The following is a 114,017-nucleotide window of genomic DNA, read 5'->3' on the forward strand; positions in this document are numbered from 1 at the left end:
GTCTGCACATGCTCTGAGGACACGGCTTGGGATGCCGTCTGGGCCGGCAGCCTTGCGAGGGTTAACACGTTTAAATGTCTTACTTACGTTGGCTACAGAGAATGCAAGCACACAGCCGGCGACGTGGGCCCATGCTGCGTCGCCGGCTCAATGTTTTCCTCAAAGTGGGCGAAGGAGGAGTTTTGCTTATCTGGGAGCGAGGGCCTGTGTCTGCGACGTGTCTGTGAGGTGGCTGGCTTTCCCTTTACAATCCATGATTGTCTGGAGTCCCTGCCACATGTCTTGTGTCTGAGTCGTTTTGCCTCTTTGATTGCCTTAGAGGTCATAGCTGGTCTTTTTGTACACGTCCATGTTCCCAGTCACCTTGCCATGGTTAAATACGTTCTCACTTTGTTTTGCACGAATGCTACCATCTTTCCAAGTTTTTTGGTTTGGATAAATTCTAATCGTCAGTGGGAACAACATCCTCTATGCACTTCCTGATTTAACCCAGTCACCGAGTCAGTGTACGTACGTTGATACTATTCTCAGAGGCGACCCGGAAATGTCCTAATCTTGAATCATAGATTCTGATTTTCGGTTGTGTTTTCCTCTGATTTACTTCATTAAAGTCCCCAGCTACAACAAATGCTGCCTCAGGATGTGGTTTGCACAAAGCCCAGTGTAGTTCCTTGAGAGACGTCATGGTGTCGGCTTGGGGGGGAATATACACGGCAGTGACGATGGTCATTCGGGAGGTAAAGCGTGAGGTAGTTGCGTCTGCATTTCATTATTCCAGATTGGGAGAACAAAAAGACTTGAATTCCTATACGTTACCACAATCGCACCCTGTCACACCATGAGTTGTTAATCATGAAACATACCACTCAACCTTTCTTTTTATTGAATCATTATTTCTTCCTGTCTGCGCGATTGACCTGTCCTATCTAGTCCTGAGTTGGCCTGCCTTGCCTGTTATATGGATGACAAGACTGTCCTTGTTTACAGACATAGAACAGAGCAGCAGGCTTCATTATTAGAATTAGTCTGCTGTGTGGTTCACCACCACCCCCTTATCATTGGCTATTTGGCAATAGGAATGTCAGCTGCATGTGAGTCGTTCCATGTAATTTCAGCAAGCCATGACACCCACCATCTCAGATTGTTCTGAAATCGTTTCTGTAGATTAACATTGTATGGTCATCCTCACAATTCAAGCTAGTCCTTCATTAAAGCAATTCAGTTTGTCCTTTAGGCTTAATCTGTGTTCAAGAAATGGCCCCTAAAAAAGGTCTGGATTAGTTACTGTTAGACCATTCTTGGTGAACAAGCAGAACATTAGGCTACATCAGTTCTAATGGTTTCAATGTTATGGTCTTCAATGATAAAAGTCCCAAACACACACTGTAGTGTTTTACAATGGTGATGATATTGGCTTCTATTAGAGCTGTCACAACATTTTAGTCCCTAGGCCATTTCTCCATCAACGTTTTGGACTAGGAAAAGTCTTCATATGAGAATTGCACCATAAGGATAGCCCGCTCAGAGAGCTACTTGTTGGACTATTCGAGAAGAGTTTGGGTTGAAGCATTAGGTTGGTAAGAGAAGGACATATTGAATTGCTTTCATGGAGGACTGGCTTGAATTGTGAGGATGACCACACAACGTATTTGAATAATGTGCCAAATCTATTAGGTTTCTACCCAAAGTTGCAAAGGAAATGTTATCTATTTAACAAACACAATAGTGTAGTGGTATAGCAGGAACGGCTGCATTTAGTAGTCAAAAGCAGGTACATTCACTACTTTCAATCTGTAATTTCTCAACGGGGGGAAAAAATAGGGAATACATTACATAGTATGTAGAAGCAATACTACAAGCCACAGCTTCATACTAGTTGTCAAACATAGAACTGATACTGGTTGTTGGGGTGGGATTGGCATGAAATGTGAGGGGGTCCGTGGAGGGATTTTTGGGGCGATTCCTGTGTGTTGTACTCATTGGTAGGAAGAAGTTTGGTCCAAATCAGATGTTGGGTACTATATTTATTTAATATTACCTGAATCCTATAAATTTAAAATGGCCATTTTGGGTGCAATCAATTAGCTTAATATCTCAGAGATCAACTTATATTTCAACAAAATAACGTTGCAGGAATTCTAATCACATCTGTTCTGAAATCGTTTATATAGTTAGTAACAATCTCAGATGGTGGGTGTCAATCCTCTTTCTTGTGCTTTTTGAGGTGGAACAACCCAGTAGCCTGTTCATGTGACTGTTTATAGAATGACTGGCTGCAAAATGTACTGTCTTGTTCATGCCCACCACAGCTGTGCCCACATTACTGAATTACTGTCCATGACCATGTGCTGTTCAAAGCGTGAGAACAAACACACACACATTATTCCCATTCCTCTTCCACTTCCCTGGCTATACCTCCACACACACAGTATTTATTATTACAGTATTAATGATTGCTAAATATTGCACAATTTAAGCTCTTGCCCCCCAATCCCTCCTTCCGCAAAACAAATGTTGTGCTAAAATGTTTATTCTACTGAGCCATTTACTTTATGCTTGTATTTATATATTTTATTTCTTATTGTTGCATTATCGAGAAGGAACATACAAGGAAGCATTTCGTTGGAAGGTGTATACCATGTGTATCTCGTACATACAACTAATTTAACTTGAAACACACACAGGTCTACTCACAGTCCATGATTGAAAATTGGAACCATGGCAGGTGCTCATTCATAAAGTCCCCTTCCATATGGCCCCTTTTCTTCCCCCCAAAAGCACAACCCCTCTCCAAACACATTGCCCCCTCTCTCCTCTCGCTGCCCCCCCCCCCCCCCTTCTCTGTTCTTTGCCCGTCTGTTCACTGGCAGCAAAGACAGAGAGAGGTGTCCCTGGGGTATGGAAAGGAAGGCTGTGCAGCACAGTGTGTAAAATGCGCACGCGCACGTGTGTTGACGAGGGAGAACACGGATTTAGCAGCCGAAGAGAAACCTGTCCGTGTGTGTACGTGTGCATGCATGAGCGCAGGTCTGAGTGCGCTGCCTGGGCAGCCACTTTCCCCGCTGCCCTCCTCCGATAATCCCTGCTGACACGGCGCACAAAGGACTAAACGCTGGCCGCATCCTCCAGGAAGGCCCTCTCCACTCTGCCTGTCTGCCCTCCAGCTCTGATTACCCACACAGAGGCTGAATACAGGGAGGATGCTGCTGCCGTAACGCCGCCTGCCTGCGGCTACATAACCTCTGGTTCACTGTCCACCACAGCATAGGGCTCTAGCTCCAGGATCCCCTCCCCCTCTCTCACTGGAGGTGTTCCAGGAGGTGCTGTAGAACTCTGTCCTCACCATCTTGTGCAGATCTGAGGCTGCCGCCTCCTCCCCTACCCAGTTTTTGTGTCTCTCGGCTTGCTGACTGTGCCGCACGCGTCTATTCCAACAGGTAAACCTACGAACCGAACCACAAATATGTAGCAGTACTGCAATATTTAAATACATTTTCACTAGTTTCAGGGTGATATGAGAATGCTATCTGCACATTCTGACAGTAAGGTTATTCCTTATCACATTTCTGGTAATACAGTGGCAATGCATGTAGCCTATTGCTTTAACTGTTGCTATAGCTATTAAATTGTTTTGGTTTGAATGTTCACAAAAATTAAGGGAGTGTATTTTTGGTAACATGGCAGTAACCTGGAAACATTTTGTTTTCTTCACTCTGAAATGGAACATGAAGATTTATTTTATTTTAAATATGACAACTGCCCCATTTGCGTTAGGGGACATAGAAAGGGCAACCAGTGAAATATTTGCATGTGCACAAAGACCGTAGCAATTTAACCAATACTACAATGGCTACACTACTACGATTGTGCAATATGTAGTTGGAAACTATAGTAAAGCCAGCAGATAGGCTTGGCCAGGCAGGCGCTACCTTCTACAATTGTGTAACAGGCTAGTGATAACACGTTTTTGGATGTGGCAGAATATTTTATCAAGACATGTTTGCAGAGCTCTAGTTTGTTGTTTGAGATTGAGGTGCCAAAACTGTGACATATTTAGCGTTAGACTCATTTCGCACATGAGGGGTAGTCTATTTGATCATACATAATAAAAGTCTTGCCCAGCTATGATAATACTTTTACACTGGTAATTTTATTCCCCTGAACATTTTGGTTGATCTAAGCACCTACTGTAAATGTTCAAAGCTACTGTTGTAACCTATCAGTGTTGAATGCATTTAATGATACGGGATTTAAACAGGGCAATTGCTACAACCCTTCAACATATTTTCACAGAAAACTGTATTTCTTTACATTGTTTGTCACAGATAGTGAGTCCAGTATGTTCTGTCCTTGAAAAATAGACAAAAAACTGTTAGTTCCAAAAACACAGAGCAAAGTTCACCGCAAAACAAATAGGAGAGATACTGCTGGAACATATTTATTCTCCTGTTAGCAGGATGACTGGTCCATAGTGCTAAGTTAGTCACATTGACAAGGCACTGACACAGCACAAAGCTGCTCATGGTGTCCTGCGACTCTGGAATACAGCTCTTCAAGATGTTCAGGAATGGGCTGAAGATCATGGGAAGTGAGTTTACTTCTCTCTCTTTAAGTGTACAAACTACTGTAGCTCACTGTTGCATTATTTAGAGTAATAATGGTATACTCAGTAGGACTGGGTACTGTTCAAGCTTCTTTTGAGATTTGTGTTTAGGTCTGTTATGTGGTTTGTGAGTGGTTCAGAAGCTCTCTGATGTGAAAATTAGACTCTCATTTGCCTAGGCGACATTGTAGAAGTTTGTGTAGGTAATCTGTAATGTCATACGGTAACGAAACTTTTTCTGATTGGGGATGAGGGGAGAAATTGGACTGTGTCAGTTATAGTAATAATTTGAACATTTTGTTACGTTAAAGCCTTTTGCTAAAAATACATTACCCTCGTCAATCTACACACCATACTCCATAATGACAAAGCGAAAACGGGGTTTTAGAAATGTTAGCAAATTTATTTAAAAAATCTGAAATACCTTGCTTACAATACAGTACCAGTCAAAAGTTTGGAAAAACCTAAGGGTTTTTCTTTATTTTTACTAATTTCTACGTTGTAGAATAATAGTGAAGACATAAACTATGAAATAACACATATGATATCATGTAGTAACCAAAAAAGTGTTAAACAAATCAAAATATATTTCAGATTCTTCAAAGTAGCCAACCTTGACAGCCTTGATCACAGCTTTGCACACTCTTGGCATTTTGAAAATAAGGCTGTATTGTAACAATGTGGAAAAAGTCAAGGGATCTGAGTACTTTCCGAATACACTGTATGTATGTGTGTGTACATATACACTACCGTTCAAAAGTTCAGGGTCACTTAGAAATGTCCTTGTTTTGGAAAGAAAAGCATTTTGTTTTTGTCCATTTAAAATAACATCAAATTGATCAGAAATACAGTGTAGACATTGTTAATGTTGTAAATGACTATTGTAGCTGGAAACGGCAGATAAAAAATAATTCTGGAATATCTACATAGGCGTACAGATGCTCATTTATCAGGAACCATCAGTCCTGTGTTCCAATGGCATGTTGTGTTAGCTAATCCAAGTTTGTCATTTTAAAAGGCTAATTGATCATCAGAAAACCCTTTTGCATTTATGTTAGCACAGCTGAAAACTGTTGTTCTGAATAAAGGAGCAATAAAACTGGCCTTTAGACTAGTTGAGTATCTGAAGCATCAGTATTTGTGGGTTTGATTACAGGCTCAAAATGGCCGGAAACAGAACTTTCTTCTGAAACGCATCAGTCTATTCTTGTTCTGAGAAATGAAAGCTATTCCATGCGAGAAATTGCCAAGAAACTGAAGATCGTACAACGCTGTGTACTACTCCCTTCACAGAACAGTGCAAACTGGCCTAACCAGAATAGAATGAGTGGGAGCCCCCGGTGCACAACTAAGAGTAAGAGGACAAGTACATTAGAGTGTCTAGTTTGAGAAACAGACGCCTCACAAGTCCTCAACTGGCAGCTTCATTAAATAGTACCGGCAAAACACCAGTCTCAACGTCAACAGTGAAGAGGCGACTCCAGGATGCTGGCCTTGTAGACAGAGCTGCAAAGAAAAAGCCATATCTCAGACTGGCCAATAAAATGAAAGATTAAGATGGGCAAAAGAACACAGGCACTGGACAGAGGAACTCTGCCTAGAAGGCCAGCATCCTGGAGTCGCCTCTTCACTGTTGATGTTGAGACTGGTGTTTTGCAGGTACTATTTAATGAAGCTGCCAGTTGAGGACCGCTCAGTTTGGCCGGGGGGCCAGCTCTAGGAAGAGTCTTGGTGGTTCCAAACTTCTTTCATTTAAAAATGGAGGCCACTGTGTTCTTGAGGACTTCAATGCTGCATACATTGTTTTGGTACCATTCTCCAGATCTGTGTCTCGACACAATCCAGTCTTTGAGTTCTAGGGACAATTCCTTTGACCTCATGGCATGGTATTTGCTCTGACATGCACTGTCAACCTTGGGACCTTTTATATAGACGTGTGTGCCTTTCCATATCACGTCCAATCAATTGAATTTACCATAGGTGGACTCCAAGTTGTAGAAACATCAAGGATGGTCAATGGAAACAGGATGCACCTGAGCTCAGTTTCGAGTCTCATAGCCAAGTGTCTGAATACTTATATGAATAAGGTATCTGTTTTTTATTTTTAGTACATTTGTAAAAGTTTCTACAAATCTGTTTTCTCTTTGTCATTATGGGGTATTGTGTGTAGATTAACGAGGACAATTTTTTTTATGTAATCCATTTTAGAATAAGGCTGTAATGTAACGAAACGTGGAAAAAGTCAAGGGGTCTGAATACTTTCTGAATGCACTGTACTTACATGCATACAAATAGGAACTCCAGTTGGGTCTCGACCACTGGTATCATATGAACACGCATAAGACATGGCTAAATTTGTATAATTGCAGGAAATTGGCTTTAAAGCTGTAACATTTTCTCTGCCACATGGCAAAATGTGTAGAATTTCAGGAAATAAGCTTGAAAATGTAACAAATGTCTCTGCCAAAAAGGGGTGTGAACAGTATAACAGTTTGGGGTCTCATGGCTTGCAAAGTGGGGGTTTGTTGTAACTACTCTGATAAATGACAATATCCAGTCGGACCTTAGCAACCTAGGACATTTGTGTGACCGGACCTTCTCAAATAGTACTTGAGTAACCCTGATGTATAGCCTAAATTTGGATGACGGAATAACCATTTCACTGTCTGTGCACCCCCCATTGTAGTGTTGAATTTGCCTCGTCTAACATTCTATTGTGTTAGTCCCACTTTCTAGAAAGTACATTCTTTATTCCTGTTGGAATATGTCTTCTGTCACTGGTTCAATGTAAACGGTCAATATTTGTCTTGAACAGTAAGCTATACCAAATCAAAAACAAGGGAAGTCATGAACCTGAAATTGTAAATGGCAAATTAAGTTTGTCCAGGTCATTTCCATGTAAAAGGACCCATGAGCACCAATATGTGAAGTCCATAGGAGCATGTCAAATTGGGTATCAAATGAAAGCTGTCTCTATTTCGGAGAAATGAAGGCACATGTACATTTGAACCATTTTCCATCTTAAAAATTATGAATAATCAAAGGCTTTAATTTCAGGTCAAACAGAAGGAAAGGAAAACATACCAGAAAAAGCCTTAAAAGGTATTTGAAATGCATTAAAACACAATAGTGTTGAAGTAAAGACTCCAGCCACCTACCATCAACACTTATATTTAATTTGAGATTTTTTTTCTAACTTCTGTAAATTTAAGAAACATTGCCTTTATTCCGTTACCAAAAACCCACATCTTTAAGATATTTTCTAATTTCTCTCCCTCATGAGGGAGGATAATGAAGGTTCACAGAAGTAACAAGTAACGGTATACCTATCAATTTGGTTATAGTGTTTTTACTGATATCAATTTTGTTTTTGAATTATGGGATTAAAACTCGTTGCGTTAATGGCATTTCCCAACATTTCTGCAATTTGATTGGCTACATTGGGAACTCATAGTAGTGGCAAACCACTGTTTAGTTTGGACAGTACATTCAAGTAGAGTATAGCACAGTAGAGTACAGTAAAGAAAAGAGTATAGTGATGTAGAGTACAGTACACAGTAGAGCACACGAGTTGAGTACACTAGTGTACTGTGTTAAACTGTATTCTACTGTGCTGTACTGGTACTCTGAGCTCTACTGTGCTGTACTTTGATGTCCAAAGTTGTGAAACATCTATGATTGGTTCACATTTGGTCTGGTCCGGACCAACCCAAATTTGATCTTGTTCGGAGGCAGATCTCATTAAAATAATAGCCAGTGTGTAGAATAATACCCACATATGCAAATGAGGATATTTGCATATTTATACCTTTGTGTACCTATTTAGGATATATCACAATGAAGAGAATGACATTCATATCCATAATTGTGTATCTCTGTATAGTACAGATCAGGGACGCATGATGAAATTCCTTTAACGCAATTCCGTTACTGGATGTAAATCCACTTCACCTATTGTAGTTCAATAACCAAAATATATTTTTTTCAAAGTCAATATGTCATGTCATAGCTGACACTCACATGTTGAATTTAAATTTGGAGTAGATAAGTTTATTAAAATCCTTATTAAACATTATAGGCTACTGTAGGTTTATGCAATTTTCAAAGCAAGTACCTAGCCTATTTCTATCGATATAGGCCTACCTACTTCAAGATATGTGTATGCATAGACCTATATGATGAAATACATTATTAGCCAGAGAGAATGTGCATTACCCACATTTTTTACAGCGGTCTAGATGTACTGTAGATGGTCATCAGATGTTAGTGATAGAATAGGATAACATGGCCGTTTAGGCACTCAATCCTACATTTACCAGTGGTTCACATATACCGTTGAAATGTTAGTCAAGTCAATCAAATTTGTACAATAGCATATGGGACAGATATGGCATTTTCTGTCTGATATTTGTTGTTATAGACGGGCAAAAAATCTGAAAGTGTTCATTTCTGTTTAGGAAAATTTTAATATTTCGCTATTGATATATCCGTGTCCACTTGCCTTCAGCCGATGCACTTGCCTCTTATGTAATGCTTAGAATTTTGGGAGAGGCCCACTCTCTTTGTGAAGTGAGCGATTTGATTAGTAATATTTAGGATTCATCCACCTATACAGGGTTTGAGACTTGGGTATGTGTCTTGTGCACAGTTATCAGAAAATTGCCCTCAATTTAGATGTTGCCTACTTGTATTACTGATTCTCTTCTCAATAAACACCTAGAGAGTATTACGTTGGAGGTAATTCTGTGTCCGACGGTGTGTGTGGTGACGTTGGCCTCACAGATAGGTCCTTAGCGGATGTGTGACAGAGGCCAGTCCATCTGTTATGAGGAGCAGAGCTGCTTATCCGCTCTCTTAGCCCTCAAACACAGATTGGCAGAGATTGCTCCCAACAGGTGGCCTACCCGGGGCCCAGTCCACCCCAGGGAGGACTGTTAAGGCACCCTACCCTGTCTGGCTACCACCTCTGTCTCCCTGCACATGCAACTGCAGCCCCCTGTTGGGCACACTAAATATGGACTGCTGTGTTGGTGTTAAGTTTTGGCTTGCTTGCGCTCATGCCCGCCCACAGTGCATCCGGAAAGTATTTAGAATCCTTGACAAAAAATATTTCGTAGGCAATCTACACACAATATCCCATAATGACAAGGTGAAAAAAACATTTAGTTGATTTTTGGTAATTTTATAAAAAATTTAAAGAACAGATAATACCTTATTTACATAAGTATTTAGACCCTTTGCTATGAGACTCGAAGTTGAGCTCAGGTGCATCCTGTTTCCATTGATCATCCTTGAGACGTTTCTACAATTTGATTTGAGTCCACCTGTGGTAAATTCAATTGATTTGGACATGATTTGGAAAAGCACACACAGTTGACAGTGCAAAAACCAAGCCATGAAGTCGAAGGAATTGTCCGTAGAGCTCCGAGACAGGATTGTGTCAAGGCAGAGATCTGGGGAAGGGTACCAACAAATGTCTGCTGCAAAGAAAGTCCCCAAGAACACAGAACACAGTGGCCTCTGTCATTCTTAAATGAAAGAAGTTTGGAACCACCAAGACTTACTAGAGCTGGCCGCCTGGCCAAACAGCAATCGGGGGAGAAGTGCCTTGGTCAGGGAGGTGACCAAGAACCCGATGGTTACTCTGATAGAGCTCCAGAGTTCCTCTGTGGAGATGGGAGAACCTTTCAGAAGGACAACCATCTCTGCAGCACTCCACCAATCAGGCCTTTATGGTAGAGTGGCCAGACGGAAGCCACTCCTCAGTCAAAGGCATACAACAGCTCACTTGGAGTTTGCCAAAAGGCATCTAAAAGACTCTCCGACCATTAGAAACAAGATTCTCTGGTCCGATGAAACCAAGTTTGAACTCTTTGGCCTGAATGCCAAGCGTCACGTCTGGAGGAAACCTGGTACCATCCCTACGGTGAAGCATGGTGGTGGCAGCATCATGCTGTGGGGATGTTTTCAGCGGCAGGGACTGGGAGACGAGTCAGGATTGAGGGAAAGATGAACGGAGCAAAGTACAGAGCGGTCAGGATCACAGACTGGGGTGAAGGTTCACCTTCCAACAGGACAACGACCCTAAGCACACAGCCAAGACAATGCAGGAGTGGCTTCTCTGAATGTCCTTGAGTGGCCCAGCCAGAGCCCGGACTTGAACCCGATCAAACATCTCTGGAGAGACCTGAAAATAGCTGTGCAGCAAACGCTCCCAATCCAACCTGACAGAGCTTGCGAGGATCTGCGAAGATGGTTGGGAGAAACTCCCCAAATACAGGTGTGCCAAACTTGTAGCGTCATACCCAAGAAGACTCAAGGCTGTAATCGCTGCCAAAGGTGCTTCAACAAAGTACTGAGTAAAGGGTTTGAATACTTATGTAAATGTGATATTTCTGTTTTGAATTTTTTATAAATTCGCAAACATTTCTAAAAACCTGTTTTTGCTTTGCATTTATGGGGTATTGTATGTAGATTGCTTTAATCCATTTTAAAATAAGGCTATAGCGTAACAAATGTGGAAAAGGTCAAGTATGATCTTTGTCCCTATTGGCAGTTGCAAACCGTTATCTGGCTTTTTTATGATTGTTTTGGAGTAGTGGCTTCTTCCTTGCTGAGCGGCCTTTCAGGTTATGTCGATATAGGACTTGTTTTACTGTGGATATAATAATTTTGTACCTGTTTTCTCCAGCATCTTCATAAGGTCCTTTGCTGTTGTTCTGGGATTGGTTTGCACTTTTCGCACCAAAGTACGTTCATCTCTAGGAGACAGAACGCGTCTCCTTCCTGAGCGGTATGACTGCTGCGTAGTCCCATGGTGTTTATTCTTGCGTACTATTGTTTGTTCAGATGAGCGTGGTACCTTCAGGCATTTGGAAATTGCATCCAAGGATGAACCAGACTTGTGGAGGTCTACAGTTTTTTTTTTCTGAGGTCTTGGCTGATTTCTTTTGATTTTCCCATGATGTCAAGCAAAGAGGCACTGAGTTTGAAGGAAGACCTTGAAATACATCCACAGGTACACCTCCAATTGACTCAAATTATGTCAATTAGCCTATCAGAAACTTCTAAAGCCATGACATAATTTTCTGGAATTTTCCAAGCTGTTTAAAGGCACAGTCAACTTAGTGTATGTAAACTTCTGACCCACTGGAATTGTGATTAACTGAAATAATCTGTCTGTAAACAATTGTTGGAAAAATTACTTGTGTCATGCACAAAGTAGATGTCCTAACCGACTTGCCAAAACTATAGTTTGTTAACAAGACATTTGTGGAGTGGTTGAAAAATAAGTTTTAATGACTCCAACCTAAGTGTATGTAAACTACCGACTTCAACTGTAGGTACATGGAGAGTGATTATTATTATTTTTCTCTTTTGGGGCGTATCTTCTCCTTTCCCTAATCTCCAATTATTTCTTCATCCAGGGTGCATCTCAGTAATTTCAATTATCCTAGACCATCTATTTCTCCTGGTTTCTTATCTTGTACTGTATTCCTAGCTGGAGTGATCTGAAAGAACTGCCAGGTTATCTGCCTTATTGCCTTAACCTCCAGTAGATCAAAAGGAGACGAGGACAGGAAGCTACTTTAGACTGACACAGGCTTGCTGAATTGTCTTTCTCCATTCTGATTGGTTTATTCTAAACCAAACTAGGACACAACTGACAGTGAAGTAGTCCAATTTGTGTCGATCCATACACAGAGAGAGAGAGAGAGAGAACAGGAGTTATGCGAACAGAGGGCAATGGAAAATAATGGAATGGGATGTTGATGTCTTCCTGTTTGCATGCACACAAACCCTGTGACAGTGAATTGTGGAGCGATGGTAATTAGTTGGTGCCCAGTAGTGTCTGTGGACTGAGTTAGAAGACTGGCCAGAGTTTTTAATCCAGTGAAAGCAGCCTAAACTGTAATTTTGGGGCTGGAGAAAGAGAGTATGAGCAGCCTTCTTATTCCCTATCTAATCCCCCCACTCCATATGTTTTCACGCTAAAGCAGATACCTTTAATACACAAATGACATAACCATACAAATATATAATTTAAAAACATTTATAATCATTTTGTTTTGCCTATTGCTGCAGGATTAGGATGGATTTAGGCCTATACTAAACAACGTAACTTGATACTTATCCTGTGATTTAAGACTGAATTAGACAACAAAAAAGAATGATATGAACTGAGTTCGGTCCACATTGGCATCGGTGGTGTCACTCAGAGTGAATGAATGTTGTTTGTAACCGTGAAGCCTCCTAGGTAGTGTTTTGTGCGTGGGTAGAACTAGCCTAATATTTGCAGGTTCTTTCTCTTATTGGAAGCTGTGAGTGTGAAATAGTCTTTTGAGTGAGAAGTAGCGACAATTTAAAGGAATACCTGTCCGAAATTCTGTGGGTTAGAAAATTGCATCAAATTTGAGTGTTTAAGATTCCAATCCATTTCTGACAGGCCTATGTTTTTATTAGACTCGCCCTCACACACATGCACACAAAATTCTGTAGGCTGTTACATAAAGGCTACAAGCCCACAGTAGGCAGCCCAGGCAGAGGAGGAGGATGCAGAGAGACAGGCTGATATAGTGTGCTCCATCCACATCTACAGGTGGATGGACTGCCTGCTTCTATCTATGCAGTCGCTCTCCCTAGATTCCTCTGTAGACACAGACCACCGAAGCAGCATCAAATAATGCTACCACCAACATGATCAACAGAAATCAACCAAAGCCAAACGTGTTGGCCGAGGGACAACCGAGGTAGGATTCCCCCGCCTCAACAATAGTAGTTAAACCATCGATGAATAGCATTTGTGAATTAATTGACCGTTAACGTGCCTTAGCCTCTTTGGTTGTGGCTGTGTAGACGGTCTGTTGGATCTAAGCATGCGTCCTCGAGGAAGATGTGGAGGGTTGAATATCAGTCAGTGTTTCAACAACCAGTCATTCCTCCTTGAAGAGCAATGCTATGTAAGACGGGCTAAAGTAGGCCATGTAGGCAGTCTGCCCGGTTGGCTGACTGATTGGAATACCTCTTTGGAGGTTCCTGCCTTTCTGCTGACTCAGTCCACATGAATATAGGCTTCCTTCCCGTGTTTGTTGGGTTTTAAGCCATGCTACATGCCATGGCTTCATGATGAGGGCATGCCTGTATAGCTGTTGTGTGGTAGACTGTGTGTGGCTGCTGTGTCAGGTCAGGGGTAGAGAGTAGAGCAGCGGGGCATGTTAGTGGTGTCTAATGTCCAGCTGCTCCTCTCTGAGTTAGCCCATGTCACAGCATGGTGCTCAGTGAATGTTCCAGGAAGGATGGGGGAAAAAACAGTCAGAGCTTCAGTACTCGGGTTAATAAGACCTAAGACTTTTTTTTTCTGCAGCTTCACTGACTGTGTGCTTCAGCAGTCATCGACTAAAACACACCGTATCTCTGGGATGAGTGTTGAGCATCATTGTTTTAGGGCTTAGTCTCACTGCTCTTTTAAAATGTTGTAAAGATCATAAAATGATTAAGCAATGAAGTGGCGGTGAAAAGCTTATTTACAGAAAAAGCTGTTTGGCAACAATTACTATTTGTCACAATGAAAGCTCACATTCCGGTTCTCATTTTTTTTAATTAACAATTTATTTAACCAGGTAGGCCAGTTGAGAACAAGTTCTCATTTACAACTGCGACCTGGCCAAGATAAAGCAAAGCAGTGTGACAGAAACAACAACACAGTTACACATGGGATAAACAAACGTACAGTCAATAACACAATAGAGAAATATATGTACGTTGTGTGCAAATGTAGTAAGATTAGGGAGGTAAGGCAATAAATAAGCCATAGTGGCGAAATAATTACAATTTAGCGTTAACACTGGAGTGATAGATGTGCCGAGGATGATGTGCAATTAGAGACACTGTTGCAAAAGAGCAACAAAAAAAACAATATGGGGATGAGGTAGTTGGGTGTGCTATTAACAGATGGGTTGTGTACAGGTACAGTGATTTGTAAGCTGCTCTGACAGCTGATGCTTGAAGTTCGAGAGGAAGATATAAGTCTCCAGCTTCGGTAATTTTCGCAATTCGTTCCAGTCATTGGAGAACTGGAAGGAAAGGCGGCCAAAGGAGGTGTTGGCTTTGGGGGTGACCAGTGAAATATACCTGCTGGAGCGTGTGCTACAGGTGGGTGTTGCTATGGTGACTAGTGAGCTGAGAAAAGGCGGGGATTTACCTAGCAAAGACTTATAGATGACCTGGAGCCAGTGGGTTTGGCGCCGAATATGTAGCGAGGACCAGCCAACGAGAGCATACAGGTCACAGTGGTGGGTAGTTTATGGGGCTTTGGTGACAAAACGGATGGCACTGTGATAGACTACATCAAATTTGCTGAGTAGAGTGTTGGGGGCTATTTTGTAAATGACATCGCTGAAGTCGAGGATCGGAAGGATAGTCAGTTTTACGAGGGTATTTTTGGCAGCATGAGTGAAGGAGGCTTTGTTGAGAAATATGAAGCCGATTTCTAGATTTAATTTTGGATTGGAGATGTTTAATGTGAGTCTGGAAGGAGCGTTTACAGTCTAACCAGACACTTAGAATATGTGGACAACTACAAATACCTAAGTCAGAACCGTCCAGAGTAGAGGTCGACCGATTATGATTTTTCAACGCCAATACTGATTTATTGGAGGACCAAAAAAAGCCGATACCGATTAATCGTCCGATTTTATTTATTTGTGATAATTACAATTACAACAATACTGAATTAACACTTATTTTAACTTAATATAATACATCAATAAAATCAATTTAGCCATAAATAAATAATGAAACATGTTCAATTTGGTTTAAATAATGCAAAAACAAAGTGTTGGAGAAGAAAGTAAGAGTGCAATATGTGCCATGTAAAAAAGCTAACGTTTAAGTTCCTTGCTCAGAACATGAGAACATATGAAAGCTGGTGGTTCCTTTTAACATGAGTCTTCAATATTCCCAGGTAAGAAGTTTTAGGTTGTAGTTATTATAGGAATTATAGGACTATTTCTCTCTATACAATTTGTATTTCATATACCTTTGACTATTGGAGGTTCTTATAGGCACTTTAGTATTGCCAGTGTAACAGTATAGCTTCCGTCCCTCTCCAAGCTCCTACCTGGGCTCGAACCAGGAACACATCGACATCAGCCACCCTTGAAGCAGCGTTACCTATGCAGAGCAAGGGGAACAACTACTCCAAGTCTCAGAGCGAGTGACGTTTGAAACGCTATTAACGCACACCCCGCTAACTAGCTAGCCAATTCACATCGGTTACACCTGCCTAATCTCGGGTGTTGATAGGCTTGAAGTCATAAACAGCGCAGTAGCTGCTGGCAAACACACGAAAGTTATGTTTGAATGAATGCTTACGAGCCTGCTGCTGCCTACCATCGCTCAGTCAGACTGCTCTAACAAATCATAGACTTAATTATAACATAATAACGCACAGAAATACGAGCCTTTGGTCATTAAAATGGTCGAATCCGGAAACTATCATTTCGAAAACAAAACGTTTATTCTTTCAGTGAAATACGGAACCGTTCCGTATGTTATCTAATGGATGGCATCCCTAAGTCTAAATATTGCTGTTACATTGTACAACCTTCAATGTTATGTCATAATTATGTACAATTCTGGCAAATTAATTACGGCCTTTGTTAGGAATAAATGGACTTCACACAGTTCGCAATGAGCCAGGCGGCCCAAACTGCTACCCCGACTGCTTGCAAGAGAAGTGCAAGAGAAGTGACACAATTTCCCTAATTATAAGAAATTCATGTTAGCCGGCAATATTAAGTAAATATGCAGGTTTAAAAATATATACTTGTGTATTGATTTCCTCATCCGAAGAGGAGGAGCAGGGATTGAACCAAGGCGCAGCGTTGTGAAATGACATGATTTATTTAAGACACGACAAAACAACGAAGAGAGAAAACTAACTATACTTGAATTAACTAACAAAATAACAAAAACGAATGTAGACAGAACTGGACGACGAACTTACATGAAACACGAAGAAACGCACGAACAGGGAAAATAGACTACACAAAAAGAACGATGTACAAACAAACCGAACAGTCCCGTATGGTGCGACAAACACTGACACAGGAGACAACCACCCACAACGAACAGTGTGAAACAACCTACCTTAATATGACTCTCAATTAGAGGAAACGCAAAACACCTGCCTCTAATTGAGAGCCATACCAGGCAACCCTTAAACCAACATAGAAACAGAAAACATAGACTGCCCACCCAAACTCACGTCCTGACCAACTAACACATACAAAACTAACAGAAAACAGGTCAGGAACGTGACAGTTTGTCGAAGTAGGCGCATCGATTATATGCAACGCAGGACACGCTAGATAAACTAGTAGTATCATCAACCATGTGTAGTTAACTCGTGATTATGTTAAGATTGATTGTTTTTTATAAGATAAGTTTTTAATGCTAGCTAGCAACTTACCTTGGCTTCTTGCTACCCTCATGTAACTTGCTACCCTCATGTAGGGAGTCAGCCTGCCACACAGGCTCCTCGTGGAGTGCAATGTAAGGCAGGTGATTAGAGCGTTGGACTAGTAACCGGAAGATTGCAAAAACGAATCCCCGAGCTTGCGGGCTAAAAATCTGTCGTTCTGCCCCTGAACAAGGAAGTTAACCCACCGTTCCTAGGCCGTCATTGAAAATAAGAAAGTGTTCTTAACTGACTTGCCTAGTTAAATAAAGGTAAATTTTTATCGGCAAATCAGTGTCCAAAAATACAGATTACCGATTGTTATGAAAACTTGAAATCGGCCCTAATTAATCAGTCATTCCGATTAATCGGTCGACCTCTAGTCCAGAGTAGTGATGCTAGGTGGGCGGGCTGGTGCAGGCAGCGATTGGTTGAAGAGCATGCATTTAGTTTAACTAGCATTTAAGAGCAGTTGGAGGCCACGGAAGGAGTGTTGTATGGCATTGAAGCTCGTTTGGAGGTTTGTTAACACAGTGTCTAAAGAAGGGCCAGATGTATACAGAATGGTGTCATCTGCGTAGAGGTGGATCAGAGGTTCACCAGCAGCAAGAGCAACATCATTGATATATACAGAGAAAAGAGTCGGCCCGAGAATTGAACCCTGTGGAACCCCATAGAGACTGCCAGAGGTCCGAACAACAGGCCCTCCGATTTGACAAACTGAACTCTGTCTGAGAAGTAGTTGGTGAACCAGGCGAGGCAGTCATTTGAGAAACCAAGGCTATTGATTCTGCCGATAAGAATGCTGTGATTGACAAGGTTGAAAGCCTTGGCCAGGTCGATGAAGACGGCTGCACAGTACTGTCTTTTATCGATGTTGGTTATGATATCGTTTAGGACCTTGAGCGTAGCTCAGGTGCACCCATGACCAGCTCGGAAATGAGATTGCATAGTGGAGAAGGTACGGTGGGATTCGAAATGGTCAGTGATCTGTTTGTTAACTTGTCTTTCAAAGATTTTAGAAAGACAGGGCAGGATGGATATAGGTCTAGAGTGTCTCCCCCTTTGAAGAGGGGGATGACCGCGACAGCTTTTCAATCTTTGGGGATCTCGGACGATACGAAAGAGGTTGAACAGGCTAGTAATAGGGGTTGCTACAATTTTGGTGGCTAATTTTAGAAAGGGAGTGTCCAGATTGTCTAACCCAGCTGATTTGTAGGGATCCAGATTTTGCAGCTCTTTCAGAACATCAGCTGTCTGGATTTGGGTGAAGGAGAAGCGGGGGGAGGGGGGACTTGGGCAAGTTGCTGTGGGGGGTGCAGAGCTTTTGGCTGGGGTAGGGGTAGCCAGGTGGAAAGCATGGCCAGCCGTCGAAAAATGCTTATTGAAATCCTCGATTATCGTAGATTTATCGGTGGTGACAGTGTTTCCTAGCCTCAGTGCAGTGGGCAGCTGGGAGGAGGTGCTCTTATTCTCAATGGAATTTAGTCTCCCAAAACCTTTTGGAATTAGTGCTACAGGATGCAAATTTCTGTTTGAAAAAGCTAGCCTTTGCTTTCCTAGCTGACTTATTGGTTCCTGACTTCCCTGAAAAGTTGCATATCGCGGGGACTATTCGATGCTAATGCAGTACGCCACAGGATGTTTTTGTGCTGGTCAAGGGCAGTCAAGTCTGGGGTGAACCAAGGGCTATATCTGTTCTTAGTTCTATATTTTTTAAATGAGGCATGGTTATTTAAGATGGTGCTGAAAGCACTTTTACAGAGCAACCAGGCATCCTCTACTGACGGGATGAGGTCAATATCCTTCCAGGATACCCGGGCCAGGTTGATTAGAAAAGCCTGCTCGCTGAAGTGTTTTAGGGAGCGTTTGACAGTGATGAGGGGTGGCTGTTTGACCGTGTACCCATTACGGACGTAGGCAATGAGGCAGTGATCACTGAGATCCTGGTTGAAGACAGCAGAGGTGTATTTAGAGGGCAAGTTGGTCAGGATGATATCTATGAGGGTGCCCATGTTTACTGATTTAGGGTTGTACCTGGTAGGTTCCTTGATAATTTGTGTGAGATTGAGAGGTTGAATAGGGGTTGCAACAATTTTGGTGGCTAACTTTAGAAAGAGAGGGTCCAGATTGTCTAACCCAGTTGACTTGTAGGCTCAGATTTTTTATTTATTTATTTATTTATTTCACCTTTATTTAACCAGGTAGGCAAATTGAGAACACGTTCTCATTTACAATTGCGACCTGGCCAAGATAAAGCAAAGCAGTTCGACACATACAACAACACATAGTTACACATGGAGTAGAACAAACATACAGTCAATAATACAGTGAAAAATAAGTCTATATACAATGTGAGCAAGTGAGGTGAGATAAGGGAGGTGAAGGCAAATAAAATATATTAATAAATAAAAATATAAAAAAAGGCCATGGTGCCGAAGTAAATACAATATAGCAAGTAAAAAAAACACTGGAATGGTTGGTTTGCAGTGGAAGAAGGTGCAAAGTAGAGATAGAAATAATGGGGTGCAAAGGAGCAAAATAAATAAATACAGTAGGTAAAGAGGTAGTTGTTTGGGCTAAATTATAGATGGGCTATGTACAGGTGCAGTAATCTATGAGCTGCTCTGACAGCTGGTGCTTAAAGCTAGTGAGGGAGATAAGTGTTTCCAGTTTCAGAGATTTTTGTAGTTCGTTCCAGTCATCGGCAGCAGAGAACTGGAAGGAGAGGCGGCCAAAGGAAGAATTGGTTTTGGGGGTGACCAGAGAGATATACCTGCTGGAGCGCGTGCTACGGGTGGGCGTTGCTATGGTGACCAGCGAGCTGAGATAAGGGGGGACTTTACCTAGCAGGGTCTTGTAGATGAGATTGTAGGACGGCCTGGGTGTTTTCCATATCCCAGTTTAGGTCACCTAAGAGTACGAACTCTGAAGATAAATGTGGGGCAATCAATTCACATATGGTGTCCAGGGCACAGCTGTGGGCTGAGGGAGGTCTATAACAAGCAGCAACGGTGAGAGACTTATTTCTGGAAAGGAGGATTTTGAAAAGTAGAAGCTCGAACTGTTTCGGCACAGACCTGGATAGTATGACAGAACTCTTTAGGCTGTCTCTGCAGTAGATTGCAACTCCGCCCCCTTTGGCAGTTCTGTCTTGTCGGAAAATGTTGTAGTTGGGAATGGAATTTTCAGAATTTTTGGTGGCCTTCCTAAGCCAGGATTCAGACATGGCTATGATATCAGGGTTGGCGGAGTGTGCTGAAGCAGTGAATAAAACAAACTTAGGGAGGAGGCTTCTGATGTTAACATGCATCAAACCAAGGCTTTTATGGATACAGAGGTCAACAAATGAGAGTGCCTGGGGAATAGGTGTAGTGCTAGGGGCTACAGGGCCTGGGTTAACCTCTACATCACCAGAGGAACAGAGGAGGAGTAGGATAAGGGTACGGCTAAAGGCTATAAGAACTGGTTGTCTAGTGCATTGGGATCAGAGAAGAAAAGGAGAAGATTTCTGGGCGCGGTAGAATAGATTCAGGGCATAATGTACAGACAAGGATATGGTAGGATGTGAGTACAGTGGAGGTAAACCTAGGCATTGAGTGACGATGAGGGAGGTTGTGTCTCTGGAGGCACCAGTTAAGCCAGGTGAGGTGTCCGCATCTGTGGGGGGTGGTACAAGAGAGCTATCTAAAGCATGTTGAGTGGGACTGGGGGCTCTACAGTGAAATAAAACAATAACTAACCGAAACAGCAGTAGACAAGGCATATTGACATTAGGATGTGTAGCCGAGTGATCATAGGGTCCAATGAGCAGCAATAAGTGAATCAGGGAGCCGTTTGGTAGTCGCTACTACGCTATGTGAACGGGAGACCCAACGATTCAGAAAGCTAGCGGATGGGTCTTCGGCGACATCGCGACGGAAAAGCCTGTTGAAACCACCTCGGACGATTCACACTTTCTGTAGTAGACCTCGCCCCAACTGATTTTGTGTTTTTTAAATTTTCTCTCTTTCTCCCCTCAGTCACCCCTAATCTGGTCCCGGAGACCCTGGTTCCACCTGTGGTGCCTACCCTGCCCTCGGCGCGGGTCCGGCCTGCCCTGCACAGGCCCCGTAGGCGCAGCAGCAGCGGCAACAACAGCAGCAGCGGAGGCGACCCCACCAGGCCGTGGCCCTCGGGCCTAGCAGGCCCCAGAGGAAGCATGGAGGTGGGCATGCGTGTGGTGCGTGGCCTGGATTGGAAGTGGGGGAACCAGGATGACGGTGACGGCCACGTGGGCACGGTGGTGGAGATTGGGCGGCAGGGTAGCACCACCACACCCGACAAGACGGTGGTGGTGCAGTGGGACAGCGGCACGCGCACCAACTACCGCACAGGCTACCAAGGCTCCTACGACCTGCTGCTCTACGACAACGCCCAGATCGGTGAGCACTGAGCCCTGATCACCCCACCACAGGTTTTTAAACACATATAAGTTACACTATATATACAAATGTATGAGGACAGTCCTTCAAATGAGTGGATTTTGCTATTTCAGCCACACCTGTTGCTGGTGTATAAAATCGAGCACACAGTCATGCAATCGCCATAGACAAACATTGGCAGAAGAAGAATGGCCCTACTGAAGAGCTCAGTGACTTTCAACATGGCACCATTTTTTATTTGATTTTGTATTTTATTTAACCTTTATTTAACTAGGCAAGTAATTTAAGAACAAATTCTTATTTACAATGACGTCCTACCCCGGCCAAACCCTATCCCAGACGACGCTCGGCCAATTGTCTGCCGCCCTATGGGACTCTCAATCACGTCTGGTAGTGATACAGCCTGGAATCAAACCAGGGTCTGTAGTGACGCCTCAAGCACTGAGATACAGTGCCTTAGACCGCTGCGCCACTCGGGAGCAGCGTTATAGAATACCACATTTCCAACAAGTCAGTTCATCAAATTTCTGTCCTGCTTGAGCTGCCCCGGTCAACTGTAAGTGCTGTTTATTGTGAAGTTGAAACGTCTAGTAGCAACAACGGCTCAGCCGCGAAGTAATGGTCCACACAAGCTCACAGAATGTTAGCGCGTAAAAAGCCTCTGTCTTCGGTTGCAACACTCTCTGCCGAGTTGCTTTTCTCTGTAGTTTTTGGCTAAAAGCAACAGTGAAAGAGAAGTTTGACGATAGAACTGATTCTGGTATGAAAAGGTTTTATAGTAAGTTTTGCATTGATCTGTGTCAGGTCTTGTGGAAACTCTGTTAGTTGTGCACCTGTAATTGCTATTTGAAGCAGGGAAATAGCATTCACGGGGTCAGTGCATACTGGAGGGTAAATGTGCAGCAGTAGTGCAATGCAGTTATAAAAACTACATTCACAAGTTTGTTTTATTAAGCATTTCTAATATCATGGTATATTCCTGAACGTAACAATATCACTAGGATAGTTTAATTCATAACAAAGCTTTTTCATTGTTAAAATAGGCCTACAATAAGTTTTCTCTACAAAAATGCACACTCACTCAAGTAAATAAATACTAATATCCTTTCGGATATCTAGATATTCGATTAACCGTGCCCATCCCTAGTACTTGTGTATATTCTGTATAAAACAACCTACTGTATATAAAACCATATTCAGTGAGGCCGGGATTCAATCTAATCCATGCAAGCTTGACATTTAAAGGACATTTCCGATTGAGGCAACATGCACAGCATTTACCGTGAATGTGATCTCTGCGAAAGTCGGGGAAATTGCCTTTTAAAAGCATAATTGTCGGCTGTCCAGTACATTTTGCTCTGAATTGAGTCCCGGCTTTAAACTATATTCAAGTTTGATGATTTTTTTTGTATATCATTTTTTATTTTTAGGTATTTATGTCTCATCTCTATGACTCAAGAAAGCTTCCTCAAGCTCATGTTTACTTAGATGCCCTTTGCTCTGCAATGCTTTCCCCATTTCCTTTCGAAAATAGAGACAGGCAATACAGCCCTGTTTTTAGAATCAAATGCCAAGTGCTAAGGCAGGATTAGTCTGCATTTTGCACCATTAAAGACAGCATTTGTCTGCCTCAGAAGCCAATAAGCCTTCAATTTTTGCCTTATAAGGGGGAGAAGGAGAGTCAAATGGAGAGGGATGAGGAAGAGCAGCATCTCTCGGCATCTCTTTCATCAGTCAAAGCGTTTCATTTGCTAGGCTGTCTTGACCTCCTTCCACCTCTCTCTGACTCTCTCACTCTCTCTCCTCTTTTCTCTGTCTCAGGTGTGCGCCACTCCAACATCATCTGTGACAGCTGCAAGAAGCATGGCATCATGGGGATGCGCTGGAAGTGTAAGGTGTGCTTTGACTATGACCTGTGCACGCAGTGTTACATGAACAACAAGCACGACGTGGGCCACGCCTTTGAACGCTATGAGACCGCCCACTCCCAAACGTGAGTACCATGGTCCCCCCACATCTTTTCTCAAGAATTCCCAATTCCCCCATTTAGTGCAATACGCCCAGTATTATACAGACATAGCTAAAACACTATATGGGAGAACAGTACAGTACAAATATGTTTAGTGATGCCATGCAGAATACTGTTGGCCAAAAGTACAGTAATTCCTTAAATGGCACCAATTCCCTCTTATCTGCGATTGTTACACATTTCATTACATAGTTAGTTTCCTCAAGTGAGTAAAGGCTTTTGAGTCCATAGACATTGCGAAAGACATTAGGGCAAAATAAAGAGGAACTGTATCAGAGAACAAGCTCACCAAACCTTCAATGGCTGTATGTCATTGCTGCTTAGGTTTAGGTCTATTCAATCAAAACATGTTGTCTGGTTTTTAGGGTTAAAGTAGCCTGAACTACTGAATGAATGAGTCTTTATCTTCACATGCAAAAAAAACATTCTTTTTTAAAAATGATTCTCTCTTATAGAGAAAATGTATTTGTCACTGACGGTCTGCTCTCATATTCTGTACAGTACAATACAGTCTGACAGAGGCTCCTTCCCCTCTCACTTTGATTCCCGCCTCAGTTTCTCTAGTCTACGGTATTGATTTCACATTGAGCCTGTATGCTTTTATAAGATCTGATTTAAATGTGACTGCTTTGTGTCACATCGAGTTAAGTCTAGACTTCATGACTTGAAAGCCGATGGGAGAGTAAACACAAGGCTAAATATTGGATTACTGTCCTAGTGAAAACACTAGTGGACAGCAGTTTGCCCCAAGAAGACTACTATAAGGTCTTATCGGTCTTGTTATTTTGAGGATGTTTACAAACTACTCAGCCCCACTGTAGGACTTACTCTAGCTACCTGACAAGATTACAAATCTCAACCTTTAAATAGATTTATCTTCTTCTACTTATATCAGTCTGCTCAGCCCCACCAGAGGACTTACGCTCGCTACCTTACTAGACCGCAAATCTCAACCTTTGAATAGATGTCTATCTTCTACTTATATCACTGGCTTCAGTAAGAAGCTTGATACATCTGGTGGGTGTGTTGATCCGATTTGAGAGTAGTAAACATACACACCACCAAACTGCTGCTTTGTGGTGAGGGAAACAAAAGCCCATTATTTGGTTACTTCACCATTTATGAAATTACTCCCACAAACACATTAACTTCTCTATATCAACAAACAGAGCAGAGAGGTAAAGGCAAATGCAGGATTAGATATCTCAGTAGGATTTTAAATGCAACGATTGTTTGATTTGGACCCAAAACGGCTGATGGTTAACACATGTTTAGTGTATGTGGTCCATGCAGGAATTGAACCAACAACTCCTGAATGCCCCGATCTGGATGCCAAAACAACAGAGGGAGGTTCAAATTTGAAGTGGGTCTCTGAAGGGATCTCTGTCACCCCAGTACAAACGCATTATGAATCTCAGCGCCTTCTCTCTTGAGACATCTTTAAGCATGAATGGAGCAGTTAGTCTAAAGTGGAATGAAAGAATGTCACTCAGCTGAAGTTAGTGGGCCTGCAGTGATGTGATAGACCCTTCAGACATCTCTGGCCTTGGCAAGAGAGGTCAGCAATGTGATGAGTGGAGGGCAGACGTGGCAAGGAAAACAACTCGTAGTGAACAGACGGGCTCTTACGCAACCCGCATCCCGATGGAGAACATTTTATTAAGCTGATTCTACGAATGTTTTCCCACCGGGACCACTGAGGATTCTGAGAAACAGATGTCGTCAACAATGATACAAACAAAGAGCCATTGATGGTCTTTCTCAGTTCTCTTTAGGCCTTGCTACTTAGCCTATTTCAGACACTTGTGCCTTTTGTATTCACACAACTCATGAGGTACAGCACATGTCTTTAGAGAAGCCCACTGAGTCTGCATTAATTTATTGAACTATGACTCCCATTGGCATCATTCTAAATTCGCTACATTGCTGTCAGGTGGGAGGCTGAACCAGTTTTAGTTCTCGTTTGGCCAAATATGCCATATGCATGAAATATAGCCAGTCATTTATATTTCAACACCTCATCATACCATAACTCATCCATACGTCATTAGATCATGCCATGAGCATTTTAGACATACTCCAGCAGCTTACACAATACACAAACAACATTCCACCCATACTATACAAGCTTATATTGGGACGTTGCATTCGTCTTTCAAAAAGCTTATCTGTAAAACATTTCATTATGAATTCAACACCTTATCGATATGAATGGAGAGACATGAGGAGATAAAGGTAGACAATGGTGACTAAATTAGTCAACGTCTATATCCAACCATTGGATCCCATTTCTGGTTTAAATGTACTGTTGGTGTCATTTATTACACACTGAAGTAGGGTTGGGCGATATATCGAATGTATTATATTACGCGATATGCCTGTATCGCAAGAATCAAATATAAACAGTATAGTCAAAAAGTTTGCACACACCTACTCATTCAAGGGTCTTTCTTTATTTTGACTATTTTCTACATTGTAGAATAATAGTGAAGACATCAAAACTATGAAATAACACATATGGAATCATGTAGTAACCAAAAAAGTGTTAAACACATCAAAATATATTTTATATTTGAGATTCTTCAAATAGCCACCCTTTGCCTTGATGACAGCTTTGCACACGCTTGGCATTCTCTCAACCAGCTTCATGAGGTAGTCACCTGGAATGCATTTCAATTAACAGGTGTGCCTTGTTAAAAGTTAATTTGTGGAATTTCATACCTTCTTATTGCGTTTGAGCCAATCAGTTGTGTTGTGACAAGGTAGGGATGGTATACAGAAGATAGCCCTATTTGGTAAAATAGCAAGTCCATATTATGGCAAGAACAGCTCAAATAACCAAAGAGAAATGACAGTCAATCATTACTTTCAGACAGGAAGGTCAGTCAATCGTTAAAATTTCAAGAATTTTGAAAGTGCCATTGCAAAAAACATCAAGCTCTATGATGAACCTGGCTCTTACGAGGACCGCCACAGGAAAGGAAGATCCAGAGTTACCTCTGCTGTAGAGGATAAGTTCATTAGAGTTACCAGCCTTTAATGAATGCTTCAGAGTTCAAGTAACAGACACATCTCAACATCAACTGTTCAAAGGAGACTGTGAATCATGCCTTCATGGTCGAATTGCTACAAAGAAACCACTACTAAAGGACACCAGTAATATGAAGAGACTTGCTTGGACCAAGAAACACAAGCAATTGACATTAGACTGGTGGAAATCTGTCCTTAGGTCTGATGAGTCTACATTTTTGCTTCCAACCGCTGTGTCTTTGTGAGACAGAGTAGGGGAATGGATGATCTCAGCATGTGTGGTTCCCACCGTGAAGCGGGGGGGGTGCTTTGCTGGTGACACTGTTGGTGATTTATTTAGTATTCAAGGCACACTTAACCAGCATGGCTACCACAGCATTCTGTAGCGTTACGCCATCCCATTTGGTGTGGGCTTAGTGGGACTATCATTTGTTTTTCAACAGGACAATGACCCAAAACACCTCCAAGCTGTGTTAGGGTTATTTGACCAAGAAGGAGAGTGATGGAGTGCTGCATCTAATGACCTGGCCTCCACAATCACCTGACCTCAACCCAATTGAGATGGTTTGGGATGAGTTGGACCACAGAGTGAAGGAAAAGCAGCCAAAAAGTGCTCAGCATATGTGGGAACTCCTTCAAGACTGTTGGAAAAGCATTCCAAATGAATCTGTCAATGCAAATGGTGGCTACCGCTAAATACATTTTAGCCAAAGACTATTATAGGGCGCCGATAGCCATGGTAGCTCTGCTTCTAGCTCCTAAGCAACTTTGAAGTTTTTTAGTTTTTTTTATGTGTTATTTCTTACATTATTAGCCCAGACATTTTTGGGTGTTATTACATGCAGCCGGAAATCACTTTTGGATATCATAGCGGCGGTAAATCACCAGCATTACGACCAGGAATACGACTTTCCCGAATTGGATCCTTTGTTCTTACCCCCCAGGGCAATTTAACTTATTCCAGAGGCTGCTCCAAGATGCGCCGGCGGAGAAGAGGTATTCAGAATTTACACCACCGCTTCCGAGTATATTACTCGCTAATGTTTTGTCTCTGGACAATAAAGTAGACTAGCTCAGGGCGAGGATCTCCTTCCAGAGAGACATCAGGGACTGTAACATACTGTTTCACGGAATCATGGCTCTCTCCGGATAAGCTGTCCCTGTCCATACAGCCAGGTGGGTTCTCAGTACATCGCTCAGACAGGAATAAAGAACTCTCCGGGAAGAAGAAAGGCGGTGGTTTATGTTTCATGATTAAATATTCATGGTGTGATTTGTGATAACACAACAAAATTCAAGTCCTTTTGTTCACCCGACCTAGAATACCTCACAGTGATATGCCGACCATATTACCTCCCAAGAAAATGATCTTTGTTTATAGTCACAGCCGTGTGTATTCCCTCTCAAGCCTATATCACGACGGCCCTCAAGGAACTACATTGGACTTTGTGCAAACTGGAAACCCCATATTCTGAGGCTGCATTTATTGTAGCTGGGGGATGTTAACAAAGCAAATTTGAGGAAAATGCTACCAAAGTTCTATCAACACATTGAATGTAGGACTTGCGCTTCTAAAATGCTTGACCACTGCTACTCCCCCTTCCGGGATGCCTACCAGGCCCTCCCCGCCCTCCCTTCGGCAAATCAGATCACGACTCCATTTTGCTCCTCCCTTCCTATAGGCAGAAATTCAAACAGGAAGTACCCGTGATAACGTCTATTCAACACTGGTCTGATCAATCGGAATCCATGCTTCACGATTGTTTTGATCACGTGGGCTGGTATATGTTCCTGGTAGCCTCCTGAGAATAACATTGACGTATAAAGTGGTTCATCCTTTAAAAGTTGCTGCGTGGTGCTGCAGAATTCTACGACACGTTATTTAAGTGCCAACCACTGCTACCATTAGTTCTAGTTTTACAACTAGAGGGCATCTTTGAGAAGCATTTGATAGCCTTCAATAGTGGCTGTTCTAGAGATTTTAAAACCTTTTTTGTAAGAACATAGTATATGGGACTGATTTTACGAAATTTTGCATCGCCTCTTCAACCTCAGAAGGCTGAAGAAATTCGGCTTGTCACCAAAAGCACTCACAAACTTCTACAGATGCACAATCGAGAGCATCCTGTCGGGCTGTATCACCGCCTGGTACGGCAACTGCTCCGCCCACACCCGTAAGGCTCTCCAGAGGGTAGTGAGGTCTGCACAACGCATCACTGGGGGCAAACTACCTGCCCTCCAGGACACCTACACCACCCGATGTCACAGGAAGGCCATAAAGATCATCAAGGACAACAACCACCCAAGCCACTGCCTGTTCACCCCGCTATCATCCAGAAGGCGAGGTCAGTACAGGTGCATCAAAGCAGGGACCGAGAGACTGAAAAACAGCTTCTATCTCAAGGCCATCAGACTGTTAAACAGCCACCACTAACATTTAGCGGCCGCTGCCAACATACTGACTCAACTCCAGCCACTTTAATAATGGGAATTGATGGAAATTATGTAAAAATGTACCACTAGCCACTTAAAACAATGCCACTTAATATAATGTTTACATAACCTACATTACTCATCTCATATGTATATACTGTACTCTATATCATCTACTGCATCTTGCCTATGCCGTTCTGTACCATCACTCATTCATATATCTTTATGTACATATTCTTTATCCCTTTACACTTGTGTGTATAAGGTAGTAGTTGTGGAATTGTTAGGTTAGATTACTTGTTGGTTATTACTGCATTGTCGGAACTAGAAGCACAAGCATTTCGCTACACTCGCATTAACATCTGCTAACCATGTGTATGTGACAAATAAAATTTGATTTGATTTTGATTTATCGCTGCAGGGGCAGTATTGAGTAGCTTGGATGAAAGGTGCACAGAGGTGCCCATAGTAAACTGCCTGCTCCTCAGTCCCAGTTGCTAATATATGCATATTATTATTCGTATTGGATAGAAAACACTCTGAAGTTTCTAAAACTGTTTGAATTATGGCTGTGAGTACAACAGAACTCATATGGCAGGCAAAAACCTGAGAAGTTCCACTTCCTATTTGAGTTTTTTCTGAGGTGGCAGATTTTCAACCAAGCTCTCATTGAAATTACAGCAAGATATTGATGAGTTTTCACTTCCTACGGCTTCCACTAGATGTCAACAGTCAATAGAACATTGTCTGATGACTCTAATGTGAAGGGGGGCCGAAGGGGACAGGAATGAGTAATCACTGCCACGAGCTGACCATGCTTTCACATTCGTGTTCACATGAGGAGGACCTCCATTCCACCGCTCATCTGAAGTCAATCTAATTCTCCGGTTGGAACGTTATTCAAGATGTATGTTAACAACATTCAAAAGATTGATTCAGTACATCGTTTGACATGTTTCTACTGACTGTTATGGAACTTTTGGACATTTCGTCACGTTATAGTGGACGCGCTTTGTGACTTTGGAATTGTTTACCAAACGCGCTAACCAAAGTAGCTAATTGGACATAAATAACGGACATTATCGAACAAATCAAGCATTTATTGTGGACCTGGGATTCCTAGGACTGCATTCTGATGAAGTTCATCAAAGCTAAGGAAACATTTATCATGTATTTTCTGGTTTCTGTTGACCCCAACATGGCGGCTAATTTGGCTATTGTTCTGAGCTCCGTCTCAGATTATTGCATGATTTGCTTTTTCCGTAAAGTTTTTTTGAAATCTGAGTTGCATTAAGGAGAGGTATATCTATAATTCCATGTGTATAACTTGTATTATCATCTACATTTATGATGAGTATTTCTGTTGAAACGATGTGAAACGATGTGGCTATGCAAAATCACTTGGATGTTTTTGGAACTAGTGAATGTAACGCGCCAATGTAAACTCCGATTTTTTTGTTATAAATATGAACTTTATCAAACAAAACATGCATGTATTGTGTAACATGAAGTCCTATGAGTGTCATCTGATGAAGATAGTCAAATGTTAGTGATTAATTTTATCTCTTTCTGATTTTTGTGAAAGCTATCTTTCGCTGGAAAAATGGCTGCGCTTATTGTGGTTTGGTGGTAACCTAACGATCGTTTGTAGTGCTTTCACTGAAAGCATATTTGAAATCGGGATTAACAACAAGATTACCTTTAAAATTATATAAAACACATGTATGTTTGAGGAATTTTAATTTATGAGATTTCTGTTGTTTGAATTTGGCGCCCTGCACTTTCACTGGCTGTTGTCATGGCTGTTGTCATATCGATCCCGGTAGCGGGATGCAGCCATAAGAAGTTAATACATTTTATTAAATGGTGTTTCTATTCCAAGAAAAACAAAAAACCCTCTGTTAGGATGGAATGGAAAATATGGCGCTGTACAACATGACGGTCGGGAGTAGGCTACAGTACTGGGCTACTTAGCTAAAGAATCCCCGTGTCGTGCGTGCACGTGGGAGACAGTGGTTCAATTCCCCAGGGAGGAAGGAGTAGGCTGTCCTTGTAAATAAGAATTTGTTCTTAACTAACTTGCCTAGTTAAATAAACGTTACACTAAGAACATAACATTTCTACACCCTAATTGTATAATTGTAGTTTAACCAATACCCAAACGGAGTTTCAGTGAAAATAAAATCTCATTGATTTATCAAGACCAGTCCTCATGCTTGTCTCAGAGCAGCCCGAAATGGACCTAAAATAGTTTTAGGCTATTGCTTCTAACTTCAATATACTCTTTAAATAAATAAGACCTACACCACTTTTAACAGCACATTACTCAACACTAGTGAGACTCATGTCGCCTACAGTATATCGAAAAATATGACGTGACTCTCCGCCAATAATTACATATAGAGGATTGGAGGATATTTCTGTAATTCTGATATTTATTCCCATAGGAATTTGTTATGGATCCATAATTAAATAAACATCGGCATTTTGAAAGAGTATTTATTTTATTAACGAAAGCATAAAGATGCCATTGTCAGTTACATTGTTTTAGTTTGAACTTGCAGACTGGCGCTAAGAACACCGGGAACGTTTCCCTAGTCATCGCTATTATTAGTGTAATGCCCCTTAGTGTTGCTCTGTGCTACCCAGTGTGGCGAGGTGGGGATCCACCCCTTCCCCATGGGCTAGGTCTGTCTGCTGTGCGCGGCTCTGAGGCCCATCCCGTGCCCCCTGCCCTCATGCCTTGAACCTTGCACACTTTCAATAGATACAGCTGGAAACTGCAAGGCAATCCCATTGTGCACCACTCGGGAGACATGACCAATATATATTGTCCTGCTAATAACAGGGTTAATAATATATCTGTGAGAATATCAAAGGGGCGTTTATATAATTATAAATGAATAGTAATCGTTCAAATAATAAGAATAATCGCTTGATTTAAAAAAATAGCAATATTTTGGAGATTTTGTTTTCAAATAACATAAAATGAATGAGGAAAGGCCATTCTTGAACATGGGTGAGACATTGTTACTAATTTGTAAATAAAGCTAGTTTGTTATTTAGAATGATTTATTTATGTTTTTAGAGGGAGAGAAACCAAAAACCTACAGTCATCTCATGGGTCTCCCAGTCGAGGCCGGCACGGGTATTGAACCAGCATTTGTAGCAACACAGCATGTACTGCTATGCAGTGTCTTAGACCGTTGTGCCACTCAGGCGCTGTACAGCGTGACCAGTCGGGAGTGGGCTACAGTACTACAGTAAGAGCAAAATAAAATAATTAAAACCTTAGTGTAACAACAGTTTTAGTAAGTAATACTGAATTCGTGCACAATTATCAGTTTCTATTTAGGTTTATGTCGCCCATTCATTGTCAGTTGGAGACACAGTAGGATTCAAAAGCATAACTCCCCCTTGGCCTGGTCTGGAGCAATGAAGTGCTGACGCAGGGTTCCGTACTAAACCACAAATTACCTCTAAGCCCCGCAGAATAATCACAAAACTTTTTGGAGCAACCACTGTATACGGACACAGTAACATAGTGTATAGGGGATGTTGTTCCCACTGTGACTATTAAAACCTACCCAAACCAGAAACTGTGGATAGATGGCAGCATTCATGCAAAACTGAAAGCGCGAACCTCCACATTTAACCATGGCAAGATGTCTGGGAATATGGTTGAATACAAACAGCGTAGTTATTCCCTCCGTAAGGTAATCAAACAGGCAAAATGTCAGTACAAAGTGGAGTCGCATTTTAAGGGCTCCAACATGAGACGTATGTAGCAGTGTCTACAGACAATCACAGATTACAAAGAGAAAACAAACCACGTTGGGGATACTGACGTCTTGCTCCCTGCCAAGCTAAACACCTTCACCAGCTTTGAAGAGAACACTGTGCCACCGACGCAGCACCCTCTCCTGATGGTGAAGGTAGGAAACAACACTTCCACTTCTCTGATTCTCAACACAGGGGCCCCACAAGGGTGCGTGCTCAGCCCCCTCCTGTACTCCCTGTTCACCCATGACTGCTTGGGCACGCACTCCTCCAACTCAATCATCAAGTTTGTAGACGACACAACAGTAGTCGGCCTGATTACCAACAATGACGAGACAGCCTACAGGTTGGAGGTAAGGGCCCTGAAAGTGTGGTGCCAGGAAAATAACCTCTCCCTCAACATCAACAAAACGAAGGAGCTGATCGTGGACTTCAGGAAACAACAGAGGAAATCTTCCCTATCCACCTCGAAGGGACCGCAGTGGAGAAGGTGAAAGCTTCAAGTTCCTCGGCGTACACATCACCGACAATCTGAAATGGTCCAACCACACAGACAGTGTGGCGAATGCGCAACAGCACCTCTTCAATGTCACTGGTCACCTCAATAATGGAATACTAGTCACTTTAATAATGGTTACATACTGCTTTACTCATTTCATATGTACAGTTGAAGTCGGAAGTTTACATACACCTTAGCCAAATACATTTAAACTCAGTTTTTCACAATTCCTGACATTTAATCCTAGTAAAAATTCCCGGTCTTAGGTCAGTTAGGATCACCACTTAATTTTAAGAATGTGAAATGTCAGAATAATAGTAGAGAGAATGATTTATTTCAGTTTTTATTTTTTCATCACATTCCAGGTGGGTCAGAAGTTTACATAAACTAATTGAGTGTTTGGTAGCATTACCTTTTAAATTGTTTAACTTTGGTCAAATGTTTCGGGTAGCCTTCCACAAGCTTCCCACAATAAGTTGGGTGAATTTTGGCCCATTTCTCATGACAGACCTGGTATAAGTAACTGAGTCAGGTTTGTAGGCCTCCTTGCTCGCACACGCTTTTTCAGTTCTGCCCACAAATTTTCCATAGGATTGAGGTCAGGGCTTTGTGATGGCCACTCCAATACTTTGACTTTGTTGTCCTTAAGCCATTTTGCCACAGCTTTGGAAGTATGCTTGGGGTCATTGTCCATTTGGAAAACCCATTTGCGACCAAGCTTTAACTTCCTGACTGATGTCTTGAGATGTTGCTTCAATATATCCACATAATTTTCCTCCCTCATGATGCCATCTATTTTGTGAAGTGCACCAGTCCCTCCTGCAGCAAAGCACCCCCACAACATGATGCTGCCACCCCGTGCTTCACGGTTGGGATGGTGTTCTTCGGCTTGCAAGCGTCCCCGTTTTTCCTCCAAACATAACGATGGTCATTATGGCCAAACAGTTCTAATTTTGTTTCATCATACCAGAGGACATTTCTCCAAAAAGTACAATCTTTGTCCCCATGTGCAGTTGCAAACCGTAGTCTGGCTTTTTTATGGCAGTTTTGGAGCAGTGGCTTCTTCCTTGCTGAGCGGTCTTTCAGGTTATGTCGATATAGGACTCGTTTTACTGTGGATATAGATACTTTTGTACCTGTTTCCTCCAGAATCTTCACAAGGTCTTTTGCTGTTGTTCTGGGATTGATTTGCACTTTTCACACCAAAGTACGTACATCTCTAAAAGACAGAACGCGTGGGCTGGTGCTTGAGACATTGTTTACGCATACAAGGCCCTCCCTCGTCCTCCCTTCTGCAAATCTAACCATGAACCTATTCTCCTGGTTCCAAACAAAAGCTCAAACAGGAAGTACCAGTGACCCACTCAATACGGAAGCTGTCGGATGAAGCAGGCACGAGGCTACAAGAATGTTTTGCTAGTACAGACTAGGATATGTTCCTGTATTCATTCGATTGCATTGAGTACAAGCATACAAGATGCCCGCTATGACCTCCGAGACATCAAACATGCAAAAGGACCGGTAGAATCCTATTACACCAGCTCTGACACTCGTCGTATGTGGCAGGGCTTGCAGACGATAACGGATTACAAAGGGAAATCCAGCCATGAGTTGCCCAGTGATGCAGAACTCCCAAATGAGCTAAATGCCTTTTGTGCCTGCTTAGAAGGAATATATATTGGCTTGCGTGTAAACAGGTTTTTCATGATGGCTGTGTGAGCTTGTTCTCCGTGGCCGACGTGAAAGAGCCATTTTAAACAGGTTAACAATCACAAGGCCGCCAGGCCAGACGCAATACCGGGGTGCGTTCTCAAAGCAAGCGCAGACCAGCTTGCAAGTGTCTTCAATGACATTTTCAATCTATCCTTGTCCCAGTCTGTAATCCCATTTTATGTTTCAAGCTGACAACCATTGTTCCTGTTCCCAAGAGCTCCAAGTTAATCTGCCTAAATGACTAACGCCCTCTAGCAATCACATCTGTAATTATGAAGTGCTTCAAGTTCCTTGGCATCCACATCACTAAGGACTTACCATGGTCCACACACACCTGCACAATTGTGAAGAGGGCAAGGCAGTGCCTCTCTCCCCTCAGTAAATTGAAAAGATTTGGCATGGGCCCTCGGATCCTCAAGTTATTCAGCTGCACAATCGAGATCATCTTGACTGGCTGCATCACCGCCTGTTTGGTATGGTAAATGCACCCCTCTTTACTGAAAAGCGCTATGGATGGTGGTGCGAACAGTCGAGTACATCACTTGGGCAGAGGTCCCTGCCATCCAGGACCTCTATATCGGGCGGTGTCAGAAAAAGGCCAGAAAAATTGCCAAAGACTCCAGCCACCCAAGCCATAGACTGTTCACTCTGCTACCATCTGACCAACAGGCTCCGAGACCGCTTCTATCCCCAAGCCATAATAAGACTGCTAAATAGTAAATTATTGATACCCGAACTATAAACCCACACGCATACAGTGCATTCGGAAAGTATTCAGACCCCTTGACTTTATCCACATTTTTATACGTTACAGCCTTATTCTAAAATCTATTTAATTATTTGTCCACATCAATCTACACACAATACCCTATAATGACAAATAGAAACTTTTTTTTAAAACATTTTTGCAAATGTATAAATAAAATCAAAAATGAAATATAATTTACATAAGTATTCAGACCCTTTTCTCTGTACTTTCTTGAAGCACCTTTTGGCAGTGATTACAGCCTCAAGTCTTCTTGGGTATGACGCTACAAGCTTGGCACACCTGTATTTGGGGAGTTTCTACGATTTCTTCTCTGCAGATCTTCTCAAGCTCTGTCAGGTTGGATGGAGAGCGTTGCTGCACAGCTATTTTCAGGTCTGTCCAGAGATATTAGCTCGGGTTCAAGTCCGGGCTCTGGCTGGGCCACTTAAGGACATTCAGAGACTTGTCCAAAAGCCACTCCTGCGTTGTCTTGGCTGTGTGCTCACTGTCATTGTCCTGTTGGAAGGTGAACCTTCTCTCCAGTTTGAGGTCCTGAGCGCTCTGGAGCAGGTTTTCATCAAGGATCTCTCTGTACTTTGCTCTGTTCATCTTTCCCTCCATCCTGAGTAGTCTCGCAGTCCCTGCCGCTGAAAAACAATCCCCACAGCATGATGCTGCCACCACCATGCTTCACTATAGGGATGGTACTAGGTTTCTTCCAGATGTGACGCTTGCCATTCAAGCCAAAGAGTTCAATCTTTGTTTCATCAGACCTGAGAATCTTGTTTCTCATGGTCTGATAGTCCTTTAGTTGCCTTTTGGCAAACTTCAAGCGGGCTGTCGTTCCTTTTACTGAGAAGTGGCTTCCGTCTGGCCACTCTATCATAAAAGCCTGATTGATGGAGTGCTGCAGAGATGGTTGTCCTTCTCCCATCTCCACAGAGGAACTCTGGAGCTCTGTCAGAGTGACCATCGGGGTTCTTGGTCACCTCCCTGACCAAGGCCCTTCTCCCCCGATTGCTCAGTTTGGCCGGGCGGCCAGCTCTAGGAAGAGTCTTGGTGGTTCCAAACTTCTTCCATTTAAGAATGATGGAAGCCACTGTGTTCTTGGGGACCTTCAATGCTGCAGAAATGTTTTGGTACCCTTCCCCAGATCTGTGCCTTGACACAATCCTGTCTCCGCGCTCTACGGACAATTCCTTCGACCTCATGTTTTTTAAATTTTTCTGATAGGCACTGTCAACTGTGGGACCTTTTTCAAATCATGTCCAATCAATTGAATTTACCACAGGGGGACTCTAAGTTGTACAAATATCTCAAGGATTACCAATGGAAACAGGATGCACCAGAGGTCAATTTTGAGTCTCATAGCAAGTCTAAATAGTCTAAATAGGTATTATTATTTTATTTTTTTGTCATTATGGGGTATTGTGTGTAGATTGAGGGGGAGGAAAAATTATTTGATTCATTTTAGAATAAGGCTGTAACGTAACAAAATGTGGAAAAAGGGAAGGGGTCTGAATACTTTTCAAATGTACATACCCATTACACGCACGCACACTCACACTCTTATACACTCTGTTCTTTTTTTAAACTCTTATTAATGTTGTGAGTAGGGCACGACAAAAGCTTTTCCCCCACAGGAGACTGAAAAAATTTGGCAGGGGTCCCCAGAGCCTCAAAGTTCTATTGCTGCACCAGCAGGATCATCCTGACCGGTTGCATCACCACCTGGTATGGCAACTGCTCAGCATCTGACCGTAAGGCGCTATAGAGGGTAGTGCGTACGGCCCAGTACACCACTGGGGCCAAGCTTCCTGCCATCCAGGACCTACATAATAGGTGGTGTGAGAGGAAAGCCCATAATATGGTCAGAGACTCAAGTCACCCAAGTCATAGACTGTTTTCTCTTCTACCGCACGGCAAGCGGTACCGGAGCGCCAAGTCTAGAAGCAAAAGGGTCCTTAACAGCTTCTACCCCCAAGCCATAAGACTGCTGAACAATTCATCAAATGGCTCCTGGACTATTTACATTGACCCCCCCCCCCCCCCTCCCATTTGTTTTGTATACTGCTGCTACTTGCTGTTTTATTATCTATGCATAGTCACTTAATGCCTATCTATATGTACAAATTACCTCAACTAACCTGTACCCCCGCACACTTCCTTGGTACCGGTACCCCCTGTATATAGCCTCGTTATTGTGTTACTTTGTATTATTTTTTTACTTTAGTTTATTTGCTAAATATTTTCTTAACCAACAGTGCAGTTAAAGAAGAGTTAAGGGCTTGTAAGGTCTACACTTGTTGTATTCGGCGCATATGACAATTAAATTTTGATTTGATCTGTCCTGACGAGTAGTCACTATACCCTGCCTTCATGTACATGCATTATCTACCTCAAATTCCTTGTACCGCTGCACATTGATGAGAGAAATGTTTTCAGTTTAAAGCTAATTTCCTGCTATTCTATGCATTTTGCCATGCAGCGTAGAGAGAATATTGCGGTTTTAAGGCTAATTTCCTGCAATTCTACATATTCTGCTATGGAGCTGGGAGAGAATATTGTAGTTTTAAACCTAGTTTCCTGCAAATCTATGCATTTTGTAATGGACAATGCTGTGTTTTGCTCAAACGTAATAACAAAAGGAATGCAGCTAAATTAATTGTTTTTGGACTTTTCAATTCTCCCTTACTGTCTAGCTTTTATTTTGGTGATGGTTAAGTTTTCAAAGATTATATTATCAAAAAATGTATAGGTCAATTATCTTTTCTGCTTACTTTATATCTTGTTTTAGTCATTTAAGTTTACACCTAAAGTGTTTTTCCATCCTGAAAATGAATCCCCTGTTTGGATTTACGTGACCTGTTTTTTTTGGAAGTCATTATTAGTGAATGTGCATTATGCAGGGTTCTGGTTAAATGTGTAACAAAAAGGGAGTTTTCATAGACTTGAAAGCCAGATCAGTGATTTTTCTGAAAAAGCACGTTAAACTATTTTCATAAAATAATGAAATTATTTGTGAGTCTTATGGTTGTGGAAGGCTTATATTTAGTGACGGTATAATTTCACAAGCCCTAAATTCATTTGATTATTGCCGACTGCCTGAAATGCAGTGCATTTGCTCTTTCATTGTACAACAAAGCTTATTTAGTAAAATACATTAAAAAAAATTTAGATGTATACTTAGAAATTTTGTCTTTTTTTTTTTATTTATATATTTTTTGGGGGGCTGTAGTGGCTTGCGAAAGTATTCACCCCCTTTGCATTTTTCCTATTTTGTTGCCTTACAACCTGGAATTAAAGTATATTTTTTGTGGATTTGTATCATTTGATTTACACAACATGCCTACCACTTTTTGAAGATGCAAAATATTTTTCATTGTGAAATAAACAATAAATGACACAAAACAATTGTACATTTGAGCGTGTATAACTATTCAACCCCCCCCCCCCCCCCCCTCAAAGTCAATACTTTGTAGGGCCATCTTTTGCAGCAATTACAGCTGCAAGTCTCTTGGGCTAAGTCTCTATAAGCTTGGCACATCTAGCCACTGGAATTTTTGCCCATTCTTCAAGGCAAAACTGCTCCAGCTCCTTCAAGTTGGATGGGTTTCGCTGGTGTACAGCAATCTTTAAGTCAAACCACAGATTCTTTAAGTCAAACCACAGATTGAGGTCTAGGCTTTGACTAGGCCATTCCAAGACATTTAAATGTTTCCCCTTAAACCACTCAAGTGTTGCTTTAGCACTATGCTTAGGGTCATTGTCCTGCTGGAAGGTGAACCTCTGTCCCAGTCTCAAATCTCTGGAAGACTGATACAGGTTTCCCTCAAGAATGTCCCTGTATTCAGTGCCATCCATCATTCCTTCAATTCTGACCAGTTTCCCAGTCCCTGCCAATGGAAAAACATCCCCACAGCATGATGCTGCCACCACCATGCTTCACTGTGGTGGCACTGATGGTGTTCTCGGGGTGATGAGAGGTGTTAGGTTTGCGCCAGACATAGCATTTTATTTGATGGCCAAAAAGCTACATTTTAGTCTCATCTGACCAGAGTACCTTCTTGGGGAGTCTTCCACATGCCTTTGGCTAATCCCCAACGTTTTTGCTTATTTCTTTCTATAAGCAATGGCTTTTTTCTGGCCACTCTTTCGTAAAGCCCACCTCTGTGGAGTGTACGGCTTAAAGTGGTCCTGTGGACAGATACTCCAATCTCCGCTGTGGAGCTTTGCAGCTCCTCCAGGATTATCTTTGGTCTCTCTGTTGCCTCTCTGATTAATGCCCTCCTTGCCTGGTCTGTGAGTTTTGGTGGGCGGCCCTTTTTTGGCAGATTTGTTGTGGTGCCATATTCTTTCCATTTTTTAAATAATGGATTTAATGGTGCTCTGTGGGATGTTCAAAGTTTCGGATATTTTTTTATAACCCAACCCTGATCTATACTTCTCCACAACTTTGTCCCTGACCTGTTTGGAGAGCTCCTTGGTCTTCATGGTGACGCTTGCTTGGTGGTGCCCCTTGCTTGGTGGTGTTGCAGACTCTGGGGCCTTTCAAAGTGTGTGTGTGTATACTGAGATCATGTGACACTTAGATTGCACACAGGTGGACTTTAACTAATTATGTGACTTCTGAAGGTAATTGATTGCACCAGATTGTATTTAGGGGCTTCATAGTAAAGGGGGTGAATACATATGCACACACCACTTTCCCGTTTTTATTTTTTATATATTTTTTCACTTCACCAATTTGGACTATTTTGTATGTCCATTACATGAAATCCAAATAAAAATCAATTTAAATGACATGTTGTAATGCAACAAAATAGGAAAAACAAAGGGGATAAATACTTTTGGAAGGCACTGTATATCGCCCAGCCCTACAGTGAAGATAAATTCAACAAAGCATGGACTGTTGCTGCGCCAAGACCCAGCACTGAAGCAAAGGGGGAAAACATCATATGAAAGTCATGCACACTACCCCCGTTCTTCTTCAAGCTTGTTGTGCATGATGCAAAACACAAGAGAGCTCCTCTATATCTCAAGTCCTCAGTGACCCAAATTTCATCCAAAGCTCTACTGTATGCTGCACGTCTCATACGACCCGGCTCATCTTAAGAAAAAGTAGGCATTCAGTCTGTCCCAAACCGATATTGGGGGGAGTGGAGACGTTGGCTGGCTTCCGTGACGAGAACGGCCCTGCTTTATTCTGCTAGTCATTTGTGATGGAGGGATTGGATCTTGGCTCAGCAGCACGGCTAATGGGATTCATTTCATGTCAGAGGGCTTTAAAGCAGGTGGCAGAGGGCTTTAAAGCAGAGAGCTAGACACAGACACACACACACTGGCATAGGGTCGTTTTTTCTTTATTGAGTATGACAGGACCTGCAGTGCCAGAGTTTTGCTGTATTGTAATCAGCCCACTTAATGGGATTAACATGTTAGCATTCTCACCTTCCTCCCCATAGAAGTGTGTTGTGAGGTAATTAGTAGTGTGAGTACAGATTTAGGGAAATGAGGTGCCAGGGGCTGTGCTGTGATTATCCATGTGTTTCCATTACAGGATGTTCATTTACATTACATTTTCATTTCATTTATAAAGTGTGCTCACTTTATGGTCCTCTGGATATTCTCTAATTGTGTGTGTGTGTGTGTGTGTGTGGAGGCTGTCACATGGCTTGTGTAAAAAGTGTATCCCAGTAGGAGTCATAACACCCGTAAAACATAGCAGTCAAACAAGGAAATGGTTCCAATCGTTTTTCCACCATACATTTTTCCCATAGGTGATTTTAGAAACACTTAACATAAGGGCTGTGTTTTGTGTAGGCTTACCCTGGCGTGACATTTTGATAACCGTGTAAATGTCTGTAGGCCAAGGTGACTTTAATGAATATATTCGCCTGTATTTACCCCCCCCCCAAATAAATAAAATCCTAATTATCTGCAAATGTGGCTATCATAAAGAACTACAAATGCCATGATGATCTGGATGAGACTGGCGAATCGAGGCAAAGGTAAGAATCTCTGGATGAACTATCTAATGTTAGCTAATTTTAGTAATTTCTGAATTGGTTAGTTTTCTGTTTGCAAAGGTGTCATCTAGAGATGACGTGCAGGAGCTTTCATGATGTCTACTTTGATTCTAATTAGCGTTTTTGAATCTGAGTCATTTAGCAGAGCGACTTACAGGAGCAATTAGGGTTAAGTGCCGAGATCAAGGGCGCAGACCCCCCCCCCCCCCCCCCCCCAACTAGTCAGCCTGGGGATTCGAACCAGCAACTTTTCGGATACTGGCCCAACGCTCTTAATCGCTAAGCTATCTGAGCCGACTATATTGATATTTCACCTTGTCCGAGAGAGATTTACATGGTTATCAAATCGTCACACCAGGGTAAGCCTACACGAAACACAGCATTTATTTTAAGTGTTTCTAAACTCCCTGTGGGAAAAATTAATAGTGGGAAAAACAATTGGATCAATTTACCTGTTTGACCGCTAGGTTTATGGGTATTATGACACCTCCACTGTGAGACTATAGTAGCTAAGTAAAATAATTACAACGACATGATTTGTTTAGTCGACTTTGTTCATGGTAAGTGGTGTATATCATCATGGAATATGTGTGTAGGTTATGGCGTGTTGATGATGCGCTGCACAGCATATGTGTGTCCATATGTTTACTGAAGGGGGGTGGAAATGCAACAACAACTTCCTGGTTGGCTAATCGGCTCATGCAAACACGCATACTCCCACACACTTCACACACAAACGCAGAGGCCCTGTCAAGTAGACTCAGTTTAATCCTTATCCTGCATATCTGGCGATTCAGCACCATCTGACCTCTTCACCTCCTACTGGTCACGTTTCAGCCACATCTTCCCTCTCTTTCTCAGTCTCTTGCCGCTATCACTGTATTTGTATTTATTATGGATCCCCATTAGCTGCTTACTCTTCCTGGGGTCCATCAAAACTAAATCATATCAAATTTATTTATATAGCCCTTCTTACATCAGCTGATTCTCAAAGTGCTGTACAGAAACCTAGCCTAAAACCCCAAACAGCAAGCAATGCAGGTGTATAAACACGGTGGCTAGGAAAAACTCCCTAGGAAGAAACCTAGAGAGGAACCAGGCTATGAGGGATGGCCCGTCCTCTTCTGGCTGTGCCGGGTGAAGATTATAACAGAACATGTCCAAGATGTTAAAATGTTCATAAATGACCAGCATGGTCAAATAATAATAGTCACAGTAGTTGTCGAGGGTGCAACAAGTCAGCACCCCAGAAGTAAATGTCAGTTGGCTTTTCATAGCCGATCATTAAGAGTATCTCTACCGCTCCTGCTGTCTCTAGAGAGTTGAAAACAGCAGGTCTAGGACAGGTAGCACGTCCGGTGATCAGGTCAGGGTTCCATAGCCGCAGGCAGAACAGTTGAAACTGGAGCAGCAGCACGGCCAGGTGGACTGGGGACAGCAAGGAGTCATCATGCCAGGTAGTCCTGAGGCATGGTCCTAGGGCTCAGGTCCTCTGAGAGAGAGAGAGAGAGAGAGAATTAGAGAGAGCATACTTAAATTCACACAGGACACCGGATAAGACAGGAGAAGTACTCCAGATATAACAGACTGACCCTAGCCCCCCGACATAAAGTACTGCAGCATAAATACTGGAGGCTGAGACAGGAGGGGTCAGGAGACACTGTGGCCCCATCTGATGATACCCCCGGACAGGGCCAAACAGGGAGGATATAACCCCACCCACTTTGCCAAAGCACAGCCCCCACACCACTAGAAGGATATCTTCAACCACCAACTTACCATCCTGAGACAATGCCGAGTATAGCTCACAAAGATCTCCGCCACGGCACACCCCAAGGGGGGGTGGGGGGGGGGCGCCAACCCAGACAGGAAGATCACGTCAGTGACTCAACCCACTCAAGTTACGCACCCCTCCTAGGGACGACATGGAAGAGCACCAGTAAGCCAATGACTCAGCCCCTGTAATAGGGTTAAAGGCAGAGAATCCCAGTGGAGAGAGGAACCGGCCAGGCAGAGACAGCAAGGGCGGTTCGTTGCTCCAGAGCCTTTCCGTTCACCTTCACACTCCTGGGCCAGACTACACTCAATCATATGACCCACTGAAGAGATGAGTCTTCAGTAAAGACTTAAAGTTTGTGACCGAGTCTGCGTCTCTCACATGGGTAGGCAGACCATTCCATAAAAATGGAGCTCTATAGGAGAAAGCCCTGCCTCCAGCTGTTTGCTTAGAAATTCTAGGGACAATTAGGAGGCCTGCGTCTTGTGACCGTAGCGTATGTGTAGGTATGTACGGCAGGACCAAATCGGAAAGATGGATAGGAGCAAGCCCATGTAATGCTTTGTAGGTTAGCAGTAAAACCTTGAAATCAGCCCTTGCCTTAACAGGAAGCCAGTGTAGGGAAGCTAGCACTGGAGTAATATGATCAAATTTATTGATTCTAGCAGCCGTATTTAGCACTAACTGAAGTTTATTTAGTGCTTTATCCGGGTAGCCGGAAAGTAAAGCATTGCTGTAGTCTAACCTAGAAGTAACAAAAGCATGGATTACATTTTCTGCATCATTTTTGGACAGACAATTTCTGATTTTTGCAATGTTACGTAGATGGAAAAAAGCTGTCCTTGAAACAGTCTTGATATGTTCGTCAAAAGAGAGATCAGGGTCCAGAGTAACGCCGAGGTCCTTCACAGTTTTATTTGAGACGACTGTACAACCATCAAGATTAATTGTCAGATTCAACAGAAGATCTCTTTGTTTCTTGGGAATTAGAACAAGCATCTCTGTTTTGTCCGAGTTTAAAAGTAGACATTTAAGGCAGTTATACAATTAAAAACATTACATTCACAACAGATTTCACAACACATGAAGTGTGTGCCCTCAGGCCCCTACTCTACTTCCAAATATATCTGTTTTATCTGTTTTTTTCTGTTTTTTTTTTGTTTTTTTACTGCTTGCATAAGTTACTTGATGTGGAATAGAGTTCCATGTAGTCATGGCTCTATGTAGTATTGTGCGCCTCCCATAGTCTGTTCTGGGAGAGTCCTCTGGTGGTAGGTATTGTGGGGTTTGCATAGGTGTCCGAGCTGTGTGCCAGTAGTTCAAACAGACAGCTCTGTGAAGTCAATCTCAACCTCCACTTTGAGCCAGGAGAGATTGACATGCATTTTATTAATGTTCACTCTCTGTGTACATCTATGAGCCAGCCGTGCTGCCCTGTTCTGCTCCAATTGCATTTTCTAAGTCCTTCTTTGTGGCACCTGACCACACGACTGAACAGTAGTCGAGGTGCGACAAAACTAGGGCCTGTCAAACCTGCCTTGTTGATAGTGCTCTTAAGAAGGCAGACTAGCGCTTAATTATGGACAGACTTCTCCCCATCTTAGCTACTGTTGTATCAATATGTTTAGAAGATAACATTTTATAATCCAGGGTTACTCCAAGCAGTTTAGTCACCTCAATTTGCTCAATTTCCACATTATTTAGTTGAGGTTTTGGGTTTAGTGAATAATTTGTCCCAAATACAATGCTTTTAGTTTTTGAAATATTTACCACAAACATATTCCTTGCCACCCATTCTGTAACTGTAGCTTTTTGTTAAATGTTGCATTTATTTCAGTCGCTGTAGTAGCTGACATGTATAGTGTTGAGTTATCCGTATACATAGACACACTGGCTTTACTCAAAGATTGAAAAAAAGTAAGGGGCCTAGACAGCTGCCCTGGGGAATTCTGATTCTACCAGGATTATGTTGGATAGACTTCCATTAAAGAACACACTCTGTGTTCTGTTAGACAGGTAACTCTTTATCCACAATATAACTGGGAGTGTAAAGCCATAACACATGTTTTTCCATCACCAGACTATGATCGATAATGTCAAAAGCCACACTGAAGTCTAACAAAACAATCTTTTCATCATCATTTTCTCTCAGCCAATCATCAGTCATTTATGTAAGTGATGTGCTTGTTGAATGTCCTTCCCTTTAAGCATGCTGAAAGTATGTTATTAATTTCTTTATTGTAAAATAGCATTGTATCTTGTCAAACACAATTTTTTCAAAAAGTTTACTAAGGGTTGGTAACAGGCAGATTGGTTGGCTAATTGAGCCAGTAAAAGGGGCTTTACTATTCTTAGCGGAATGACTTTTGCTTCCCTCCAGGCTTGAGGGCACACACTTTCTAGTATGCTTAAATTTAAGATAGTGCAAATAGGAGTGGCAATATTGTCCGCTATTATCCTCAGTAATTTTCCATCCAAGTTGTCAGACCCCGGTGGCTTGTCATTGTTGATAGACAACAATAGTTTTTTCAACTCTTCCACACTCACTTTACAGAATTCAAATTTATAATGCTTGTCTTTCATAATTTGGTCAAATATACTTGGATGTGTAGTGTCAGCATTTGTTGCTGACATGTCATCCATAAGTTTTCTAATCTTGCCAATTAAAAAATAATTCAAGTAGTTGGCAATATCAGTGGGTTTTGTGATGAATGCTGCATCTTTTATGCCAAATTTTCATTTAAAGTGCCAGTAACTGGGATAAGCAATTTCATAAAGTGCTGAATTTGGTTGCTTTTCATTACACACCACAGACCAACAAATAGTACATTTCTGCAGCATTAGTAAAGATATGATCAATACATGTTGATGACTTTTATTCCTGTGCTGTTTGTAACTACCTTAGTAAGTTGACTGATAACCTGAGCCAGGTTGCAGGCAGTGGTTAAAGCTGGAAGCTTTCTCTTGAGTGGACAGCCTGATGAAAGTCAGTCAATATTTAAATCACCCAGAAAATATTCCTCTCTGTTAATACATTATCAAGCATTTCATACATGTTATCCGGATACTGACCATTACCACTTGGTGGTCTATACAGTGGTTCCTCCTTTAAAAGTTGCGAGCTTGCACCGCAGAACTTAGATGTACCCAGCGTCACGGCGTCATTGCTCCAGACCACCACAAGGGGGAGTTGGAACACTCATTATGCATTTGGGTCCCGAGTGGTTCCAATGACGAATTTTGACGCGAGCCACCCTTGCCTTGTGGCGTTCTTCAACAAAGATAACTGACAAAACATTATGGTGGAACCAGATGTAAGTTGTTATAACATCATAACGAGTCAAGCAAAAAATGTACAATCGAGAGGAATATGTTACTTAATGTAGAGATAAATATTTGTGTATATTTTTTTGTCATAAAGTTAATTTACGAAAATCGCTATTTAGCAAGTTATCTGACTAGGTAACATTAGCCAGCTAGCTAGTGTTAGGAGAATGAATTTGTAATACATGTTGTTTAATGTTTTAGGGACTCCTGAGAAAACCAGCAAACCAGGCTGTCATCTTGTGAAACAGTGGATGTAAAGAATCTAGCTAGCTAACGCATTCACTGCAAATTGAATGTACAATTGTGTAAGCTTGCCTTGCAGCTGAAGTAACATAGATAGCTAACTATTTACTTGCTTATTGTGTAGTGGAGGACAAAAATAACTGTATGCCTATGGATGTGTAGCTAGCTACAGTATGTAGCCGATCTGTGTATGGACCCTAAAACGTTAGGTTCTGAACTAATATTCATACCAATCTATGAACCTCAGCTATCATAGTTGTTGTATCAACTTCAAGCCTGAATGGCATTAATGAAGTCTATGTGTAACCGCTGTAAAATGTCTAGCTAGTTAGCGGGGTGCGCTCTAATAGCGTTTCAATCGGTGACGTCACTCGCTCTGAGACCTTGAAGTAGTTGTTCCCCTTGCTCTGCAAAAGCCACAGCTTTTAGGAGCGATGGGTAACGATGCTTCAAGGGTGGCTGTTGTCGATGTGTGCAGAGGGTCCCTGGTTCGAGCCCAGGTAGGGGCAAGGAGAGGGACAGAAGCTATACTGTTACATATGGATAGAGTAGAATATAATAACTTTATTGTGCCAAGGATGAAAGTCCTATATACCCATGTACTGTAGTTATTACTACGCATAAGATTCCCACATTGTAGCCTGTACATTGAATATATTCACTGATCATGTACTCTTCCTTGGCAAATAAAGTTGCGGTTGTAACGAACGTCGTCAGGAGAAGGAAAACAGGACCAAGGTGCAGCGTGGTAAGTATTCATAATACTTTTAATAAATACGAACACTTGAACAAAAACAACAAAACGACAAACGAACAGTTCTGCAAGGTGCAATACACAAAACAGAAAACAACTACCCACAAACACAGGTGGGAACAGGGTACCTAAGTATGGTTCTCAATCAGAAACAACGATTGACAGCTGCATCTGATTGAGAACCACACCAGGCCAAACACCTAGAAATAGAAAACAGAACAAAACATAGAATGTCCACCCCAACTCACGCCCTGACCAAACCAAAATAGAGACATAAAAAAGGAACTAAGGTCAGGGCGTGACATTACCCCCCCCCCCCCCCCCCCCCAAAGGTGCTATAGGTATAGTGTCACGCCCTTAGTTCCCCTATAGGGGAGGGTCTGGATGGGCATGTCACCGCGGTGGCGGCTCTGGTGCGGGACGTAGCCCCCGCTCCACCTCTGGCTTGGCCCACTTAGGTGGCGTCTCTAGAGCGGGGACCCTCACCGCCGACCCCGGACTAGGGACCCTTGCAGTGGGCCCCGGACAGGGGGGGAGACTCTGGCTGCTCCGGACAGGGGGGAGACTCCGGCTGCTCCGGACAGGGGGGAGACTCTGGCAGCTCCGGACAGGGGGGAGACTCTGGCAGCTCCGGACAGGGGGGAGACTCTGGCTGCTCCGGACAGGGGGGAGACTCTGGCTGCTCCGGACAGGGGGGAGACTCTGGCTGCTCCGGACAGGGGGGAGACTCTGGCTGCTCCGGACAGGGGGGAGACACTGGCTGCTCCGGACAGGGGGGAGACTGGCTGCTCCGGACAGGGGGTAGATTCTGGCTGCTCTGGACAGGATGGTGTCACTGGAGTGGAGAGACACACAGGAGGCTTCGTGCCATGGATCATCACTGGAGGCTTCGTGCCATGGATCATCACTGGAGGCTTCGTGCCATGGATCATCACTGGAGGCTTTGTGCCATGGATCACCACTGGAGGGTTCGTGCCATGGATCACCACTTGAGTGGAGAGACACACATGAGGCCTGGCTCTGGGAGAAGGCACAGGACTCACCAGGCTGGGGAGACATATAGGAGGGTTAATTCTCGGCGCAGGCACAGGACTCAACAGGCTGGGGAGACATGCAGGAGGCCTTGTCCTTGGCCGAGGCACCGGATACACTGGGCCGTGGAGGCGCACTGGCGGTCTCGAGCGCAGATCTGGCTCCACCCGTTCTGGCTGGATGCCAGCTTCCACCCGGCAAATGCGTGACGCTGGCACCGAGACACCGTGCGCATCATCCCATAGCACGGGGCCTGACCAGTCACATGCTCGCCCCGGGAAGAACGGGGAGTGGGCTCAGGTCTCCCAAATTTTTGGGGGGCTGCCTCTCGGGCTTCCTTGCCAGCCGTGTTCCCTCGTACCGCTGGTTCCCTTCTCCTTCTGCCTCCGCTCTCCTGGCTGCCTCCACCTGTTCCCATGGGAGGCGATCCCTTCCAGCCAGGATGCTGGTGTCAGCGTAGTTGGAGTCAGCACCGCCGTCACAGACACAAGCAATCCCAGCGATGAAGGCGCAGGTAGATCAGTAACCAATGCAGCAAAGTTATTCCTTATGTTAATCTGCTCCAAACCTCTCGCAGTCACTTCCGTCCGCTTAGCATCATGCCGCTACCTTTGATTTCCACGACTTGTGACATGGGACCAGCACTGATTGGAACACTTTTCTTGCTGTTCTCCATCTACTTCACTACAGGATGGAGAAGAAGAAGCAGATGGAGACGATTTCCTTGGCAGGCAAGTTCAAGGTAGCACAGGCCATTCTGATAGGGATAGATGACGAGGTTGGGAAACATCCATCAGGCCCGAGCAGCGTCCAGCCATATGAGTTACAATTTGCGTTTTCCCCATAAATTCAGGCAGAATTGAGCTTTGTTTGCTAAGCATAGCCATCTCATTCCTGTAATCCTCCTCTAGCAAACAATTGCTGCATTGGAACTCCGGATTGTCAATATTGTCCCGGACAAGAGCGTAATAAACACAGTTTCTACAGCCCTGGAAACATTCGTTAGTAATTCCAGGCGAAGCGGGCTCCATTGCAACCTAGCTACTGTAGCTAGCTAGTTGGTAGCAGGTGTTGACACAGGTATCTGAGTTATTGAGTTCTGAAGTTTTCGGTGTAGAGTCAGTGTCCTCCGACATTAACTGGTGGGGATACACAAGAAGCACAATGAGGGGCTATACTAATCAGAATTTTGGATCACACTCACTCACACACTGGAAATAAGCACTTTCCTTTAGCTTGTGCTATTGCGAGCATTGTACGAGTTCCCTTCGGTAGTCTAGCTCACTGTTTGGGGGCAGAGTGTGTCATCAACAGGTGTTGATCTATTTCTTGGCCATTTAGATTGTTCATAAGCTAGGTTGTTTTTCAATCTTTGAGTTTCAACTGCTATTGAAGAGAAGACAATGCTGCTATTAGTTTGTCTCTCTCCTCTTCAAGGCAATGTAATCAAATCATGAGCGATTTCGACATGGGTAATGGTCAGGAGTTGGCATTTGGTGTAACAAGCGATTTAAGCACATTCCAAAATTTCACATTATGGTCAACAGGTCCCTAACCCTGTTCTGGTTTATCATGTTGGCAGAGAGACAGTTGGTCAGGCAGGATTAGACATTTTAGACATTTAATCTCTACTAAATCTGTTTTGGATAGTGTTTCCCCCCCTACATATTTTGTCCATTGGTATCTGGACCCATAAATCCCATAAAATGGTGTTTATAATCTGTCTGAACTGTAATGGTGAAAGCAGCCCATTAACATCATCCATCCTAATCTACCAACTCAGGAAGTCCTGCAGTATAAACCAGCATTGTTTAATTCAGGCAATGCAAATAATCTGGGTAGCCATTTGATTAGCTGATAGCAAGCTTGATAGCAATGTGAAAATTGTTGTGTAAATCTGTTGCAGCTCAAGTCAACTACAAAACCCACAATGCAATGCTCTCTCTGGCTGACTGGCTAGTAGCTACACACAATAATACCAAAGTAAGCATGTGAAGTAGCTAGCTAGCTGTAAAATAACCTAAACAAACTGCACTATTCATTTAGGAGTCTACAATCTCACCATGTTGAACCTGTCTGCAGTTCGTCTGTGCGCAAAGTGCAGATGTTACCATGGCAACGACATCCCTTTTCCACAGACACACAGGGCACATTGGCTGATTGTACTTGAAGGAAAAACCGAGTTGAATAATTTGGTACACTGTTTAGATTGAGCACATCTGAGGGCAATATATACTTCGTCATGACGATATAAATGGATTGGATGTGTTCTAGACAAGTATGCTCATTGGCTGATTAGGTGGAGTGCAGGTAATTGTTTTAATGTGATATTGTGTTATCCCCTATCTTCATTGTTCAAATCAAATTTTATTGATCACATACACATGGTTAGCAGATGTAGTGAAATGCTTGTTCAGGACCTGATACAGTGCCTTCGGAAAGTATAGAGACCACTTGACTTTTTCCAGATTTTGTTACGCTACAGCCTTATTCGAAAATGGATGAAATAAAAACAATTCCTCAGCAATCCACACACTACTCCACAATGGCAAAGCGAAAATAGGTTTTATAAATTTTTGCAAATATATTTAAATAAAAAAACAGATGCCTTATTTACAGAAATATTCAGACCCTTTGCTATGAGACTCGAAATTGAGGTCAGGTACATCCTGTTTCCATTGATCATCCTTGATGTTTCTTCAACTTCACTGGAGTCCAACTGTGGTAAATTCAATTGATTGGACATGATTTGGAAAGGCACACACTTGTCTATATAAGGTCCCACAGTTAACAGTGCATGTCAGAGCAAAAATCAAGCCATGAGGTCAAAAGAATTGTCCGTAGAGCTCCGAGACAGGGTTGTGTCGGCACAGATCAGGGGAAGGGTACCAAAACATTTCTACAGCATTGAAAGTCCCCAAGAACACGGTGGCCTCCATCATTCTTAAATGGAAGAAGTTTGGAACCACCAATACTCTTCCTAGAGCTGGCCCCCGGCCAAACTGAGCAATCGGGGAAGAAGGGCCTTGGTCAGGGAGTTTACCAAGAATGGTCAGTCTGTCAGAGTTCATCTGTAGAGATGGGATAACCTTTCAAAAGGACAACCATCCTGCAGCACCACACCAATCAGGCCTTTATGGTAGAGTGGCCAGGCAGAAGCCACTCCTCTGTAAAAGGCACATGACAGCCCGCTTGGAGTTTGCCAAAAGGCACCTAAAGACTCTCAGAACATGAGAAACAAGATTCTGTGGTCTGATGAAACCAAGATTGAACTCTTTGGAGGAATTACATTTAATCACGTAACAATGTGAAAAGTCAAGGGGTCTGAATACTTTCCAAAGGCACTGTAGGTATAAGTTCCTACACAATTTCCTGATTTCACAGACAGAAGTTGAATCGTGGTGAAAAAATATATATTTTACCCACTGATAGAACATCGGCTTTCACCAAATTAACAGGTGTATGATTTTTATTTACGGGGTGGATTATCATGTCAAGGGCCATATGTTGTGTCTCCTTGGTGACGCGGGTTTATTCTTGGAAGACACACACTCTTAGCTGTGCTCTCTGACGGCCTGCTTCCTGATTGCCCTGCTGTCTTGGGATTAGGCCTCAAAGCTCTGCTTTTAGACACACGCCACCTCACCTCCCCACTGTCCCAACTCCGGCCATACGGCTCACACCGGGATTTAATGTCAGTCTGCAGTAAGCCACCAAGAAGCAAAGGTGCCACAGGCTTCTTTTTCTATAGAGCCCCAGTGCCTCACAAGTTGACCCGATGCATTCGGAAGATGACCATGACTAGCTTCGTAAATGTACGTGTTTGCGTTGGACTATGACGCCCGTGTGCAGCCAAATGGGGAGCAACGCGTAGGAGTAGCAAAGCCTCTCTTTATCCAAGAGGAAGACTGCCCAGTTGATGGTTGTTTTACTTTGATTATAGTGGATTCGAGTCGCGTGTCTCTCGCCAAGCTGCATGGCAGAATGAAACCTGGATGCTGACCTTGCTGAGAAAGTATGGGAATAGGCAGTTCCTTTGCCCCTTTGAGATCTGACCAAATCTTTACCATAAGGTATGTCCCCTCCTAGACCGCCCCACCCACCCTCCCCTTCTGATTTCTTAAGAATTTGATGTAACTGCCTGCCTGAACCTGTCAAACAAGTTCTGTTTTTTTGGCAACCATATTCTGCTTGGTTATGTTGTTGACATGAGATTGATGTCCTCTGTTGAGAGGTTAATGGTTTCGCAGCATGAGTTTTCAGTTTAAGACGCCTCTCAGCCCTCAGCGATGCTAAACGACCCGTCAAAAACAAAGACCTTTCTTTAATTTAGATGAGCAATCGAGCACATGTACGCCATCTCCCCTTGGCAAGCACCCACCACATAAAACCTCCCTTTGTCTCCCCACCACCCTTACTGATTCAAGTGCTCTCAGTAACATAGCCCGAATGTTGTTGTATCTTATGGCCCTCTCTGACTTTCTGGCTAGTGTGTTTTATTTTTATTTTATTTATTTTACCGTTATTTTACCAGGTAAATTGACTGAGAACACGTTCTCATTTGCAGCAACGACCTGGGGAATAGTTACAGGGGAGAGGAGGTGGATGAATGAGCCAATTGTAAACTGGGGATTATTAGGTGACCATGATGGTTTGAGGGCCAGATTGGGAATTTAGCCAGGACACTGGGGTTAACACCCCTACTCTTACGATAAGTGCCATGGGGTCTTTAATGACCTCAGAGAGTCAGGACACCCGTTTAACGTCCCATCCGAAAGACGGCACCCTACACAGGGCAGTGTCCCCAATCACTGCCCTGGGGCATTGGGATATTTTTTAGACCAGACGAAAGAGTGCCTCCTACTGGCCCTCCAACACCACTTCCAGCAGCATCTGGTCTCCCATCCAGGGACTGACCAGGACCAACCCTGCTTAGCTTCAGAAGCAAGCCAGCAGTGGTATGCAGGGTGGTGTGTGACCTACTGTAGTGTGTCTTTAAGCCAGAGAGCGTTAAATGTGGCCTGTTTGCCTGTGGCACTTAGTGGAATTTAATGTAGTCCAGACCTACGTATTCGAGATAGCTATACGTTTTAGCTTGTGTTTTTCTGGTGGCCGATAAGCGATGCATTTGGAACAAGCATCTGTCGGTCAGTGGTTTTCGGTTCCAAAATTGGACAATGTCATTTGGACAGAACATTCTGCATACACTCTATGTTGTATAACAAGTCATAATGCTGTTTTCCTGCCATAGTTATTTATGAGAATGTGGTTTGTACTTTTTGCCTTTCACAGAGTGTGCTTGGCCCCGAGGCAGAATCTCCCACGGATCATCCTCAAAGGAATATTCCAGGGGGTGAAAGTGGTACGCGGACCCGACTGGGACTGGGGAAACCAAGACGGTGAGTGAGGGAGTGAGCAGAGCAATCCCTCCATACCGACCAGGGCCTTTTGTTTACCAGTGTGGCAGCGTTGTTGTTCAATCTGTTTCACCGTGACCCCATAACCTTAGAGTCGATGGAATCTTATTACCTACAATGTGACAGTTTGAACTGGTGTTTGTGCTTAGTGCTTCAGGATTTTTCCCAAACCCACAAGTATCTTATTGAGTGTGTTTAACAGATGTTTCTTAAAGAGCTGTGTTCATATGAGCAAGTTTTATTTTCCCTTTCGTACCGTTTCCCCCCTAGTGTAGCGGAATATACAAAGAAGTCACATGAATTCTAATTATAGCATGTGCTGCAACTCCGGACAGGACAAAATGGTCTTTGGGGTTATTTAATATTTTGGGACGTGGTTTTCAAGAGTCAAGATAATTTGGCTCTCAATGGCAAATCATTAGTGAAGAAACAGATTTGCCACACAAATACGAATGTAACTATTTGCAGAATCTCCATCTGTGGGAAGTTTGATGATTGCCCCTGTTTCTTTCCATTTCAAAACCATTAAATATCATTGCCTTTAGGGATGGCAAAATCTATCATTAGCTCTTTCTATTACCTCATGTGGGGTCAGAACCGGGAATGGCATTGTGTCTTTTCTGTGCTAAAGCACTGGCGAATGAGTCAAAATGTCCTTTTGGTGTCTTTGAAAGTTAACCCCTGGGGTCTAAGTCAGTCATCATCAGTCTTTAATCAGAGTGTGGTAAGTGCATAGGGACATTCTTGGCATGGTCAGCAGAGAGCCTGTCACTTTCCATGAGTCCTATCCTGTTGTTACCTGGCAGGCTGTGTAATCCTTGATGATTTTGTAGTCCTTGATGTAACCTGCATAACCTAAACTATACAATGCCAGGCTCTCGCTTTGTGGTGGAAACTGAACGTAGTATTTGATGACATTTGAACTTGAAGACTGTCAGTAAGTAGTAAAGTAGAAACGTATCGTGGTGGTTAGTAAATCAATGTATTTTATTGTACTTTCTCTCGTGTTTGGTTACAGTAATCTGAGAATGTGAGTGGTGTTTGCCCCAGCCTGTACGTGTGCTTTGTTTTGTGTTCTGTTTTATTATATTTTTTTTCACTTCTAACCAGAATCGAAGGGATGATTTGCCAAACCTTGTTGAAAGATGGCCAATGTTCATTGTCTGTTCAGATTACAGTGCCTTCAGAAAGTATTCATACACCTTGACTTAATCCACATTTTGTTGTTACAGCCTGAATTCTAAATTGATTAAATAGCTTTTTTTCCCCAGCCATCTACACACAATACCCCATAATAACAAAGTGAAAACATGTTTTTGAAATGTATAGACCCATTAAATACACAAATATCTAATTTACATAAGTATTCACACCCCTGAGTTTATACTTTGTAAAATCACCTTTGGCAGTGATTACGAAAGTGAGTCTTTGTGGGTAAGTCTCTAAGAGCTTTCCACATGAGAATTGTGCAACAGTTTACCATTATTATTTTCAAAATTCTTCAAGCTCTGTCAAATTGCTTGTTGATCGTTGCTAGACGAAGATTTTCAAGTATATTTAAGTCAAAACTGTAACTCGGCCACTCTGGAACATTCACGGTCTTCTTGGTAAGCAACTCCAGTGTAGATTTGGCCTTGTGTTTTAGGTTATTGTCCTGCTGAAAGGTGAATTAATCTCCCAGTGTCTGGTGAAAAGCAGACTGAATCAAGTTTTCCTCTACGATTTTACATGTGCTCCATTACGTTTCTTTTTTTTACCTGAAAAACTCACCAGTCTTTAATGATTACAAGCATACCCATAACATAATGCAGCCTCCACTATGCTTGAAAATATGGAGAATGGGACTCAGTAACGTATTGTTTTGGATTTAAAAACTAAGAATATCGAACAGGAAGTTAAGAAGGCAGCTATGAATAAGTATACCGACATAGAAGATTTGAATAAAATGCTTGTTGGACTCGGATCAGGGGAGCCATTTGGACAACAAGGATTTAGACTCGGCTGACAAAGATTGCTTCTCGAAGGATTGGATCCACTTTTAGATTTGTAAGTAAATTATTTTCATGACTTTATATAGCTAATTTACTATATGTATTTTGTTTTTTATAAGTTGTCTGCTTTTTGTGCTTTGGATTTAGTTTACATTGGCCAATGTAACAAGTAATTTCAATGTTATATAATTCCACTGTTTGCTGTTCTAAGTTTCATCCTTGTAACTTTAGAGGCCACTAAACTCTCATGGCCATTGTTTATTTGCAGTTCTCACCTGTGCCTTTTGTCTCAAAGGTGTTACTGTTTGCATTGTGTGTGTGTGTGTTTCACACCTATGTGAGTCACTGTACAGAAAGTTCAGGCTTGGTGTTTTTACTTTACAGTAATGTCGTTTCGTAAATTTAATCAGCTGTAATTCTGTGTGTCTTTCATCAATATGATGATGACGTTTGAGAGCCACCCCTCCCCAGCAAGCTCCCTTGCCGGTCGAGGTCTTCATCCCCTGATGCTATGTCAATCACCCCGTGTGACGGTTCTACATCCACTTTTCATAGACCTCTTGAAAAAAAAAGGGGCACCATTCGTCCTAACATAATTGGTTTCCCCAAGACCAAGGTAAACGACATGACAAAGACAGTGGAGAGGGGATCATACGTTGGATCAGGACTAACAAGCTACTTTTTCACTAGGAAAGTAACCTTGCTCACCACACGCATAAGGCATTCAGTAACAACCATGTCTCAAGGAGGGTGAAAAAGGGTTGATGTCCCCATTCCTGTGTCTGTGAAGGACTACAATGCCAGCATGGGGGGTGTTGACCTATCTGATGCTCTGATAGGCTACTATCTGATACTCCACAAGACCAGGAAGTTGTATGAGACTTTTCTTTTTACACTTTGTGGACATTGCTTTCATTCTCCACAAGCAGATGGCCAAAGTAAAAGGTCAAACCCCTTTCACCCAGTTGGCCTTCCGAGAGCAGCTGGTGTTGGAAATGGCTGAATTTGGGGCCCAAAGCAACCTCACAACCATCGCAAGACCCCCCACTCAAGGTGAGTGCCACTATCCAACATACATGCCAAAAGACAAAAGGAAGAACCGCAAGCATTGCACAAAACACAGGGGGGAAGAAAGGGGGAAATACCAGATCTTCTGTCCAAAATGCTAGTTCTCTTTTTGTTTCCTTGCAGAGAGGGACTGCTTCAAAGACTATCACGACATGAGCAAGCTATGGTGAAATCTAATCATCTACACCTGGGATGTAACAGGAATGGCATTTTGTAAATAGTTCAGCTTATTTCTTTTTTTGCACGTTTTTTAGTGAAGGACACGTGTAACCAAGTTTGTGTTTGATAAGACCTTTTTAAAAAAAAAAAAAATTATGTATATCTGTAGCTTTTATATTGTTTTTGTAAACAGTTCATTTGTTTGTGGAACCAATACATTGGATATGCCTAGGCTAAATGTTCAGGTAGTTTGGAGAGGTTGAAAAAAAACACTTGGATATCCCCTGCATGTCCCCCGACACCCACCATAATGTTTGAGAGAGGTTGGTAGAAATTGTGTTTTATACTGAACAAATAGCATTTGGGGATTGCAAATATGTAATACCATTGGAATTATCTAATTTACAGACAAATACCACTTTGGAGAGGTTTAGAGACACTTGGAAGCGTCCCGTGAGCACACCTGACACCACTTAATAAAACATCTGCCCATTTCTAGTTGTTAGGTCTATCAATCCCATTTTCTTTCTGATATTGTTCACATGTCGTGGAAGCCATCTGCGTTTCCAGCTCTGGGCATCAGTAATTCACTTATAGCTTTTCAATGAAAGATGACTTTCAAAATAAGATATGGGGTGTATTCAGAACTACGGAACTCCTATCTTCCGATCATTTCCCCATCATCTCCCAGATATCTTCTTTCCAAATATACCAAGTTTTTGCATGTCAGAGTCATGTAATTACACATGAATAGCAGTTACTTTTGGGTATGTCTATTTAGGCGGAAATCTACATTTGCCGTTACATTTTAAGAGGTTAAACACTATTCCACAGTTAGTCCATGAAACGTATTATGTTACCTGTTAAGCACATTTTTTACTCCTGAACTTATTTAGGTTTGCCATAAGAAAGGAGTTGAATACTTATTGACTCAAGACATTTCAGCTTTTCATTTTTAATACATTTGTAAAACATTCGAAATACATGATTCCACTTTGACATTATGGGGTATTGTGTGTAGGCCAGTGACAAAACATCTCAATTCATTTTCAATTCAGGTGTGGGAAAAGTTGAGGGTTGTGAATACTTCCTGAAGGCACTATCCGATTGGTCTTTGAGCCTTTCTCAGCATCCAGAGCAACTATTTGGAGTCACGATCCTCACTTGTTGTTTCTTGTTTTCAGTATGTGATGTGTTGAATTAGCTAAGTCTAGAATTGACAAGATTCCTTTAGCAGAGTATGATCTGTGTGCTGTGTGTTCCCAGAAATGGGTTGAACATTTGGATGTGAAACATTGATTGACACCATTTCCTGTTTAAAAATTGTGTCTTTTGAAGTGGCCTGTGCACGGAATCAAACTACACAAAATAAAATGATTGTGTTTCATGTATTCACCATAACTATTTATCTTCTCATCATTCCAAATTTTTCCCCAATAAGCCAATTTAAAAAAAATCTTGCTCTCTTCACTCTTTCTCTCCTCCCACACTTCTACGCCGTGTGTGCGTGTGCAGGGGGAGAGGGTAAGGTTGGGAAGGTGGTGGACATCCGTGGCTGGGACACAGAGTCCGGTCGAAGTGTGGCCAGTGTCACCTGGTCCAATGGTACCACCAACGTCTACCGAATGGGTCACAAGGGCAAGGTAGACCTCAAATACGTGTCTGACGTCCAGGGAGGCTTCTACTACAAAGACCACCTACCAAAGCTCGGTATGAAACTAGGGCGGGTGTAGACATAAGTTTCTACCTGTTGTAAAGGAGACATGCTTGTTTTTGTCATTCTAGAAAATAGTTTATGTATCCTATAGATCAAGGGTGTCAAACTCATTTTGCCCCATGGGCTACATTCGGTCTTCCCTGAGGTCAGGAGGGCCGCACTTAAAATGTATTATTTCCTCGCTGTCAAAATTTGCAAAAAGTTGTCTTATCCATCACTTTTGGAATGTTGAATACTCTTGACTTTTTCTAGCTTTTGTTTCGACTGTTAGCAAGCTGGACAGAGTAAAGAGATTTATAAATGTAGGTCCATTATAATTTCTACACTTTTTCGATTAGGTTTTAGTTATTTCAATGTCGATTCAGATTGTCTCCCCACCCCCCCAACAATTAATTTGGGCATGTTTGACACCCCTGACTCCCCCTATACACTGAGTAAATCAAACATTAGTAACACCATCCTAATATTGAGTTGCGTTGTGTTAAGTTGGCTGGATGTCCTTTGCGTAGTGGACATTTCTTGTTACACATAGGAAACTGTTGAGCGTGTAAAACCCAGCAGCATTGCAGTTCTTGACACACTGTTGCGCCTGGCACCTACTACCATGCCCATTCACCCTCTAAATGGCACACATACACAATCAATTATCTCCGGGCTTAAAAATCCTTCTTTAACCGGTCTCCGCCCCTCCATCTACACTGATTTGAAGTGGATTTAACAAGTGAAATCAATAAGGGATCATAGCTTTCACCTGGTCAGACTGTCATGGAAAGAGCAGGTGTTCTTAATGTTTTTTATACTCCGTGTATATCAATATGAAGGCACTCAGTGTAGAGTTGGCCTATTTTTGTCATATGTTCCTATGTGCGTTTGTGTGTTTATCTATGGTTCGTGCGTACACAGGTGAGCACGCAGAACTGCAGAGGCAGGAGAGTGCAGAAGGCCACACTTTCAACCAGGGGGACAAGGTGAAATGTCTCCTGGAGGTGGACATCCTCAGACAGATGCAGGAGGGCCACGGAGGGTGGAACCCCAAAATGGCAGAGGTACTAAACTAAACTCCCTCTAAGTTAAATGGGGGAATTTCTCTGACAGAATTTTATCAAGAGTCTGACCTCATTCCAAGCTTTCTCCAGTTGTAGAACTACTTTGAAGTGTTTACCACATTGTCACTGCACTGCATGTACTGCATGTGCCATGTTAGACAAATATTACTTCAAATTCTGAGTACCGTTTCCCCATTTTGAAACTTTGAACCCAGCTTTATGTAATGTCGTCGGCGTGATTGGTCTCTGGTGTGCAATAGAGCAAAACCAACAAGCACCTTTTATGTTCAAATCAATGGAGCCAGCGAAACGATAAGGTCAAGGCCGGCCACAATCTGCGACTGCAAATTTGTGTGTTTACAGTACACCTGCAGAATCGGGACGGTACACAGAATCACTGACCGTGGAGATGTCCGAGTCCAGTACAGCAACAACATCCGCTGGACCTTCCACCCAGGGGCCCTAACCAAGGTAGTCTACCTCTACCAGTGGGAAATGAATACAGGCTCACAGCATGGTCTTATAAGTTAGCGTTTGTTAGCGATGTGATGCTAATGCTGACAGATTAGCAAAAAATCACATCGCTAACAATTTGCTGTCTTCCCCTTTCTTGTCGTAGGTGAACACTTTTGGTGTGGGCGAGCTGGTGCGAGTGCTGGAAGACATAGACGGCGTTAAGAGGCTTCAGGCTGGCCATGGAGAATGGACAGACAGCATGACACCCGTATGTTGACATAGCCTGAGGCTAACTTCCCATACCCTAGAGTTAACTTCCTGTAGCCTAACACTAACTTTCCTTAGCCTGGCACTAACCTCCCTTCTAGGTTTCCTTAGCCTGGCACGAACTTCCTGTCATGCCATTGTGCGAAGCCTCAGCTGGCAGTCGGTCCTCTGCATTAGAGGCAATGCCCTTTATGCCTCGGGGACTACCGGTAAACAAGGTTAAGGCTTCTGCGAAAGCAAAGCATCCTGATTAATTACCTATAAATAAAAGCCCTGAGAATTTCCCAGAGTGTCATTGGTATCTAAAAAGAGTGCATTTGAGATGGAAAGATGACACTCATGGTTTGATGGAGGTTCTTTGAAACACTTCCTCTCCTTCATGGCCTGTGATGGGTGTTTATACCTAATATCTTGTCCTATTGGTCATGGTGGAAAGGAGACAACGAGAGGAACTTTTAAAGTGTAACAGTCCTACCTACCTATCTGGTGTCCTAACACTGTCAGTGTCACTGTCTTTTCACTCTCCTTCCTACTCTTTCCTCTGCCCCCCACCCATCTTCCTCCTTTTGTTTTCTACACCCCCTCCTTTCCCATCAGGCCCTGGGGCAGGTGGGCAAGGTGCTGAAGGTGTACGCCGACGGGGACCTGCGCGTGGCCTTCAACGGCCAGACGTGGACCTTTAACCCGGCGTGCCTCTCGGCCCAATCCGTGGAGGTGGACGCCAACCTCATGACGGCCGAGAACCCCAACGTATCCGGAAGTAAGGACTACTGAGACCTCGCAAACAGGAGGAAGGGGGCCTCTTATCCAACAGTCATCCAACGAGCTTTGCTTTTTATCTCTCCTTCCATTTCCTTATCCCTGAATTCCCTATGGACCCCCTCCACCACTCCCTCTTCTTCCAGCACTCTTGCTGCAAGCTATGCATGCACTACTGACCAAGGGTTGTGACAGTGGCTGTCTGTTGCATATACGGCCCCTCATATCGCTGTTTCACCTGGTCACTGTCTCCACATGCATGACGAACGGATATCATTTGCACGTAATTTGCATGTCTCTGAAATGTCTGGTTTTTCTCTCTTTCATGCCCCTTCATGTTGGAGGCAAGCACCAGAGGCCTTGTCAGCGTATGTGCCTCTACTGCTCCTCATGTGTGTATGTGTGGTTCTACTAGTCTTGGGTACTCTGGCTCAATCACCCCTTTTTCTGTGTCCGTCATATACATAATGGTGGAAGAGAGTGGATACGAGAGGCTCGTAATGCTGGGTTAGTGTGCACAGGGACATTTTGACTCATTCCAATGGTTTTGCTTTGACTTGACGTAACAAAGTGTCTTGGTAACTGTGTATGCTCTCTGAGTTTAGAGGGGCCTGGAGGGTAGCGCAGCACCAACTATGCATGTTCTCCATGCTCTGGAATCCATCACTAACATGTCTCTCTTTCTTCTATTTTTCTTCTTTCTCCTTCCCTTGCTCTTTATTCATCCACATGATATTTTTTCACTCTCCCTTTTCCCTTTCATTGACGATTGTGTCCTCCCTCTTTATCTCTCTCTCCAGACACAGTCATTTCAGTCCTGGAGAAGCTGCTGTCTCAGTCTACAGATCAGGACAACCCCAGCCGGCTGGTCATCGAGGCGGCGCATGGCAGTGCCAACAAAGTCCGAGAGCTTGTGCAGAAATACCCTGACAAGGTGCGTTCACTCCCGCCACCGCAGACTGTATGTCTGTCATCTCTTAATGTGATTGTGTGTGAGACATCTCTTAATGTGATTGATTGTGTGTGTGACATCTCTCCAGGTGGATATAAAGAACCAGGGCAAGACGGCGCTGCAGGTGGCAGCCCACCAGGGCCACATGGAGGTGGTCCTGGCTCTGCTGCAAGCCAACAGCTCGATTGAAGTGAAGGACGAGGACGGAGACACCGCCCTGCACTACACGGCCTTCGGGTGAGAGGAATACTCACACACACACACACACAAGGTTGCCAGTACCCTTAAGTACCCTGTATTCACATTGTTAGAAAACAGGTTATGGGGGGGGGGGTCTCTGGCTTTATTTGGATTTGGGGTGAAAATCACTACACACACAAACAGTCAATCACACAGGGGCATTACTGTTGTCCATAATCCCTCACCATGTCCCCCCCCTAAAATAAGTGATTAAAAACATAAATTTGTTATCAGAATGAGTCAATTAAAACAACACAACAAATATATGAAAATGCAATGAGTAATGGATATTTAAATGAGTACCCTAAATAGATAGGATAATTATTGTGGTTAGGCCTATACATTTTGTTGCTCATTGTGTGTGTGCAGGAACCAGGCGGAGATTGCACGGCTATTGCTGAGCAAAGGGGCCAACGTGAACCTGCTGAACAACTCCATGTGCACAGCGCTGCACATAGCCGTCAACAAGGGCTTCACCGATGTGGTGCGCGTCCTGTCGGAACACTCAGCCGACATCAACCTACAGGTCAGTACCCACTAATAAGAACTACATTATCTGCATCAGAAATGCCATCATATTCCCTATTTTAATTCAATACTTTGGTTCATGCTTTCTTCTGTCATGCTCACCGCCCGTACATACAAATCACACACATGCACACTCACAAGTCTCTCAAGAAACTAAACAGCATAGACTCCAATGGCAGACATATTTATTTGAACTAGGAACAAAACAGAATGTTTCCGCAGATCCTTCTCTTATTAAGCATTTTAACACTTTGTTTTTTATATTCTTTGATGTGCTGCTTTTAGTGTCTGTCATTTGTTGTGTTTTTACTGTGTTTTTATTGATGTTGTATGTATTGGCTAGTGCAATAAAATGTCCCCTTTGGGGGACTAATAACTTACTATCTTAAGTCGACGCACCCGTATTCACCCCAAGCCTGAATAATTTCTTCATACGGGCTGTGTGAGTCTTGTGTTCATTTGTTGAGTTCTTTAAGGTCATTTAGACGGCTCTCCAACTTTGCCGGGCTTTCCTCAAACGGCCACATCTCGAAGCAGCTCAATTCGCCTCCCATCTGGTCTCTGGTTTTGGGTACTGTTTGGGATATTTCATTTTTCTGCTCAAGCATTGTGCGTGTTCAGCTGGAGTGGAATGGTTGCTTGACGCTTCTGTGTGTATGTTGGGGCGGCAGGTAGGCTAGTGGTTAGAGCGTTGAGCCAGTAACCGAAAGGTTGCTACATCGAATCCCTGAGCTGACAAATTAAAAATCTGTCGTTCTGCCCCTGAACAAGGCAGTTAGTTAACCCACTATTCCTAGACCGTCATTGTAAATAATCATTTGTTCTTAACTGACTTGCCTAGTTCAATAAAGATTAAATATAATTTTTTATTTTTGTTAATGTGTGTATCTGAGCTGTACTGTAACAGAAAAAAGCAGCATTGCTATACATGAGTACTCAGAGTAGGCTTGGGCGATATACCGTTTATATCGACAGAATGATTTTCAAAAAAATATATATATATATTTGGGGGGTACCCAAGGGCTGCGGGGGTGCATGCTATTCCACTACTTATACGTTAAGTATAACTATAACAAATCCAAGATGTATCAAATAAATTGTTTCCAGCTCAGGGCTCCAGCTTTGCATTTGGTTTGCTAACTTGCTAGCCAAGTGGCTAGATATCAAGATCAAGCTTCTTGGTTACAGCAGAGACATTCTAGCCTGAGTGCCAGTCTCTTTAGCTAACATTCCATTCCTTGCAATGCCTTTTCATTGCCAAAGAGACTAGCCCATCTGCCATCTTCAAATATGAACATTGTATCATATAGAGATAGTAGTGGTGTCTTTTTGTAGGCTTTAACTTCATGGTTAGTTGGACAAAGCCTATGGGGAAATGAATGGCGTTTTTGTAGAGGTTTTCGATAAAATGCCAAAAATAAGGTCTGTGGTAAACACAGGCTTAGGAAATCTTATACGTTTTGTTCTATGAGATCTTTTTCATCAACTTCACTTTTTGTGAATTTTGAATCATATTTTAAATTTAAATAGCACAAAGGCTACATAATTAATAAAGGCCATGTTAACTGAATGATATTACCTCATAGATCAAAATGTTTAAGATCTCCTAAGCCTGTGTTAACCTCAGTCTTATTTTCGGCATTTATCCCATAACCCTTTTCTTTCCCCATAAATGTTCCCCACTTGGATCGCTGAACGAACCAGAGGTAAATCATTTCCGGGTTTTAGGACTGCAAGCTGGCGAGCGCTACTAATGAGCTCGAAGTGAACAGAGTTGATCCTGATTCGATAATCCTCACAGCTATCTTCCAATCATGATTATCCAAATATTGGAACTCTCACTTTTTTTCTCTCTCCACAGAACAGGTTGTTATCCGGTTGCTAAGCAACTGTTTCTTGTTTGGCCTGTCAAAATTTTCTAGCTCACATCTAAATTCTCAAACTAAATACATACTGCAATTCCACACATGCAACCTCTTTGCTTTGATTTTAAGCCTCTAAATACAACAACTTCCCTCGCTAACAGCTTTAATATTGCAGATAGTGTGGCTTCCATCAATGTAATTGTCTGCATTTCCATCACCCCATATTTTCATTTGTAAATGTATTTACTGTTGAAGTCGGAAGTTTACATACACTTTGGTTGGAGTCATGAAAACTCGTTTTTCAACAAACTAGTTTTGGCAAGTCGGTTAGGACATCTACTTTGAGCATGACACAAGTCATTTTTCCAACAATTGTTTACAGACAGATTATTTCACTTATAATTCATTGTATCACAATTCCAGTGGGTCAGAAGTTTACATACACTAAGTTGACTGTGCCTTTAAACAGCTTGGGAAATTCCAGAAAATGGCATGGCTTGTACCTGTGGATGTATTTCAAGGCCTACCTTCAAACTCAGTGCCTCTTTGCTTGACATCATGTTGTGGGGGTGCTTTGCTGCATGAGGGACTGGTGCACTTCACAAAATTGATGGTATCATGAGGGAGGAAAATTATGTAGATATATTGAAGAAACATCTCAAGACATCAGTCAGGAAGTTAAAGCTTGGTCACAAATGGGTCTTCCAAGTGCACAATGACCCCAAGCATACTTCCAAAGTTGTGGCAAAATAGAAAATATACATTTTGTGGGCAGAACTGAAAAAGCGTGTGTGAGCAAGGAGGCCTACAAACGTGACTCAGTTACACCAGCTCTGTCAGGAGGAATGGGACAAAATTCAGCCAACTTATTGTGGGAAGCTTGTGGAAGGCTACCCGAAACATTTGACCCAATTTTAAAGGCAATGCTACCAAATACTAATTGAGTGTATGTAAACTTCTGACCCACTGGGAAATTGATGAAAAAATTAAAGCTGAAATAAATAATTCTCTACTATTATGATGACATTTCACGTTCTTAAAATAAAGTGGTGATACTAACTGACCTAAGACAGGTAATTTTTACTAGGATTAAATGTCAGGAATTGTGAAACTGATTTTAAATGTATTTGGATAAGGTGTATGTATGTAAACTTCCGACTTCAACTGTATGTAAATGTGATATTTCAGTTTTGTTATTTTTTTATAAATTGCCAACATTTCTAAAAACCTGTTTTTGCTTTGTCATTATGGGCTGTTGTGTGTAGATTGATGAGGTGGAAAAAACTATTGTATCAATTTTAGAATAAGGCACTGTGTGCACTGTGCCTTCGGAAAGTATTCAGACCCCTTTAACCATTCTTTAACAAATGTTGGTCTTTTAAGGCAGGGCTGACAGACACGTTCCTTTCGATAACAGTTAAATGTTTGTTTCTAATTCTATTCGAGGCTCCACATGTTGTCATGGAAAATATATTTATTTCCAACAACCCAGGAGCAACTCCCGCAAATCCATCGTTGAGATTGCCGAAAGGCCAGTCTCTTTGGCAATGACATGGAGTGGAATGTTAGCTAAAAAGACTGGTACTCAGACTAGAGACTGGTACTCAGACTTCAATCCCCTCCTGGATCCCTGTTGCCCAAATTTTTTTGGGCCCCCCCCCCCCCCCCCCCAATATAGCGCACCATGTGTAATAACTTATTCCCCGGGATGGTATAGAAACGGTATGAAAATCTGGATACCGCCCAACCCTGTAGTCCATTCATGACACATAAACGTTGCTGTAGAACTATGATCAAATAGAAGGCCTCAAGGTCTCACATCCCTCTAGGACAGCTGTTAGCACAGATTTAGGATCAGCTCTCCCTGCCCAAATGCTAACCCTCTCTATTATGGGCTACAACTATAAACTGACCACAGATCATTTATTACCTGGCTAACTTCTTTCTCCTCCTCCTACAAGGACTCGTACGGAGACACACCGCTGCACGACGCCATCGCCAAAGACTTCCGGAACATCATTGAGATCCTGGTCGTGGTGCCCAACATAGACTTCACCCAGCAAAACCACCGCGGCTTCAACCTGCTGCACCACGCAGCCCTCAAAGGCAACAAGCTGTGAGTCCTACACTACTAGGGTTGAGCGGTAACCAGATTTTCATATTGTAGGGCTTCCGAGTGGAGTACCTCTCTAAGGCATTGCATTGCATTGGTGAGGCGTCACTACAGCCTCGGGTTCAATCCATACGAGACCCATGGGGCAGCGCGCAATTGGCCCAGCGTCGTCCGGGTTAGGGAAGGGTTTGGCCGGCCGGGACTTCCTTGTCTCATCGTGCTCTAACGATTCCTTGTGGCGGTTGGGCGCCTGCAAGCTGACCACGGTCGTCAGTTGGACATTGTTTCCTCCGACACATTGGTGCGGCTGGCTTCCGGGTTAAGAGAGCTGTGTGTCAAGAAGCAGTGCGGCTTGGCAGGGTTGTGTTTCGGAGGACGCGTGGTTCTCGACATTTGCCTCTCCAGAGTCTGTATGAGAGTTGCAGCGATAAGACGATCATAACTACTAATTAGATATCACGTAATTGGGGAGAAAAAGTGAGTGTAGTAGTAGTAATAATAATAATAATAATAATAATGATAAAATGTCATACCGTTTTACTAGGATTTACGGTATTACCGGCTTAATACACAAGGGGCGCTAAAAACGCAACCACAAAAAAGCCCATTGGGCATCTATTACCAGAATGCTAGCAAAATTAGCACAAGTAATTGCACATTTCCATGGAGCCTGCTAGCTAAATATGTTAACGGGGGCAAACGAAAATTGCAAAGACAGACAATTCAGCTCAAAGTTATACATATGTAGGTAGTAGCTACCAGTGATGTACTGGGCTGTACTCACTACCAATGTTTTTTTCATTGCTGTGCAAATTCAAGTAGTCAAGTAGACTACTGTGGCTATTTGATCATAATGTAGGCCTACCAGAGTGGCCTACCATCAAAAACAATGGAGAAAATTTATCCCATAACATTTTAACATGGAAATAGCTGTTCTATCGTTCAGCCTACAGTAGCTGCCAATGTGTGTTGTTCAATGTAGGCCTACATTCCATGACTCTTTTCAAAAAAACATGCAGGGCTTGACATTAACATGTTTATCCACAAGAGGTGAATGCAAATATTGTTGTTTGATGCAAGAAACCACTTTACAAAATAAAATGCATCATTATTCATATACCATTATTACAGAGAATAAGACAAATTATGTTTCCCTCTGCGTATTGTGGAAATCTGCTTTTGTACTGCCTCTCCTGAAAGGTGGAGATCCTTTGCTTCTTGACAACTATCGACCCATATCAAAATTGTCTGAACTGTCAAGGGTACTGGAGTCCTTAGTTAGTAGGCAGCTAAAGGTCTCCTTCCAAGAAAACAACATCTTAAATGGAATACAATCAGGTTTTAGGTCTGGCCACAGCACTGTTTCAGCAACATTGAGGGTTTTAAATGACATCCACTGTGCTCTTGATAAGAAGTTACATTATGTGTCTGTTTTTATTGATTTGTCGAAGGCTTTTGACACCGTGGACCATGCTGTGTTAGTGCAAAGGTTAAAATGTTGTGGAATTACTGGTCATGCTCTAGATTGGTTTATAAATTACCTATCAAATCGTACACAATGTGTAATGGCAGATGGTTGTAAATGGGAGTCCATAGAGGTGTGCTCAGGTGTTCCGCAAGGTTCTATTTTGGGCCCACTGTTGTTCATTTTGTATATCAACAACATTGGCGATCTTACTGAAACAGTGGATGTTCATTTTTATGCCGATGATACTGTTCTTTATTCAAGTGGTAGTAGTTTATCTTTAGCTTTTGAAAATGCCCAAAGAGCATTTAACATCATACAACAGAATCTGTATGATTTAAAGCTGATTTAACAAAATGTATGGCATTTTCAAATGCCAGGCATGTTACAAATCATGTCATTGCTACATTGGCTGGACATACTATAGAGCAAGTTAAAGTGTACAAATATTTGGGTGTGTGGGTTGATGATAAGCTATGCTTCACTGTGCATGTAGAGAACTTGATAAGGAAGCTCAAGCTGAAAATAGGATTTTATTACTGTCATAAGGCTTGTTTTTCTTTTGAGGCCAGGAAGGAGCTGGTACGATGTACATTACTATCGGTTCTAGATTTTAGTGATGTTATATATATGCAGGCCTCAGCCACTACCCTGAGAGCACTTGGTTCAGTGTATCATGCAGCCCACAGGTTAATTTCAAATCAGAAAAGTCTAACACATCATTGTGATCTCTACAGCGCTGTTGGCTGATCATTGACCTTGCGTAGGTTTAAACACTGGTATACAATGATTTATAAGGCCATATTGGGTAAAATGCCATTTTATCTCTGTTCTTTTTTTAGTCAGGTCAGTAAATAAATATAAATTACGGCCCCATTCTGATTTGCTTCTAACAGTACCAAAAATTAGAACAGGACATGGTAGAAATAGTTTTATTTACTTAGCTCCGTGGTCCTGGAATTCTGTCATGAACAATTTAAAATGTGATGATCTAGTTTCGTTGGTGGAGTTTAAACACTTGATCGATGTATATATCATAGAAGAGTGTAATTGTTTTTAGGCCAGCTGTATTTAGTCAAGACGTTTGTGTTTTTAATGTAAAATGTTTTTGTTGTACTGTATGTGTGTTTATAGTTTTGTTTAATGTTGTGTTAGTGTATGTAAATTGTTTTGTCTGAAACACTGTTCCCTCTGCTGCTATTGGACCAGGTCTCTCTTGGAAAAGAGATGTTATCTCAATGAGAAAAACCTGTATAACTTCTTTGGGGTACCCCCGCTTCTTCTCAATTTCCGCCTAAAGACATACCCTAATCTAACTGCCTGTAGCTCAGGCCCAGAAGCAAGGATATGCATATTCTTGGTAACATTTGAAAGGAAACACTTTTTGTGGAAAAACACCAATTTTGTGGAAATGTGAATTGAATGTAGGAGAATATAACACAATAGATCTGGTAGAAGAAAATACAAGGAAATAAACATACGTTTTCTGTTTTTTATTGTTGCTGCATCATCTTTCAAATGACCAAGAACAGGCAAACATACAGATAGGTCGCTGTGGATGATTTGAATGAAGAACATAAGCAAAGTTTTAGACAGATAACTTCAAAAATGAGCGAGCTACATGACATTGAGCATGAAGTCACGCTGGTGTCCCACACAAATGTACCCAAATGTACCCAAGTGGCCGAAATGGTACAGTGATACATTTTGAAGGAAAGAACTATATACAAAATACATAAATGCTATTCTAACACACACCAAAAAAATAAATATATATATATATATATGAAAATAATAAAATATATAAATAATAATAAACAAACTATTTACACATTTTCTATTTACAATATTGTATATTTTATAAATAAATAAATAGATAAATATTGTGAAGACCCTCAGTCCTCTACACAATATTGTGCTGCTGGTGCCATGGCCTATAGCAGTCTCTTTCTGCTGTAAAGCAGAGGCTTACTGAACAGGTGGTGCAGGTGATGGGGCATTTCCTGTGACAAAGGGCACAACGTCTCCTCCCCACTGTGCCCTTTTTGCCCTGAGGCACATTCATGCCTGCAGAGATGAATCTGGACAGATGAACACCACTGGTTGACGGAGCAGAAGGTGCTGCAGTGGACTTGCTGTAGCTAGCAAGCTCCTGGATGAGCAGCTCCCTGAAGGCTAGCTGTGAGATGGGGGGCTGTCTCTATCAATTTCCTCTATAATTTGGGTTAAATCTGTATACCTAGTCTTTGTTTTAGCTTTTCCTGATTTATTCGCCATAATTTAAATATATAAACTTGTTGAAAATGCTATTGAATGCGTACTGCTCTGCGTAACACTCGTGGCTCCGTCGAGTAGGATTTGCAATGGCGAATGAACCTCTTTTACACCAGAGTTTATGACAAAGGCTGGTCTTCAAACGTATAACCATTACATATTGCCGTTTACCTCAGCTCATTGGCTATCCTCAAAGCTAGATTTCAAGATGATCAGTGGTCATTGGGCCAAAATACAGTCAATCAACGATAGACCGGTCCTACCATTGGTGCGCAATGAGGTCATTGATTGGTGTCTTCAAATCGGTTTGTTTCAGTCAATACGTCCCGGGAAAAGAGCCATCATGTATGGTTGTGTTAGTAACAACCAGAGGATTGCAATGAAACCAACCATGACTGGATAAACGTTTGTTTAGTGTGTGTAATTACCACGAACGCTTCGTCCAAAGTTGAATGAGACGGAAATCACAACGCAACCGGTTTACAAATGTTTCGTGTTAGGCTATAAAAATTGATTTTATCAAACAAAACGAACATTCACTGTGTAGTTAGGACACTTGGCATTGCCACCAGAGGAAGCTCTTCAATGGTAAGCGATTTATTTTATTGTTATTTCTGACTTTCGTGACGCTAATGCTTGGTTGGAAAATGCTAGTAATACTTGTGTGTGTGGGGCGCCATCCTCAGAAAATTGCATGTTTGCTTTTGCAGTAAACCTTTTTGAAATCTGACACAGCGGCTGGATTAATAAGACGTTCATCTTTTAAATGATGTAAGATACATGTATTTACAACAATGTTTAATACAACGAATGGTGTATTTAAAATGTTATCTCTCTGCAGTTTCACCGGATGTTGGCCTGGTGGGACGTTAGCGTCTCACCAACCCTAGAGAAGATAAATAAAGGTAAAATAAAAAAATTGGCCACTTAGCTTATTCAAGCCTGTCTAAAAATACAACACTGCCCCTTTAAGACAAAAAAAGCTCTTTATCTGACTCGCTTTTCAAAGATTTGCACATTTTATTCTCTTGTAGGAAGCAATCACTCCCCCATTGCTGACTACAAGTTATCTATAACTTGGCTAATAACTCACTCAGTTGCAAAGGATATGAACAAATGCAGAAATGTGCACACGTAGCTCTCGCTTTGATCACAAAACAAGCGCATCTATTTACAACTGGTCATGCTGTTAAAACATTCCAGTTCAAGGTGAATGGCACAGATCCATATATGGCAATGGTATATTTGCATATAGGCCTATGATTGGGTATGGGCACTGGTCTGTGTAGAGTACAGGCCTGAGTCATGCCTGTCAATGCAATCGAATCCTACTCCAATGCGTTCTGCCTACAACAAAATCTCTTGCATAGTTAGTTTTGCGTACTAAGTCTTTCATAGTTCATTTTGTTTCGGTATATTGCATTGAAAGTGACTAATATTGCGTTGATTCAATCACAATTCCCACAGTAAAAGGAAACGTTGATAGTGTTAACTAACAGGGAAAACTCTAAAAAGTTGAGTGAAGTTCAATCTCGTGCTTCTCTGTGTGTGCTGATATTTCTTCTGCCCGTCAGTCCCGGGGAGGAGAGGGAACATTGCTCACTACCCTCTGTAGCGCCTTGTGGTAGGGTGCCTTAAAGTTTCTGTACCAAGCGGTGATGGAGCCAGTCAAGATGCTTTCAGTGGTGTAGCTGTAGAACTTTTGAGGATCTTAGGGCTCATGCCAAATCTTTTTAGTCTCGTAAGGGGGAATTGGCGCTGACGTGCGTAGACCATGTTATTTCCTTAGTAATGTCGTATTCCACAGGTCGTTGCTGTGAATGAGAATGTGTTAAATACACATTTGTATTTATTAAGGATACCCAAGGCAGCAGCTACTCTTCCTGGGGTCCAGCAACATCAAGGCAGTTATATACAGTTTAAAATATTACATTTCATAACACTTTACTCAATACATTTAGTATGTTCCCTCAGGCCACTACTCCAATATCACATATTTACGATACAACATCCATGTGTGTGTTGAGTGCGTGTCTTTATCATATGTGTATTGTATTTGTGTCTGTGCCTGTGTCTCTCTTCACAGTCCCCACTGTTCCATGAGGTGTATTTGAATCTGTTTTTTAAATCTGATTCTACTGCTTGCATCAGTTACCTGATGTGGAATAGAGTTCCATGTAGCCATGGCTCTATGTAGTACTGTACACCTCCCATAGTCTATTCAAATCCAATTGTATTGGTCACATACAGTGGGGTAAAAAATTATTTAGTCAGCCACCAATTGTGCAAGTTCTCCCACTTAAAAAGATAAGAGAGGCCTGTAATTTTCATCATAGGTACACTTCAACTATGACAGACAAAATGAGGGAAGAAAATCCAGAAAATCACATTGTAGGATTGTTTATGAATTTATTTTTACAAATTATTGTGGAAAATAAGTACTTGGTCACCTACAAACAAGCAAGATTTCTGGCTCTCACAGACCTGTAACTTCTTCTTTAAGAGGCTCCTCTGTCCTCCACTCATTACCTGTATTAATGGCACCTGTTTGAACTTGTTATCAGTATAAAAGACACCTGTCCACAACCTCAAACAGACACACTCCAAACTCCACTATGGCCAAGATCAAAGAGCTGTCAAAGGACACCAGAAACAAAATTGTAGACCTGCACCAGGCTGGGAAGACTGAATCTGCAATAGGTAAGCAGCTTGGTTTGAAGAAATCAACTGTGGGAGCAATTATTAGGAAATGGAAGACATACAAGACCACTGATAATCTCCCTCGATCTGGGGCTACACGCAAGATCTCACCCCGTGGGGTCAAAATGATCACAAGAATGGTGAGCAAAAATCCCAGAACCACACGGGGGGACCTAGTGAATGACCTGCAGAGAGCTGGGACCAAAGTAAACTCAACTCGTCGTGTTTGGAGGACAAAGAATGCTGAGTTGCATCCAAAGAACACCATACCTACTGTGAAGCATGGGGGTGGAAACATCATGCTTTGGGGCTGTTTTTCTGCAAAGGGACCAGGACGACTGATCCGTGTAAAGGAAAGAATGAATGGGGCCATGTATCGTGAGATTTTGAGTGAAAACCTCCTTCCATCAGCAAGGGCATTGAAGATGAAACGTGGCTGGGTCTTTCAGCATGACAATGATCCCAAACACACCGCCCGGGCAACGAAGGACTGGCTTCGTAAGACGCATTTCAAGGTCCTGGAGTGGCCTAGCCAGTCTCCAGATCTCAACCCCATAGAAAATCTTTGGAGGGAGTTGAAAGTCCGTGTTGCCCAGCAACAGCCCCAAAACATCACTGCTCTAGAGGAGATCTGCATGGAGGAATGGGCCAAAATACCCGTAACAGTGTGTGAAAACCTTGTAAAGACTTACAGAAAAAGTTTGACCTCTGTCATTGCCAACAAAGGGTATATAACAAAGTATTGAGATAAACTTTTGTTATTGACCAAATACTTATTTTCCACCATAATTTGCAAATAAATTCATTAAAAATCCTACAATGTGATTTTCTGGATTTTTCCCCCTCATTTTGTCTGTCATAGTTGAAGTGCACCTATGATGAAAATTACAGGCCTCTCTCATCTTTTTAAGTGGGAAAACTTGCACAATTGGTGGCTGAATAAATACTTTTTTGCCCCACTGTATATACACTACCGTTCAAAAGTTTGGGGTCGCTTAGAAATGTCCTTGTTTTTGAAAGAAAAGCAAAAAAAATTGTCCATTAAAATAACATCAAATTGATCAGAAATACAGTGTAGACGTTAATGTTGTAAATGTTCCAATGGCACGCTGTTAGCTAATCCAAGTTTATCATTTTAAAAGGCTAATTGATCATTAGAAAACCCTTTTGCAGTTATGTTAGCACAGCTGTAAACTGTTCTGTTTAAAAAAGCAATGAAACTGGCCTTCTTTAGACTAGTTGACTATCTGAAGCATCAGCATTTGTGGGTTTGATTACAGACTCAAAATGGCCAGAAACAAATAACTTTCTTCTGAAACTCGTCAGTCTATTCTTGTTCTGAGAAATTAATGTTAATCCATACTGTGAAGGCAGTCAATGTTGTTCTCCCCCTTAGACGAGGAGGAGCATGAATAGGACCAAGATGCGGATTGAGGGAAATAAGCCATCTTTTAATGAAAACAGCAAAACAAGACACTACAAAACTACAAAACAACAAACGTGACTAACCTTCAACCGTCCATGTGTGGACACAGGAACAAACACCCACAAAACCCCAGTGAAACCCTGGCTGCCTTAGTATGACTCTCAATTAGAGACAAACGATACACACCTGTCTCTAATTGAGAATCATACCAGGCCGAACACAAAAACCCAACCTAGAAATACAAAACATAGACTGCCCACCCAAAACACACGCCCTGACCATAAACACATACAAAAACGACATAAAACAGGTCAGGACCGTTACAGAACCCCCCCCCCCCTCAAGGTGCGAACGCCGGGCGCACCAGCACAAAGTCCAGGGGAGGGTCTGGGTGGGCAGTTGACCACGGTGGTGGCTCAGGCTGAGGGCGAGGTCCCCACCCCACCATAATCAATCCCCGCTTCTTTATCCCCCTCCCAATGACCACCCTCCCACTAACACCACCTAAATGAAGGGGCAGCACCGGGATAAGGGGCAGCACCGGGACAAGGGGCAGCACCGGGACAAGGGGCAGCACCGGGACAAGGGGCAGCACCGGGACAAGGGGCAGCACCGGGATAAGGGGCAGCACCGGGATAAGGGGCAGCACCGGGATAAGGGGCAGCACCGGGATAAGGGGCAGCACCGGGATAAGGGGCAGCACCGGGATAAGGGGCAGCACCGGGATAAGGGGCAGCACCGGGATAAGGGGCGGCAGGTCCTGGCTGAGGGACTCCGGCAGGTCCTGGCTGAGGGACTCCGGCAGGTCCTGGCTGAGGGACTCCGGCAGGTCCTGGCTGAGGGACTCCGGCAGGTCCTGGCTGAGGGACTCCGGCAGGTCCTGGCTGAGGGACTCCGGCAGGTCCTGGCTGAGGGACTCCGGCAGGTCCTGGCTGAGGGACTCCGGCAGGTCCTGGCTGAGGGACTCCGGCAGGTCCTGGCTGAGGGACTCCGGCAGGTCCTGGCTGAGGGACTCCGGCAGGTCCGGGCTGAGGGACTCCGGCAGGTCCGGGCTGAGGGACTCCGGCAGGTCCGGGCTGAGGGACTCCGGCAGGTCCGGGCTGAGGGACTCCGGCAGGTCCGGGCTGAGGGACTCCGGCAGGTCCGGGCTGAGGGACTCCGGCAGGTCCGGGCTGAGGGACTCCGGCAGGTCCGGGCTGAGGGACTCCGGCAGGTCCGGGCTGAGGGACTCCGGCAGGTCCGGGCTGGACGGCTCCGGCAGGTCCTGGCTGGACGGCTCTGGCAGGTCCTGGCTGGACGGCTCTGGCAGGTCCTGGCTGGACGGCTCTGGCAGGACGGCTCTGGCTGGTCATGGCAGGACGGCTCTGGCTGGTCATGGCAGGACGGCTCTGGCTGGTCATGGCAGGACGGCTCTGGCGCTAGGCAGACGGCAGACTCTGGCCGGCTGAGACGCACTATAGGCCTGGTGCGTGGTACCGGAACTGGAGGCACCGGGCCGAGGGCACGCACCTCAGGGCGAGTGCGGGGAACAGGAACTGGGCACACTGGACTCTCGTGGCGCACTCTAGGCCTGGTGCGTGCTGTAGGCACTGGTGGTACTGAGCTGGGGTGGGAAGGTGGCGCCGGATATACCGGACCGTGAAGGAGGACACGTGCTCTTGAGCACCGAGCCTCCCCAACCTTACCAGGTTGAATGGTCCCCGTAGCCCTGCCAGTGCGGCGAGGTGGAATAGCCCGCACTGGGCTATGCAGGCGAACCGGGGACACCACCTGTAAGGCTGGTGCCATGTACGCCGGCCCGAGGAGACGCACTGGAGACCAGATACGTTGGGCCGGCTTCATGGCACTCGGCTCGATGCCCAACCTAGCCCTCCCAGTGCGGCAAGGTGGAATAGCCCGCACTGGGCTAAGCACGCGTACTGGGGACACCGTGCGCTTTACCGCATAACACGGTGTCTGACCAGTACGACGCCCTCTTACTCCACGGCAAGCCCGGGGAGTTGGCTCAGGTATCCAACCCGGCTTCGCCACACTCCCCTTTAGCCCCCCCCCCAAGAAATTTTTGGGTGAGCCTCTCGGGCTTCCGGCCTCTCCTATGTGCTGCCTCCTCATACCAGCGCTCCTGGGCTGTGGCTGCCTTCCTCTCCTCCCGAGAGCGGCGATTCTCTCCAACCCTTCCCCAGGGTCCCTTTCCGTCCATGATCTCCCAAGACCATTCCTCCTGTGTCCAGTGCCTTAGTTCCTTTTCTCTCTCCTCAATCCGCTTGGTCCTGTTATGGTGGGTGTTTCTGTGAAGGCAGTCAATGTTGTTCTCCCCCTTAGACGAGGAGGAGCATGGATAGGACCAAGATGCGGATTGAGGGAAATAAGCCATCTTTTAATGAAAACAGCAAAACAAGACACTACAAAACTACAAAACAACAAACGTGACTACCCTTCAACCGTCCATGTGTGGACACAGGAACAAACACCCACAAAACCCCAGTGAAACCCTGGCTGCCTTAGTATGACTCTCAATTAGAGACAAACGATACACACCTGTCTCTAATTGAGAATCATACCAGGCCGAACACAAAAACCCAACCTAGAAATACAAAACATAGACTGCCCACCCAAAACACACGCCCTGACCATAAACACATACAAAAACGACATAAAACAGGTCAGGACCGTTACACATACAAGAAACTGCCAAGAAACTGAAATCTCGTACAACGCTGTGTACTACTCCGTCATGAAGTCCAGGACGAGGTTGCATAGGGCGGGGTTCAGACTCAAGGCCTCAAGCTTAATGATGAGCTTGGAGGTTACTATGGTGTTGAATGCGGATCTATAGTCAATGAACAGCATTCTTACATAGGTTTTCATCTTTTCCAGATGGGTTAGGGCTGTGTATAGTGCGATGGTGATTACATCGTCTGTGGATCTATTGGGGTGGTAAGCAAATTGAACTGTGTCTAGGGTGTCACGTAAGGTAGAGGTGATATGATCATTGACCAGTCTCTCAAAGCACTTCATGATAACAGAAGGGAGTACCACGGAGCGATAGTCATTTAGTTCAGTTATTTTTGCTTTCTTGGATACAGGAACAATGGTGGACATCTTGAAGCATGTGGGGATGGCAAACTGGGATAGGGAGAGATTGAATATGTCCGTAAACAATCCAGCCAGCTGGTCTGCGCATGCTCTGAGGACGCGGCTAGGGATGCCGTCTGGGCCGGCAGCCTTGCGAGGGTTAACACGCTTAAATGTCTTACTCACGTCGTCCACGGAGAAGGAGAGCCCACAGTCCTTGGTAGCGGGCCGCGTCGGTAGCACTGTGTTATCCTCAAAGCGGGCGAAGAAGGTGTTTAGCTTGTCTGGAAGCAAGACGTCGGTGTCCGTGACGTGGCTGGTTTTCCCTGGGTAGTTTGTGATTGTCTGTAGACCCTTCAACATACGTCTTGTGTCTGAGCCGTTGAATTGCATCTCCACTTTGGTCAGACCAGCATTTAATAGTTCTTAGCACGGGTACTTCCTGTTTGAGTTTCTGCCTATAGGAGTGGTGGTCGAGTGTTTTGTAGGAGCAGTGGTCGAGTGTTTTATCAGCGCGATTACTACAGTCAATGTGTTGATCGAACTTCGGTAGCATTTTCCTCAAATTTGCTTTGTTAAAATCCCCAGCTACTATAAATGCGGCCTCAGGATATGTGGTTTCCAGTTTGCATAAAGTCCAGTGAAGTTCTTTGAAGGCCGTCGTGGTATCGGCTTGAGGGGGAATATACACGGCTATGACGATAACCAGAGAGAATTCTCTTGGGATGTAATGTGATCGGCATTTGATTGTGAGGTATTTCAGGTCGGGGGAACAAAAGGACTTGAGTTCCTGTATGTTATCACAATCACACCATGAGTAGTTAATCATCAAACATACATCCCTGCCCTCCTTCTTCCCAGAGAGTTCTTTATTCCTGTCTGTGGCTGTATGGATGAGTATTTTACAATCCCTAATGTCTCTCTGGATGGAAATCCTCTCCCTGAGCTCGTCAACTTTATTATCCAGATACTTAACATTAGCGGGTAATATACTCGGAAGCGGTGGAGGATGTTACCGCCGCTCTGATATCCAAAAGTTCTTCCCAGCTGTATGTAATAACACTAAAAATTGTCTGGGCTAATAATGTAAGAAATGACACATAAAAAACAAAATGGTTCAAAGTTGCCTAGGAGCTAGAAGCACAGCTGCCCTGTCTGTTGGCGCCATTTCCTATACTAACTTGGGGATTGTGAACAGACCTTTGGTAGCATGTGTTGTGGGGTATGCATGGGTGTCCGAGCTGTGTGTAAGTATTTGTATTTGGCACATGTGACAACTATTTGATTTGATTTCAATCTAAGCCTAATTGAAAGTGTGCACCCTCAGGCCTGGAGGGAAGCAAAAGTAATTATGTTACGCAAGAGTAGTAAAACCAACTTCACTGGCTCATATAGATGACCAATCAGCCTGTTACCAACCCTTAGTAAACTTTTGGAAAAAATGGTGTTTGACCAGATACAATGCTATTTTACTGTAAACAAATTGACAATAGACTCCCAGCATACTTATAGAGAAGGACATTCAACAAGCATGGCACTTTCATGAATAACTGATGATTGGCTGAAAGAAAAATTATGATAAAAAGATTAGGGGAGTTGTTTTGTTAGACTTCAGTGCGGCTGTTGTCATTAGAGATCATAGTCTGCTGCTGGAAAAACGTATGTGTTAACAGAACGCAGAGGGTGTTCTTTCATGGAAGCCTCTCCAACATAATCCAGGTACAAATAGGAATTCCCAGGGCGGCTGTCTAGGCCCCTTTTTTCAATCTTTACTCATGAAATGGCACTGCCCTTGAGTAAAGACTGTGTCTTTGTATGCGGATAACTCAACACTATAAACATAAGCTACTACAGTGAATAAAATCACCCGCAACACTTAACAAAGAGCTGCAGTTAGTTTCAATAAAGTAAATAGCATTATCAGTGGGTTTTGTGATGAATGAGCCATCTGATTCAATGAATGATGGAGCTTAGTTAGCTTTTTTGCCCAAAATTGAATTGAAAGTGCTCCGCGGCTTTTTACTATCATTCTTTGTCATTTATCTTTGTTTCATAGTGTCATTTGTTTTTAATTCAGTTTAGTCACATGATTTCTCAGTTTGCAGTACATTTGCCAATCGGTTGTGCAGACAGATTTATTTGCCATTCCTTTTGCCTCATCCCTCTCAACCATACAAATGTTAAATTCCTCAACAGTTTTTTGTCATTTTCTCAATGGGTGCATGTTTATTAGTACCTGGAATAAGCATTTTCATAAATGTGTAAAGTGCAGCATCTGGTTTCTCCTTGTTACACACCACAGACCAACAAATATTCTTTACATCAACAACATCGGAGTCACTACAAAACTTATTGTATGACCTCTTATACACTATATTAGGCCCAGCCTTTGGAACTTCGGTTTTCCTAGATATGGCTACTATATTGTGATCACTACATCCGATAGATTTGGAAACTGCTTTAAAGCAAATTTCTGCAGCATTAGTAAAGATGTGATCAAAATTTGTTGTTGATTTAATTCCTATGCAGTTTGTAATAACTCTGGTAGGTTGACTGATAACCTAAACCAGGTTGCAGCTTTTTCATGAGTGGGCAGCTTGATGAAAGCCAGTCAATATTTAAATCACCTAGAAAATATACTTTCTGTTGATATCACATACATTATCAAGCATTTCACACTTTATCCAGATAACGACTGTTAGCACTTGGTCTATAGCAGCTTTCCACCAGAATGGGATTTCGGTGATGTAAATGAACCTGTAGCCATATTACTTCAACAGTATTTAACATGAGATCCTCTTTAAGCTTTACAGGAATATGGTTCTGAATATAAACGGCAACAACTCCACCTTGCGCATTTCTGTCTTTTCTGTAGATGTTATAACCATGTATAAAAAGACAGAGGAACTTGAAGCACTCGTCCCGCTCCACTACAGCCCCATCGATGTGGATGGTAACACACGACAATTGGTAACACACGACGCTGTGAAGGACTGAAATCCTGCAGCGCCTGCAAGGTCCCCCTGCTCAAGAAAGCACATATACATACCCGTCTGAAGTTTGCCAATGAACATCTGAATGATTCAGAGGACAACTGGGTGAAAGTGTTGTGGTCAGATGAGACCAAAATGGAGCTCTTTGGCATCAACTCAACTCGCCGTGTTTGGAGGAGGAGGAATGCTGCCTATGACCCCAAGAACACCATCCCCACCGTCAAACATGGAGGTAGAAACATGCTTTGGGGGTGTTTTTCTGCACCAATTCATGTTGTTACTCAGAGAAAGTTAAATATTCCTCAATATAAAAAAGACACAAGCCGCTAATAATAACAATGCAAGTTTATCGGAACACTTTTATCCTCATTCATTGTAGCTGCATTGCTGGTTGTAGCGTGATTGGCGTTAGGGAGAATGCACATTTTATGGCTTATAAAAATGTTAACAGTGCTCAATAGCAACTTAAACATGAACTTACTCATAAAACCAGAAGCTCTTTGCTATATTCGTTGAGTTTCTCTAGTCATTGTGTTAAAAGTTTTGTAATCCCAGTATCAACTTTACTGTGCGTTCGAGACTTCTTTTTATAGTCTATGGCTCGAAGAAACTGTGCAGACATGGTAATCTGAGCTATCTGGCCTGTAGGTTCACTGGATTCGCACTCTGGCCCTGCCGGGTAGGCGGAGTTCTACCTTCAGACACATGGAAGGGTTCAAAATGGGAACATTTTGCCTTCCCGGCGCCAGGGCTGCTGAATCAAGTGCACCTACCGCCAACCGCACATAACGAATAAAAAAGATAAGAATGCAAGTCCTGTCTTTTTTACAGAAATGTTTGATGATCGACTAGAAATGTCTTGGAAATCGACCGACCGGTTAGTGACCATTTGCGTTAGAGGCTCTTTTTGAAATTGGGGGGGTTGAATTTGTGAGACACTTCTATAAAAAAAAAAAAAAAAAAGTTGTATTTATTTTTACTGAGGATTCTTTTGAGACCGGTTGTAAACCAAGGTTTCCAGAACCCATTTGCTGCTCTCTTACTAAGTCTAACTAAGGGAAAGCAGGGAAATACAGAATTGAAGGATGTGAGAAAAGTCTGGTAAGCAGACTCCACATTGGGATGATTCTAAACATTTTTCCCATGAAATATCATCAATCAACATTTGAAAGCGCTCAATTACTTTTAAATATTTACTTTTTAAATTATTTTTAAATAAAAAAAATATGCTACTATCCATTGCCATCTGTTCATTTCCAGCTGCCAACGAGAAGTGGAATATTGGAAAATGATCCAAAATGTCAGTATTAAGTATACCTGTTTCAGCCACGTTATTCAAAGAATTTGTAAAGAAAAAGGTGGCAGATGAACTGGTTACACTTGTGGGCTTGTAGATGAGGGGATGTAGATAGCTGGAGTATAAAGTATTCAAAAAGTCCAATGTTAGTGAGTGGTTCTTACTTTTAAATAAATTGTTGAAGTCACCCAATAGAAAACAAATGTTGTCTTCATTATTAATCAAATCCAAGGTTGATGCGAGGACATCAATAAAACTACCAATGTCAGTACCGGGTGGCCAATACACGCATCCAATTAGCACTGTTTTACCACCAAACAATTTACAGAAGAGAATTTCTATGAAAGGTCCTCTCTTACAAAGAATTGAAGACTTTGATGAACAAAAATGGACACACCTCTGCCGACTCTTGATGTTCTACAGTGGTGAACAACATTATAATGGGACATAAAGCATTCTTGTCGCTTCAGCCGTCTTCATCGACCTGGCCATGGCTTTCGACTCTGTCAATCACCGTATCCTTATCGGCACACTCAACAGCCTTGTTTTTTTCAAATGACTGCCTCGCCTGGTTCACCAACTATTTCTCAGACAGAGTTCAGTGTGTCAAATCGGAGGGCCTGTTGTCCGGACCTCTGGCAGTCTCTATGGGGGTGCCACAGGGTTCAATTCTCGGGCTGACTCTTTCAACGATGTCGCTCTTGCTGCGTGTGATTCCCTGATCCACCTCTACGCAGACGACACCATTCTGTATACATCTGGCCCTTTTTTGGATACTGTGTTAACTAACCTCCAAACGAGCTTCAATGCCATACAACACTCCTTCCGTGGCCTCCAACTGCTCTTAAACGCTAGTAAAACCAAATGCATGCTTTTCAACCATTCGCTGCCTGCACCCGCCCACCCGACTAGCATCACTACTCTAGACTGTTCTGACTTAGAATATGTGGACAACTACAAATACCTAGGTGTCTGGCTAGACTGTAAACTCTCCTTCCAGAGTCGTATTAAACATCACCAATCCAAAATTAAATCTAGAATCGGCTTCCTATTTCGCAATAAAGCCTCCTTCACTCACACCGCCAAACATACCCTCGTAAAACTGACTATCCTACCAATCCTCGACTTCGGCGATGTCATTTACAAAATAGCTTCCAATACTCTACTCAGCAAACTGGATGCAGTCTATCACAGTGCCATCCGTTTTGTCATGAAAGCCCCTTATACCACCCACCACTGCGTCCTGTATGCTCTAGTCGGCTGGCCCTCGCTACATATTCGTCGCTAGACCCACTGGCTCCAGGTCATCTATAAGTCTATGCTAGGTATATCTCCACCTTATCTTAGCTCACTGGTCACGATAACAACACCGACCCGTAGCACGCGCTCCAGCAGGTATATCTCACTGGTCACGATAACAACACCGACCCGTAGCACGCGCTCCAGCAGGTATATCTCACTGGTCACGATAACAACACCGACCCGTAGCACGCGCTCCAGCAGGTATATCTCACTGGTCACGATAACAACACCGACCCGTAGCACGCGCTCCAGCAGGTATATCTCACTGGTCACGATAACAACACCGACCCGTAGCACGCGCTCCAGCAGGTATATCTCACTGGTCACGATAACAACACCGACCCGTAGCACGCGCTCCAGCAGGTATATCTCACTGGTCACGATAACAACACCGACCCGTAGCACGCGCTCCAGCAGGTATATCTCACTGGTCACGATAACAACACCGACCCGTAGCACGCGCTCCAGCAGGTATATCTCACTGGTCACGATAACAACACCGACCCGTAGCACGCGCTCCAGCAGGTATATCTCACTGGTCACGATAACAACACCGACCCGTAGCACGCGCTCCAGCAGGTATATCTCACTGGTCACGATAACAACACCGACCCGTAGCACGCGCTCCAGCAGGTATATCTCACTGGTCACGATAACAACACCGACCCGTAGCACGCGCTCCAGCAGGTATATCTCACTGGTCACGATAACAACACCGACCCGTAGCACGCGCTCCAGCAGGTATATCTCACTGGTCACGATAACAACACCGACCCGTAGCACGCGCTCCAGCAGGTATATCTCACTGGTCACGATAACAACACCGACCCGTAGCACGCGCTCCAGCAGGTATATCTCACTGGTCACGATAACAACACCGACCCGTAGCACGCGCTCCAGCAGGTATATCTCACTGGTCACGATAACAACACCGACCCGTAGCACGCGCTCCAGCAGGTATATCTCACTGGTCACGATAACAACACCGACCCGTAGCACGCGCTCCAGCAGGTATATCTCACTGGTCACGATAACAACACCGACCCGTAGCACGCGCTCCAGCAGGTATATCTCACTGGTCACGATAACAACACCCACCCGTAGCACGCGCTCCAGCAGGTATATCTCACTGGTCACGATAACAACACCGACCCGTAGCACGCGCTCCAGCAGGTATATCTCACTGGTCACGATAACAACACCGACCCGTAGCACGCGCTCCAGCAGGTATATCTCACTGGTCACGATAACAACACCGACCCGTAGCACGCGCTCCAGCAGGTATATCTCACTGGTCACGATAACAACACCGACCCGTAGCACGCGCTCCAGCAGGTATATCTCACTGGTCACGATAACAACACCGACCCGTAGCACGCGCTCCAGCAGGTATATCTCACTGGTCACGATAACAACACCGACCCGTAGCACGCGCTCCAGCAGGTATATCTCACTGGTCACGATAACAACACCGACCCGTAGCACGCGCTCCAGCAGGTATATCTCACTGGTCACGATAACAACACCGACCCGTAGCACGCGCTCCAGCAGGTATATCTCACTGGTCACGATAACAACACCGACCCGTAGCACGCGCTCCAGCAGGTATATCTCACTGGTCACGATAACAACACCGACCCGTAGCACGCGCTCCAGCAGGTATATCTCACTGGTCACGATAACAACACCGACCCGTAGCACGCGCTCCAGCAGGTATATCTCACTGGTCACGATAACAACACCGACCCGTAGCACGCGCTCCAGCAGGTATATCTCACTGGTCACGATAACAACACCGACCCGTAGCACGCGCTCCAGCAGGTATATCTCACTGGTCACGATAACAACACCGACCCGTAGCACGCGCTCCAGCAGGTATATCTCACTGGTCACGATAACAACACCGACCCGTAGCACGCGCTCCAGCAGGTATATCTCACTGGTCACGATAACAACACCGACCCGTAGCACGCGCTCCAGCAGGTATATCTCACTGGTCACGATAACAACACCGACCCGTAGCACGCGCTCCAGCAGGTATATCTCACTGGTCACGATAACAACACCGACCCGTAGCACGCGCTCCAGCAGGTATATCTCACTGGTCACGATAACAACACCGACCCGTAGCACGCGCTCCAGCAGGTATATCTCACTGGTCACGATAACAACACCGACCCGTAGCACGCGCTCCAGCAGGTATATCTCACTGGTCACGATAACAACACCGACCCGTAGCACGCGCTCCAGCAGGTATATCTCACTGGTCACGATAACAACACCGACCCGTAGCACGCGCTCCAGCAGGTATATCTCACTGGTCACGATAACAACACCGACCCGTAGCACGCGCTCCAGCAGGTATATCTCACTGGTCACGATAACAACACCGACCCGTAGCACGCGCTCCAGCAGGTATATCTCACTGGTCACGATAACAACACCGACCCGTAGCACGCGCTCCAGCAGGTATATCTCACTGGTCACGATAACAACACCGACCCGTAGCACGCGCTCCAGCAGGTATATCTCACTGGTCGTCCCCAAAGCCAACTATTTGCCCGCCTTTCAGTTCTCTGCTGCCAATGACTGGAATGAATTGCAAAAATCGCTGAAGCTGGAGACTTATATTTCCCGCTCTAACTTTAAGCATCAGCTGTCTGAGCAGCTAACCGATCGCTGCAGGTGTACATAGCCCATCTGTAAATAGCCCACCCAATCTACCTACCTCATCCCCATATTGTTTTTATTTACTTTTCTGTTCTTTTGCACACCAGTATTTCTACTTGCCCATCATCTGCTCATCTATCTCTCCAGTGTTAATTTGCTAAACTGTAATTACTTTGCTACTATGGCCTATTTATTGCCTTACCTCCTCACGCCATTTGCACACACTGTATATAGACTCTTTTTTTTCTATTGTGTTATTGACTGTACGCTTTTTTATTCCATGTGTAACTCTGTGTTGTTGTTTGTGTCGCACTGCTTTGCTTTATCTTGGCCAGGTCGTAGTTGTAAATGAGAACTTGTAACTGAATGACTCGATGCCTGTCTGCCTGCTTTATATAGCAAGCCATGGCCAAGTGACTCATTGTCTGTACAAGAGAACCATTTTCGTGAATGGTGTGTACCTAATAAACTGGCCACTGAGTGTATATACATATAATGGTGTGTATGGACAGTATATTAATAGAACAGTTGTGTACAGCAATAATTATATAGGATGAGCCATGACTAGAATACAGTATATACATACACTGATTATACATAACTTGAAAAATGCTTGCTCTTTCCATTACATAGAATGACTAGGTGAATCCAGGTGAAAGCTATGATCCCTTGTTGATGTCCCTTGTTAAATCCACTTCAATCAGTGTACATTAATGGGAGGAGAGGTTAAAGGAGGATTTTTAAGCCTAGAGACCATTGAGATATGGATTGTGTATGTGTGCCATTCAGAGGGTGAATGTGCAAGAAAAAATATTTAAGTGCCTTTGAATGGGGTATGGTAGTAGGTGCCAGGCGCACCGTTTTTTGTCAAGAACTGCAACACTGCTGGGTTTTTCGCCCTCAACAGTTTCCTGGGGGTGCAACTCAATATTAGGAAGGTGTTCCTAATGTTTGGTATACTCAGTGTATAAAGTGTATAGAACAGTATGTAAACATTATTCAAGTGACCAGTGTTCAATGACTAGAATATGTTATATACAGTGCCTTCATAGGGTATTCATGCCCCTTGTTCCACATTTTGTTGTTAAAGCTTGAATTCAAAATTGATTAAATACAATCAAATATATTTATAAAGCCCTTCTTACATCAGCTGATGTCACAAAGTGCTGTATAGAAACCCAACCTAAAACCCCAAACAGCAAGCAATGCAGGTGTAGAAGCTTATTATAACAGAACATGGCCAAGATGCTCAAATGTTCATAGATGACCAGCAAGGTCAAATAATAATAATCACAGCGGTTGTCGAGGGTTCAACAGGTCAGCACCTCTGGAGTAAATGTCAGTTGGCTTTTCATAGCCGATCATTGAGAGTATCTCTACCGCTCCTGCTGTCTCTAGAAGGTTTAAAACAGCAGGTCTAGGACAGGTAGCACGTCCGGTGAACAGGTCAGGGTTCCATAGCCGCAGGCAGAACAGTTGAAACTGGAGCAGCAGCACGGCCAGGTGGACTGGGGGATAGCAAGGAGTCATCAAGTCAGGTAGTCCTGAAGCATGGTCCTAGGGTTCAGGTCCTCTGAGAGAGAGAGAGAGAGAATTAGAGAGAGCATACTTAAATTGACACAGGACACCGGATAAGACAGGAGAAATACTCCAGATATAGCAGACTGACCCTAGCCCCCCGAGACATAAACTACTGCAGCATAAATACTGGAGTCTGAGACAGGAAGGGTCGGGAGACACTGTGGCCCGTCCGACGATACCCCCGGACAGGGCCAAACAGGCAGGATATAACCCCACCCACTTTGCCAAACCTCAGCCACCACACTTTGCCAAACCTTCAACCACCAACTTACCATCCTGAGACAAGGCCGAGTATAGCTCACAAAGATCTCCGCCACGGCACAACCCAGGGGGGGTGCCAACCCAGACAGGTCGATCATGTCAGTGACTCAACCCACTCAAGTGACGCACCCCTCCTAGGGACGGCATGGAAGAGCACCAGTAAGCCAGTGACTCAGCCCCTGTAATATGGTTAGAGGCAGAGAATCCCAGTGGAGAGAGGGGAACCAGCCAGGCAGAGACGGCAAGGGCGGTTCGTTGCTCCAGTGTCTTTCCGTTCACCTTCACACTCCTGGGCCAGACTACACTTAATCATAGGACCTACTGAAGAGAATGGTATTCAATAAAGACTTAAAGGTTGAGACCGAGTCTGCGTCTCTCACATGGGTAGGCAGACCATTCCATAAAAATGGAGCTCTACAGGAGAAAGCCCTGCTTCAAGCGGGTTTGCTTAGAAATTCAAGGGACAGTAAGGAGGCCTGCGTCTTGCGACCGTCGGGTACGTGTAGGTATGTACGGCAGGACCAAATCGGAAAGATGGGGGAGGAGCAAGCCCATGTAATGCTTTGTAGGTTAGCAGTAAAACCTTGAAATCAGCCCTTGCCTTAACGGGAAGCCAGTGTAGAGAGGCTAGCCCTGGAGTAATATGATCACATTTTCTGGTTCTAGTCAAGATTCTAGCAGCCGTGTTTAGCACTGAAGTTTATTTAGTGCTTTATCCGGGTAGCCGGAAAGTAGAGCATTGCAGTAATCTATCCTAGAAGTGACAAAAGCATGGATTAATTTGCTTCTAATGATCATGATCTTTTCCTCAAAGAAGTTCATGAATTTATCACTGCTGAAGTGAAAGCCATCCTCTTGGGAAATTCTGCTTTTTAGTTAGCTTTGCGACATTATCAAAAATACATTTGGATTGTTCTTATTGTCCTCAATTAAGTTGGAAAAATAGGATGATCGAGCAGCAGTGAGGGCTCTTCGATACTGCACGGTACCGTCTTTCCAAGCTAGTCGGAAGACTTCCAGTTTGGTGTAGCGCCATTTCCGTTCCAATTTTCTGGAAGCTTGCTTCAGAGCTTGGGTATTTTCTGTATACCAGGGAGCTAGTTTCTTATGACAAATGTTTTTTGTTTTTAGGGGTGCAACTGCATCTAGGTTATTGCGCAAGGTTAAATTGAGTTCCTCAGTTAGGTGGTAAACTGATTTTTGTACTCTGACGTCCTTTGGTAGGCGGAGGGAGTCTGAAAGGGCTTCTAGGAATCTTTGGGTTGTCCGAGAATTTATAGCACGACTTTTGATTATCCTTGGTTGGGGTCTGAGCAGATTATTTGTTGCGATTGGAAACGTAATAAAATGGTGGTCCGATAGTCCAGGATTATGAGGAAAAACATTAAGATCCACAGCATTTATTCCACGGGACAAAACTAGGTCCAGAGTATGACTGTGGCAGTTCCAAAAGCCTTTTGAGGTGGGTCTGTGGACTTTTCCATGTGAATATTAGTCACCAAAAATGTGAATATTATCTGCCATGACTACAAGGTTTGATAGGAATTCAGGGAACTCGGTGAGGAAAGCTGTATATGGCCCAGGAGGCCTGTAAACAGTAGCTATAAAAAGTGATTGAGTAGGCTGCATAGATTTCATGACCAGAAGCTCAAAAGACGAAAACGTCGGGGTTTTTTTTGTAAATTGAAATTTGCTATCATAAATGTTAGCAACACCCCCGCCTTTGCGGGATGCGAGGGGGATATGGTCACTAGTGTAACCAGGAGGTGAGGCCTCATTTAACACAGTAAATTCATCAGGCTTAAGCCATGTTTCAGTCTGGCCAGTCACATCAAGATTATGATCAGTGATTAGTTCATTGACTATAACTGCCTTGGAAGTGAGGGATCTAACAATAAGTAGCCCTATTTTGAGATGTGAAATACCCCATAATGACAAAGTGAAAACATGTTTTTAGGAATGTTAGCAAATTTATTGAATAAGTATTTACACCCCTTTGCTATGATTCTCCAAATTGAGCTGAAATTGAACCTGTGGCCAATTCAATTGTTTGGACATGATTTAGAAAGAGAAACACCTGTCTATATAAGGTCCCACAGTTGACAGTGCATGTCAGAGCAGAAACTATACCATGAAGTCCACGGAACTGTCCGTAGATCTCCGAGATATATGCCTCATCATAATTATATCTGACAGTGTGCTAGTGGTGACTGTTTAACAGTCTGATGGCCTGGCGATAGAAGTAGTTTCTCAGTCTCTCGGTACCAGCTTTGATGCACCTGTACTGTCTTCGCCTTCTAGATAGTAACGGGGTGAACAGGCCGAGGCTCAGGTGGCTAAGGTCCTTGATTGTTTTCTTGGCCTTCCTGTGACACACACCGGATGCTGTAGATGTCCTGGAAGGCAGGCAGTGTGCTCCCGGTGATGCGTTGAACTGACTGGACCACCCTCTGGAGAGCCCTGCGGTTGCAGAAGGTGCAATTGGCGTACCAGGCGGTGATATAGCCCGACAAGATGCTCTCAATGGTGCGTCTGTAGAAGTTTGTGAAGGTCTTAGGGACCCCCCCCCCCCCCCCCCCCCCCCACCCCACCCCTCAGTGAAAAGCATCTCCTTTTATGGGGAGAATGTTGACTCGGCACAAAGAAAAGGGAAAAGGGGAAAAGGGAAAACAGTCATTCAGGAAGGCTCCAACACAGAATCATAAAAGAAATGGCCAATCTGTTCTGGAATGTGTCATGTGCAGTGCTTGAGTTCAGCATTCTCTCTCGAACATTCATTTGGCCTGACATCAGCTGCTGCTGCAAATGAAAAGAACATTGCGAATTACAGTATACTGGAGGAGCTCTTTTTACTCATGTATACATACATATATTAGAGTGGGATCTAAGATACTGTATGCATGCATGCTGAAAAATGCCCATGTGTCTGTTTCTTTCATTGTTTAGTTGTTTTGCATTTATTTGTTTACAAAGTAGCATCCCTAAAGGGGTTTTGAGTTCTTCCATTCTTCTGCCGCTCCTCTCCGGTGGTTTTGCCGATATAAATGTGTGTTTGTTTATTTTAGTGAAGGTATTTATTTAGTTTATCTGAGGAAATGGGAAAAGAGGGTCATAGTTCTAAAATGATCCTGGGAAGGCAAAGGGAGAGGCAGGCAGCCCATGAGAGAGAGCCTCCTCTCTTTTCTCTTCCTCACAACTATCTTCTTCTGTTTCCCTCTCTTCTAATTCTCTCTTTTTCCCTCACTCTCTCTCCCTATTTCCCTCCCTCCAATCTTCATCTGTCTCTCTCTCTTTCTCTGTTGACCTGGGCTCTCTGTGCTCCTCCCGAGCTCCCAGCCAAAGGCAAGCCCGTCTGTCCGTACACACCCCAGCTAGGCCTTAACCCTCACACACAGTCCAACCACATCAACATTAAACGTCTGACTCATTCTGTCCCTCCAACTACTTCACATAACTACTCAGCACATAAATACACTGAAAAATGCATTTATCTTTCCACCTCCCCAAATCGATTTCATTGAAAAGCAATGTTTATATTCCCCAATGAGTCCACAATTGAGACATTCATTCAGAAACTAAAAATATATATTTTCTCTCTAGCGAAGTCATTACCATTGCGTTGGTGTCATGATGTATGAGCTCATGTTACGACAGTAATGCCTCGTAGATCAGGAGATATGTGAATATTCATGAACATGCAGGGGTTATGGAAATTATGCAGAGATCTAAACTGAGGGGAGACGACAGAGTGACTGGGCTAAAATCCAATCAGAGACACTTTCCCAGGGCTGCAGGGTAAGGGGGCGGGATTATGAGCTTGTGAAGTGGGGAGGGGCAAAGGGGGTCTGAGAGATGCAGTCTTGATGGAGGAAAGAGGGAGGCAGCTGTGACAACCTCCCTATTCACCCTCCACCCCACTTCCCCTCCTCCCCAAGTGAGTCGCACGCAGGTACAAATTACCTCTGTCCCCCCACCAGTAGTAAAGTATGTACAGGTAACTGCCAAAATAATGGACACTTGAGTAAATGAGGGATACAAAGTATATTGCAATTAGGTGCTTCCACACAGGTGTGGTTACTGAGTTAATCAATAAATTAACATCCCATCATGCTTAGGGTCATGTATAAAAATGCTGGGCAGGCTATTCTTTTGGCTACCATACCCCCATAGGATGACAATGCCCACATCCATAGGGAACGAGTGGTCATATGAGCATGAAAAAGATGTAAACCATATGTCATGGCCATCTGTCACCAGATCTCAACCCAATTGGACACGTATGGGAGATTCTGAAGCGGCACCTTGGACAGCATTGTCCACCACCATCAACAAAACACCAAATGATGGAATTTCTCGTGGAAGAATGGTGTTGCATCCCTCCAATAGAGTTCCAAACACTTGTAGAATCTATTCCAAGGTACACTGAAGCTGTTCTGGCTTGTGGTGTCCCAACGTCCTATTAAGACACATTATGTTGGTGTTTCCTTTATTTTGGAATTTACCTGTAGTTTGCTCTAAGAGCCACAGTGAGTGGTGAGCTGCTCCTAGCAAGGCTGGCTGCCCTGAGGTGAAGAATGACCATATGTAAATATGCCAATCCGCTGGTTGTTTCCCCCCCAGCCCCCTCTGCTGCTCGTGTACAGTACTGAAACGGATGAGCAATATGTTAATAAGGACTGAACTCTTACTTTGTTACTATCATAAATAATGCTGGATTAAACCCCACTTATTTGACTCCACAGCCGAAATAGACTATGCTTTCTTTGACCATGCTTTTACTGTACACTACTGTAACTACTTGTACTTAACAGCTACCCAGTCAATTAAGGATATACAGTATAACTATTTATTCTTGAAGAATATAATTTTATAAATGCCTCATTTAGCTTTCAAATTATTTAACAGTAACTTGGAGATGCAAATAGGCAAACCCACTTTAAAATGACATTAGAACCAGCAGATTATAAAAATGTAGATTACAAGGGGAAAACAACTCTGACTAATGGGAAAGAGTCTGGTTCGTGTCTGTTTTTGTGTCTGTCTGCTTACATGTCTGTGTGAACCCTGTCTGCCGTGGCCTGCGAACTGTACGATACTGTGTAGGGCTAATTTCACACGCCATAAAGCAGCCGGCACAGAGGATTTACACGGACAGCCCTGCTTTACAGCCAGCCGACCCCCGACGGACTGCAATATCAAAACCCAGCGAATGAATAACAGAGCAGGATTAATCAATCCGTCTGTCCTATTCGTTCTCAAAGCCCGAGTTCAATGTCTCTCCACCACACTATGGAGATTGGCCAAAGTCTGTGGTTATAGAAAACAATTTTGTTGGCCAATATGTGGCATGGATTAGAGTGAATTATGATGAGTGCTTGAGGAAGATTTAACTGAGTATGGGAATGGTGGAGTAGCTAAGTGACTGATGAGAGAGAGACAAGATGGTGTATGACGGGGGGGGGGGGGGGGGGGGGGGGGTGTTAGGAAAGAGCAACCCCAATCCATTATGCAAGTTCAGCCGAGAGCTGGAGGTCAATGCTGTTTAGAGCCACTGCTCTCAGTAAAACGCTTAGCACTGCCTAATGGAAATCCCTGCCCCATGTTCGGGCTCACTGGCTCTGTTGTTTCCTTTCCTTCTAATGGTGGGTTAGTTTTAGCTCGTGAAACAGCCGTCTTTGTGCCATCATCCAAATGCCCGTTAAGCTACCGATTGTGATGCAGATACATTTGTCATATAAACCTTCTCTCTGATTCCAGGGTTTCCATGGTTGTGTGTTAACAGTGATTTATAATCCATAAAGCTGTCCCCAAGGCACAAAACATGTCCATATGAGTAGTGCACTATATGCTCAATCTGAACCCGAGGCCATTTGTTTCCACAGGGCCACGGAGAAGATCTTGGCTCGGGCGCGTCAGCTGGTGGATGTCAAGAAGGAGGACGGCTTCTCAGCTCTGCACCTGGCCTCCCTCAATAACCACCGAGACGTGGCCGAGATCCTTGTAAAAGAGGTAAGGAACGGTGTGGGAAAAAAGCTGTTTCTCTCACCCTCTATTAACACTCAGCAAAAAAATAAACGCCCCTTTTTCAGGACCCTGTCTTTCAAAGATAATTCGTAAAAATCCAAATAACTTCACAGATCTTCATTGTAAAGGGTTTAAACACTGTTTCCCATGCTTGTTCAATGACCCATAAACAATTAATGAACATGCACCTGTGGAACGGTCGTTAAGACACTAACCGCTTACAGACGGTAGGCAATTAAGGTCACAGTTATGAAAACTTAGGACACAAAAGAGGCCTTTCTACTGACTCTGAAAAACACCAAAAGAAAGATGCCCAGGGTCCCTGCTCATCTGCGTGAACGTGCCTTAGGCATGCTGCAAGGAGGCATGAGGACTGCAGATGTGGCCAGGGCAATAAATTGCATTGCCCGTACTGTGAGACACCTATGACAGTGTTACAGGGAGACAGGACGGACAGCTGATCGTCCTCGCAGGGGCAGACCACATGTAACAACACCTGCACAGGATCGGTACATCCGAACATCGCACTTGCGGGACATGTACAGGATGGCAACAACTGCCCGATTTACACCAGTAACGCACAATCCCTCCATCAGTGCTCAGATTGTCCGCAATAGGCTGAGAGAGGCTGGACTGAGGGCTTGTAGGCCTGTTGTAAGGCAGGTCCTCACCAGACATCACCGGCAACAATGTCGCCTATGGGCACAAACCCACCGTTGCTGGACCAGACATGACTGGCAAAAAGTGCTCTTCACTGCAGAGTTGTGGTTTTGTCTCACCAGGGGTGATGGTCGGATTTGTGTTTATCGTCGAAGGAATGAGCGTTACACCGAGGCCTGACCTCGGGAGCGGGATCGATTTGGAGGTGGAGGGTCCGTCATGGTCTAGGGCGGTGTGTCACAGCATCATCGGACTGAGCTTGTTGTCATTGCAGGCAATCTCAACGCTGTGCATTACAGGGAAGACATCCTCCTCCCTCATGTGGTACCCTTCCTTTAGGCTCATCCTGACATGACCCAACAGCATGACAATGCCACCAGCCATACTGCTCGTTCTATGCGTGATTTCCTCCAAGACAGGAACGTCAGTGTTTCACATTGGCCAGCGAAGAGCCCGGATTTCAATCCCATTGAGCACGTCTGGGACCTGTTGGATCAGAGGGTGAGGGCTAGGGCCATTCCCCCCAGAAATGTCTGGGAACTTGCAGGTGCCTAGGTGGAAGAGTGGGGTAACATCTCATAGCTAAAACTGGCAAATCTGGTGCAGTCCACGAGGAGGAGATGCACTGCAGTCCTTAATGCAGCTGGTGGCCACAACAGATACTGACTGATACTTTTGATTTTGACCCCCCCCCCCCCCCCCCCCCCCCCCCCCTTTGTTCAGGGACACATTATTCCATTTCAGTTCGTCACATGTCTGTGGAACATGTTCAGTTTATGGCTCAGTTGTTGAATCTTATGTTCATACAAGTATTTACACATGTTAAGTTTGCTGAAAATAAACGCAGTTGACAGTGAGAGGACGTTTATTTTTTTGATGTGTGTGTGTGTGTGTGTGTGTGTGTGTGTGTGTGTGTGTGTGTGTGTGTGTGTGTGTGTGTGTGTGTGTGTGTGTGTGTGTGTGTGTGTGTGTGTGTCTATCTAGCTATATACAGTTGAAGTCGGACGTTTACATACACTTAGGTTGGAGTCATTAAAACTCGTTTTTCAACCACTCCACAAATTTCTTGTTACCAAACTGTAGTTTTGGCAAGTCAGTTAGGGCATCTTCTTTGTGCATGACACAAGTCATTTTTCCAACAATTGTTTACAGAGATTATTTCACTTATAATTCACTGTATCACAATTCCAGTGGGTCAGAAGTTTACATATACTAAGTTGACTGTGCCTTTAAACAGCTTGGAAAATTCTAGAAAATTATGTCATGGCTTTATAAGCTTCTGATAGGCTAATTGACATAATTTGAGCCAATTGGCGGTGTACCTGTGGATTTATTTCAAGTCCTACCTTCAAACTCAGTGCCTCTTTGCTTGACATGTGAAAATCAAAAGAAATCAGCCAAGTACTCAGAAAAAAAATTGTAGACCTCCACAAGTCTGGTTCATCCTTGAGAGCAATTTCCAAACGCCTGAAGGTACCACGTTCATCTGTACAAACAATAGTACGCAAGTATAAACACCATGGGACCACGCAGATGTCATACTGCTCAGGAAGGAGACGCATTCTGTCTCCTAGAGATGAACGTACTTTGGTGCGAAAAGTGCAAGTTAATCCCAGAACAACAGCAAAGGACCTTGTGAAGATGCTGGAGGAAACAGGTACAAAAGTATCTATATCCACAGTAAAACAAGTCCTATATCGACATAACATGAATGGCCGCTCAGCAAGGAAGAAGCTACTGCTCCAAAACCGTCATAAAAAAGCCAGACTATGGTTTGAATCTGCACATGGAGACAAAGATTGTACTTTTTGGTTTGATGAAACAAAAATAGAACTGTTTGGCCATAATGACCAGCGTTATGTTTGCATATGAAAGGGGGAGGCTTGCAAGCCGAAGAACACAATCCCAACCGTGAAGCACGGGGGTGGCAGCATCATGTTGTGGGGGTGCTTTGCTGCAGGAGGGACTGGTGCACTTCACAAAATTGATGGCATCATGAGGGAGGAAAATTATGTGGATATATTGAAGCAACATCTCAAGACATCAGTCAGGAAGTTAAAGCTCGGTCGTAAATTTGTCTTCCAAATGGACAATGAATCCAAGCATACTTCGAAAACTTGTGGCAAAATGGCTTAAGGACAAGAAAGTCAAGGTATTGGAGTGGCCAACACAAAGCCCTGACCTCAATCCTATGGAAAAGTTGTGGGCAGAACTGAAAAAGCATGTGTGAGCAAGGAGGCCTACAAACCTTACTCAGTTACTTACACCAGCTCTGTTAGGAGGAATGGGCCAAAATTCACCCAACTTATTGTGGGAAGCTTGTGGAAGGCTATCTGAAACATTTGACCCCAAGTTAAACAATTTAAAGGCAATGCTACCAGATACTAATTGAGTGTATGTAAACTTCTGACCCACTGGGAATGTGATGAAAGAAATAAAAGCTGAAATAATAATTCTCTACTATTATTCTGACATTTCACATTCTTAAAATAAAGTGGTGATCCTAACTGACCTAAGACAGGGAATTTTTAAACTTCCAACTTCAACTCTATGCATAACCCCTTCGCTCTCCGCTCCTCAGCATTATGCAGGAGACCTCCCCCTGGTGGCTGTTAACAGTTATGACATAGTTGGTTGTGGAGCAGCTAGAAGGGTTGTTTCCATGTAACACCTTCAAGGACTTGTTGGCTTAAATTGAAGTTTCCAAGAAACGTTCCTTAATGCTGCCATAACAGCATTCTTCGGAACTGAGACAGAAATGCCAAAGTATAGCATTACAAGTACTAGAACAAAACAAAATAAAATACCTTTTTGAAACAACAGTGGATAGAAATCAGTTTCAGTGCCCACATTTGTTTAAAAGCAGGTCAATCAGTGAGGTACAACACAATATGGACACAACAGCACAGTAAAATAGTTACAGATACCAAGCAGTCACAGGACAGCTGCGTAAAAAGCAAATGCATGCAATGTAACATTGGTACCTTCTGAGTCTTCCAAAAAAGGAAAAATGATAGCAACACCCAAAGATGGCCAACAAGGTTATATTCAATGCACTTTGACCTTTTGAAGCTTAAAAGGAACATCCCAACTAACTTTCTCTCACCCCTCACCCACCCTCTCACAGGGCCGCTGTGACGTCAACATCCGCAACAACCGCAACCAGACGCCGCTGCAACTGGCGGTGACGCAGGGCCACGGGGACCTGGTGCAGCTGCTAGTGGTCGAGGGCGCGGACGTCAATGTGGAGGATGAGGATGGGGACACGGCCATGCACGTCGCCCTCAGCCGCCCGCAGCTGGCCAACGCCACGCTCACCCCCGCCACCACCAGCACCACGACCACCACGCAGGAGAGAGGAGAGCGGGGCCCGGGCTCGTCATCATCCTCGCTGTACTGCCAGGTAAGACTGTGAGGAAGGGTGTGATTTTTCTTGATTCTTGGGTGGTGCAGGAGAAATTATGCAAAAAGAGATGTGACCGGAAGAGAAGGGGAGACCAAAATAAGGGAGAGACCTAGTTTTGAATAAGACATCAAATCACTGAGAGAGAAATTAATTCTCCTTACACTATTAGGCTATCTAATCATCTTCCCTAACTTCAAATAGGCACAATCACTCCTCACCTCTCAATTGTCATACACAGGTCTGTTTTAAAAAATGTGTTCCTTCTATTAGCTAGGTCGGTTAATGCAAATCATCAGCATTGTGTTCTAGCAGCTGCTGCCACTGGCACCGCCAAAGGGTATCGGCACGACCCCAAACACTGCAGTGCTCAAACAATGCTGGCCATCCGCCAAGCCATTTTGGATAGGGGAAACACACACTGTACATAAGGTGGCTAGTCTAAGTACCCTGTATTCACATTGTCAGCAAAGGAGGGGAGTTCTGGATTTGATTGGATTTGGGCTTGTCTTTCTCCAGCTGGGGTGCATTGGGTTTAGTGACATCACTCCCTTGCTGTACTATAGTCTGTATGAGGACCAGACATCCCCTTTGCATTTAAAAAAAGAAAAAAAAAGAAGAAGAATTTTTAAAAACCTTTTTATTTAACTAGGCAAGTCAGTTAAGAACAAATTCTTATTTTCAATGACGGCCTAGGAACAGTGGGTTATCTGCCTTGTTCAGGGGCAGAACGACAGATTCTTACCTTGTCAACTCGGGGATTCGATCTTGCAACCTTTCGGTTACTAGTCCAACACTCTAACCACTAGGCTACAGGTAGTAAACAGGTGGGCAGCTTGCATCTGACGTGCCGCTGATTACTAGAAGATTATTGCTTAATTGATACGAATTAGCAATTACTAGTTTTTAGTGTCGTCTGACGTCCCCAGTAATCTTGTTGTGATTTGTTGTACACTGTACTTTCTGTCTGACTCTCTCTCTCTCATATCCTGTGTGTGCAGCTTTGACTCTCATGTGATTCCTTTAATTTACAAGAATAAAGGCTCGCCAGAACTCAACTCTCCTCCCCCCTCCTTCCTGTGTAGCTGAGCAGCTCGGGGCTGATGGGTAACACGGAGCTGAGCGTGGGCGCAGCCATTGCCTGTTTCCTGGCACAGGAGGGCGCCAACATCAACTACGCTAACCACAAGGGCAAGAGCCCGCTGGACCTGGTAGCTGACACAGCCGTGCTGCAGCTCATCAAGAGCTTCTCTGAGAAGCAGCGGTATGTACAACTACTGACTGGCTGGCTGGCTGTATGGTCCTTAATGGTTCTACTATTATAACAGCACTTTTTACACTCATTGCTATGAAGGGTCAGCATGGAGATTACGGCCCCAATCAGACATACAGTGGCAAGGAAAAGTATGTGAACCCTTTAGAAATACCTGGATTTCTGCATAAATTGGTCATAAAATTTAGATCACAAAAATAGAAAAACACGGTCTGCTTAAACTAAACACACAAACAATTATACGTTTTCATGTCTTTATTGAACACACCGTGCAAACATTCACAGTGCAGTGTGGGAAAAGTATGTGAACCCTTGTATTTGGTTGACCCTCCTTTGGCAGCAATAACCTCAACCAAACGTTTTCTGTAGTTGCGGATCAGACCTGCATAACAGTCAGGAGGAATTTTGGACCATTCCTTTTTACAAAACTGTTTCAGTTCAGCAATATTCTTGGGATGTCTGGTGTAAACTGCTCTCTTGAGGTCATGCCACAGCATCTCAATCGGGTTGAGGTCAGGACTCTGACTGGGCCACTTCAGAAGGCGTATTTTGTTCTGTTGAAGCCATTGTGTTGTTGATTTACTTCTGTATTTTGGGTCGTTGTCCTGTTACATCACCCAACTTCTGTTGAGCTTCAATTGGTGGACAGATAGCCTAACTTTCTCCTGCAAAATGTCTTGATAAATTTTTGAATTCATTTTTCCGTCGATCATAGCAAGCTGTCCAAGCCCTGAGGCAGCAAAGCAGCCCCAAACCATGATGCTCCCTCCACCATACTTTCCAGTTGGGATGAGGTTTTGATGTTGGTGTGCTGTGCCATTTTTTTCTCCACACAGTGTTGTGTGTTCCTTCCAAACAACTCAATTTATTTTAATCTGTCCACAGAATATTTTGCCAGTAGCACTGTGGAATATCCAGGTGCACTTTCACAAACTTCAGATGTGCAGCAATGTGTTTTTTTGGACAGCAGTGGCTTCTTCCGTGGTGTCCTCCCATGAACACCATTCTTGTTTAGTGTTTTACGTATCGTAGACTTGTCAACAGAGATGTTAACATATTCCAGAGATTTCTGTAAGTATTTAGCTGACACTCTAGGATTCTTCTTAACCTTAACCTAGGATTCTTCTTAGCATTCTGCGCTGTGCTCTTGCAGTCGTCTTTGCAGGACGGCCACTTCTAGGGAGAGTAGCAGCAGTGCTGAACTTTCTCCATTTATAGACAATTTGTCTTACCGTGGACTGATGGACTCCAAGGCTTTTAGAGATACTTTTTTAACCCTAGTCATTAGCCTAGGGGTTCACATACTTTTTACAACCTACACTGTGAATGTTTAAATTATGTATTAAATATAGACAAAAAAAATACAATTATTTGTGTTATTAGTTTAAGCACACTGTTTGTGTATTGTTGTGATTTAGATGAAGATCAGATCAAATTTGATGAACAATTTATGCAGAAATCCAGGTAATTCCAAAGGGTTCACATACTTTTTCTTTGCCACTGTAAATGGGCTTTAAAATAAGTGGAAAAGATGAGAACAAATAACTAACCAAAACAAAGAAGATAAGAGAACAAATCCTATCGTACACTATGTGTACCAATCAGTCTTTCATCCATCCGCTCCTCCAGGCTGCAGCGGCTGCAGGCCATCACGTGTGGCACGTCACTGAGCAGCACCAGCCTGCGACGGGTCCACACCACGCCCAATACCATGACTAACCTGGCCATGCCAGTCCTGCCGGGGCCCAGCGAGTGTCTCATCTGCTCCGAGCTGGCGCTGCTCGTCCTCTTCTGCCCCTGCCAGCACAGCGTCGCCTGTGAAGGTAGATGGGGTGTGTGTGTCTGTGCAAGAAAGAATGTGTGTGGGGCAGCTGGAGCATTAAGACTAGTCATGGACTAAAATGTATCCATTGGAAGTGGTTTTAGTCCAGGACTAGGTTTAATCAGTCTCTAAGAAACCGGCCTTTGGTGTTCCCACAAGATCTTGATGTTTGGGATCTGAAGTAACTCCTTGTGCCTCTCCCTAATCTCTCCAGAGTGTGCTCATCGAATGAAGAAATGTATCAAATGCCAGGTCACGATCACCAAGAAAATAAGACAAGGTAATGATACCACAGATGACTAGAAGCCATTTCTTGTTTTCTGATGTGTGTCGGTGAGGGGCATTGGTAGTAATTGATAAATAGAAGCTACAACATGAATAGATGTCCTGATAATACTAGTACAGATCACAGTACCTTTTAGTGGAGTGTGATGTTAAATGGTGAAGTGAATGACATGTATCCCCCTCCTCTCTCTCCAGACCAGACAGAGGTGGACTGCAGCCCGGACTCGGAGCAGCACAACCTGCTGGAGCAGCTGCAGTCGCGCTACCGCCAGATGGAGGAGCGTATCACCTGCCCCATCTGCATCGACAACCACATCAAGCTGGTCTTTCAGTGCGGCCATGCCTCCTGCATCGACTGCAGCGCTGCCCTCAAGACATGCCCCATCTGCAGGCAGACCATCCGCGAGCGCATTCAGCTCTTCGTCTGACCCAGGCCCCCGTCCTCCGCCTCCTTTCTCCCCCCCCCACCCCCCATGAAGTGGCTCAGGGGTGGTCAGCTTGTTGCCCGTTTTCTGCTGGTGTCCGTTAGTCGGTCAGTCTGCTCCTCAGTCCTTTGGGATAAGCCACTTGCTCGTCCATCCTGGCTCAGCCGCTGCGCTGTGCTTTGTTGTGTTCTGTTAAATGAAGTTGCGCCAGGGGTGTAATCATTACGCCGATTCTGTTGCAAAACGTTTTGCCACAGAAACGGTTTACTCCAAACAGAAAAACACAAACTAGAGTTTCTATTGGGAAAATTCAGGTAGGGCCCTCCGTGTTTCGTTCCATTTGCTCTGTTTGCTTCCATTTTGTTCTTAAACAGTAAACGGTTTCCGTAATGAATACACCCCAGGGTTTCCAGCAGTGTCACATAGCTGAATATGGTCATACTGACTAGATTTATTTAGGTTTTTTTGTTGCCCATTTCTGCATGGAAAAAAATCCAGCCACTACCCCTGAAAGGCTCTGCAATGCTTTCTCTGTGGCCCCCAGTAACCAGCAACCACATCCGGTTACATCAGGAGTTGGTGGTGGTGCCGCAAGCTCCACTCATATTGGTGAACAAGGAGGATGTCCCTACGAACCAGGGAGGATGTCCATCTGAATAGGCCCTCACCTGTGCTGCTCTAAGAGGATGTCTGTTATTCCCCATTTGATTGCACCCCGTTTGCCTGTCTTGCCTCCCCTGTTTACAAGGCTGCAGAGAACTGTCCATCTCCCTGTCTTGAATCCTGTGTATTATGTTTGCTCTCCTTCATATGAAGCTCTTTGTAATAAGTGTTAGTCTCCAGAGGGTGATGGTATATCTAAAGGCTCCTCTGTATAGCCCCTGCCACTTGCCGTACATACGTAAGAGGAAAATACACACTATATGCATGAGTACATGCATATTCTAAGCTGAAGACTTTGTTGTGGGTTTGGTTACATGTGTGGTTTTAAGAGTACCCGTAATTAGTACTGAGTTATTAATGTCTGAAGATGTTTCTATTTAGCTAAAGTCATATTATTTTTGGTGTTTGATCAGCAAAAAAAGGATTTCTGCTGTAATTTCACCCAAGCCTATGTCCTTCTCTACTCAGGGTCCTGATTCATTGAAACACTTCTAGTATCAAAAGGGTTGTGGAATGTTTTGTTTTTGTCAAACGTTTTTACATTAGAGCCTTCTGACAATTTGGTGTGCATTTACTAAGGGACTTGTAGATATCTAGTAAAACAACAGCTTGGACTGTTTTATAGCAGAATAGACGTGTGGATGAGTTCACTTCAGCCCAACATACCTTTCTTGCTTTTGGAATGAAATTAATGTTGAAATACACCATTGTAGAGAGAGGTTTGCATGTTGCTTTAAAAGAAAGGAAAGACTTATTTGTCAGATGTCGCAGTGCAAGTCATTTTCCTTATACCATCACCCAGATACCTATTGTTCTTTTTAGATTTGTATAAAAAGCATGAACGAAGCCCGTGTCTGTTGTCTGAACCTGAGCGCCTCTGTCCGTCTCCTCAGCGTGTAGTGTAGCGTTGTACTGCCCAGCATGTGCGTTAGCTGCCCATCCGCTTGCTAGCATCATCACACTCAGCCTCAGACAGGGCTCAGCCAATTGGGTGGTGCAGAAAGGTTTGTCATTGAGTTTAGGTCAACTTTGGACTCTTGCGGACAGAATTACTTTTGATTTCTGGAAGCCTTGGTGTCCTTTGGATAGAGGAAGATAACTCCTCCAATACAGAACAGAAAGGATTATTGGTCAATCGAGGTGTGTAAACTTATATAAAAGCTGAGCCAGAAAAATGATGTATATGCTTGTTCTATATTTTGTCACAATGTGGACTTTTGGTAGCCTTTGGACTTGTAATGTATATTTTTTCTCAAACAGTATTGTAAACATTGAATTAGACATGGCAAAAAAAAAAGTGGAACTGTGCATCTGTAGTTACCTGTCTCGCATCATATTCAGCCTACTTAGAAGAAACCCTCCCCAGTCTGTTTGGCAAAGCATTTTGGATTGTACATCATCCTTTGTATTTTTTGTTTTGTTTTCCAAAGGGCTTATGTGTTTTTTTTCTAATTATCTATTTGATTTTTCTATTGTAAACTTCCAGTAACAGGGGTTTTGTAGATCCCAGCTTTCGGTAAGCCAATTAAGATGTACATTTTGAATGTCAGAAAAAATGTGACCTGTCTTACTCTGCCTTTTTGTGGAAAGGTTGTAAAGATGTGAGAGAGGGCACAAACGGGGGAAAGTAAGGTTTACTCTAAGAAGTACTACTACACCAGTGCCAAATCTTTAAAAGGATGTGCACAGGACTGCACAGCCTAGTTCATCTAGATATAATGCTCTATATAATGCTCTAGCCATTATCAATGTTCAAGTCGTTTTGAAAGATTTGAATAGCACTATTGTGGCTCCCTATGTTGATTTTGTCTCTCAAAACTATCATAGCTATGTACTATTTGGGCAAAAGAACAAGAGCATATTTTGAGTATGCTATGGAGTTTGGACAACAGGCTGTAGGGTACTAAAAAAGTAGTGCACTACATGGGGAATAGGGTGTCATGAGACGTCACCCAGTCCCTCTTTCCCAGCTTCTCAATGACAACTGATATTAAAGAAGAAAAAAAAATTGGAGCCAAAACTTTATTTTATAATTTTAATGAATTGAGAGAGTCTTTGTGATCATTTATGATTGTCATCTGGTGTCCTACATTGGGTCATGTGAGTATTCTCTGTACACAGGTAAAAACAATTCTTTACGAGAGCCAGGAGGTCTGGAAATGTACTACTAGAGGTTTGCTATGAGAACTACATATACTATTTAAGCAAGAAATGTTACTATTTGTGTGTACAGCACTTGGAGTTCTGATGTTGGCCTTACTGTCCATTCCTCCAACGTTGACGTGTTTGTTCAGTTGTATTCTGTCCGAAAATATTTTGCAATAAATATGGAACTGTTTTATAAGTATTTGGTGTTCTGCGCTTAATCAGTCACTGTCTCCTCCCAACATGTACAGTGCATTCGGAAATTATTCAGACCCCTTGAATTTTTCAAAAATGTATAACGTATTTTTTCTCAATCTACACACACTACCCCATAATGACAAAGCAATAACTTGTAGAAATTTTTGCACATAAAAAAACAAACAAAAAACAAATTTACATAAGTATTCAAACCCTTTACTCAGTACTTTGTTGAAGCACCTTTGGCAGCGATTACAGCCTTGAGACTTCTTGGGTATGATGCTACAAGCTTGGCACACCTGTGTTTGGGGAGTTTCTCTCAAGATCTGTCAGGTTGGATGGGGAGTGTCGCTGCACAGCTATTTTCAGGTCTCTCCAGAGATGTTCGATCAGGTTCAAGCCCGAGCTCTGGCTGGGCCACTCAAGGACATTCAGAGACTTGTCACGAAGCCACCCCTGCATTGTCTTGGCTGTGTGCTTAGGGTCGTTGTCCTGTTGGAAGGTTAACCTTTTCCCCAGTCTGTGGTTCTGAGCTCTCTGAAGCAGGTTTTCATCAAGGATCTCTCTGTACTTTGCTCTGTTCATCTTTCCCTCGATCCTGACTAGTCTCTCAGTCCCTGCTGCTGAAAAACATGCCCACAGCATGATGCTGAAAGACCATGCTTCACTATAGGGATGGTACCAGGTTTCCTCCAGATGTGACACTTGGCATTCAGGCCAAAGAGTTCAATCTTGGTTTCATCAGACCAGAGAATCTTGTTTCTCATCAGTCCTTTATGTGCCTTTTGGCAAACTCCAAGCGAGCTGTCATGTGCCTTTTTACTGAGGAATAGCTTCCATAAAGGCCTGGTTGGTGGAATGCTGCTGAGATGGTTGTCCTTCTGGAAGGTTCTCCCATCTCCACAGAGGAGCTCTGTCAGAGAGATCATCGGGTTCTTGGTCACCGCCCTGACCAAGGCCCTTCACCCCTGATTGCTCAGTTTAGCCTGTTGGCCAGCTCTAGGAAGAGTCTTGGTGGTTCCAAACTTCTTCCATTTAAGAATGATTGAGGTCACTGTTCTTGGGGACCTTCAATGCTGCAAACATTTTTTGGTACCCTTCCCCAGATCTGTGCCTCGACACGATCCTATCTCAGAGCTCTACAGACAATTCCTTCGACTTCATGGCTTGGTTTTTTCTTTGGCATGCACTGTCAATGGTGGGACCTTATATAGACATGTGCGTGCCTTCCCAAATCATGTCCAATCAATTGAATTTACCAAAGGTGGACTCCAAGTTGTAGAAACATCTCAATGATGATCAATGGAAACAGGATGCACCTGACCTCAATTGTGAGTCTTTTTAGGAAAGGAGGAGATGTTAAACCAATTAGCCATGAGAATGCTTACCATTCATTGGTTGCGTTCCCCTGCTTAGATGTTGCTGACGCATGCCAGATCTTACAACGCCTGGATAGGTATTTTACGCATTAAGCCGCATTGTCTACAAGCGCGATCGGATTGAATCCCTAAATCATCTGGATTGGAATTTTATATATCAGTTTACCACATATGTTATTGCAATCTGGACAGTTTGCTAGTTGATGACATGGCATGCAACCATTGGTTGATGCATGCAACGTCTGAGCAGAGGAACGCAGACATTTTCTATAGGCCCTGCAGGGCATTCTGGGTCAAAGAGTGCACTCTTTTAAGGAGTGAATGGGAGTCAATTGGGCGTTAGCTTAACAACACAACATTAGCATGAATTATGTGAAAAAATATTCTGAGGGCAGATTTGGCTCCAGGGCAATGGTGGACAAAATGTGATTGGTTGGGTGAAAGGCCAGGGGGCAGAGCTTAGACTGACAGGTTAGTGAGTGGAGTTAACAGGTTAGGATCAAATAAAATAAACGCTTTCAAGGAGGTTCTGTTCATCAGGTATAATTTGCTAGGGAAAAACAGATATGAGTGTGGCTTAATTGCTTTAATTGGTCAATTATCTCGCTCTGCTGCAGAGCACACGCGTGATGCCAGCCAGAAAGTCTTTAGCAAGGCCTGTATCATAAACCCTCTCTGTTCTTAGCCTAACATACCATAACAACCTCATGCCCTCTTCATCAGGAACACTAATGACACAAACACACAAATTGATTTGCATGTGATGAACTGCTCATGAGTGGATGATGACAGAGCAACATGAGAGCAGGGGCTCACTCAGGTGGTGGAAATGTTCTGAGTGGTGCAGATAGAAATGTACAGGCAGAGCAGACATGATTCTCTTATCATGGACTTTAGAGAACAATATCTGTGTGAGGCATTTCTTTGTCCTTATTTTAAAAAGGAGAGTAGAATCATTTTATTGGGATGGAATAGGTCTTCCTGAACAGCAGCCTAACCTAACCAGAGCCCAGTTTCCCTAAAGCATCTTAAGGCTAAGTTCATCGTTAGAATCTTCGTCTGAGCATCGTTAATTCTCAGAGCTGTTTCCCAAAACTCTTGTTATTAAAGTTGCACTTAAAAACGCTTGTTTACCGCCTGCCTTAGACCCTTCCTAGAACCGCTAAGTGTGTCATTAGATGCGTTTTTTCCCTACCGCGTCACTTTATAAACAAGATCTCCACAAAACATAGATTCAAGATGTTTATCTGTCTCTCTGTGACTGCCGATAACGTCAAAATGAAGTTGACTACAAATACAAAATTGCCAATGTCTTTGCCATTGTTACAAAAAGCAAACAATAAAAATATGCTTAAAATTAAAACACAGATGACTGCATTAAAAGGTAAATAGCCTAAAGTATAGGCTACATACAAAAAACAAGATTGCACCGTATTGTATGGCTGCTGAGCTCCAACTCAACTTTGCTAAACATGTCTCCTTCACCACTAGAGGTAATAAAGTCCTAGACCAATATTACTCTACCCACAAGCAAGCATACAAGGCCCTCCATCGTCCCCCCGTTTGGCAAATCAGATCATGACTCTATACTCCTGCTTCCTGTCTACAAGCAGAAGCTCAAACAGTAAGTACCTGTGACGTGCTCTATAGAAAAATGTTTCTCTGCTAAAGGACTGCTTTACTAACGCTGACTGGAACATGTTCCAGGACTCCGCCAATAGCATCGACGAGCTAACCACCATCACAGACTTCATTAGGAAATGCATCGCCGGCATTGTCCCCACAGTGAAGGTTCACTGCTTCCCCCAATCAAAAGCCCTGGATTAACAGAGGTTGGTGCTAAAATAAAGGACAGGGCTACCACACACCGGGCTATCAAAGCCAACTCCTATGCTACTGCTGAGGACACAAACAAGTACAAGAAGTCCCACTACGACCTCTGGAGAGCCATCAAACAAGCAAAAGGACAATAGGAACCAGGTGGAATCCTATTACACATGCTCCACAGCATGTGGCAGGGGCTACGTTCTATTACAGATTACAAAGGAAGACCCAGCCATGATTTGCCAAACTATGCCTCACTACCAGACGGATTCAATGCATTTTATGCACGCTTCGACAAAAATAACACCGGGGCCATGCATGAGGGCCCCCGCCGAACCAGAGGACTGGGTGATCTCGCTCTTCAAGGCCAACGTGAGTAAGATTTTCAATCAGGTCAACACTTGCGGGGCCGGACGGTATTCCAGGGTTTGTTCTCAGAGCATGCGCAGAACAATTGGTAGGGATATTCACGTTCATTTTCAACCTCTCCTTGTCCCAGTCTGTAATCCCCACGTCTCAAGCTGACCGACATCATTTCTGTTCCCAATAACTCTAAGGCTAGCTACCACAATGACTACCGCCCTGCATTACACACATCTGTAATCATGAAGGGCTTTGAAAGGCTGGTTATGGTACACATCAACTCCATCATCTCAGACACCATAGACCCCTCAAACTCAACCCTGGACCTCGAAGCCATTGCATTTTTTTAATTGTTTCACTCTAATCAGGGACTGGTTTAGACCTGGGACACCAGGTGGGTGCAATTAATTATCAGGTAGAAACAGAAGACCAGCGGCTTCCGGACATCGTAGGGCAGGTGTCTTGTCATTATGGGGTATTGTGTAGATTGATGAGGATGAAAATCCATTTCAGAATAAGGCTGTAACGTAACAAAATGTGAGAAAAGTTGGGGGTCTGAATAGTGGGGGGTCTGAATAGTTTCAGAATGCATTGTATCTGGCCGGCCGGACCTACCAATCTGGACGGACCTATCTTGCTAGATTCGGCCGGCCAGATAGCTAGGTCCGACTGGCTGGTCATACAGCTAGGTCCAGCCGGCCGGCCAGATAGCTAGGTCAGGCCGGCGGTTAGATAGGTCCAGCCAGCCATATAACTAGGTTCAGCCAGCCAGACAGCTAGGTCCGTCTGGCCGTCCAGACAGCTAGGTCCTGTCGGCCGCCAAAATAGCTAGATCCGTCTGGCCAGATAGCAAGGTTTAGCTGACCAGATAAGTATGTCCGGCCGGCTGGCCAGAGGTAGCTCCGGTCGGCCAGATAGATACGCAACATATAAAGTGTTGGTCCCATGTGCTGAAATAAAAGACCCCAGAAATGTTCCATATGCACATAGAGCTTATTTCTCTCTAATTTTGGGCACACATCCCTGTTGGTGAGCATTTCTCCTTTGCCAAGATAATCCATTCACCTGACAGGTGTGGCATATCAAGAAGTTGATTAAACAGCGTTATCATTACACAGGTGCACCTTGTGCTGGGGACAATAAAAGGCCACTCTAAAATATGCAGTTTTGTCACATAACACAATACAATTGGCACACTGACTGCAGGAATGTCCACCAGAGCTGTTGACAGAGAATTTAATGTTAATTTCTCAACCATAAACCACCTTGAACGTTATTTTACTGAATTTGGCAATACATCCAACCGGCTTCACAACCGCAGACCATGTGTAACCATGCCAACCAGGACCTCCAAAGCCGGCTTCTTCACCTGCGGGATCATCTGAGACCAGCCACCCGGACAGCTGATGAAACCAAAGGATTTCTGCACAAACTGTCAGAAACCATCTCATGGAAGCTCATCTGCGCACTCGTCATCCTCACCAGGGTCTTGACCTAACTGCAGTTGGGCATCGTGACCAACTAAAAGTTTGTGAGGGTCTTAGGGGCCAAGCCAAATTTCTTCAGCCTCGTGAGGTTGAAGAGGCACTGTTGTGCCTTCTTCACCACACTGTCTGTGTGGGTGGACCATTTCAGATCGTCAGTGATGTGTACGCCGAGGAACTTGAAGCTTTCCACCTTCTCCACTGCGGTCCCTCTAGGCGGGCTCCCTCTACTTTTTCCTGAAGTCCACTATCAGCTCCTTTGTTTTGTTGACGTTGAGGGAGAGGTTATTTACCTGGCACCACTCCGCCAGGTCCCTCACCTCCCCCCTGTAGGCTGTCTCGTCATTGTTGGTAATCAGGCCTACTATGGTTGTCGTCTGCAAACTTGATGATTGAGTTGGAGGCGTGTGTGGCCACGTAGGCATGGGTGAACAGGGAGTACAGAAGGGGGCTGAGTACGCACCCTTGTGGGACCCCTGTGTTGATGATTAGTGAAGTGGAGGTGTTGCTTCCTACCTTCACCACCTGGGGGCGGCCCGTCAGGAAGTCCCGGAACCAGTTGCACAGGGCGGGGTTCAGACCCAGGGCCCCGAGCTTGATGATGAGCTCGGAGGGTACTATTGTGTTGAAGGCAGAGCTATAGTCAATGACATTCTTACATAGGTATTCCTCTTGTCCAGGTGGGATAGGGCAGTGTGCAGTGCAATGACATAATCTGTGGATCTATTGGGGCGGTAAGCAAATTGAAGTGGATCGAGGGTGTCAAGTAAGGTAGAGGTGATATGATCCTTAACTAGCCTCTCAAAGCACTTCATGATGACAGAAGTAAGTGCTACAGGCCAGGCCGATAGTCATTTAGTACAGTTACCTTTGCTTTCTTGAATACAGGAACAATGGTGGACATCTTGAAGCAAGTGCGGACAGCAGACTGGGATAGGGAGAGATTGAATATGTCTGTAAACACTCCAGCCAGCTGGTCTGCGCATGCTCTGAGGATGCAGCTAGGTATGCCGTCTGGGCTTGCAGCCTTGCAAGGGTTAACATGCTTAATTGTCTTACTCGCGTTGGCCATGGAGAAGGAGAGCCCACAGTCCTTGGGAGTGGGCCGCATTGATGGCACTGTGTTATCCTCAAATCGGGAGAAGAAGGTGTTTAGCTTGTCTGGGAGCAAGATGTCGGTATCCGCGACATCACTGGTTTTCCCTTTTTAATCCGTGATTGTCTGTAGACCCTGCCACATACAGTCAGGTCCATAAATATTTTGAGTTATTACCAAGTTATTATTTTAGCTGTCTACGACAGTATATTGGAGTTGAAATTAAGTAATGAATATGAGCTGAAAGTGACTTTAAGCTTTAATTTGAGGGTATTTACATCTAAATCGGTTGAATGGTGTAGGAATTACAGCACTTTTTATATGTGGTCCCCCCTTTAAGGGACCAAAAGTAATTGGACAATTGGCTGCTCAGCTGTTCCATGGCCAGGTGTGTGTTATTCCCTCATTAGTTATTTTACAAGTAAGCAGATAAAAGGTCTAGAGTTGATTTCAAGTGTGGTATTTGGAATCTGTTGTTTTGAACCCTCAATAAGTCCAAAGAGCAGTCACTGACAGTGAATCAAGCCATCATTAGGCTATTTGGTACATTCTTAAAAAAGAAAAACCGCACTGCTGAGCTCAGGAACACCAAAAGGCCCGGAAGACCACGGAAAACAACTGTGGTAGATGACAGAATAATTATTTCCCTGGTGAAGAAAAACCCCTTCACAACAGTTGGTCAGATCAAGAACACCCTCCAGGAGGTAGGCGTATCTGTGTCAAAGTCAACAATCAAGAGAAGACTTCACCAGAGTAAATACAATGGGTTTACGACAAGATGTAAACCATTGGTAAGCCTCAAAAACAGGAAGACCAGATTAGAGTTTGTCAAAAAACATTTCAAAAAGCCTGTACAGTTCTGGAACAACATCCTATGGACAGATGAGACATTCTGGTACAAGATCAACTTGTACCAGAATGATGGGAAGAGAAGAGTATTGAGAAGGGAAGGAACTGCTCATGATCCAAAGCATACCACCTCATCTGTGAAGCATGGGGGAGGGAGTGTTATGGCGTGGGCATATATGGCTGCCAATGGAACTGGTTCCCTTGTATTTATTGATGATGTGACTGCTGACAAAAGCAGCACGATGAATTCTGAAGTGTTTAGGACTATTTTAACTGCTCAGATTCTGCCAAATGCTACAAAACTCATTGGATGGCACTTCGGCACAGTGCAGATGGACAATGACCCGAAGCATACTGCAAAAGCAACCCAATACTTTTTTAAGGGAAATAAGTGGAATGTTCTGCAATGGCCAAGTCAATCACCTGACCTGAATCCAATTGAGCATGCATTTCACTTGCTGAAGGCAAAATGCCACAAGAACAAGCAGGAACTGAAGACAGCTGCAGTAAAGGCCTGGCAGAGCATCACCAGGGGAGAAACCCAGCATCTGGTGATGTCTATGGGTTCCAGACTTCAGGCAGTCATTGACTGCAAAGGATTTGCCACCAAGTATTAAAACTCACAATTTAATTTATGATTGTTAGTTTGTCCAATTACTTTTGAGACGCTACAATTGGGGGGCTATGTATAAAAATGATTTTAATTCCAACACAGTTCATACAATAATTTTTACAAAACCCTTCATTTAAAGATGAGTCTACACTTAAAGCACATCTTGATTGTTTCCTTTCAAATCCATTGTGGGGGCGTACAGAGCCAAAATGATGCAAATTGTGTCACTGTCCAAATATTTATGGACCTGACTGTACGTCGCTTGTCTGAGCTGTTGAATTGAGACTCCACTTTGTCTCTGTACTGATGTTTTGCCTGTTTGATTGCCTTACGGAGAGAATAACTACATTGTTTGTATTCAACCATATTCCCAGTCACCTTGCCATGATTAAATGCGGAGGTTCGCGCTTTCAGTTCAGGACGAATCCTGCCATATATCCACAGTTTCTGGTTTGGGTAGGTTTTAATAGTCACAGTGGGAACAACATCCCTTATACACTTCCTGATGAACTCAGTCACCGTGTCCGTGTATACATCAATGTTATTATCCGAGGCTACCCGGAACATATCCCAGTCCACGTGATCAAAACAATCTTGAAGCATGGATTCCGATTGGTCAGACCAGCGTTAAATAGACCTTAGCACGGGTACTTCCTGTTTGAATTTTTGCCTATAGAAAGGGAGGAGAAAAATGGAGACGTGATCTGATTTGCCAAAGGGAGGGTGGGGAGGGCCTTGTAGGCATCCCAGAAGAGAGAATAGCAGTGGTCGAGTATTTTCCCAGCGCGAGTACTACAATCAATGTGCTGATAGAACTTCGTAGCGTTTTCCTCAAATTTGCTTTGTTAAAATCCCCAGCTACTATAAATGCAGCCTCAGGATATGTGGTTTCCAGTTTGCATAAAGCCCAGTATAGTTCCTTGAGAGCCGTCATCGTATAGGTTTGAGGGGGAATATACATGGCGTGACTATAACCAAAAATAATTATCTTGGGAAGTAATACGGTCG

The 114,017-nt window shown here is 43.6% G+C and overlaps 1 protein-coding gene across 4 annotated transcripts; it reads left to right on the forward strand.

Moving 5' to 3' along the window:
• The first annotated feature begins 4,464 nt into the window (after positions 1-4,464).
• Positions 4,465-105,405, forward strand: LOC129830174 (E3 ubiquitin-protein ligase MIB2-like). 4 transcript variants are annotated; one of them, XM_055892507.1, is made up of 20 exons: positions 4,465-4,588; positions 7,661-7,705; positions 21,086-21,487; positions 23,309-23,480; positions 54,174-54,280; positions 59,032-59,226; positions 60,137-60,279; positions 60,643-60,750; positions 60,899-61,003; positions 61,600-61,762; positions 62,562-62,695; positions 62,802-62,950; positions 63,323-63,479; positions 67,308-67,462; positions 94,386-94,512; positions 98,315-98,590; positions 99,676-99,854; positions 101,493-101,686; positions 101,900-101,965; positions 102,166-105,405. In XM_055892507.1, exons 1-20 carry the CDS (start codon positions 4,522-4,524, stop codon positions 102,396-102,398), a joined length of 3,177 nt encoding a protein of 1,058 aa, XP_055748482.1. In that variant the 5' UTR covers positions 4,465-4,521; the 3' UTR covers positions 102,399-105,405. The 4 variants fall into 4 exon arrangements, with proteins under 4 accessions (XP_055748482.1, XP_055748484.1, XP_055748483.1 ...); XM_055892509.1 differs by lacking the exon at positions 60,643-60,750; XM_055892508.1 differs by lacking the exon at positions 7,661-7,705.
• The last annotated feature ends 8,612 nt before the right edge of the window (positions 105,406-114,017 follow it).

The sequence above is a fragment of the Salvelinus fontinalis genome, chromosome 31, assembly GCF_029448725.1.
Source record: "Salvelinus fontinalis isolate EN_2023a chromosome 31, ASM2944872v1, whole genome shotgun sequence".
In the NCBI taxonomy this organism is placed as follows: domain Eukaryota; kingdom Metazoa; phylum Chordata; class Actinopteri; order Salmoniformes; family Salmonidae; genus Salvelinus; species Salvelinus fontinalis.

Bases quoted from the DNA above. Each gene is read 5' to 3' on its own strand.
- LOC129830174 (XM_055892507.1), top strand. From the start codon at position 4,522: ATGGTGTCCTGCGACTCTGGAATACAGCTCTTCAAGATGTTCAGGAAT. The intron at 59,227-60,136 runs GTATGAAACTAG...GTGCGTACACAG, and splicing joins AGACCACCTACCAAAGCTCG to GTGAGCACGCAGAACTGCAG. The intron at 101,687-101,899 runs GTAGATGGGGTG...TAATCTCTCCAG, and splicing joins GCACAGCGTCGCCTGTGAAG to AGTGTGCTCATCGAATGAAG.